The sequence below is a fragment of the Dipodomys spectabilis genome, unplaced genomic scaffold (genome assembly GCF_019054845.1).
Source record: "Dipodomys spectabilis isolate Male_0828 unplaced genomic scaffold, ASM1905484v1 ptg000086l, whole genome shotgun sequence".
NCBI classification, from domain to species: domain Eukaryota; kingdom Metazoa; phylum Chordata; class Mammalia; order Rodentia; family Heteromyidae; genus Dipodomys; species Dipodomys spectabilis.
In genome coordinates this window covers 1,687,365-1,831,543 of record NW_024870763.1, presented here as the reverse complement: position 1 = coordinate 1,831,543, position 144,179 = coordinate 1,687,365, and the positions used below count along the sequence as shown (strand labels likewise).

The 144,179-nt window shown below is 39.7% G+C and overlaps 1 pseudogene; it reads right to left on the bottom strand.

Annotated features, from left to right (window-relative positions):
• Positions 1-11,575: 11,575 nt before the first annotated feature.
• On the bottom strand, positions 11,576-11,675 carry LOC122111711 (annotated as a pseudogene).
• Positions 11,676-144,179: the final 132,504 nt, after the last annotated feature.

Sequence of the window (144,179 nt, the reverse complement as noted above, 5' to 3'; positions counted from 1 at the left end):
TTTTTAAATTTACCAACCTTATAAAAATTCAAAAAATAATTTTTAAATATTCACTTTATAAATATTTTAAAAACAAAATATATGTGTCTGAATAATTTACATGTGTAAAAATCATGCAAAATTATATTAACTAGTCCTACAACTCTGAAAAAAGAATTACCCTGAAGAAACAGAAGAAAATATTTAAGTTCAAAATTTGAAATTTAGAAAATAAAATGAAATGTACTTTTTAGATGACTAAAGTAACTGTAAACCCTCTGCATACAAATTTTCTTATAAAAATGCATGGACAAAGAAAGCAAAAACACTCATTGATCAATAGCCACAGCAAAAGCATCAGTAGTTCTTTTTTTTAGCATACAACAAAAATCGATGGACAACGTTCCTTCCATAAGCTGGGAAGGGAGGTGAAGGGTAAACAAAGGAGGAGGCTGCAATGCTTGGTAAGAAATGTATGCATTATCCTGCCCATGTAATTGTAACCCCTCTGTACAGTATGCTCTCAAATAAAATAAAATAAAATTAAAATAAATAAATAAATAAATTAAAAAAAAGAAATGTACTTATTTATGTAACTGTAACCCCTTTGTACATTACCTTTACAATAAAATTAAATTGAAATTAAAAATAAAGCAAACAATATACCAATAAGAATTCTTATAAGCCATTGGTTAAAACCTTTGTAAAAAACTGCCCTAAGCACCCAAGGAATATATTTTGATGATGCTACTTTAATAATTAAACTTCAGTAGAGAAGCAAAAATTGTAAAAACTGTTACAAAGTAAAGTAATTAATCAGAATATGTTACTATTCATAATAATCATAAGCTGAATTTATAGGGATAGTCAAATATGTAAGAAATGAGACAATTTGCCATACATTTGCACTTAATATGTGAGAAAGAATTTTCTAGGTCTTAAATATATCTTAAGCTTAATACTCAAAACTTAAAATATATCTTAAATTTAATAAAGAACCTATTCTGTCACATCATATGATAATCAGATAAAGCTGATATTAGAGCAAAGAACAGATTCTACTAAGTTTTTGTATGTTAATGTATATACTTATTTTGGTTGTGGGAAACTGGGGATTTCAACTTTAGTTATTGCTCATGCTAGGCAGGCGTCATGTCAGTGGTTAATTTTAGGATAGGGGTTCCCTTTCCACAAGAACATGCATCTGATCTGTCATTTTAGCCTTCCCATCATCAATGGAATCAGAGTTGCAGACCAACTTGTCTAGCTTCCTACCTTGCCTGGTCTGGATTCCGCAGTCCTTCCAATCTTAGACTGTAGATAGTGCAGTGTGGTGGAAATGATCCAATGCACCCAGCTATAGATTGAGAAGGAGGTCCACTAAACTTTCGGCCTGGTTCTATTCTCAAGCCTCCTCAGTAGTTACGAGTAGAGGTGGGAGCCCATGGTGCCAAGCAGTAAGAGTATTTTCTAAAGTAACTAGACATATATATGACTTGTGATTACCTCAGGAAAAAAATAAAAAAGCAGTGAAGCATAGAGGACAGACAGAATTTTAACTAGCTACTCAGAGGCTGAATCAGCTTAGGTAGCTACTCGAGAGGCTGAGATCTGAAGGCCACTGTTCAAAGCCAGTCAAATCATGAAAATACATGCGATTATCTCCAAAAAACCAGAAGTGGAACAGTGGCTCAAGTGGTAGACCATTACCTTTAGACAGAGAAGCTGAGGAATAATGCTTGCGCAGTATGAAGCCTCAAGAATAATGAATGTATGCATGAGCACATGCACATGTGTGTGCGGGGACTCGCACGAGCGTCCACACACATGCACACAAACACACACAAATGAGTATTTCAATGTGAAGTTCTTTCATTTTAACCTTGCTGTACTTTATTTCCCTGTATTAGTTCACAAATTAACAAAATCAGCTAACCACGTATTTACATACAACTCATGTTTCTTTAAAGTCTACTCTCTTTTTGGAAGCCTGCTTTTATTTGACCCAAAAGTAAATTATTCAGGAAGTCAATTCATCTCTCTCAAGTCTGTTGTATTAGATGATTTTTAGGTTCCTCCTAGGAACATGATTTTGTGTAATCCTGCATGAAGCAACATAACCCTGTCAAACAATTAATAATAGGTTTTTCTCCGCCTGGCGAACATCTGTAGTTTTACTAACTTCATAAAATTCATGATCTGTCTGTGTATGCCAAAGACTGCTGGGCAAATAAAAAGACCCTTCTCAGAACTTAGCATTTGTATACTATTCATAGGTATGAGGTGTTTAAATATTACTGAATTTTTTTTGGAATAAATAATATTCATCTTGACTATCTTGAGAAAGAAAAATTAGTTTCTCAGCGCTTCAGGTAAGAACATGAGTGAAAGAAACAAAAGGAAAAGTGAAGAACAATATCCATATATTCAAATGAAACAAAACAACCCAAGAAAACACAAATTAATTCAGTACTCAAGAACCTGCAGGAAATGCAAATATAAAAAAATCAACTATGACAAGCTTATGAATATCCTTAATCCATGGGAGTGAACTGTTGTAAGGATAGTGCTTAAAGCCCAGACTGGACAGAAAGATCTGTACACAATGCCACGCACCTGTTATTTTAAATTCCAGGAAGAATAACATAAAGTGTACTGAGCCCCAAATCAGATACAAGTAGGAAGCCAGATTCTATCTGAAAAATAATCAGGATAATTTAAGTCTGAGGACATGACAAAATGGTAAGAACAACCATTTCGGGGGCACAAGACACTCAATTCAAACTCTAATATTATGGGTATTAAAGAAAAAAACTATGATTTTAAATAATTGGAATAATGGTAAGATTTGAGTATTTGAGTGGAGAAAAATCCATGAGAGAGACAGAATGAACCCACATTGCAATACTTTCTACTTAAGTGATAATGTTTTGTGATACTTCAGACAAAACAGTTACCTTGCTAATGAGTATGGATTTGCACTTGGGTGATGGAAATACTCTATTTACACAGGGGTAAATTAAATAGATTTTTGGGGGTAGATGGTACTTCTTGAACTAAGACCCTAGATGATGTCCCTGAGCTTTTTCTCTCAAGGCTACCACTCTACCACTTTCAGCCACAGTTCCAATTCTAATTTTCTGTTGGTTGTTTGGAGATAAGAGGCTCATGGACTTTCCTGCCCAGGATGGCTTCAAACCACAATCGTCAGATCTCACCCTCTGAGTAACCAGAATTCCAGCCATGAGTCATCAATGATTTTAATAATTTAGTAAATTGTGCAGTTACAGAAGTTATAAATTATCCTTATAACCTGTGTAATATATGTGTGTGTAAATGCATACGGATAGAAATATTTTAGCATATTTTTGTATCTACAATAGAGTTGTGAAATCATCCTTCATTATAAAATAAAATGGTAGCCGGGCGCCGGTGGCTCATGCCTGTAATCCTAGCTACTCAGGAGGCAGAGATCTGAGAATCGCAAGTCAAAGCAGACAGGAAAGGAAAGTTGGAGAGATTCTTATCTCCCATAAACCACTCAAAAACCGGAAGGGGCACTGTGGCCCAATTGGTAGAGTGCTAGCCATGAGCTGAAGAGCTGAGGGAGAGCGCCCAGGTCCCAAGTTCAAGCCCCACGACAGACGAAAAATAAATAAATAAAAATAAAATAAAATGGAAACAAAAGTTAATAAGGAGCAAAACAAAGAGAATTGTCACAGGTTTCTTGTTGTTGGATGTAATATGAATTGTGAGAATCAGTTTGGCAAAATCATCTCTACTTTAACAAAATGGATAATAGCTATTAAATCCAATCCATCTATTTGCCCATATTGTGCATCCTCACACATGAGTGTCAAAATCAAACCACAGTTTCTGCTATTGTATTTAACTCACCTGTTATAAGTTAGAGGATAGATGAAGTAATCAAATAAAGATTAAAATAATAGTATGTGAGGCTATGAGTTAAAGCTGAAAATGATTTTAAGTATGATAATAGCTTATTAAATTGCATATTTCTTACTTTTACTCTATTGTCATGTCCCTCATTCCCACATTAGAAAAGTACATAGAAGGTTCTCACTAAATTATATGTACAATTATGAAAAAAAGTATTGAAAAAATATGGACACAGTGTGGTTTTAGCTTATTGTGACCTGTAGGGGGTAGTGTGTTTTTGAGGATATGCAATACGTTCTAATGGAGATGAAGAGAGGGATGATAGAAAATGTAGGTTAATATATGAAATAATAATATTTCTCGTCCTATTTAAAAGTTTAGTAGAAATAAAATAATCACAATAGATTCTTATAGATTAAGTAAACTGAAAATTAAGCAATAGAAGACATGAGAACCTTTTCAAATAAGTTTTAAATAATAAACATGTTGACACATGTATCCTTTCATTTTGACAAAAAATTGATGCTAGTGGTGTTTTAAATCAAGATTTAGAATATTATAACCAAGTGCTCTATATCTTGCTAGGGGTGGCTATATCTCTAATCATTTCTCTCTGAATATTTTTATAATAAGATATTATAGTTGCTCAGTCTCTCCCGAATTACAAACCCTATTTACATTTCCCACCATAGCTAGAAAATAGCAGCCAAAAATCACCATTCCCAGCTCAAACATTTTTTTTTAATTAAGTAAAAATATTTCCAAAAATCACCAGGTAATGAAACTTTTCTTAATAAAGTATGTGCTTCTTAAAAATACAGTATTTGCTACCTGGACAAATATGTTTACATCTATAAGAAATAATTTTTTTAAATTTACCAACCTTATAAAAATTCAAAAAATAATTTTTAAATATTCACTTTATAAATATTTTAAAAACAAAATATATGTGTCTGAATAATTTACATGTGTAAAAATCATGCAAAATTATATTAACTAGTCCTACAACTCTGAAAAAAGAATTACCCTGAAGAAACAGAAGAAAATATTTAAGTTCAAAATTTGAAATTTAGAAAATAAAATGAAATGTACTTTTTAGATGACTAAAGTAACTGTAAACCCTCTGCATACAAATTTTCTTATAAAAATGCATGAACAAAGAAAGCAAAAACACTCATTGATCAATAGCCACAGCAAAAGCATCAGTAGTTCTTTTTTTTAGCATACAACAAAAATCGATGGACAACGTTCCTTCCATAAGCTGGGAAGGGAGGTGAAGGGTAAACAAAGGAGGAGGCTGCAATGCTTGGTAAGAAATGTATGCATTATCCTGCCCATGTAATTGTAACCCCTCTGTACAGTATGCTCTCAAATAAAATAAAATAAAATTAAAATAAATAAATAAATTAATTAAAAAAAAGAAATGTACTTATTTATGTAACTGTAACCCCTTTGTACATTACCTTTACAATAAAATTAAATTGAAATTAAAAATAAAGCAAACAATATACCAATAAGAATTCTTATAAGCCATTGGTTAAAACCTTTGTAAAAAACTGCCCTAAGCACCCAAGGAATATATTTTGATGATGCTACTTTAATAATTAAACTTCAGTAGAGAAGCAAAAATTGTAAAAACTGTTACAAAGTAAAGTAATTAATCAGAATATGTTACTATTCATAATAATCATAAGCTGAATTTATAGGGATAGTCAAATATGTAAGAAATGAGACAATTTGCCATACATTTGCACTTAATATGTGAGAAAGAATTTTCTAGGTCTTAAATATATCTTAAGCTTAATACTCAAAACTTAAAATATATCTTAAATTTAATAAAGAACCTATTCTGTCACATCATATGATAATCAGATAAAGCTGATATTAGAGCAAAGAACAGATTCTACTAAGTTTTTGTATGTTAATGTATATACTTATTTTGGTTGTGGGAAACTGGGGATTTCAACTTTAGTTATTGCTCATGCTAGGCAGGCGTCATGTCAGTGGTTAATTTTAGGATAGGGGTTCCCTTTCCACAAGAACATGCATCTGATCTGTCATTTTAGCCTTCCCATCATCAATGGAATCAGAGTTGCAGACCAACTTGTCTAGCTTCCTACCTTGCCTGGTCTGGATTCCGCAGTCCTTCCAATCTTAGACTGTAGATAGTGCAGTGTGGTGGAAATGATCCAATGCACCCAGCTATAGATTGAGAAGGAGGTCCACTAAACTTTCGGCCTGGTTCTATTCTCAAGCCTCCTCAGTAGTTACGAGTAGAGGTGGGAGCCCATGGTGCCAAGCAGTAAGAGTATTTTCTAAAGTAACTAGACATATATATGACTTGTGATTACCTCAGGAAAAAAATAAAAAAGCAGTGAAGCATAGAGGACAGACAGAATTTTAACTAGCTACTCAGAGGCTGAATCAGCTTAGGTAGCTACTCGAGAGGCTGAGATCTGAAGGCCACTGTTCAAAGCCAGTCAAATCATGAAAATACATGCGATTATCTCCAAAAAACCAGAAGTGGAACAGTGGCTCAAGTGGTAGACCATTACCTTTAGACAGAGAAGCTGAGGAATAATGCTTGCGCAGTATGAAGCCTCAAGAATAATGAATGTATGCATGAGCACATGCACATGTGTGTGCGGGGACTCGCACGAGCGTCCACACACATGCACACAAACACACACAAATGAGTATTTCAATGTGAAGTTCTTTCATTTTAACCTTGCTGTACTTTATTTCCCTGTATTAGTTCACAAATTAACAAAATCAGCTAACCACGTATTTACATACAACTCATGTTTCTTTAAAGTCTACTCTCTTTTTGGAAGCCTGCTTTTATTTGACCCAAAAGTAAATTATTCAGGAAGTCAATTCATCTCTCTCAAGTCTGTTGTATTAGATGATTTTTAGGTTCCTCCTAGGAACATGATTTTGTGTAATCCTGCATGAAGCAACATAACCCTGTCAAACAATTAATAATAGGTTTTTCTCCGCCTGGCGAACATCTGTAGTTTTACTAACTTCATAAAATTCATGATCTGTCTGTGTATGCCAAAGACTGCTGGGCAAATAAAAAGACCCTTCTCAGAACTTAGCATTTGTATACTATTCATAGGTATGAGGTGTTTAAATATTACTGAATTTTTTTTGGAATAAATAATATTCATCTTGACTATCTTGAGAAAGAAAAATTAGTTTCTCAGCGCTTCAGGTAAGAACATGAGTGAAAGAAACAAAAGGAAAAGTGAAGAACAATATCCATATATTCAAATGAAACAAAACAACCCAAGAAAACACAAATTAATTCAGTACTCAAGAACCTGCAGGAAATGCAAATATAAAAAAATCAACTATGACAAGCTTATGAATATCCTTAATCCATGGGAGTGAACTGTTGTAAGGATAGTGCTTAAAGCCCAGACTGGACAGAAAGATCTGTACACAATGCCACGCACCTGTTATTTTAAATTCCAGGAAGAATAACATAAAGTGTACTGAGCCCCAAATCAGATACAAGTAGGAAGCCAGATTCTATCTGAAAAATAATCAGGATAATTTAAGTCTGAGGACATGACAAAATGGTAAGAACAACCATTTCGGGGGCACAAGACACTCAATTCAAACTCTAATATTATGGGTATTAAAGAAAAAAACTATGATTTTAAATAATTGGAATAATGGTAAGATTTGAGTATTTGAGTGGAGAAAAATCCATGAGAGAGACAGAATGAACCCACATTGCAATACTTTCTACTTAAGTGATAATGTTTTGTGATACTTCAGACAAAACAGTTACCTTGCTAATGAGTATGGATTTGCACTTGGGTGATGGAAATACTCTATTTACACAGGGGTAAATTAAATAGATTTTTGGGGGTAGATGGTACTTCTTGAACTAAGACCCTAGATGATGTCCCTGAGCTTTTTCTCTCAAGGCTACCACTCTACCACTTTCAGCCACAGTTCCAATTCTAATTTTCTGTTGGTTGTTTGGAGATAAGAGGCTCATGGACTTTCCTGCCCAGGATGGCTTCAAACCACAATCGTCAGATCTCACCCTCCGAGTAACCAGAATTCCAGCCATGAGTCATCAATGATTTTAATAATTTAGTAAATTGTGCAGTTACAGAAGTTATAAATTATCCTTATAACCTGTGTAATATATGTGTGTGTAAATGCATACGGATAGAAATATTTTAGCATATTTTTGTATCTACAATAGAGTTGTGAAATCATCCTTCATTATAAAATAAAATGGTAGCCGGGCGCCGGTGGCTCATGCCTGTAATCCTAGCTACTCAGGAGGCAGAGATCTGAGAATCGCAAGTCAAAGCAGACAGGAAAGGAAAGTTGGAGAGATTCTTATCTCCCATAAACCACTCAAAAACCGGAAGGGGCACTGTGGCCCAATTGGTAGAGTGCTAGCCATGAGCTGAAGAGCTGAGGGAGAGCGCCCAGGTCCCAAGTTCAAGCCCCACGACAGACGAAAAATAAATAAATAAAAATAAAATAAAATGGAAACAAAAGTTAATAAGGAGCAAAACAAAGAGAATTGTCACAGGTTTCTTGTTGTTGGATGTAATATGAATTGTGAGAATCAGTTTGGCAAAATCATCTCTACTTTAACAAAATGGATAATAGCTATTAAATCCAATCCATCTATTTGCCCATATTGTGCATCCTCACACATGAGTGTCAAAATCAAACCACAGTTTCTGCTATTGTATTTAACTCACCTGTTATAAGTTAGAGGATAGATGAAGTAATCAAATAAAGATTAAAATAATAGTATGTGAGGCTATGAGTTAAAGCTGAAAATGATTTTAAGTATGATAATAGCTTATTAAATTGCATATTTCTTACTTTTACTCTATTGTCATGTCCCTCATTCCCACATTAGAAAAGTACATAGAAGGTTCTCACTAAATTATATGTACAATTATGAAAAAAAGTATTGAAAAAATATGGACACAGTGTGGTTTTAGCTTATTGTGACCTGTAGGGGGTAGTGTGTTTTTGAGGATATGCAATACGTTCTAATGGAGATGAAGAGAGGGATGTGATTATTCTGGAAAACTGGCTAGAGGGTTGTTCCCAGAAAGATAGTGATGAATTCTTCCAAAAGGTTACAGTAAAATCACTTTCACAACCATGTTCACTGCTGCACTATTCACCGTAGAAAACTGATGGAAATAGCCCAGATTCCCTTTGGCAGAGGGATGGTTAGAGAAAGTGTGGCACATGTACACAATTGGATTGCACCAATCCATTATGAAGACTGTTACATTATTTGCAAAGAAATGGATAGATCTAAAAATATGTTAAGTAAACTAAGTCAGAGACACACACACAAAGGAACCATGTTCTGTCTCATATTTGGAAGATAGAACTTTATGCAAGTTTTCACAACAATATTAACCAAAGCATGCTATTTGCAGAGGAGAATTTCAAAGGTGTATTTTCTTATAAAATTGAATTTTTAATCCAACAAAATGAATACCAGGAAACTATCACTTAAGATATGAGGGGAATTCAAAGGGAAGGAATAAAAAGAGTTATGGAGGAAGAGCGTGAAGGCATAATATTCAATACAGATAGTATGAAAGTAGAAAAAATTAAAGTGGGGTGAGATTTGGAAGGGTGTGGAGAAGTTATGTAAAGATCCATTGTACTTAAAAACTGATTTGTTGAATGGAAATTCTCTTGTACAATTATTTAAGGTAATAAAAATATAATTAAAAACAATGGAGACATTTTACCTTAAACTGTGTTCTCTTAAACCATGAGTCAATATAATAGTTTCCTCCTCAGAAATGTTCTTTGCAGGTATGTTCCTCACATTAACAGAAATGTGATCAGCACAATGTATATCAATCCATCACATTGCACATCATAAAGAGACACACTATAAATTCTATTTCCATCTCTTTAAAAAAAAATTGTTTGCTCTATAAATTAATCAGAGGCATGGATTTTGTGGCTATTTAGTTCATTGAACATCTGTCTCTCTCTTCCTCTCTCTCATTCATGGTTCTCATATGATTGTTCCATAATTATCCTAATTTATTTTGTTGTTATATTTTTGGTTGCATCATTTCACTTTCTGCTCTGCCATTTCCCAAATCATTTACATAGAAAGTATTATTTCCTATGTTTTCATTCCTAGAATAAGCTGCACATGGAGACACCACTGGTCCTCATTTTCATTCTGTACCTTTTAATACGGAGGAAAATCTTTCCTCTGCTTTCTATCAATTCTCTACTCTCCAGTTAGAATAATTTAGAATCGTAAAAATGGAAAAAGAGAAAATAAGTCATGGTGAAAAAAAAAAGATGCAGAAAATTCACTGGATTTTTCTGAACAGTTCAACCAACGTCAACTACTGGGGAAATACATAGACACCTCATTCCGACTGGTACTCAGTCTCTGGTTAGGCAATTCTGATGAAGACAAGGAAGAAGATGAAAAAGTGAGGAATGGTATCATTTGCAAGAAAAAAATGGAGAAGGATCCAAGCAAATTTCTTCTTTGGGCTGCCGAAATTAATCGGCTTTCTACAGTGTGGCGAAACCTTTCCAAAAAGGCCACTAGGGATGACGATGAGTATACCGCTCTTCATCAGGAAACCTACAGTTGACACTGACACATTGTCCATGAGTTGGTGGCTCGAGGCAAATATTCATGCAATAACTGTGAATGGCTGGACACACCTGCACAGTGCTTATACGTGGAATAATACCAGTGTGGCTTCTTTCTTACTTCATCATGATGCAGATACCAATGTCTAAACGAAAGGCCTCTTGACCCCCTTGCATCTTGCTGCTGGGAATAGAAACAGCAAAGATACGTTTGATCTCCTTCTTTTGAACCATTATATTAAACCAGGTCTGAAGAACAACTTGGAAGAAACTGCATTTGATACTGCCAAAAGATAAGTATGTATGACTACCTCTTTGAAGTTGTGAAAGGCTGTACAAATTGTTCTCCTACGTCTTAATGATTTGGTTAAGTTACTTAAATTTCAAAAATGCCAGTCCATCCTTTGTCTCTGTACAAAATATTTTCACAATACAAAGCAACAGCAATATCTTACTTTAAAAATTCATGGATTCCATGGTATTCTTCCAAATGAATTGCCTGACTTTGATGTCAAAATATATTCAAGAGTTGTTTGTATACATCTATAATGATTTCTGTAGAGCTTGTGATTTTTAAAATCAGAAATAATTTTAATGTATCTGTTGAAATGAGTAGTACAGAACCTAAAGACATTTCTGGTGCTTGTCTGAAGAAAGTATATTTTAACATATTCTGTATTCTGTTTGTAAAATGTCCATAATCTATTTCATTCTCTCCTAGATATAATGCTTTAAATACTACATTATTATATATTATATAAATTCATTAATAAATGTGTCCTTACAGATTGCATTCCATATAAAAACAGTTTAAGATTCTTTTTTCTCCTAGGTCCTTATAGTATTTTATTTCTTTGGGATAAAATTAAAATGTTATCTAATTTCAAAAGTTTTGTAAAGGTTATGCTATGTAAAGACCTTTCTAAATTGAAGATTTAATACACTGATGTCAAACTAACTTTTAATTATATGAATCACATATGTTGTTACACTTATATTTTTGTAATCAACTTTTTAATAACTGTTTTTCATTTCTAGCAACTGAAGAATGAAAAATATGGAATAATTCGCATATTTTCATATCATCCTTGTCCAAGTGGCATGTCAATCTCTATATTGTTGTAATTTATGTATACGTGCTGCTGAAGCATGTAGTATCCTGTAAATTTAAGTTGTTAATGATGCAATCTTTATACAGGCATATATCCTTGGTTGCCTATTTGTAGCAAGGAAACCTTATTGTTACTAACAATGTTATTGATCTTATTTCTCTGAAATTCTGTGTATAGTGGAAAAACATATTGTTTGGTAGATTGCTCAAACTTGCATTTTTTTGCCAATGACTATTTTAAGTCTTTTTCATTTTAAATTTGATCATACTTTGAAGCCTTTATGGCTAGGTTCAAAGAGATGGCTTTTCAAGTACTTATTTATCAACTGAGTTAGCTTTGTGGAGCTAATGGATTCAAAGTAAGCCTTGCTGAAGTGCTACTTCTAAACTTTTGCAGCTTAAAATTTCCCAAATGAGGTCTTACTGGCACAAATGTCTACTGACCCTTTACCCTTCTTCCATGTAGTAACAGACCAAACAGAATATCTTACCCTGACAGTAAAGATTATCTTACTGGAAAAAAACTAATCTTAGTTACAAGGGATCATAGAGAAATAAACAGTTCTGACTAGAAAGTATTTTATCATAATTGTTTATTATACCTACCATTTCAAAAGTAGCTAAAGCCAAGAAGGTGAAAAAAAATTGTTCTTATGCATGATTACCTAATGTCCTGACCATCCAACCAGGCAGGAACTTACACTACTGAATTTCTATCACCAAATATTTCCATAGCTCCAGGAGAAGTCCATATTGTTCTCCTTGATATTAGGCCTTAAATTGGTAATGTTTTAATCACAGTGTTTCCTCTTGCCTCTAGGCTGTAAATCTACAAATGTTAAAGCTTTAGGTCTAACTCTACCAAACTCTGGGGTAGAGATAATGGAATAATACTGTAAAACAGAGTTGCCTTTGATACCCTAACCACAACAGAACAATGAAAAACATTTCCTTATATTATATATAGTTATATATTTTATATTTATATGTGCTAATTTTATGTTTCACACAATGAAACTTACTAGAATTAATCGATAATTTGACAAATAAATTGATATTTATTACAATAAATAGATTGGAATATAAATAATTAGGTTTAGAATATATATTAGAATCTAAGAAGTATCAATGCAATGTCTTCGGTATAAACTTGTGATACCTTCTAAGTGTCCTTAGTCTACTGAATTCACATGGTAAAAAACAATGTTGTTTTCCTCTAATCTGCAAGGGATTTTACTCTGCTGCTCTGTATATTGTTTTAACTCGTTGGCCCAGAATGGTTTTCTAAATATTTCTGATCATACCCAAATTTTGCTGATATGATGTCCAAAAGGTATTATTATTCTACAGGACCCACGCATCCTAGGATCCCAGGTCCCAGTTATCTGCATCATCAGATAACAAGGGCAAGTCTTCCCACCTAGGCCCATGCAACATGCCAACAGAAAGTAATTGAAGACTCATCTTAACTTCTCATTTCCTATAATAATTTAGTGCCCCAATTACACAGGGTTTAGCAGTAAGCAATTGTGAAATGCAAGGCAACTTAAAAATGAAAGATGAGATCACAAAATCTGAGAGAAACTACTGTAATTCACACTTTCAATTTACAGATGACTAGCCCATATGAGTGAACATGATCACAAATGTCACAAGAATATTTTTAATACCCCTCTCCTAATGATTAATGAAAGATTTCAGTCTAGTATAAGTAGGGCAAAAAATAGTTCCTGGAAGGATAGATCCATAATTTGTCTACCAAGTCTCGGAAAACTTGAATTAGAAGTCAAATATCATTCAGAAAAACATTAATTGAGAAGATCCTTAGTGCTTCAAAACACTAGTACTTCAGTAAAACTTGGTTATGTAGTATAAAAAGGTTGTCATTCCCAAATCAATGGGAACCTATATTTAATCTCCTGAAAATATATTCCTTTTCAAATAATTTTTAGGGGGTCCGGGTGTGGGGCCTGATCTCTGGGCTTGGGCGCTGTCCCTCAGCTCTTCAGCTTAAGGCTAGGACTCTACCACTTGAGTCACAGCACAACTTCCAGATTTTTTTTTGGTCATGTGATGCTGGGGAATTGAACACAGGACCTCATGCATGCAAGCAAGTGCTTTACCACTGAGCCACCTTCCCAGCCCCTCAAATAAACTTTTTAAAGAAACATTCTCCAAAATAACATTTGACGAGTAGATGATACTTAGTGACATTACAAGTTTTTCAAGTGGAAGGAACAAGTTACAATAGAGATGATTTATTATCCAGCACTAATACCAAACAGGTTCAACCATTCCTTAAATTATAGAAATAGTAGCCCCCTCCATTTGTGTTGTTCAGTAGATGCCTTCCAGAAATGTGTTACATAGATCAGTCTCCCATATTTCAAGCCTAAACATTAGCTAATAAATTAAGTTTCATCAAATAATAAGGTACATTTTAAAAGATCACGGATATTTGCCTTATCATGTTGATTGATGTTTTCCTTAAGAAAGATGACTTCAAGTTTTGAATATGGGTACTCATTAGAAATGTGACAAACATAAAATCTGTCTTCTATTTCTATCATATTCCTCCACAGTAATAAATTTTCGTTTTCTTCTTTTCCCAAAAGTTATAGGTAGTAGAAAATATTATCCCATGTAAAATAAAATAATCACCTCTTCCTAGCAAATATTGACATGCCAAAACTAAACCAAGATGAGGCAAACTATCTTAACAGGCCCATATCAAGCATTGAAATAGAAACAGCAATAAGAGACCTCCCAGCTAAGAAAAGTCCAGGACCAGATGGTTTCACAGCGGAATTTTACAAGGCCTTCAAAGCAGAGCTCACACCAATTCTCCTCCAACTCTTCAATGAAATTGAAAGAGAAAGCTCACTACCGAACACATTCTATGAAGCCATCATAACCCTCATCCCAAAACCAGGCAGGGACTCATCAAAGAAAGAGAACTATAGACCCATTTCTTTGATGAACATTGATGCAAAACTTCTCAACAAAATTTTGGCCAACCGACTTCAACAATTCATCCAAAAAATCATACACCACGATCAAACAGGATTCATTTCAGGGATGCAAAGCTGGTTCAATATACGCAAATCAATTAATATTATTCATCACATCAACAGGAGCAAGAATAAAAACCACATGGTTATCTCAATAGACGCAGAAAAAGCATTCGACAAGATCCAACACCCCTTTATGATGAAGGTTTTGGAAAAATTAGGAATCCATGGAACATTCCTCAATACAATAAAGGCTGTATATGACAAACCTACAGCCAGCACTATACTCAATGGTGAAAAACTAAAGCCATTTCCTCTTAACTCAGGGACAAGACAAGGATGCCCACTCTCTCCACTTCTCTTCAATCTAGTGTTAGAATGCCTAGCTACAGCAATAAGACAAGATGCAGACATAAAGGGGATCCAAATAGGGAAAGAAGAAATAAAACTCTCCCTCTTTGCAGATGACATGATCTTGTATTTAAAGAATCCCATAGACTCCACTCCCAAATTACTCAAGCTGATTCAAAACTTTGGCAAAGTAGCAGGTTATAAAATTAACCCCCCAAAATCAATGGCTTTTCTGTATGCCAACAATGAGAAAAGTGTGGCTGAAGTTAGGAAAGCAACTCCATTTGTAATAGCCCCACAAAAAATAAAATACCTAGGAATTAACTTAACTAAAGAAGTGAAGGACCTCTATGATGAAAACTTTAAAATCTTGAAAAAGGAAATCAACACAGAACTTAAAAAATGACAAAACCTCCCATGCTCCTGGATTGGAAAGATTAACATCGTGAAAATGGCAATACTTCCCAAGGCAATCTACAAATTCAACGCAATACCTATCAAAATTCCACCCTCATTCTTCAAGGAAATAGAAGAGGCAATCCAAAAATTCATATGGAACAATAAAAGACCCCGAATAGCAAAAACGCTCCTCAACGGAAAGAACACGGCTGGAGGAATATCAATACCAAATTTGAAACTCTACTATAAAGCCATAGTAATCAAAACAGCTTGGTATTGGCATAAGAACAGACCTCAGGACCAATGGAATAGAATTGAAAACCCAGAAATGAACCTACAGACCTATAGCCATCTAATCTTCAATAAGGGAGCTAAAACAATAGAATGGAAGACAGACAGACTCTTCAGTAAATGGTGCTGGCAAAACTGGTTAACTACATGTAGAAAACTAAAGCTAGATCCTTATATATCACCCTGCACCAGAATCAACTCCAAATGGATCAAAGACCTTGAACTCAAAGCAGACACTCTGAAAACATTACAGGATGGAATAGGAGAAACCCTGTGTCTCCTTGGCTCAGGCCGAAATTTTCTGAATAGAGACCCGGAAACACAACAAATCAAAAAAGGCTGGACAAATGGGATTGTATAAGGTTGCAGAGCTTCTGCAGGGCAAATGACATAGCTAGCAAGATCAATAGAAAGCCCACGGACTGGGAGAAGATCTTTACTAGCCATACAATGGACAAGGGTCTCATATCTAAAATATACTTGGAACTCAAAAAATTAAACCACCCAACAACAAATCCTCAAAGAAACAACTGCCCAATAAGTAAGCGGGCGAAAGACTTAAAGAGAAGCTTCTCTGAAGAAGAAAGAAGGATGGCCAATAGACACATGAAGAAATGTTCAACATCCCTAGCCATAAAAAAATGCAAATCAAAACAACATTGAGATATCACCTCACTCCAGTTAGAACAGCAAAAATCAAGAACTCTAACAACAACAGATGCTGGAGGGGATGTGGACAGAAAGGAACCTTACTTCATTGTTGGTGGGAATGTAAACTTGTTCAACCACTTTGGAAAGCAGTATGGAGGTTCCTCAAAAGACTCCACATAGAGCTCCCCAATGACCCAGCAATCCCACTTTTGGGCATTTACCCAAATGATCACAAACAAGGCCACACTAAAGCTACCAGCACAACTATGTTTATTGCAGCATTATTTACCATAGCTAAGACATGGAACCAACCCAGATGCCCCTCAGTAGATGAATGGATCAAGAAGATGTGGTATATATACACAATGGAATTCTATGCCTCCATCAGAAAGAATGACATTGCCCCATTTGTTAGGAAATGGAAAGGCTTGGAAAAAATTATATTAAGTGAAGTAAGCCAGGCCCAAAGAAACATAGGTCCCATGGTTTCCCTTATTTGCAATATCTAGTATAGGTATGAGTCAAGCGGAAAAAGTCAGATAATGTGATGTTAGGAAAACGAAACCTCAAATATGTATTTTAATGTTTTTGTTTCTTTCATGCATGTATTTCTAACGCATTTATAAGATTATTTCTTTGTTGCTTTGTATGTCCCTCCCCCACAGTGTAACCCCCGCTTTCACTATATTTGATGTCAGTATAACATGTGGAGGAGATGGGGACAAACAAGTCGTTTAAGGATTCAGGTGGACCTGTTGCAACAATGAGAAGTACAAAATGTCATGTCAAAACCAGCTTTACAATGTCGGTGGGGGGGGTGGGGGGGTATGATTGGGTGGGAGGGAGGGGGGAGGCTGGGAAGGGAGGTGAAGGGTAAACAAAGGAGGAGGCTGCAATGCTTGGTAAGAAATGTATGCATTATCCTGCCCATGTAATTGTAACCGCTCTGTACAGTATGTTCTCAAATAAAATAAAATAAAATTTAAAAAAAAAATAAATAAAATAAAATAAAATAATCACAAACCATTGTACGAAGCCATTTATAAAAACTGCTATTTAGGAAAACATTCTAAGCCATTTTTAAACTTTCTTGTTGACTAGAGATTAATCTTCCAAATGGATAAGACTTAAATCATGTCTAGGTGCTTCACATCTCCAGTCTTGCAAATTGTTATTGCAGATGAATTAATTATGGAAATATAAGCTGATATCAGTTCAAGTATATGCAGGATTGAAATGCCATGGAATGTACATAAACATGTCAAAGTATGAACAGACAGTTTAAAAGAATGACTATCAAGAAGTTGAAACCAGAGAAGAATATTAGTAAAAACATAGAATGAATGAAAAAATGAAAAAATGGCAAGTACAACTAGAATACTCAATGTACACATGTGATAAAGGAAGTGGTAAATCTGAAATAAATCTTGGAGAAGAGTTTGGTTGAGAATGATAGAAGGAGTGACTCTGATCCAGGAGCACTGGACAATTACAAGGACATATTTAATTGTAACACACTACCACAACCTTTTGAAATTCAGTTAAAAACACAACAAAGGTTCCGGGAAGATGGCGGAGGAGAAGCTGGAATCTGAACAAGCTCTTGCATAGAAAACAGTTTCAGAGTTCCAGTGAACAGTCCCAAGCCAGAGAATCACACCAAGTGTGCCATCACAGGACAGAGAGTTAGCCAAGAGAGGGGAAGCCAAGCAGACACATCTGAGCGTCTGCCAGCAGCTGCTGCTGCGGCGGCAGGGTCGCAGCGGCGACTGCAGCCGCGGCCATACCTGAGCGCTCACACAGAGAGTCCGGGACGAAGGAGCCAGACGCAGCGGGCGAGCGGATTCTACTCAACACCAGCAAGAACCGACAAGGAGCGGACAACTTCATCCTGCACTTTGCAGACCAGAGACGACCCAGGATCCAAGACTCGGCGTGAGTAGCCCCACTTTCTCACTCCTTCCCAGGGAGCAGAGGAGGGAAAGGCCACCCCTCCCCCCCCCAGCACCGGTGATCTCCATCTTGGATACCGACAAAGCTCGGAGGAGCGGCTAGCTCCAGCTCAGGCCTTGGAATAAAACGAGTCATTTAGCAGGTCACAAGAACTTAACGGCGAAGTGACCTCACAGACTCAGTTCCATCCAGGGAAAAGTCACCCAGCTCAGGCGCCAGCCATTGGAGTGGCTCTCCTCACCCGGTAACCAGAGCCAGAGGCTGCCCCTCCCTCTAGCAGCCACCACAATCAATTGAAAAACAGAAACCCTGAGAATGGCTCCAGACTGGGTGCTGTGAGTTTTTTTTTTTTCACAAAATAGCCCCAGGGAAAAGCTACTGTTTGTTGAAAGGCCTCAACTCTACCCAGAACCTAGCCTCATCACTGCATCCCCCTCTTTTGTGATTCTCAAAGCAGATCACCCTCCCAGTAAACTAACCTGGGAGGGGGAATCTCAAAATCTTGGGTAAAGCAGAGCATTTTTCTGCCTGTTCCAACAAACTGACTTAAGAAACCAATCAAGCCACAGGACCTCAAGCCGACCAGAGACTCCAACCACACTCTGGTTACAGACAAAAGGGAGATACAGGACTCTTCCCACCCCTCCCAAAAAAAAAAAAAAAAAATCAAAGAACTTTTTTTTTTTTTCTTCTTCTTCTTTTCTTTTTTCTTTTCTTTTTTTTTTTTTATCGTCCTATGTTACCTTATATATATAAAAAATTTTTTTTTGCTTTTCTAAAACTTTTATTAATCCTTAATTTTTGCCTCTTCTGAAAAAATAATTGTTTTCCATTAACTTTTTTTTTTTCTTTCTCCTCTTATAATTTTTATTTTAGGAATACGTGAATGTGTGTTTTCCTTTCTTTTCTTGTCTTCTTTCTCTTTTTCTTTCATTCTTAATTATCTTTTTGTTTTTTGTCTAGCTCTACTGAATTTCTGATCATGTCTTCTCACTCTCCTATCCTTTCCATCTTTTCCTCTTTGTTCTTCTTTATATAACTTAACTCTTGTTCTGCACATCCTCAGATAAACCCGTAGTTACCCAGTAGACCCTATCACCCATTGTGTACACACTTAATCCACAAACTTATTACTCAAATCAAAACCTCTGAGACTTAAATTCATTAATAGCAGTACTACCTCTTTATACCTATATAATATTTTAAGCATTTTTTTAAAGTTTTTCACATCTCCTCTATGTCCTTCCCTTTCTCTCAACATATTCATATTCCTCTATAAATAGATGGTCCTTTAATCTCTAAAATAACATTAATTTTTACTTTTCTTTTTTTTTCTGGTCTCTTTTCATTCCCCTTTCCCTTTCTTCTTTTTCTCTCTCTCTCTACTTGCATCCTACCAACCTATTTCCTGCATTGTGATTAGGACATAGTTAACTCTCCCTGTGCCTCCCCACACCAATCTATTCCTATTTTTTACCCACATCTTTCCCTAACCCTAATAATTTCTGGTTTTCCAAATTCTTCTCTGCGGTTCGAAGCCCTTTAACATATAGTTGTTTGATGTCGAATAGATGTATCTGTTGAACTAGATTGTATCTGTAGACTATTGACTGTACAAATGCAAACTTTGGTTGATGGTTGCCTTAAGATAGTGTTCTAGCACAAAACTGGTGCTATCTTCATCTCAAATGGGCAGAGTAAGCCGGAAAAACACAAGAAAAATGGCAAATTCGGGTATCTCAATTCCCAATCTTGATAATCAGGGGTTAGAAGAGATAATGAATAATCCAGAGGAGAGTTCCCAAACAGCTCTACAAACACTGGTGGCAAACATGATAAATGAAAAGTTTGACAACGTACAAAGGACTCTGTATGAGCGTGATAGGGAGAGAGAGGAAGCATCCCAGAAGTTTATACAGGAATATCATAAGCGTGAGGAAGCTACTCAAAAACTGATACAGGATTTGCGTGAACAACTTGAGAATTCTCAAAGAGAAAGGGAGGAATGGCGTGAGCAGGCTGAGAACACTCAAAGAGATCTGCAGGAATCCCACGAACGGGAGGAAGCTAATCAAAGAGTAATACAGGAATTGAGAGACCAGGTAGAGAACACACAAAGATCACTAAAGGCATTCATGGAATCCATTAACAAAGAGCTGAAGGAAGTCAGGGAGACCACAAAGGGAATGCTGAATGGAACCCAACAGAAGGAATGGGAGCCCAAAGAAACCATAACCAATCAACTAAGCGATTTGAGGACAAACACTGAACACCAAATTAAGGAAGTAAAGAACTTCATACAAGACCTAAAACAGAGCTTCAACAAAGAACTTGAAGCCATCAAAGCTGACCAACTAGAAGGAAAAGAGATAAAAAACAAAGTAGAGAGTCTTGACAGCAGGTTAGACCATGCAGAAGATCGAATCTCAGGGATTGAAGACAGCCTAGATATTATAGAGAAAGAACATACAACCATCCAAGACAAGTCCAAGAAATATGATAGATCTATCCAACACCTGGAAGACACCATCAGAAGTCCTAATCTAAGGATAATGGGTGTAGAGGAGCACCTAGAAACAGAAGTTAATGGTCTAGGAAATTTGTTTAACAGGATCCTAGCAGAGAACTTCCCAAACATGCAAAAAGATAGGCCTGTCCAGATACAAGAAGCCAAATAGACCAGACCAGAATAGGACATCCCACCGCCACATTATAATCCACACAGGATCAACTCAGAACAAGGAAAAGATCCTTAAAGCTGTCAGAGAGAAAAGGGTAATCACTTATAAAGGGAAACCAATTAGAATCACCTCAGATTTCTCAGCAGAGACAATCAAAGCAAGAAGAGACTGGAATGATGTATGCCATGCCCTAAAAACAAACAACTATCAACCAAGAATACTGTACCCAGCTAAACTCTCCTTCATAACTGAAGGCCAAATAAAAACCTTCCATAGCAAAGAAAAATTGAAACAATACATCTCCACCAAACCAGCCCTACAGAAGATTCTTAAAGATGCCCTACACATAGAAAACCAACAAGACCGCAATAAAGGCCAAGAAACTGCACCCAAACTGAGAATCCAAGAACCATAGGAAGAACCCAGTTTTTGCAGCCCCCAAGAAGGTAGATAACATGGCAGGAACTCCCAAATACCTCTCAGTCCTATCTCTTAATGTTAACGGACTGAACTCTCCAATTAAGCGACATAGACTGTCTAGTTGGATTAAAAAACAAGACCCTTCTATCTGCTGCCTGCAGGAGTCACATCTTGCCCGTAAAAACAAACACATTTTCAATGTTAAAGGCTGGAACAAAATCTACCAAGCAAACGGACCGCATAAACAGGCGGGAGTTGCAATCCTAATATCAGATAAAATAGACTTCAAATTAAAATTCGTGAAAAGAGATAAAGAAGGTCGCTACATACTAATTAAAGGATCTCTCCTTCAGGAGGATATTACAATTCTAAATATCTATTCGCCAAACAATGGAGCAACCAAATTTATCAAAGAAACACTACTTTCCCTCAAATCCCATATAGATCCAAAGACATTAATTGTTGGGGATTTTAACACACCACTCTCCCCACTAGATAGATCAACTCGGCAAAAACTCAACAGCGAAACCGCAGATCTAAACAGCTGCATAGATCAACTAGACTTAACAGACATTTACCGAACATTTCACCCAGCAGCATCAGAATACACGTTTTTCTCAGCAGCACATGGAACGTTTTCTAAAATAGACCACATTTTAGGCCACAAAGCAAACTTGTCTAAATTCAGAAACATTGAAGTTATACCTTGCATTCTCTCTGACCACAAGGGAATAAAATTAGAACTCAACAACAAAAGCCACCAAAGAAAGTCCTGTATCACATGGAGGCTGAACAACACACTGCTGAATCATGAGTGGGTCATGGAAGAGATTAGAAAGGAAATTCAAATGTTCATGCTATTCAACAAAAATGAACACACAAAATACCAGCTCCTCTGGGACACAGCAAAGGCAGTACTCAGAGGCAAGTTTATAGCTCTGAGCTCCTACATCAACAAATTGGAGAGATCTGAAACTAACAATTTAATGACACATCTAAACCTCCTTGAAAAAGAGCAGCAAGATAAACCCCAATCCAGTAGACGGAAAGAAATAATCAAAATTAAATCAGAATTAAATGAATTAGAATCCAAAAAAACTATAGAAAGAATCAACAAAACAAAGAGTTGGTTCTTCGAAAAACTTAACAAAATTGACAGACCCTTAGCAAATCTTATCAGAAAAAGAAGAGAACACACCCAAATTAATAAACTCAGAAATGAGAATGGAAACATCACCACGGAAACAACCAAGATTCAGAACATTATAAAGGAATACTTCTCAAAACTTTATGCTAATAAGTTTGAGAACTTGACAGAAATGGACCTCTTCCTAGCAAATATTGACATGCCAAAACTAAACCAAGATGAGTTAAACTAGCTTAACAGGCCCATATCAAGCATTGAAATAGAAACAGCAATAAGAGACCTCCCAGCTAAGAAAAGTCCAGGACCAGATGGTTTTACAGCGGAATTTTACAAGGCCTTCAAAGCAGAGCTCACACCAATTCTCCTCCAACTCTTCAATGAAATTGGAAGAGAAAGCTCACTACCGAACACATTCTATGAAGCCATCATAACCCTCATCCCAAAACCAGGCAGGGACTCATCAAAGAAAGAGAACTATAGACCCATTTCTTTGATGAACATTGATGCAAAACTTCTCAACAAAATTTTGGCCAACCGACTTCAACAATTCATCCAAAAAATCATACACCACGATCAAACAGGATTCATTTCAGGAATGCAAAGCTGGTTCAATATACGCAAATCAATTAATATTATTCATCACATCAACAGGAGCAAGAATAAGAACCACATGGTTATCTCAATAGACGCAGAAAAAGCATTCGACAAGATCCAACACCCCTTTATGATGAAGGTTTTGGAAAAATTAGGAATCCATGGAACATTCCTCAGTACAATAAAGGCTGTATATGACAAACCTACAGCCAGCATTATACTCAATGGTGAAAAACTAAAGCCATTTCCTCTTAACTCAGGAACAAGACAAGGATGCCCACTCTCTCCACTTCTCTTCAATCTAGTGTTAGAATGCCTAGCTACAGCAATAAGACAAGATGCAGACATAAAGGGGATCCAAATAGGGAAAGAAGAAATAAAACTCTCCCTCTTTGCAGATGACATGATCTTGTATTTAAAGAATCCCATAGACTCCACTCCCAAATTACTCAAGCTGATTCAAAACTTTGGCAATGTAGCAGGTTATAAAATTAACCCCCCAAAATCCATGGCTTTTCTGTATGCCAACAATGAGAAAAGTGTGGCTGAAATTAGGAAAGCAACTCCATTTGTAATAGCCCCACAAAAAATAAAATACCTAGGAATTAACTTAACTAAAGAAGTGAAGGACCTCTATGATGAAAACTTTAAAATCTTGAAAAAGGAAATCAACACAGAACTTAAAAAATGGCAAAACCTCCCATGCTCCTGGATTGGAAAGATTAACATCATGAAAATGGCAATACTTCCCAAGGCTATCTACAAATTCAACGCAATACCTATCAAAATTCCACTCTCATTCTTCAAGAAAATAGAAGAGGCAATCCAAAAATTCATATGGAACAATAAAAGACCCCGAATAGCAAAAACGCTCCTCAACGGAAAGAACACTGCTGGAGGAATATCAATACCAAATTTGAAACTCTACTATAAAGCCATAGTAATCAAAACAGCTTGGTATTGGCATAAGAACAGACCTCAGGACCAATGGAATAGAATTGAAAACCCAGAAATGAACCTACAGACCTATAGCCATCTAATATTCGATAAGGGAGCTAAAACAATAGAATGGAAGACAGACAGCCTCTTAAGTAAATGGTGCTGGCAAAACAGGTTAACTACATGTAGAAAAATAAGCTAGATCCTTATATATCACCCTGCACCAGAATCAACTCCAAATGGATCAAAGACCTTGAACTCAAAGCAGGCACTCTGAAAACATTACAGATGGAATAGGAGAAACCCTGGGTCTCCTCGGCTCAGGCCGAAATTTTCTGAATAGAGACCCGGAAACACAACAAATCAAAGAAAGGTTGGACAAATGGGATTGTATAAGGTTGCAGAGCTTCTGCAGGGCAAATGACATAGCTAGCAAGATCAATAGAAAACCCACGGATTGGGAGAAGATCTTTACTAGCCATACAACGGACAAGGGTCTCATATCTAAAATATACTTGGAACTCAAAAAATTAAACCACCCAACAACAAATCCTCAAAGAAACAACTGCCCAATAAGTAAGTGGGCGAAAGACCTAAAGAGAAGCTTCTCTGAAGAAGAAAGAAGGATGGCCAATAGACACATGAAGAAATGTTCAACATCCCTAGGCATAAAAGAAATGCAAATCAAAACAACATTGAGATATCACCTCACTCCAGTTAGAACAGCAAAAATCAAGAACTCTAACAACAACAGATGCTGGAGGGGATGTGGACAGAAAGGAACCTTACTTCATTGTTGGTGGGAATGTAAACTTGTTCAACCACTTTGGAAAGCAGTATGGAGGTTCCTCAAAAGACTCCATATAGAGCTCCCCAATGACCCAGCAATCCCACTTTTGGGCATTTACCCAAATGACCACAAACAAGGCCACACTAAAGCTACCAGCACAACTATGTTTATTGCAGCATTATTTACCATAGCTAAGATATGGAACCAACCCAGATGCCCCTCAGTAGATGAATGGATCAAGAAGATGTGGTATATATACACAATGGAATTCTATGCCTCCATCAGAAAGAATGACATTGCCCCATTTGTTAGGAAATGGAAACCCTTGGAAAAAAATTATATTAAGTGAAGTAAGCCAGGCCCAAAGAAACATAGGTCCCATGGTTTCCCTTATTTGCAATATCTAGTATAGGTATGAGTCAAGCGGAAAAAGTCAGAGAATGTGATGTTAGGAAAACGAACCCACAAATATGTATTTTAATGTTTTTGTTTCATTCATGCATGTGTTTCTAACGCATTTATAATATTATTTCTTTGTTGCTTTGTATGTCCCTCCCCCACAGTGTAACCCCCGCTTTCACTATATTTGATGTCAGTATAACATGTGGAGGAGACGGGGACAAACAAGTCGTTTAAGGATTCAGGTGGACCTGTTGCAACAATGAGAAGTACAAAATATCATGTCAAAACCAGCTTTACAATGTCGGTGGGGGGGATGGACGGGGGGTATGATTGGGTGGGGGGGAGGGGGGAGGCTGGGAAGGGAGGTGAAGGGTAAACAAAGGAGGAGGCTGCAATGCTTGGTAAGAAATGTATGCATTTTCCTGCCCATGTAATTGTAACCCCTCTGTACAGTATGTTTTCAAATAAAATAAAATAAAATAAAATAAATAAATAAATAAAAAGAAATGTACGTATTATCCTACGCATATAACTGTAACTCCTCTGTACAGTATGTTCACAAATAAAATTAAATTAAACTAAAAAAAAAAAAAAAAAGAACCACATGGTTATCTCAATAGACGCAGAAAAAGCATTCGACAAGATCCAACACCCCTTTATGATGAAGGTTTTGGAAAAATTAGGAATCCATGGAACATTCCTCAATACAATAAAGGCTGTATATGACAAACCTACAGCCAGCATTTTACTCAATGGTGAAAAACTAAAGCCATTTCCCCTTAACTCAGGAACAAGACAAGGATGCCCACTCTCTCCACTTCTCTTCAATCTAGTATTAGAATGCCTAGCTACAGCAATAAGACAAGATGCAGACATAAAGGGGATCCAAATAGGGAAAGAAGAAATAAAACTCTCCCTCTTTGCAGATGACATGATCTTGTATTTAAAGAATCCCATAGACTCCACTCCCAAATTACTCAAGCTGATTCAAAACTTTGGCAAAGTAGCAGGTTATAAAATTAACCCCCCAAAATCAATGGCTTTTCTGTATGCCAACAATGAGAAAAGTGTGGCTGAAATTAGGAAAGCAACTCCATTTGTAATAGCCCCACAAAAAATAAAATACCTAGGAATTAACTTAACTAAAGAAGTGAAGGACCTCTATGATGAAAACTTTAAAATCTTGAAAAAGGAAATCAACACAGAACTTAAAAAATGGCAAAACCTCCCATGCTCCTGGATTGGAAAGATTAACATCGTGAAAATGGCAATACTTCCCAAGGCTATCTACAAATTCAACGCAATACCTATCAAAATTCCACCCTCATTCTTCAAGGAAATAGAAGAGGCAATCCAAAAATTCATATGGAACAATAAAAGACCCCGAATAGCAAAAACGCTCCTCAACGGAAAGAACACTGCTGGAGGAATATCAATACCAAATTTGAAACTCTACTATAAAGCCATAGTAATCAAAACAGCTTGGTATTGGCATAAGAACAGACCTCAGGACCAATGGAATAGAATTGAAAACCCAGAAATGAACCTACAGACCTATAGCCATCTAATCTTCGATAAGGGAGCTAAAACAATAGAATGGAAGACAGACAGACTCTTCAGTAAATGGTGCTGGCAAAACAGGTTAACTACATGTAGAAAACTAAAGCTAGATCCTTATATATCACCCTGCACCAGAATCAACTCCAAATGGATCAAAGACCTTGAACTCAAAGCAGACACTCTGAAAACATTACAGGATGGAATAGGAGAAACCCTGGGTCTCCTTGGCTCAGGCCGAAATTTTCTGAATAGAGACCCGGAAACACAACAAATCAAAGAAAGGTTGGACAAATGGGATTGTATAAGGTTGCAGAGCTTCTGCAGGGCAAATGACATAGCTAGCAAGATCAATAGAAAGCCCACGGACTGGGAGAAGATCTTTACTAGCCATACAACGGACAAGGGTCTCATATCTAAAATATACTTGGAACTCAAAAAATTAAACCACCCAACAACAAATCCTCAAAGAAACAACTGCCCAATAAGTAAGTGGGCGAAAGACTTAAAGAGAAGCTTCTCTGAAGAAGAAAGAAGGATGGCCAATAGACACATGAAGAAATGTTCAACATCCCTAGGCATAAAAGAAATGCAAATCAAAACAACATTGAGATATCACCTCACTCCAGTTAGAACAGCAAAAATCAAGAACTCTAACAAAAACAGATGCTGGAGGGGATGTGGACAGAAAGGAACCTTACTTCATTGTTGGTGGGAATGTAAACTTGTTCAACCACTTTGGAAAGCAGTATGGAGGTTCCTCAAAAGACTCCACATAGAGCTCCCCTATGACCCAGCAATCCCACTTTTGGGCATTTACCCTAATGTTTACAAAAAAGACCACACTAAAGCTACCAGCACAACTATGTTTATTGCAGCATTATTTACCATAGCTAAGATATGGAACCAACCCAGATGCCCCTCAATAGATCAATGGATCAATAAAATGTGGTATATATACACAATGGAATTCTATGCCTCCATCAGAAAGAATGACATTGCCCCATTTGTTAGGAAATGGAAAGGCTTGGAAAAAATTATATTAAGTGAAGTAAGCCAGGCCCAAAGAAACAGGTCCCATGGTTTCCCTTATTTGCAATATCTAGTATAGGTATGAGTCAAGCGGAAAAAGTCAGAGAAGGTGATGTTAGGAAAACGAACCCTCAAATATGTATTTTAATGTTTTTGTTTCTTTCGTGCATGTGTTTCTAACGCATTTATAAGATTATTTCTTGCTTGCTTTGTATGTCCCTCCCCCACAGTGTAACCCCTACTTTCACTATATTTGATGTCAGTATAACATGTGGAGGAGATGGGGACAAACAAGTCGTTTAAGGATTCAGGTGGACCTGTTGCAACAATGAGAAGTACAAAATGTCATGTCAAAACCAGCTTTACAATGTCGGAGGTGGGGAAGGGGGTATGATTGGGTGGGGGGGAGGGGGGAGGCTGGGAAGGGAGGTGAAGGGTAAACAAAGGAGGAGGCTGCAATGCTTGGTAAGAAATATATGCATTATCCTGACCATGTAATTGTAATCCCTCTGTACAGTATGTTCTCAAATAAAATAAAATAAATTTAAAAAAAAAAAACACAACAAATACCAAACACACAAAAATCACAACCAAACGGCAATCTCTAGAGAGTATGAATATGACCTCTCAAAATTTTAAATAGTTAATCAAAAGCAGTATGGGAAAAGCAAACCAACTGTTCAAAGATGGCAGTTTGGGGTAGGGGAGAATTTTGAACAGACTTAAATAGATTGTCTAACGTTATAAATCACCTACATCTGCAGCAAATATTTTCTAATGGGAGATCTCTTTGTCTGAACTGGATATTCCAGTCCTGAGATACACTTGATAGCTGGTGAATATAAAATGGAAGAAACAAGAACAAAACCCATTACTCCATTGGAGAGAAAACAGTCCTCTATGTTTTCTCTCATCGCTCTTTACTACTCTTTTTCATACTTTTCAGTCAAGTGATTTTGAATTATATCTTTCCTTCTTTGTTCTGGCAAAGTAATCGGTCAATGTAATTCACTAAATACTATTTGCCATTTTTTCTATTATGCTGTTTACTTGTCCAAGCGAGTCCATTAAACTTCCCTCTTGTATTTGGTTGCTACGAAAACCCAACATCTATGATAATGAGGACAAACTCTCATGTAAAACGTTGTCTCCACAAAACCAGTCCAAGAAGCTGTGATCACAAATATTTAGCTATACTTTTTTGTTCTTTTACCTTGAAAGTCTTCTTGTGTCTAAAGTGCCCACAAAAATAAGTACTCCACCACTTTTTGGTTCAATTACTTCTAACCTTAAAGATATAGTTTGCTAACAAGATGCTTAGAGGAAACTGAAGAATACTCCACTTTTATCTTCTCACTTAAGACTCTTGTTAGATACCATATCAGGAACAGTGAAGTTATTCTTTGCAAAATTACTTCAATAGATTATTTTTCTGTTGGTTTTGCATTTGCTTAACAAGATGTATGGAGGGGCTGGGAAGTTGGCTCAGTGGTAGAGTACTTGCCTTGCATGCTCGAGGCCCTGGGTTCGATTCCTCAGCACCACATAAGAAAAAAAGCCGGAAGTGGCGCTGTGGCTCAAGTGGTAGAGTGCTAGCCTTGAGCTGAAGAGCTGAGGGGCAGCGCCCAGGCCCAGAGTTCAGGCCCCACGACCAGACCCCCCCCAAAAAAAAACCCAAAAAACAAACAAACAAGATGTGTGGAGAAGAATAGAGTTAAATCACCCATACCTTGGATGACAGTGTCTGTTACAAAGGACAATACTTCTATGTCCTATTTCTATGTCCTCCTCTTAGCTCTTACCTGATTTCCAATTAATCACAGCTTCTTGGCTTAAAGTCTAGTGAAGTGGAAGGACAATAAGGCCTCCCCCACTGCTACGTCTTCATGGTTTCTCTTTTAAAACTGTTTTATTTGGATGTGGAATTTATTTTTATATCTTCATTCGATGTAGTGTGCATTGAAGTGAGCCAAATAGGCTCTGTAAAACCACTTTAGGTAGCAAAAATATTAAGACAATCTATTTTAAAAAGTTTTGGCCTCCCTCCACTGCTGAAGCCAATACGCTTAGCTAGGGCTTCAAAGAACACTATTTTCTTACTATTTCCATTTGCTCTTCTTTTCTGATCCCAAAACTTTTTGGCTTATGTAATAAGAGAAGTCTTCACTGTCTCATGTTAATAATGATATTATATTTTTGAGCCACTTAGAAATGTGAAATCATTGGTTTGAAGTATTCAATCAGATTTTTTTCTGTGTTTCAGTGCTTTATGTGCAAAGACATTGTAGAATGTATTATAAACAGAAAAGTGTAAACCCAATACCTTCTTTCATTGTGGAGGGAACTTTCTCCCTAAATAGTTTGACCCCAATTATCTTTTTCAGAGAATTACTGTTTGGTTAGTAAAGGTCAAATCATAATTTTGATGTCTATTTTTAAAGAAGTTTGAATTTAAATTCCACTACAACCTTGTTTCACACAGTAAGAGTTTATTTCTTGGGTAAAGACAATTCTCAAGGTAACCTACAGGATTTACAGCAAGGTTTGTGAGGTTTGTTTGTTTCATGTGAAAAAGAGCCATCTTCACCCACATTGCTCCCTCTCAGCTAAGTCTCCATGGATTTCTTTGCATGAAAGCCTATTCTCCCAGGCAATTAAAAAAAATTTTAATAGGCTAACTTGTTAAAAATTTTGAACAATTAAAATTTACCTGTCATAACTTTAAAACTCTTTTGAAATTCCTTTAACAGAATCCTAATTCAACCTTTACCATCAAAAACAGTTAACATGTAGTTTTCATAATATCGTGTCCATGCAACTCTTATTTTCCAGGGCCTTTGTTATGCTATATATATGACCATATATGCTGATGCTAAGCAAAATGAAATCCAAGATATGGAAACAGAGATTTTTATTTGCGGTTGTTGTTTTTAATGTACTATGTGATTTCTATTTTCTTTTGGCATTTTTCCCTATGGTTTATTCCCTGATGTATTTGATTTTGATACCCTGTGTATTGGTATACATTTACCTTAATTAGGGAAGGGAATAGGAACAACAAAATGGCGAGAAACAGGACAAAGGGCAAACCAATACAATAGCAATGCTCACAAGACAATATGATGGAAATGTACATTACACCTTGTGAGGGGTATTGTGGTGAAGGAAAACTGTGAGAAAAATGAGAAAGGGGATAACAAGTTTGAAACATTATGTATTCACTACCTTACAATTTCTGTAACTCCACTTTACATAACTTTGACAAGAAAATTAAATTAAATAAATAAGCTACACGAAATAAAATTTCACTGTATTGGTATAGTAAATATTATTATTTTTAGTAACTTTTAAAAATCAATACTATTTGGCATTAAATATGAATTAATTACCCCTTTTTAATCAAAGGGCCATCAACTTGAATGTTATCTACCGAGACAATATTTTCACAATATACTTGCCAATACTTTGAAAAAAGAATAAATTTAAACTTTCTCATACTAAAACAGAAAACAGTTTCATTCTATTGAAACCCATAACTTTTAAAAGTAAATAAGTTGTTAAGAGGACAGAATATATGTGTTCTTCAAAATTCCTATGACTAATAACTACTCATTTTCAAATTCTGAACATTCCTACCTGAGAGCTTCAAAACAGTACCTGTTTGCATGTTATGTAATTCTGCAATAGATTCTTATTCCAATGGGTTGCTACAGATTGAGAAGTAAACAGAAAAATAGCCACATTCTGGTAAAGGATAAAACTATGAAGCATCTGTAATAATTAATTCTTCAAGAGTAAGCAATTCTTGATCAGAGTAAGCTATTATTTCTATGACCATTAATCAGAAGATTTATGCCATAAAGTCATCCTAGGCCCAACAGTTTCCAAGGTGTAGGGTGCACCTCAAAGTTCCCTTAATTTACATCACGAATAGCTTATCTCTATTGTGAAAAAATACTACACCTCTGCTAATGTGATGCTTTCTATGTTCTGGAAAGAACACCACAATAAACTGAGTTGCATCATTTTCCCCCACTGGTATTCTTGAGATCAGAACATTTGCAAATATTATTCATATTTATACTTTTTTAACTATCAAAGATATTCAGGATGCTAAGAGTGCAATGTTACAGTTCAAAGCCCACCCAGGCAGGAAGGTTCCTTAGATGCTTATCTCCAATAAACTTCTCAGCAAAAGCCAGACAGAAGTGGCACTGAGATTGAAGTGGTAGGGCACATGCCTTGAGCATAAACAGGCTCAGAGACAGTGTTCAGGCCCAGAGTTCAAGCACTAGGACAAACCAATAATATAAAAACAAAAATGAAAACAAATCCCAAACCTAGCATTTTTTCTCATTGTATACAGAGGCACATAATTAAGGAAATTGCTTCCTGTGTTACATAGGTAGAAGAAAGAAGATGTCATACAATTATTCTCCTCATACTATGTTATACCAAAGCCTCAGAAAATTGCTTTTTCTAAATTTATAAATTAATATCATCCATTTCTTGGCAACTCTGTCTACATTATTCACATTATCATTTTATACATGAATTGTTGGAATTATCTATTAACTAATTTCTAATTTTATCTCTCTTGAAAAAATATTCTACGCAAGTAGACTGCAAGAATCATTTGTGAATTTGTCAATTAAACCCTCTACTTCAAAATAATTTTGGGGCTGGGAATGTGGCTTAGTGGTAGACTGCTTGCCTTACATGCATGAGGCCCTGGGTTCGATTCCTCAGCACCACATAAGCGAAAAAACCCGCAAGTGGTGTTGTGGCTCAAGTGGTAGAGCACTAGCCTTGAGCTGAATAGCTGAAGGACAGTGTGCAGCCCCAGAGTTCAGGCCACACGACTGACAAAAAAGAAAAGAATTTTGTAGTATCCAATAGAATATGAAATTACAAACAAAACCAAAATATTTATTTTAAATCTCAATTCTAATTTAGCAACATTTACAAAGTCCTACATTAGACAAACTTTGCTATTTCTCAGGCTTAAGCTTTTGTAATCCTTCATTATTTCTTTGGAATCCAACAGAATGATGATTACTTACTTTCTCAAATTTTGGAAGGTATTCATGAGTCATTTTGCATCTAAGAATGATCTGTAATGGAGAGAGAATTTAAAACACAAGTGAGGATTATATATGAGTTGCATTTCAATAGGTAACTTGACTTCTCAAAAATGACAAAATTAGCCCAACCTTCTGTGTATTCCTTTCTTGTTTGGTTTGTTTTATTAAGACAAAATTATACTACCTGGTTCAGGGAAGGTATCACTATGTAATTCTACTCTCTAATCTGTTTTAGTCTGAGTGCTAGAATTCTAGGCTTATATCACATTGCCCTGCCATAGTTTCTTGTTTTATTTAATCTAGTTACAGATTAGCAATTCTGAATTTCTCCAGTGATATTACCCCCTACACTGCGCAGACTGTTCCTGTACTATTTTCAAACATTTGACACAGGATATGAACATTTTCACATGCACCTGCGGGGTCTCTGATTCATTCCTCAATGGATCCAATAACTTTAATAATGATTACTTGATTCTCTTACTATCTCTGGTCCCTACCTATGTAATATTCTCAAACATTTTTGAAAAAAGTAATTTGAGGACTTTCTTATATTAAAAATTATCACATGATTCTAGTCTTACTCAGGACATATTTTCTATTGTTTTCTAACTTTTCTACATTTTATGAGAGTCGTTTCATTTGTGTATTTGTGTGTGCACATATAAGTGCCTCAGTGTGTATGTGCATGATTGTATGAAAAAGCCTCAAGCTCTTATTCATCAATCTTGCTCATGACTGGTATTCCATCACCTGAGCCATTCTTCCAATCCAGCTTTTGGCTCCTCAATTATAGGTACTGTTGCAAAGACTGTTCTTCCCTAGCTGGATGCAAACGGAACTTCCCAGACTCCTTTACATTCTTAGGTTTTATTTCTCTAGGAGTATCAACTTTTAAGCTATAATCATTTTTGAGAGTGTAAGTCTATGCTCTAGCCCAGTTTTTTAACTCAAGAATTCATATAAAGATAGATGAATATACCCATTACATATCCTGAGTGTACACTGTTAGAAATGTGATAGTAAGCTGAGTGGTGGTGAGATCTGAGGATTGGGGTTCAAAGCCAGCCCGGGTAGGAAAGTTTCGGAGACACTTTTCTGCAATTAACTACAAGAAAACTGGAAGTGGCACTGTGGATCAAATGGTAGAGCATTAGCCTTGAGCTGAATAGCAGAGGAACAGTGACCAGGCCCAGATTTCAAGTGCAAAGACCACCACCAACAACAATAAATATATAAGGAAAGAAAAAGAAATATCATCTTAGCCAGCAGTTCATTACTAGTATAAGCCCTGTTCTCTCAAGATGGATTTTTTTTCCTGTTAACTCCATGCTCTTATATCTGACTTGCATTGGAACCAGAATTATACTTCCATTCTACTTTCTACAGAGTTGTGTGATTAGCAAGCGTGATTTAGGAAGGGAGTGGCCTCATACTTCGTGTTCCACCTAGGAGTAATGCTTTCTCTATATCACTCCCATAAATCTGCATACTGGACTTGGCTTTATTGTTTCAAGGTTGTCTTATTTGTAGAGTCTTCTATAGTGTATTGAACCCATATATTTTAACACAGAACTTCTCTTTCTCCTCTTATTGCTATAGTTTCCCTTAATGTTAACTCATATACACCTGGGAAATAATGTGCTGTACATACACTCACAAAAAGAATGATCTGCGAACCTTCTTCCCATTTAAAATTCACTTTAATTTACAGAGACCTTACAAAGTTTGAACTCAATATACTCATGGATAATATACTTATAAGCAATATAAGTTTCTTATTTTCTCTTTACTGTTTTCTCTGAAACACATGTTACCTCAGTTCCAAAGGTGTCCTTGTGTTATTTCAGTGAAGCCAGAAAACATTCATTATACCTCAAGCAGCGCCATCGATTATTACTTGAAGTAATGGTAACTGGATATGGAAACTGATCCCAGGAGAGGAATGGAACATTGAGGAATGACAAAGTTCAAGTTAACTTGTGCTTTCCTTTCTACTGTACAAGAAAAGAATCCCCAGGCTTGAAGGAAACTCTGTCCTGGTCTTGTTTGAGTATGTTCTTTACTCATATAAAACTTTTCTGTAAAGTTATAGTTGAGAGTATTACAAAAAGAAATAATGTGCCATTTGAAAGCCATGATAGAACAAAAGGAAATAACCTTGTTTTAAAAGTGTTCTACTGCAAAGAAACAAAGACATGGAGGTTTTAAAGTGCCTTATGGATGGATATTTCACCCCTGAGATGAATCTCTATTTGTAGGAGTCAATTATCAATTTGTTTAGTCTGGTCCTGAGTTCTCCAGAGCAATAAGGATTCCAAAAAAGCAGGATCCAGTGAGTATGATCACCAAAAGGAGCTTCTTGTCAAATGAGTACTCCTTTAAGGAGGGTCCCAAAGAAATATCTGGGTTTTTTTTGTTTGTTTGTTTGTTTAGTTTGTGCTGGTTCTGGAGCTTGAACCCAGATGCTGGACCCTGTCCCTGAACAGTTTTCTTTCCTGCCCATCTGCCCCCAAAGCTAGTACTCAACTGCTTGAGCCAAAACTCTACTTGTTCTTTTTGGTGGTTCATTAGAAATGAGTGTGACAGACTATCCTGCCTGGGTTAGCTTTGAACTAAGATAGTAAGAAAGCTAAGTGACATCAACTGAATAGACTTCTCTTTTGAAACATCTAATATTTGATGAAGTTTGTAAAGCTAATATTTGACAGTTTTTAAAAGTAGAGAATATGTCCAGCAAAGAAGCCATAAAGTAAATAACTTAGAAAAAGTAGGTTTATTGAATCATTTTGGAATTTATTTTTCTGCTTGGGAAGATTATTAATCTTGTCGTTCCTTTGGGGGAAACAAAGTCATATTTCACTTTATTTGTTAGTCGTGGGGCTTGAACTCTGATCCTGGGCACTGTCCCTCAGCTCTTCAGGTCAAGTTGAGTGCTCTACTACTTTTGCTACAGCACCACTTCCGGGTTTCTGGTGTTTAATTGAAGATAAGGGTCTCATGTGCTTTCCTGACCAGGCTGGCTTTCAACCACAATCCTCTGGTCTCAACATCCTGAGTAGCTAGTACAACAGGGGTGAACCACCAGCACCTGGCTCATATTTGCATTTATGTGCACTGAATGACACTATGTAGACAAACAATGGAAATTTGAACCCAATGATGCCATTGCAGTTTTTCAGAAAATTTGAGGTAGCAATAAATATGTCCTCCTTTTCCATTCTGTTACATTAATGCCTCATTAGCTATGGGACCCCTCCATTAGCATCCTCTACCATCTGTATAGGTGTATTTAGTATCAGGAAATGTTCATAGAGAAATATAGAAAGACAGATTTTTAGAAAGCAAAGCATATCGAGTATGAAAGAACAGCATAGAGAGAGATACATTTATCACACAGAGATTAAGAACTAGCCTAAGAGATTTACAATGCTAAAGGCAATGAGGAATAAGCCTAGTTGAAAACTAGTTCTTCAATAACCAAAATTTTTTTGTAGAACAATTTCTGGTATACCTTAGTTACTATCATTCATTCCTTCCCTCTGGAGTTATTTTTTCTCTTGTGTCACAACTATTAATTAGCCTCTGCCTTTTTGTTGCGGTCACTGACCAAAAAGGTTTCTAAATGTCACTTAGATTACCCTTCTCTTTGTGATTAGTAGTGACCACACAAAATCCTGGAATCTTTGAATTTCCAGAATTAATCTTCACCTGACATCTAAGCACATTCCTGGCATTAATTGCTGTGACCTAATAACCAAAACTTTTTTTAACACATTATTATAAGTAAAATACATGAATTAGAGACTGTTGTCAGGTGTCAGTTTGTAAGGAGCAATTATATATTCAAAGTATGGATTCTTTATTTTGCATTTACTAATTTTTTTCTTTTTATATTGTGAACATTCTGTACAGAAGGGTTACAATTGCATGGGCAAGATGAGTACATTTCTTGTCAAGCATTGTATCCTCCTCCTTTGGTTCCCCTTCCCACCCTCTCCCATCCTCCACCTGCCCCCAGACCCAATCCTCCTTCCCAACCCCCACCAAAGTTGTAAAGTTTGTTTTAGACAAAACGACTTGCATATCTCATTGTTGCAATGGGTCCATCTGTATCCTTATTTAAATGATGATTTTTTTCCCTTCCTCTCCACAAATTATACCATTATCAAGTACAGTGAAAGCAAGGATTATACTCTGGGTGAGGGACATACAAAACAACAAAGAAATAATTTTCTTAATGTGTTAGAAACAATCACATGAAAGAAAAAAACATTTAAATACATATAGTAGGGTTCATTTCCCTAACAGCAACTTATCTGATCTTTTCTGCTTGACTCAGACATACACTAGTTATTGCGAATAAGGGAAAACCAGGGCTTTCTTTCTTTCTTTCTTCCTTCCTTCCTTCCTTCCTTTCTCCCTTCCTCCCTTCCTCCCTTCCTCCCTTCCTCCCTCCCTACCTCCCTACCTCCCTCCCATCCTTCCTCCCTCCCTTCCTTCCTTCCTTTCTTCCTTCCTTCCTTCCTTCCTTCCTTCCTTCCTTCCTTCCTTCCATCCTTTCTTCCTTCCTTTCTTCCTTCCTTTCTTCCTTTCTCTCTTTCTCTCTTCCTTTCTTTCTTTCTTTCTTTCTTTCTTTCTTTCTTTCTTTCTTTCTTTCTTTCTTTCTTTCTTTCTTTCTTTCTTTCTTTCTTTCTTTCTTTCTTTCTTTCTTTCTTAATTTCCTTCTTTCCTTCTGTCTTTCTTTCTGTCTTTCTTTCTTTCTGTCTTTCTTTTTTTGCTCAAGGCTAGCATTCTACCACTTGAGGCACAGCACCACCTCCCATGTTTTTTTTTTGTTTATGTGGTACTGGGGTATTGAACCCAGGGTTTCATGCATGCTAGGCAGTCACCGTGCCATTAAGCCACATTCACAGAGCCCTAAGTGACTTTCTTAAGATGGCATTACATTTTCATTCCATAACTTTATCATAATTTTGGCAAGGTGCTAGAAAATGATGTAAGAAACAATACAATACAATAAGTCCAGGAAGGTTGGATGGAAAATGAATAACCGTCATGGTCTAGACAGGGCACAGAGGGGCTTACGTCATGGAACTGTTTCAACAGTCTGAGCTAGACTGCTCCTGACCCACAGCCCACCTCCTGAATGAGAAGGCTACCTTGGGTTCTAGCCACATAGGGACACTGGGCCACCTCATCCAGAAAACATTCAGCCAGTTACTATGAGAGAGACGAAGAAAGAAAATCAGCATTGTGCTTAAGTTGGGTGCTGGTGGTTCAGAACTCTAATCCTAGCTACACAACAGGCTGAGATATGAGGATCAGGGTTCATAGCCAGTCTGGGCAGGAACGTCTGTGAGACTCTTATCTTCATACAACCACCAGAAAACCGGAAGTGCCCTCAAGTGGTAGAGCACTAGCCTTGAGCTGAAGAGCTCGGGAACAGCGTCCAGGCCTAGAGTTCAAGATCCACAACTGACAAGAAGTGGATTCCCACCACATGAAGTGGACTGAATAGCACCCATTGTCCCAGGGAGCATGGTAGAGAAGTCAGGCTGAGCTTCCTGTGACCTTGAGGTTATAAGCAGGTCACCCAGCTTCTCCGTGCATCTGTTTCCTCAGCTGCAAAACTAAACAGAGTGAAGGATCCCCTTCCTCATGGGGATAGGGTAATGATGAGAGCCATGTTTTGTTTCATAATCCCACACCTGTTGCACAATTAATAACAGATCCCACCTGAGCCCTTTCCGGGTATCTTCCTGTCATATGCTCACAGAATTGCCGAGAACCTTATCTGAAGGATGCTCCCTCTGTGCCTAGACATGCTCCACAGATCCCTCTGTATAAATCCCTTGTTTCCTCACTGTCCTGTGAGGAGACTGAGGTCCGATGGTTTCGGCACTATCCAGAACTTCACCTGTGGTCAAGAATCTTCTGGCATGGACTAAAAGTTTGGGATAATCTATCTAAACCAATAACTGAGCATGGCGCTACACGTCTACCATCCCAACTACAGAGGACCATGCTTGGTGGAGCATACCTGTCACAGATAGGAGGACCCTGATCCAGCACAGCCTGAGTCTCTATTGAGTCTCTTTCTCAGAAATGCCCAAGACAGAAAGTTGGCTCCTCAGAGCCAGGGAGAGAAAAACAAGCAGGAGGTCATGGTGCCCCCAGTGGAGTGTCTGACCAGGGGCAGGGGTGGTGTTGGGGCAGCCACTCACCTCTGCTGCTTGGAGAAGATGTTGGCAGCTGTTCCAGGTGGGAAGAGCAGCGATGGAGGTGGCATTGTGTACACATGGGCCCAGAGCAGAGGACCAGAGTCATGGACCTGGGTGGGGCCTTATGCCTGCTGGTAGTGCGCCATTGCCTGAGGTTTGAAACCCAGCACCGCAAGAAGGGGGGAGGGAGCTGGGGCACTGGTGGGAGCATCAATTTCCTACTATACTCCAGTCTCTTGCTGATCACTCAACCACCTCTACCTTCCTCAACTTCTGGTAGTGTTGTAAACAAACAGAGGGAATCCTGGTGCTACCCAGCAGCATGGAATGTGGGCGTGGCCACCATTCTTGTATCCCATTGGTCAGAAAGGAACATGAAAGAATGGGGGTGTGGCCGGAATCCTGTGATGCAGGCAGTATGGGCAGAGCAAGATGACAGCGGCTACCCTAGCCTTTTTCCCAGGGAACTCTGTCCAATGCAGTTGGGGACAAGAGGGTAACCTGCTTTAGCTGGATGGCTGCACAGTTTGTTGTGTATGTCTGTGTGTTGCCAATCCTGGAGCTTGAACTAAAGATCTGGACACAGTCTGTGAGCTGCTTTTGCTCAAGGCTGGCCCTCCACACTTGATATGTTGGCACTGAAGTTGGAAAGGGGTCTCAAGACTTTCTTGGCTTGGGTGACTTTGACCATGATCCTCCTTTCACAGCCTTGTAAGTATCAAGGAGGACTGCTGAGAGCCACTGGTGCCTGCCTAATCATTGGTCTTTCTGATGTTCTTGGACAGACTGGTGAGTACCCTATTCCCGGGTTGATGTGGTGGGAGCTGGAGCCCACAGTTTGAATCCTGATCCTTCCACCTCCAAATGGCAGGAGATCCTAAGAAACTTGTTTCTATCTATATGATACCCAATGGAATATTATGTATGTCATGATTGAATGGGTATTTCTTGAATGATTCTATGATAAAATTATACACAATTATATTATAGGACACTAATCAATTTAAGTTAATACTTTATTAAGCATTTAAACAATCACATTCATAAAATGGACACATAATGAAATTATGTGTCAGCATGTCCTCCTGGGGCAAATTGAGCTGACAGACTGTTCCCAGGACCTGAGATTGAGCCCAGGAGTTAAAAAAATAAGAACAGATTGACATGCAGATGGCAGTAAGCTAATAAATATATATCTTTATAGAGTGCCAGAGATGTCTATACATTATTTAGTTATATAGACTACATTCCTACCAATTCTTGGGTATTTATTATGTGTCCATGTAAGTAATGTAATTGTTTTCTTTCTTAAAAGAAATCAGTGTCGTGAAATCTTTGTGTTCCTGTAAGTAATAATAATCTTTTAATGCTTCATAAATATTAAATAAAATCAATCAGCTTCCTGAAATCATGCTGCCTAATTTTATGGAGCACTATTCACGAACAACTCATTCTGTGACATTGACAACATTCCATTGTTATTCCTATGGTTGGAAACCTATTTCTTAGTATCTCCTGCCATTGGTTGGTCAGGGCTTATATTGCCATGTGAGCCTATGGCTTCCCCAATAGTCTGCCAGCCTTCAGCAATGCAAGGTGAAGTACTTTTTGCAACAGTGTAATTCAGACTCAGGAGGGTCACGTGCAAAGGAAGAAAACCTAAAAAGGCCACAGTTTTTCTGTACATTGTTTTCCCTGAAAGGCCTGGGGGTCGAGGATCCCAGGATCAGCTGTGAGTCCCGTGGCTGCACCCCAGCCTAGGGTGATCGAAGCTGAGGCAGAGTTACCACGACCTGAGTTCAAGCCCAGTGCTGAGAAAAAGTTTTATAAAATTAGCTCCCTGGCTTGCAATTCCCGCTATTTATTCTGCCAGGTGTTGTATTTGAACTAAGGATCTGGGTAAATCTGCAGCAATGTGGATGAAGGGGAAGATCACCGTACTTGAGGATAAGAAAATCAAGCCTGTTCACTAGTCCTGAATTCAAGCCTCATCCCTGGAAGACGTACTATTTATATACATTGTAAAGATAGGATTTATACTTACCTATAGATGTTCAGTCCATACATGTTTGGTGTGGTTGTTCCTTGTATTTTTTGTTTTATTCATTTATTTACCATTGATTTTACTATATGAAACCCATTTCGTTTATTACATTGATGACATCCTATCATAGAGCACTAGGTTTGTAGAAATGTACTCCATCATGCTTGACACCTAGAATTCTCAGAGAAAAGGTAAACAAGTTTCACCCTCGGCTTCTTACTTGATGATCCACTTGTTAATATTGCTGGGATCTGAACTCAGGGCCTAGAAGGACCAATTGGCCAATAAATCAAGGTGAACACACCAACCTGTGAGCAATTCCCAGGATCTGATATTGATCTCCAGGGTGGTCCACTATAAGTTCATAATTTCATACGTTCATAAATTAAACATAGGATCAATATTGACATACATGTGTGGACAGCATCTTGTGTTTGGTGCACTTCTCCTTATTTTGTCTCTAATTCATGGAGGTATTGTTTATTTTACTAAGAATGGTTACAGGTATAACTGGGCTGACATGGACGACAACCTGTTGCCATGGTTGTAGGGTTGCCTATGCATTCGCCATCCTCTTCTTTCACAGGAGAGGAAAACGTGTGTAACAACTGGCTTCTGACATCAGAATGAATCTTTTGTCAGTGCGGGGATTTGAACTCAGGTCTGGGTAGCTCTGTTTCACTGTGGGAGAATTGAAGCTCACCATCCTTGAAGACTAGAATGTCAGGCCTGGTCCAGGGCCTGATTTGAAGGCCCAGCACTGGACAAAATAATAAGCCCACCTTTTTTAAACATAAGATCTCTCTTTACCTACAGGAGTGGTATGCATCTTGAGTTCATTGTAGTTATTCTTTTTAATTTGTGTCTTATTCATGGATATATTGTGTATTTTATTGAGTATGGTGACAGATATAACTGTGCTGACATGGATGAAAACCTATTTCCATGGCTATAGAGGTGCCTATATAGCATTCTCCATCTGCGCTGAGAACCAGGGCTTTCGCAGGACAGGAAAAAAGGTGGATCAATTGGATTCTCACATCAGGTTGAATATTTTGGCAGTGCTGGGATTTGAACTCAAGGGCCAGCAGGCCCAATGAGTGAAAGGGACATGTTGACAACACCAGCCTGTGAGGGACTAAGGAGCTAGGCCATTCCCAGAACCTGAGTTCCAGCCCTGGTGGGTGCCAATACAGCCATAAATTCATAATTAAACAGAGGATCTATATTTCTAAACATTGGTGGGTGGCATCTTGTGCTTGGTGTAGTCATTCTCTTTATTTTGTGTCTTATTCATTGATGTATTATGTATTTTCTTGAGTATAGGATGACAGACATAACTCTGGTGAACTGGATGACAAACTATTCCCATGAGTATAGACTTGCCTATACATTCTCCATCCTAGCTGAGACACAGAACTTTCACAGCCTAGAAAAACAGATGCAACAACTGGCCTTTCACATCAGGGTGAAATTTTGGCAGTGCTGGGAATCGAACTCAGAGCCTAGGAGGCCCAACTGCCCAATGGGTTCACGTGATCACACCAGACTGTGACCCACTAAGGAGCTGGGTCATTCCCTGGAACTGAGATCGAGCCCCAGGGAGGCTTCAATAGTCCTCAATGCATCATTGAAACAATGGATGTATATTCACATCCGTGTGTGGACTTCATCGTGCATTGAGTGTAGTTATTCTCTTTATTTTGTATGCTATTCATGGATATATTGTGTATTTTCTTGAGTATATGATGACAAGTATACCTGGACTGACATGGATAACAACTTATTCCCATTGCCACAGGGTGGCCCATTTATTCTCAATCCTAGTTGAGACCCAAGACTTGCACAGAAAAGAAAAACAGGTGCAAAGATTGGCTTTGGACATCTAGATGAATCTTTTGGCAGAGATGGGATCTGAACTCCGGACCTAGCAGGCCCAATTGGCGAATGGGTCCACATGAGCACAACAGCCTGTGAGCCACGAAGGACCTAGGCCATTCCCAGGACCTGAGATTGAGGTCCCCCTGGCGGGGGGAAACTGGGTTGCATAATAGTCATCCATTCATAAGCTGAAGGTAGTATGCAAATAAGTACATATTTGTGTAGAGTAGGAGAGATGGTGACCTGTAATGGAATTCATTCTGTGTGACTACCATTTCTTGGATCTTTCTGGATGCCTCCTTTTCATGACTGTGATGATAATTATCATGCTTCATCAACTCTTCTTTACAAATAATCAATACTCCATGAGTCTTGCCTATCATTTCCTACTCCCATCATGCAGGAAGTACTCATTCAGGGATGAGATCGATCGCTTTCCATGACTCCTCCTAGGTTCAGAAACAAGTATCTCAGGGTCTCCCGCCATTCCCTCCTTGTAGTGGGGGGGCTGAATTCAAGCCTCAGACCTGGAAAACTTCATCTTACATACATTTTAAAGTTAGGATTTGTAATTCCGTACAGATGTTCAGTCCATATTGTGTTTGCTATGGTTATTTATTTTATTTCTTGTTTTATTCATTTATTTACCATTTATTTTATTGACTCTGATGATACATATACCATTTATTACATTGTTTACATCCTATCACAAAGCATCTAGATTTTAGATGTGTTCTTCATCAACCTGACAGTGCTAGGATATGAATTCAGTGCCTAGCAGGCTCAATTCAAGAATGAGTGAGTTTGAGCATGGCAGCCTCTAGCCAATGAGGCTGTCAGGTGGTTCCCAGATCGACCCCTTGGTTTGGCCAAAACAGTGACACATGGATAGGCAGATGGTGGTATATAAATAAATATATATTGGTAAAGAGTGCCAGGGCTGTCTATCTATGATTAAATGACACCTACAACTTTCCTACTAAATCTTAGATCTTTATTATACCTCCATTGAAGGAATATTATTCTTTTCATGATTAATAAAGTATTAATTAAGATCAATCAGCATTCTACTATTATTGCATCCAATTTTAGACTAGACTGGTGCATGAACTACACTTTTAATCAGTATTCCTATGAATAGGAATGAGTCTCTTGTGATCTCCTGCCGTTGGTGTCAGGACTGGGATTTGAATCCAGGGCCATGTTGACAGGTTGGCCTATGGTTTCACTGATATCCCACCAGCCCTCAGCAATGACAGGTCAAGTCTACTGCAGCCATATCATTCAGACCTAGGATGGTCAACATGCAAAGAAAAAAAATTTAAAACCCCAGCACTCTGCACCTCACCACTTTTTGTGCTTTCCAGCTTTTTTTTCTTCCTAAAATCCCTCTAGGCCTAGGATCTCAGGATCGGCTAAGTGTCTGGAGACTGCACCCCAGCCTAGGGAGATCCAAGCTGAGGCAGAGTTTCCATGACATGACGTCAAGCCCTATGTTTGGCCAAAAATTAATTAATTGATTAATTAATTAATTAATCATTTAACTAAATTAAAAAAAATAAAACTCCTTGGTTTGGAATTTCTGTAAGTTTTCTTTCCTAGCCTGGGATTTAAAATTAGGATCTTGGTAAATATTTAGCAATGTGAGGGAAGAGTTGCCACTACATGAGTTCAAAGCCTGTGCCAACAAAAAATGGAAAACTAAGTCACTGACCTCGGCAGGGGGAGGTAGTTGTGGAGATGGGAGGGAAAGGATAGTAAGGGGAAAACAAAGGAGGAGTCAACAATGCTCAATAGAAAATGTACTCATTAACTTGCTCCTGTAACTGTAACCAATCTGTACAACATTTTTAAAATAAAAAAAAAAACAAAAGAAGAGAAACAATGTAATTCTCAGAGAAGCACTCAGGGAAATACGTCTGAATAGCTGTACAAAATTCTACACTGCTTTTTTAAAATGTTCAGTATGGAACTGAAAAAACATAACTGCTTCCATTAATAAAAACTAAGTCACTGTCTTGGACCTGGGGCCAGTATTTCTGCCATTGCTAGGATTTGAGCTCACCATCCAGGTAACTCTTTTGCAGCATGGTTGAAGGCAGAGCTCACTGTCCTTGAGGAAAAGAAATTCAGGCTAGAATCCCCATGTCCTGAATGAAGGTCCTGCAAGAGAAAAAATATTTCTATACATATGTAATATATATACTTACATATGTATGTTAATTTCACATTATGATTTTTATTATTGATTTTGTATTTTATTTTTCTTTGATTCATTTATTGATTATTGTATTTAGTATTATTATACACATAATTTTTTTACATTTTGCACATATATTTTAAAATTAAACACAATAATTTAGGATATTGACTCATTTTTCATTAATATTTTATTAAGTGTTGAAACACAGTACATAATTAAATGGAAGCATTTGTCACAGTCTTCACATGTTTATAGCCTGCCCCAAGTATGAGCTTTGTCTTATCTTTGGACATCTTCCCATTGGGATCTCTTTAGAACGTTTATATTCAGAAACCTTTTCTTGAGGATAGGCAGGTGAGGGATAAAATTGCAAGGGTGGGGTAGAAATGTGGCTTAGTGGTAAAGAGCTTGCTCAACATGCATGAATGACAGGGTTTGAATCCTCATTGCCACATAATCAGAAAAAGCCAGAAGCTGTGGAGTGGCTGAAATGGCTAGACTTGAGAAAAAGAAGCTCAGGGACAGTACCCAGGCCCTAAGATAAAGCCCCAGAAGTGTTAAAAACAATAGGCCAGATGACAGTGGCTCACAGCTGGAACCCTAGCTTCTCAGTAGACTGAGAGCGGAAGACCAGAGTTCAAAGACAACCTAGGCAAGAAAGCCTGTTAGACTCTTATCTCCAGTGAACCACCAAAAGACCCTATGTGGCGCTATGGCTAAAGTGGTAGAGTGTTAGCCTTGAGCTGAAGGGATCAGGGACAGTGCCCAGGCTTGAGTTCGAGACATACACCTGGAAAAAAAAGTGAGGGTTAATCAAAGTACTTTTCCTATTTATTAATGAGGAGAACATTCTCTGGAAAATGAACACTGATGTACACCAGAATTGCAGTTAGAGCTCCAGGTTCAAGTGTAGCAGATCCATATACCCAGCCTCTCAGACTCTAGCATTGTAACCTTGTGTCCTACAGGGTTCTGAACGGTCCATTGTTGAAAGGCATAATATGCTCCCCAAACACTTTGCAATAAGCATTTGACTTCTATTGTCATTGTCATTACAGATCTGAACCTACCAGAGCTCCAGTAGCTCACGCCCATCAACCTAGCTCCGGAGGCTAAGGTCTCAGGAACACAGGGTGAAGCCAATCAGGGCAGGGAAGTCTTTGACATTCTGACTTCCACTTCTGAAAGGTCAGATGTACAAGAGCTTCTTGTGTTTCCCTTGGTGATGAGAATTTACTTGCACTCTAAATGTTCTTAGAGTTCCTGAGCTATAGAAGAAGGCAAGAAACATCAACGACCCATCCGGGGTTCAAATGAAGTTCTCAGAATCCAAGCCCTAGCCCTGTTAGCAGGATGAAATCCAGTGTAACACTGTATTTGAAGGAAAGAAAACAGTTGCAAAAGCCAGGCTAGGTGCCGAGACCTAGCCCTGCAGGATTAAGAGGCAGAATGTACACACTCAACAGGGAAGTGAGCTGCCAAACCACTTCATGCATTCCAGGAACAACCAGCAATGAAGGGAAACCTGAAATATTTGTTAGAGTTACACCAGGGTCAGGCTTTTATCAGCCTCTTCAAATAATGACTAATTAACCTTCCTCCTTCAGTTGAAAGGAGCCTCAGGCTATCTTTAGGTTACCAATAGAGAGCCAGTTTAGTGAGGGAGAGGGGAGGAACAGAGTAGAAAAACCCTGCTCTCTGGTCTTAGGGAGTGGGTTTTTGACTCTCCATTTGTCAGATTTGAAGCCCTTCTACCTCTGCCAGTCCATTCTCCTTCCTTCATTCTCCACTTAATTAATGCAAATCCCCAGACCAACTAGAGGCAGGGCTGTTTCTCTTCTGTCTCCAAGCCCCTGAGTTAGAACCTAGCTCTGCCCTCGTGGCTCTGGGGCCTTTGGCTACCTTAGAAGTGGGAAAGAGACAGTCTTCCTGCTCTGTCATTGTGTGAAGGTGATGCTGGTGACCTAGCACACTGCAGAAGGCCTCATGAATGGGAAGTGTTCCCTTCCTTCCTCCTGACATCCAAGACCAGATTTATCTATCAACTTTCTATCTATCTATCTATCTAATCTATCTATCTATCTATCTATCTATCTATCTATCTATCTATCTATCTATCTATCTATCTATCTATCTATCTATCTATCTATCTAATCTATCTATCTAATCTACCTACCTACCTACTTAGGTATCTCTTTGCCAGTTTTTGGATTGAACTCAAGGTCTGGGCACTGTCTGTAGCACTCTACTACTTAAGCCACAGCACTAATTCTGGCTTTTTCTTTGTATGTGATACCGAGGAATCGTACCCAGGGCTTCATGCATGCTAGGCAAGCACTTTCTCACTAATCCACATTCCCAGCCCCTTCATCTTTTCCTTAATGGTAGTTTTACATAAGTATGCTACCATTTTAAGTCCCCTAGTTTAATTTTCTGAATACTGGTTACCTCTACAAAACCTGATTTTCTTTTCCCCTGCCTGATTTGTGACTGGTCCTGCATTGGCCTAATAATTAATGTAAATAAAGGCTGCTGAGAGCTGCAGTGTTCATCATATAATGACACAGGACTGGAAACCTGGAAGAGAAAAGCCATGGGTCTGAAATGAAGAAAATGGTGCAGTATGCACTAGGAGCATATTTGAAAAAATGAACAAGTAAATAAAAGAAGAAGCAATGCATACAGTCTGTTTGCACTCAGGGAGGTAATATAAACACATAAGTAGGTAGGGCGTTGATAAAAAAACTTGGCCTTCTCTTTTTGAAAATTTTTTTGTGGTCGTCCCAGGGCTTAAACTCAGGGCCCGATGCGTTCCTTGGCTGTTTTTCCCAAGGCTGAGGTGTTACCGCCACCACAGCTCCCCTTCCAGCCATCTGGTCATTAATTGGACATAAGCACCTCCCAGGCTTTCCTGCCTGTTCTAGCCTGTGTTTCCTGCTTGGCTTTCTCTCTCAAAGCTGGAGCTCTTTCCTCTGGACCACTGCTCCACTTCCAGTTTTCTGGTGGTTTATTGGAGATAAGAGTCTCACAGACTTCCTGCTCAGGTTGACTTTGAATGGCGATTTCCCGAAGAGGATTCAAGCAGCTTTTCTCAAGGATACACAGAGGAGTGCTCCATACAAAACCTCATTGTAAATCTCGAGAGGCACTAGAGGAAAAGAGATACATGAAAATGCTTCTAGTGTGTTCTAGATACTTAAGGTTGGAGACACACAACACATAATTATTAGATCATTTTATGTGCAAAAGGAACAATGCAGACATTATGAGAATCATTGCAGCTTTCAGTCCTCTCATCCTGAGACAGTAAATTCACTGCAGCTCAATGCTAAGTGACAGAACTGGCATGTCCTGTGGATATTTTCTCCCAATTCCTGTGACACTCGTTACTCACTTTTGGCTTCAAACCTGTGACCAGAGGGGAAGATGAGGCAAGAAAATCCTTCTCAGTGAAAACAGCCATAAAGATCATTGGGTAGTTAACTTATAAATTCAAGACATTGGAATGACCCTGTTAAGAAGTCAGATTGTCCAGATTAAAAAATGAAGAAGAAAGAAGGTACCAGGGGCTGCTGACTGTAATCCCAGCTCCTTAGGAGGCTGAGATGTAGAGAATCTTAGTTTGAATCCAGCCAGCATAGGAAAGTACATGACACTGTTATTTCTAAGAGATCACAGAAAAAACCAAAGTGGGGCTGTGATTCAAGGTTAATGCACTATCCTTGAGCAAAAGGAGCTCAGGGACAATGCCTAGACTCATAGTTCAACACCAGGAACTGTCCCATCAAAGAGCCTGTACCTCCATATCTTTGTGTATGTATGGACGTATTCCTATTGGTGAAGCTCCAGAGTAGCTATGATGAATGGCACCAAGCTAGGAAATTTGTATTCAATAAAATGATTTTATAACAGAGACTTCTTTCATGACACTGCATGTTCCAGCGCTCCTTTCACTGGTCCCAGTATAACCTGTGGATTTCTCTGTATCCCAGGCCTTGTGGACGAAATCTCTCTCATTTCCTGGACAGGCAGAAAAAAGGCCTCATTCCTGTACTGCTGTGTAACAAACAACTCCATCCGGGTCAGATAGTGAGGAGGAGTGCAGGCGGGCTCTGAAGGTCAGGAGAGAAAGGTCACTATGTACTCGCAACTATCTCTCTCCCCAGTGCTCTGTTTTGACAGGAAGCTTTCATTTGTGCCATCTCCCATGACAGGCCAAGTTCTGTGCACTTATCCTGCCTTTGTGAGACTATATACCAGTGTTCAGATACAGTTCTCAATATAATTCAAAAGTCCTTCTGGCAGACAACTAGGGCACTGAAGCTTATGAAATGTTTCATTGAGGGCGATGTTGGGCCTATGATGCCTCTCCTAGTTTTTCGCAAGCTTGGGAAATCCAAGCACATATCTGACATCACAAAGCTTCCTGTCTTCTAGGGCTGGTGAATCTCATCAGGTGTTGAAACTTTTGCCCTCTCCTATTTGGGCCCAGGGTGGCTATCTTTTGGGAACACGGAGCTAACTTGCTGACCATGATCTCAGTGAAGAAGCCCAGTACCTTACCATTTTGTGTAACAGCATCACTCCTAGTCTGTGTGTGTGTGTGTGTGTGTGCACACGCGTGTGTGCGCCCATATACCATTCTTGGAAGTTGAACTCAGGACCTGAACACTGTACCTAGATTCTCTTGTACAAGGAGAGCACTCTCCTACTTGAGCCACAGAACCACTTCAGGCTTTCTTTTATTGATGTGGTCCTGAGAAATCAAACCCAGGGTTTCATATATGCAAAGCACTCTACCCCTAAGGCACATTCCCAGCCCTCTATTTCAGGTGTGTTTGTTTCTTTCGGTCATTTTTTATTGTAGGAGTTGATGTCTAGGCATGGGTGCTGTCCTTGAGCTCTTCAGCTCAAGTCTTGTGCTCTACTACTTGAGCCAAAGCGCCATTTCAGCTTTCCTGGTGGTCCATTGGAGCAAAGTGTCTCAAGGACTTTCATGCCCAGGCTAGCTTTGAACCATGATCCTCAGATCTCATCCTCCTGAGTAGCTAGGATGATAAACATGAGCGTCAAGCACACAGCTTCCACTTCAGGTTTCTTAGTGGTGAATTGAAGATAGTCTCATAGGACCTTTTTGCCTGGGATAGTTTGGAACTCAGGTCCTCAGATCTCAGCATCCTGAGAAGGCAGGATGACAGACCTCAGCTATAGAACACTAGGCCATGGCTTCTGGTGCAACGGGCTCCTTGGCTCCACATGGTGGAGTGTTAGCCATGAGCCCAAGAGGTAAGGGTCAGTGCCTAGGCCCCTAGTTCAAGGTTCATGACTGAGAAAATACAAAACAAAACAATTGTCTGCAGGACACAACTCACTAGTCTTCAGTAATACATAATTTAGTCCCTGCCATGGGGACCTATCTGAGCCTCAATATTCTTCTCTGCATAATCATCTCAGTTGTGGAGCTCTTACAAGGACAAGTTGAAAGAATGCACCCTGTGAAAGACACAGCACATGGCACTCTTGCATGACTCAGCACACAGCATCCTGTGAAAGTCTCAGCACCCAGCACCCAATGAAGGACTCAGCACACTCCATCTTGTGCAGGACTCAGCACAGATCACCCTATGAAAGACTCAGCACAAAGCTCTGTTCCACAAGCTATCATTAGAATTAAGATGGTTTCACATTCTTTGAGGAACATTTCATAACTAATAGTTTAGTGGGGTGTTTTTATTTTGGGGGAGGTTACTTATGGGGCTTGAGCTCAAAACATGGGGATACTTTTCTACTAACATTTGCTCAAGGCTAGTGGTCTACCATTTCAAGCCATATTTCAAAGATTCTAGCAGACTTCCTGCCAGGATTTAAAGCCCCCAAGCAGCCAAGATGTCTGGGGTAAGCCAGGGTAAGCCAGGATGATGGGGGTAACCCATGGAGCTGGGATACAGCAGTTTACATCTGGCTAAGTCAGGTTAGGTGACAGCTGTCAGCACCAGACTCCTAGCTTTCTCTGTGATGAGGTATTTGATGTCCTGTCCTTCTATAGTTGCAGTGAGTATATTCTACCTTTTTTTTTGACAGTCCGGCGACTTGAGTAAGGGCTTTGACACTGTCCCTAAGCATTTGTGCTCAAGGCTAGCACTCAGTTGATTGAAAGACAGCTGAACTTCTAGGTTTTCTTTTTAAGTGGCACTGAGGGCTCGAACCCAGGGCTTCGTGCTTACTAGTCAAGCACTCAACCAAAGAGCCCCAGGAGTGAAAGAGTTATAAATAGATAGAGGTTGCTGTATATGATTTTATATACACAAAAGATGTCTGTACATTATTAATTTATAGATAATATTACTACCAATTTTTAGGTATTAAGTTATGTCTCCATTTAATCATGTGTCTCAGCAATTAATAAAGCATTAATTAAAATTATATGTACATACATCTGTATATAAATTACATATTTTATAGAATGTGACAGATGTCTATATAATTAAATTATACATCATGTGTTACTACCAATTATTAGGCATTTATGTTTCCATGCAATTTTTATTCTATTAATGCTTAATAAAATATTAAACTTAATCCACCTCCTATAACTAGTGTGTCTAATTTTATCCTAGAATGATTCACTACTAATTCAATCTGTTTTTCATTTATTGTAGTGACAATTCTTCCACCAATGACATTTTTTACATTTATGACATCCTATTACATAGCATATATATTTGCATCTGAATTATACATCCTGTCACTGAGCACTTTCAAAGAAAAAGAAAACATGTGTCACGCTCGGCTTCTTCCTCCTCGATTACATTTTTGGCAGTACTGGGATCTAAATTCAGGGCCTAGAAGGCTCAATTCATGAATGGCTGACTGTCAGCACAGAAGCCTCTAGCCTATTCAGCTGCCAGGCTGTTCCCAGGCCCTGATATCGAGCCCCATATGTTGAACACATATTTCACTTAGTGTAGTTATTCATTTTATTTTTTGTTTTATTAATTTATTTACCATTTATTTTATTGACTATTATTACACATGAAATATTTACTACATATATTACATAAGATATAGATTTGCCTGTGTATGAAACTTCATACCTTACACTCAGGACTTTCAAAGAATCAGAAAACATGTGTCACCGTGGGATTCTTACTCCACGATTCAATTTTTGTGAGTGCTGGCCTTAGAACTCACAGCCTATAAGTCCCAATTCATGAATAGGTGAGTGTCAGCACACCAGCTTGGGACATATTGAGCTGACAAGTATTTCTAGCACCTGAGATCAAGCCCAGGGGTTGACAAAATAAGAACAGATTGACATGCAGATGGCAGTACACAAATAAATATAGATCTTTATAGAGTGCCAGTGATGTCTATACATTATTCAGGTATATGCACTGCATTCCTACCAATTCTTGGGTATTTATTATGCGTCCATGTAATTAATATTCTTGTTTTCATCCTTAATGAATTATTAAAAAATCAACCACTGTCCCAAAACTATTGCATCCATGTAATTAATAGTATTCTTTGAATGTATCAAAAATATTCATTAAAATCCATTGGTCTCCTAAAATCCCTCCATCTAATTGTATAGTAGTATTCAGAAACAACTAATTCAACTTTGCCATTCATAATCTTCCATCGCTAATCCTATGAATAGGAACAAGACTCTTAGGATCTCTCTCCATTGGTAGGGGTCAGGACTGTGCTTCAAACACATGGCCTATGTTGCCGTGTTGGCCTAAGGCTTCCCTGGTAGTCCACCAGCCTTCAGAAATGCCAGGTTACCAACATTTTGCAGCCATGTCATTCAGACCCAGGATGGTCACTTTGCAAAGAAAACAAATATAAAACTAGGAAGTTGCCAGTTTTTATTTTTCTGTCGCATTATTTATTATTGTTTTCCTCTCAGCATTTGAGGCCCAGGAACCCAGGTTTGTCTGTGAGTCCAGTGGTTGCACTCCAGCCTAGAGTGATCAATGCTGAGACAGAATTGCCACTACCTGAGATCAAGCCCTGTGCTTGAAAAATAAAAATACATACATACATACATACATATATACATTAAAAATATTTAAAATATTATGTGGCTCCTTGGCTTGGAATTCAAGCCATTGTTTTTGCCAGGCCTGGGATTTGAACTCAGGGTGTGAGTAAATCTGTAGCACTGTGGGGGATGGGAAGATCACCGTGCTGGAAGACAAGAAAGTCAGGCCTGTTCCCAGGGCCTGAATTTAAATCCTAGCACTTGAAAAAATAATATATATATCATATTCGTATATATTTGAAATACATGATTTATATTTACGTACAGGTGTTTATTGCATATTGCAGTTAGTGTATTCATTTTATTTTGTGTTTTATTTCTTATGTATTTGAGAGTGAGTATGATTACACATATAACATTTTGCATCCTATTACATAAGACATAGGTTTTCCTATGTATTCTACATCATTCCTGAGACCCAGGACTTTCACAGATACGGAAAACAAGTGGAACAATTGGCTTTTCCAACAGGATTAAGTTTTTGGCAATTCTCTGACTTGAACTCAGGGCCTAGCAGGCCCAGTTCATGAATGGTTACATGTTAGCACACTAGTCTGATGCAAATGAAGTTGGCAGGCCAATTTGAGGACCTGAGATCAAGCCACAGGAATGACCAATATATAAACAGGTAGATGTTTAGATTGCAGTGTGTGTGTGTTTGATTGTGTGTGTGTGTGTGTGTGCATGTGTGTATGTATTTACATATGTATATGCATCTATAAATATATACAGAGAGACACAGATAGACATTTATGTAGATTCTAGTGTATAACCCAATATAAAGAGTGATATCTGCAACTTATTTTTATATATTCTATTACTACCAATTATTTGGTATAAAATTAAGCTTCCAATTATCATGGTAGAAGAATTAATAAAGTACTAATTAATCAATGACCTATATTTATTGCATACAATCTTATATTAGAATGACTAGCTAGTTAGTAATTCAATTAGTATATGTCAAATATTCTATTAGTGTCCCTATAGATAGGCACGAGTTTCCTAGGATCTTCAGCTGTGTGTAGGTGGCAGTCCTACGATTGATCTCAGGGCCTAGGTGTCTGGGTTTGCCTCAAGCTTCACTGACAGCCCCCCAGCCATCATCCATGCAAGGTCACATACAATTTTCAAGCCAAGTCATTGAGGCTCAGGAGGGTCACAGTGCTAAGGAAACAAAGGTAAAAACTGTTGTGTAACATTTTCTGGTTTTTCCTCCTCCATTTTTGTTGGTTTAATGTATTTTTGCCAGTGCTGGAAGTTGAATTCTGGTCCTAGGATCCCTGGATCATCTGTGGGTGTACAAGCTGTACCCCAGCCTAGGGTAATCATGGTTTAATACACACTAAAATGTTTCCTTGAGCAAAGGGAGCTCAGGGAAAATGTCTAGGCTCACAGTTCAAGCCCCAGTACCTGCCACAAAAAAAAAAGAGCCAGCAACTCCATGTGTCTGTGTATGTATGCATGTATTTGTATCAGTGAAGATCCAGAATTGCTATGAAGAAAGGCACCCAGCTAGGAAATTTGCTTTGAATAGAATGATTTCATTGCACAGAGAGTGCTTTCAAGACAATCCATGTACCGGGGCTCCCTCATTGTTCCCAGTGTAGCCTGCTGAGTCTCCATACCCCAGGCTGCCGGAGGAAGTCGACTTCGTTGTTGGAACAGGCAGACAAAAAGCTTCACTCCTGTAAAGCTGCATAACAAACAATTCATCCAGGCCAATTAATGAGGATAAACGTGCACAGGTTCTGAAAGTCAGGAGAAAAAGGCTTGTTTGTACCCCAAGCTATCTCTCTCCCCAGTGGTCTGTTTTGACCGGAAGCCTTTATTTGTGCCACCTTTTGTGGCAGGCCAAGTTCCCTGCACTCATGCTGTCTTTGTAAGACTATGTTTCAGTGTTGAAACAAACTGCTACAATTAATTCAAGAGTCCTTCTGGCAGACAATTAGGGAGCTGAACATAATGGAATGATACATTTTTGGCAAAGGTGCCTCCATGTGGTGTGTGTGTGTGTGTGTGTGTGTGTGTGTGTGCATACACCATTCCTGGTGCTTGAACTCAGGACCTAACTGAAGAACTAAAGTAATTCCATTTTAAGATCAAGCCCCCTGAGCTGTGCTGCCCTCAAAGTAACCCCCAAAGAGAGCTGTGCTGCCAAAGAGAAAAATAGTTCTCAGAAAAACCGCAGGTTGCCACCAACCCTACCCACCCTTAAAAAACAGAACAGTTGCCCAGGTGTTCCAGCTGAAAAAGGGAAGTGCGATCAGGGTGGACTTAAACCCCCTGAACTTGTGAACTTGCTTGTGTGGAAACCCCCTAAACTTGTTTGTTTGATAATATAAAAGCTGTGCCAATTTTATGCTTGGGGCCTCTTAGCATCACCGGTTACCAAGTGCACAGAGGACCAAACTCCAGCTTGCAATAAACGACTCTTTGCTGTTTGCATTGATCATGGTCTCTGGTGTTCTGAGAGGGGGCGTCCAAAAACTGGGCACTTTATGTGGGAGCTCCTCTGGGATAGCCCCCCCATAAGCCACCCAAATACCTGATCAGCGAGTCGTCCAGCTAGCCGGTAAGAGGGGGTGCAGCTGCTTTATGTTGAGTGTTTTATGTTTGACTTGCAAGTAGGGTTTTGGAGCTGGCAAGAAATGTTGGCGGATGTGCTACAAGGTAACCAGCAGGCCGGTGGAAGACATTTCCTGGGCCCTTGGGGAAGCCCTCCCCAGTGGGGTCTCTCTGGACTCTGTCGTCTTTTGGACCATGACTTATCCGGCCTCTGCCACTCTGGGTTAAGGGTAGATTATCCACCTCCTGGGTATTGACTCACCGGCCTCTGCCATCCTTTGGGACAGGAACTCGTCTGGCCTCCACCACCGTGGTTTAGGGGTGGATTCGAGCTTGAGATCAACATGCATGCTCTCTTTGTCTCATTTGTAGTTGCCATTGTCATTTTAATTCAGCACCTCTCTTTCTTTCCTTTCCTGATTCATTTTATTTCATTTTCAGATCAGTGAGCATCCTGGAGCCCCCACAAAAGTAGGGGCCAGAGGCTCCTTTCACCTCAGGCGCTCTCCCATTTTAATACTTTTGGAATTTTAGGATGACATCAAGGGTAGACTTATTCTCTAGAAGAGGAGGCAGTGGGGGAAGGGAGAACCTGCAGGATCTAGCAATAACTTTGAAAGGGGCCTGCAGGGAAAACTCTAAGCCAGATGAATCTGCCACTGACCACCAAGTGCCACCAGCAAGATCTTAGCCTCGGGACTTGGCCCAGAGGTTCTGAGTATGGGGGGGAGACTGTCAGTCTGAGAGGATAGCTTCCAGGGTCATTTTTCCCTTGCCCCAAGATGATTGGGAGTTCTCCTCCACCTTGGAAGGCCCCTGGGTCAACATTTGCAGTTATCTAAAAAAAAAAAAAAAAAAAGAAAGAAATCCTCTGGTGGTGAGATGTTGCCAAATTCAAGGAAATCTGATTTTGTCTTTGTGGCCATTTGTCTGTCTTGTTTACTTTGGTGTCGTTTCTGTTCTATTTTTGAGGTGGGGAAATTCTGGGTGAGGGTGGCCAGCTCACTCAGCAGACTCTGATTTCAGCTTGCTGAGTGAGAATGGAGCAGTTCTAGTAGGGTTGAACTGAGGGTCCATTAGTCCCCAACTCAGCCTTTGTTGTCTAGTTCTGTTTTAGAATTGGTACCTGTTTTAAGTGTAGATTCTTGGTTTTTGTGTTTATTTATATTTTTGTTATTTATTTGAACAACTCTGGGGAAATAAAAGTTCCAGCCTCTGGCTGGGCTCAGCCACAGACCTGTTATGCTCCCCTCACTGTGAGGTATGAAAGGTTACTGGACTAGTCTGGTACCTTTCAGGCCTTGGGATGCATTTTCTCCTTGTGGAGGCTGCCTGAGCGGAGGGTGTGGAAGGCTAAGCACCTGGTTTGGACTTTTCAGCGAGTCCTGACAATGTAACAATTTGTAAAGTGCTCTTGTCTAATATTGGATAAAATTCAGGCCAGTTTAGTTTCAGGTGACCCCGTCAACCAGCCCTTCTGCAACAGAAGGTATTCAAAAGATCCGTTGGTGAATTGCCTTGCTAAACAAGCAAGCCTGGGAAAATGAAGCTTAACAAAGGTACTTAGTTAAAAAAAATACTGTATTACATTTTTGTTAAAAATCTTAAAAAAAATCTATGTACAACTGATTTTGAATTTTGCACACTTTAAGATGTGTGTGTTTTCTATGTGTTTGTAAACATGTTCAAGATAAAAATTGTCAACATGCTGTAAAAATTGGGTGAGTTTAAGTTTAAAATGTAAAAGGTTAAGGGATTTAGACATTACTAAAAATTAAAAAATCTTTCACATTGTTTTAAATGGCTTTTTAAGGATTCTTTAATGTAGAAATTAGAAAATCTGTTATTTTAAAATTTAATATTTTAAAATGTTTTGGCAGTTTGGGATTTAGTTCCCTTGGCTAAAATTTTAGGATAAATATTAAAAATTTAAATGTAAAGGTCAATTTAGCACTGTTACAAAACATGACCCGTTCTGTCTATCTAAAGCAGTATTTTATTCAAACCTCTGCACCAAAAATGGGAAAACTTAGAAGACCACCTAAGATCTATATTTAGGGGTGAGGATGAGCAGGCAGAAGTGCAGTTAAGTGGGTCATGCATGGTGGGACCGACCCTGGGGGGGGCTTCATAGATGGTGGGACTGGCCCTGGGAGGAGTCCACACATGGTAAAGGAGGGCAAGCTGGCATAAACGCAGTTCATCTAACCTTAAAGAGTCAGATTGGGTGTGTGCCCATTCCATAGGAGGGGCTGAGTGGCCCATCTTTGTTCGGTCTTTTTTCCCTGAAGATAGACACTGAAAACATGATGGTTAAAATGAGTGATGTGATGATCTGATTATTATTGCTAAAACTGCCCCTTGTATGTGTTAAAATTACAATTAAAAAGGCCTTCAAAGGAGGGTTAAAAAGTTTATTTGTATAATGGAACTTGCTTTCAATGATGTTCTACAATTAGGATGTTTTTAAAAGTTATAAAGGTGTTAAGCCTAGTTTCTTTTCTTTTTTTTTTCTAGATTATTATTTGTTTTTATTGTGAAAATATTGTACAAGGGGGTTACAATTACATGAGCAAGATAATGAGTACATTTCTTATCAAGCATTGTAGCCTTCTCCTTTGTTTCCCCTTTCTATCCCATCCTCCCCCATCCCTCTACCCAAGCCTACAATCACCCCACACCAAAGTTGGAAAGTTCATTTTCGACATAACGACTTGTACATCTCATTGTTGCAATGGGTCCACCTGTATCCCTATTTAAACGATTTGTTTTTGCCCTTACCCTCCACAAATTATAACAACATCAAAAACAGTGAAAGTAGGGGTTATACCATGGGGGAGGGACATACAAAGCAACAAAGATATCATCTTATAAATGTGTTAGAAAAAATCGCATGAAAGAAAACAGCATTTGAGTACATATCTTAGGGTACATTTTCCTAACATCAATATATCTGAGCTATTCTGCTTGATTCAGACATATACTATTTATTGGAAAAAAGGAAAACTATGGGACCTATGTTTCTTTGGGCCTGGTTTACTTCACTTAATATAATTTTTTCCAACTCTTTCTATTTCCTCACAAATGGGGCAATGCCATTCTTTATGATGGACGCATAGAATTCCATTGTGTATATATATATATATATATATATATATATATATATATGTATATACATATATATATATATATATATATATATATGTACCAAATTTTCTTGATCCATTAATCTACTGAGGGGCATCAGGTTTGGTTCCATATCTTAACTATGGTAAATAATTCTGCAATAAACATATCCTGCTGGTACCTTTAGTGTGATCTTGTTTGTGAATATTTGTGTAAATGCCCAAAAGTGGGATTTCTGGGTCATAGGGGAACTCTATTTGGAGTCTTTTGAGGAACCTCCATACTCCTTTCCAAAGAGGTTGAACAAGTTTACACTCCCACCAACAATGCAGTAGGGTTCCCTTCTGTTCACATCTCCTCCAGCATGTGTTGTTATTAGAGTTCTTGATTATAGCCATTCTACCTGGGACGAGGTGATATCTCAATGTTGTTTTGATTTGCATTTCTTTTATGGCTAGGGAGGTTGAGCATTTCTTAAAGTATGTATTGGCCATCTTTCATTCCTCTTCAGAGAAGTTTCTGTTTAAGTCTTTAGCCCACTTATTTATTGGTCAGTTGTTTCTTTGAAGATTTGTGGTTGGGGGATTTAATGTTTTCAGTTCCAGGTATGTTTTAAATATGAGACCCCTGTCCGTTGTATGGCTAGTGAAGATCTTCCCCCAATCCATGGGCTTTCTATTGATATTGCTAGCGATGTCCTTTGTCATACAGAAGCTCTGCAATTTCATGCAATCCCATTTGTACAACCTTTCTTTAATTTGTTGTGTTTCTGGGTCTATATTAAGAAAATTTCAGCCTGAGCGAAGGAGAAAAAGGGTTTTTCTTATTCGATCCTGTAATGTTTTCAGAGTGTCTGCTTTGACTCCGAGGTCTTCGCTCCATTGGAGTTGATTTTGGTGCAGGGTAATATATAACGAGCTAGCTTTAGTTTTCTACAAGTAGTTAACCAAGCCAACACCATTAACTGAAGAGGCTGTCTTTCTTCCATTCTATTTTTTTAGCTCCCATATTGAAGATTAGAGGGCTATAGGACTGTAGGTTCATTTCTGAGTTTCAATTCTATTTCATTGGTCCTGAGGTCTGTTCTTGTGCCAGTAAAAAGCTGTTTTGATTACTATGGCTTTATAGTAGAGTTTGAAATTTGGTATTGATATTCCTCCAGCACTGTTCTTTCTGTTGAGGATAGTTTTATCTATTTGGGGTCTTTTATTGTTCCATATGACTTTTTGCATTGCCTCTTCTATTTCTTTGAAGAATGAGGTTGGAATATTGATAGGTTTCGCATTGAATTTGTAGATAGCCTTGGGAAGTATTGCCATTTTCAAGATGTTGATCTTTCCAATCCAGGAGCATGGGAGTTTTTGCACTTCTAAGTTCTGTTTTGATTTCCTTTTTCAAACTTTTAAAGTTTTCATCATTGAGGTCCTTCACTTCTTTGGTTAAGTTAATTCCTAGGTATTTTGTTTTTTGTGGGTCTATCACGAATGGAATTGCTTTCCTAATTTCAGCCACACTTTTCTCATTGTTGGCAAACAGAAAAGCCATGGATTTTTGAGGGTTAATTTTATACCCAGCTACTTTGACAATGTTTTGAATCAGCTTGAGTAATTTTGGAGTACAGACTTTGGCATTTTTTACATACAATATCATGTCATCTGCAAAGAGGTAGAGTTTTACTTCTTTCCCTATTTGGATCCCCTTTATGTTTTCATCTTGTCGTATTGTTGTAGCTAGGCATTCTAATACTAGGTTGAAGAGAAGTGGAGAAGGGACATCCTTGTCTCCTTCCTGAGTTAAAAGGAAATGGCTTTAGTTTTTCACCATTAAGTATAATGGTGGCTGTAGGTTTGTGAAATTCACCCTTTATTGTATTGAGGAATGTTTCATGGATTCCTAATTTTTCCAAAACTTTCACCATGAATTGATGTTGGATTTTGTCAAATGCTTTTTCTGCATCTATTGAGATAACCATATGTTTCTTATCCTTGCTCTTGTTGATGTGATGAATTAATTGATTTGTGTATACTGAAACAGCTTTGCATCCCTGAAATGAAACCTATTTCATCGTGGTGTATGACTTTTTTTGGATGAATTGTTGAAGTCGATTGGTCAAAATTTTGTTGAGAGGTTTTGCATCAATGATCATCAAATAAATGGGTCTATAGTTCTCTTTCTTTGATGAGTCCCTGCCTAGTTTTGGGATGAGTGCTATCATAGCTTCATAGAATGATTTCAGTAGTGAACTTTCTCTTTCAATTTATTGAAGAGTTGGAGAAGTATTGGTGTGGGCTCTGGGCTGTTTTGAAGGCCTTGTAAAATTCCCCTGTAAAACCATCTGGTCCTGGGCTTTTCTTAGATGGTAAGTCTTATTGCTGTTTCCATGTCAATGCTTGATAAGGGCCTGTTAAAATGGTTTAACTCATCTTGGTTTATTTTTGGCATGTCAGTATTTGCTAGGAAAAGTTCCATTTCTGCTAAGTTTTCAAAATTATTAGCATTAAGTTTTGAGAAGTATTCCCTTATAATGTTCTGTATCTTGTTTTTTTCTGTGGTGATGTTTCCATTCTCATCTCTGCGTTTATTTATTTGGGTGAGTTCTCTTCTTTTTCTTATAAGGTTTGCTAAGGGCCTGTCAATTTTACTAATTTTTTTGAACAAGCAACTCTTTGATTTGTTGATTCTTTCTATATTTTTTGGATTCTAATTCATTTAATTCTGCTTTAATTTTAATTATTTCTTTCTGTCTACTGGATTGGGGTTTATCTTGCTCCTCTTTTTCAAGGAGGCTCAGATGTCTCATGAAATTGTTGGTTTCAAATCTCTCCAATTTGTTCATGTAGGAATTCAGAGCTATAAACTTGCCCCTAAGTATTGCCTTTGCTGTGTCCCAGAGAAGTTGGTAATTTGCGTGTTCATTTTTGTTGAATATCATGAATATATGAATTTCCTTTCTGTTCTTTTCTATGACCCACTAGTGATTCAGCAGTGTGTTGTTCAGCCTTCATGTGTTAGTGGACTATCTCTGGTGGCTTTCGGTGTTGAGTTCTAATTTTATTCCCTTGTGGTCCGAGAGAATGCAAGGTATAACTTCAATGTTTCTGAATTTGGACAAGTTTGCTTTGTGGCCTAAAATGTGTTCTATTTTGGAAAGTATTCCTTGTGCTGCTGAGAAAAACGTATATTCTGATGCTGCTAGTTGGAATATCCAATAGATGTCTGTTAAATCTAGTTGATCTATGCAGTTGTTCAGATCTGTGTTTTCTCTGTTGAGTTTTTCTGAGTTTATCTGTCTTGTGGGGAAAGTGGTGTGTTAACGTCCCCAACAATTCAAGTCTTTGGAGCTATTGTGATTTGAGGGAAAATAGTGTTTCTTGCATAAATTTGGGTGCTCTGTTGTTTGGTGAATTGTGATTGTAATTCTTGCATTAAGAATAAACTGCCAGGAAGTTCCAGGAAGATTGCGGAAGAGAAGCTGTAGGCTAAACAAGCTCTGGCATAGAAAGCAGTTTTAGAGTTCCGGGGAACAGTCCTAAGCCATAGAATCACAACAAGTGTGCCTTCACAGGACAGAGAGTGAGGACAGAGAGAGAAAATACAGGCAAGGAGACAGCCCTGGGCACTTGCCAGCAGCCAACACAGCCGCAGCAGCAGTGGCGGAAGCGACAGCAGGCGTGATACCTGAATCACAGAGAGTCCGGGATGAAGGAGCCAGACGTGGTGGGCGAGCGGATTCCACTCAACACCAACAGGAACCGACAAGGAGCAGACATCTTTATCCTGCAGTTCACAGACCAGAGACGACCCAGGAACCAAGGCTCGGCATGAGTAGAAGCCTGATGTCCTCACTCCTTCGCAGGAAGCAGAGGAGGGAAGGCCACCCCTCCCCACCCCCAGTACCGGAGATCTCCATCTTGGATACTGACAAAGCTCGGAGGAGCTGCTAGCTCCAACTCAGGCCCTGGAATAAATCTAGGGTCATCTAGCAGGTCACAAGAGCCTTACCTCACCTGCCAGACTCAACTCCACCCAGGGAAAAGTCACCTAGCTCGGGTGCCAGCACCAGGAGTGGCTTTCTTCACCTGGTAATCAGAGCCAGAGGCTGCCCCTCCCTTTAGCAGCCTCGACAATCAACTGAAATTCAGTAAACAGAAACCCTGAGAATGGCTCCAGGCTGGACTCTATGAGTTTCTCACAAACCAGCCCCCAGGAAAAGCTAATGTTTGCTGAAAGGCCTCAATTCTACCCAGAACCTAGCATCATCACAGCATCTCCAAACTCGAGGAAAAAGCCATCTTCCACCCATTGAACTCACCTGGGAGGAGGATGGCAGAGCATTTTTCTGCCTGTTCAAAGAAACTGATTAAGTAACCAACCAAGCCACAGGAACACAAGCAGACCAGAGACTCCAACAAGAGGCTGGTTACAGACACAAGGGAGACACAGGATTTTTCCCACCCATCTCCAAAAAATCAAAGAAGATTTTTTGTTGTTGTTGTATCTTTTATAAAAAATTTTTTTCTAAAAATGCTTTTTTTAAAATTTAATTTTTACCTTTTTTGAAAAAAATTGTTTTCTAGTAATTTTTTTTCCTCTTAGAATTTTATTTTAGGGGTATAAGTGTGTGTGCATTTTTATTCTTCTTTTTTTTTTATGTTTTGTCTTGATTTTTGTTTAGCTCTACTGAACTTCTGATCTTTTTTTCTTTCTTTCTTATCCTTTTCACCTGTTCTTCTCTTTCATTCTTTATGTGACTTAATTGCTTTTCTGCACATCCTCAGATAAACCCGTAGTCGATTATTAGACCTTATCCCCCATTGTGTACACACTTAACACAGCAGCTTAAGAACACTCAAAGAGAACTATAAGAATCTCAAGAACGGGAGGAAGCTAATCAAAGAGTAATATAGGAATTGAGAGAGCAGGATGAAAATACACAAAGATCACTAAAGTCATTCATGGAATCCATTAACAAAGAGCTGAAGGAAGTCAGGGAGACCACAAACGGAATGCTGAATGGAACCCAACAGAAGGAATGGGAGTCCAAGGAAACCATAACCAATCAACTAAATGATTTGAGAATAAACAGTGAACACCAAATTAAGTAAGTAAAGAAGTTCATACAAGATCTAAAAAAAAGCTTCAACAAAGAATTTGAAGCCATCAAAGCTGACCAAATAGAAGGAAAAGAAATAAGAAACAAAGTAGAAAGTCTCGACAGCAGGTTAGACCATGCAGAAGATCGAATCTTGGGGATTGAAGACAGCCTAGACATTGTAGAGAAAGAACATACAACCATCCAAGATTAATCCAAGAAATATGAGAGATCTATCCAACACTTGGAAAACACCATCAGAAGGCCTAATCTAAGGATAATGGGTGTAGAGGAGCACCTAGAAACAGAAGTTAATGGTCTAGGAAATTTGTTTAACAGGATCCTAGCAGAGAACTTCCCAAACATGCAAAAAGATAGGCCTATTCAAATACAAGAAGCTTTTAGAACTCCAAATAGACCAGACCAGAATATGACATCTCACCGTCACATTATAATCCACACAGGATCAACTCAGACCAAGGAAAAGATTCTTAAAGCTGTCAAGGAGAAAGGATTAATCACCTATAAAGGGAAACCAATTAGAATCACCTCAGACTTCTCAGAAGTGACAATCAAAGCAAGAAGAGCCTTGAATGGTATATGCCATGCCCTAAAAACAAGCAACTATCAACCAAGAATACTGTATCCAGCTAAACTCTCCTTCATAACTGAAGGCCAAATAAAAACCTTCCATAGCAAAGAAAAATTGAAACAATACATCTCCACCAAACCAGCCCTACACAAGATTCTTAATGATGTTCTACACATAGAAAACCAACAAGACCACAATAAAGGTCAAGAAACTGCACCCAAACTGAGAATCCAATAACCATAGGAAGAACCCAGTTTTCACAGACCCCAAGAAGATTGATATCATTGCAGGAACTCCCAAATACCTCTCAGTCCTATCTCTTAACATTAACAGACTCAACTGTCAAATTAAGTGACATAGACTGTCTAGTTGGATTAAAAAACAAGGTCCTTCTATCTGGTGCCTTCAGGAGTCACATCTTGCCCATAAAAACAAACACATTTTCAATGTTAAAAGCTGGAACAAAATCTACCTAGCAAACGGCCCCCATAAACAGGCGGGAGTTGCAATCCTAATATCAGATAAAATAGACTTCAAATTAAAATTTGTGAGAAAAGAAAAAGAAGGTCGCTACATACTAATTAAGAGATCTCCCCTTCAGAAGGATACTACAATTCTTAATATCTATTCGCCAAATAACGGAGCACCCAAATTTTCCAAGAAACACTACATTCCCTCAAATCCCACATAGATCCACAGAATCAATAGTTGGGGATTTTAACCCACCATTCTCCCCACTAGATAGATCAACTCGGCGAAAACTCAACAGAGAAACTGCAGATCTAAACAACTGCATAGATCAACTAGATTTAACAGACATCTAACGAATATTTCACCCAGCAGCATCAGAATACACGTTTTTCTCAGCAGCACATGGAACATTTTCTAAAATAGACCACATTTTAGGCCACAAAGCAAACTTGTCCAAATTCAGAAACATTGAAGTTATACCTTGCATTCTCTCGGACCACAAGGGAATAAAATTAAAACTCAACAACAAAAGCCACCAAAGAAAGTCCGGTATCACATGGAGGCTGAACAACACACTGCTGAATCACGAGTGGATCATGGAAAAGATCAGAAAGGAAATTCAAGTGTTTATGCTATTCAACAAAAACAAGCACAAAAATTACCAGCGCCTCTGGGACACAGGACAGGAAGTCCTCAGAGGCATGTTTATAGCTCTGAATTCCTACATCAACAAATTAGAGAGATCTGAAACCAACAATTTCATGAGACTTCTGAGCCTCCTTGACAAAGAGCAGCAAGATAAACCCCAATCCAGTAGACAGAAAGAAATAATTAAAATTAAATCAGAATTAAATTAATTAGAATCCAAATAAACTATAGTAAGGATCAACAAAACAAAGAGTTGGTTCTTCGAAAAAATTAACAAAATTGACAGACCCTTAGCAAATCTTATCAGAAAAAAAGAGAACACACCCAAATAAATAAACTCGGAGATGAGAATGGAAACATCACCGCGGAAACAATCAAGATTCAGAACACTTTAAAGGAATAACTTCTCAAAACTTTATGCTAATAAGTTTGAGAACTTGGCAGAAATGGACCTTTTCCTAGCAAATATTGACATGTCAAAACTAAACCAATATGAGTTAAACCATCTTAACAGGCCCACATAAAGCATTGAAATAGAAACAGCAATAAGAGACCTCCCAGCTAAGAAAAGTCCAGGACCTGATGGTTTTACAGCGGAATTCTACAAGGCCTTCAAAGCAGAGCTCACACCAATACTCTTCCAAATCTTCAATGAAATTTAAATAGAAAGTTCTCTACGGAACACATTCTATGAAGCCATCATAACCCTGATCCCAAAACCAGGCAGGGATTCATCAAAGAAAGAGAACTATAGACCCATTTCTTTGATGAACATTGATGCAAAACTTTTCAACAGAATTTTGCCCAATCAACTTCAACAATTCATCCAAAAAATCATAAAGCATGATCAAACAGGATTCATATCAGGGATGCAAAGCTGGTTCAAAATAGGCAAATCAATCAATATTATTCATCACATCAACTGGAGCAATGATAAGAACCACATGGTTATCTCAGTAGATGCAGAAAAAGCATTCAAAAAGATCCAATACCCCTTTATGATGAAGGTTTTGGCAAAATTAGGAATCCATGGAACATTCCTCAATACAATAAAGGTGTACATGACAAACCTACAGCCAGCTTTATACTCAATGGTGAAAAACTAAAGCCATTTCCTCTTTACTCAGGAACAAGACAAGGATGTCCACACTCTCCACTTCTCTTCAACCTAGTATTAGAATTCCTAGCTACAGCAATAAGACAAGGTGCAGACATAAAGGGGATCCAAATAGGGAAAGAAGAAATAAAATTCTCCCTTTTTGAAGATGACATGATCTTTTATTTAAAGAATCCCATAAACTCCACTCCCAAAGTAGTCAAGCTGATTCAAAATTTTGGCAAAGTAGTAGGGTATAAAATTAACACTCAAAAATCAATGGCTTTTTTGTATGCCAACAATGAGAAAAGTGGGGCTGAAATTAGGAAAGCAACTCCATTTGTAATATCCCCACAAAAAAATAAAATACCTAGGAATTAACTTAAGAAGTGAAGGACCTCTAAGATGAAAACTTAAAAAATTGAAAAAGGAAATCGAATCACAACTTAGAAAATGGCAAAAACTCCCATGCTCCTGGATTGGAAAGATTAACATCGTGAAAATGGAAATACTTCCCAAAGCTATCTACAAATTTAATGTGATACCTATCAAAATTCCAACCTCATTTTTCAAGGAAATAGAAGAAGCAATCCAAAAATTCATATGGAACAATAAAAGACCCCGAATAGCAAAAACGCTCCTCAACGGAAAGAACACTGCTGGGGGAATATCAATACCAATTTTCAAACTCTACTATATGGCCATAGTTATCAAAACAGCTTGGTACTGGCACAAGAAGAGACCTCAGGACCAATGGAATAGAATTGAAAACCCACAAATGAACCTACAGACTAGCCATCTAATCTTTGGTAAGGGAGCTAAAAAAATAGAATGGAAGAAAGACAGCCTCTTCAGTAAATGGTGCTGGCAAAATTGGTTAACTACTTGTAGAAAACTAAAGCTAGATGCTTATATAACATCCTGCACCAGAATCAACTCCAAATGGATCAAAGTCCTTGGAGTCAAAGCAGACACTCTGAAAACCTTACAGGATGGAATAGGAGATACCTAGGTCTCCTTGGCTCAGACCGAAATTTTCTTAATAGAGACCCAGAAACACAAAAAACACAAAATGGGATTGCATGAAGTTGCACAGCTTCTGCATGACAAAGGACATAGCTAGCAAGATCAACAGAAAGCCTCCGGATTCGGAGGAGATCTTCACTAGCCATACAAAGGACAAGGGTCTCATATACTTGGAACTCAAAAAATTAAATCCCCCAACAACAAATCCTCGAATAGACAACTGCCCAATAAATAAGTGGGCTAATGACTTAAAGAGAAACTTCTCTGAAGAAGGAAGAAGGATGGCCAATAGACACATGAAGAAATGCTCAACCTCCCTAGCCATAAAAGAAATGCAAATCAAAACAACATTGAGATAACACCTCACCCCAGTTAGAATGGCAAGAATCAAGAACTCTAACAACAACAGATGCTGGAGGGGATGTTGATGGGAGCGTAAACTTGTTCAACCACTTTGGACAGTAGTATGGAAGTTCCTCAAAAGATTCCACATAGAGCTCCCTTATGACCCAGCAATCCCACTTTTGGGCATTTACCCAAATGTTTACAAACAAGACCACACTAAAGCTACCAGCACAACTATGTTTATTGCAGCATTATTTACTATAACTACCTTATGGAACCAACCCAGATGCCCTTCAGTAGAAGAATGGATCAAGATAATGTGGTATATATACATAATGGAATTGTATGCCTCCATCAGAAAGAATCACATTTCCCCATTTGTTAGGAAATGGAAAGACTTCGAAAAAATTATATTAAGTGAAGTAAGCCAAGCCCAAAGAAACATAGGTCCCATGATTTCTCTTATTTGCAATATCTAGTATATGTATGAGTCAAGCAGAAAAGTTCAGATAAGGTGATGTTAGAAAAATGAACCCTAAGATATGTATCTTATGTTTTTTTCTTTCATGCATTTGTTTCTAACGCAATTATAAGATTATTTCTTTGTTGCTTTGTATGTCCCTCTCCAACAGTATAACCCCTGCTTTCACTGTATTTGATGTCGTTATAATTTGTGTAGGGGAAATGGAAAATCAAGACATTTAAATAAGGATACAGGTCGACCTGTTGCAACAATGAGAAGTACAAGTTGTCATATCAAAAACGAACTTTACAACTTGTGGGGGGAGGATTGGGTGTTGCGGGGGAGGATGGGAAGTGATGTGAAGGGTAAACAAAGAAGCAGGCTACATTGCTTGATAATAAATGTACTCACTATCTTGCCCATGTAATTGTAACCCCTCTGTACAGTATTTTCACAATAAAAAAAGAAAAAAAAGAATAAATTGTCATTTGATTTTAACCGTTTTAATGTGTATTTGTTTTAAATCAAGTAGCATGAGACTTCCAGATTTTTCTGTGCATGTGATAGTGTAGAATTGAACCCAGGGCTTCATACATATGAGGCAAACCCTCTACCACTGAGCCAAGTAATGACAAATGTAGAAATAGATATGTAGATTGTAACACATATATACATATATATATATATATGTATAAAACAAGACAGAGATTTCTGTATATTATCTAATTATATATACTATATTACTACCAATTATCAATAAGTTATTCCTTCATTCATTTAAATATTATGGTTAAATACATAACAAAGTATTAATTGAAAATTAGTCAATGTACTATAATTATTGTGTATAATTTTATAATATAATCATATACTAACTACTAATGTAATTATTACTTTACAACATTCCATTCATATGGATGTATATTGGAATGTGTTTCTTAGGATCTCCCTCCATTCATAGGTGGCAGTCCTGGGATTTGCACCCCAGGCCTAGGTTGCTGGTTTGGGCTATGGGTTCCCTGACAGCCCACCAAACTTCAGCAGTGCAAGGTCATGTACATTTTCTGGGCCCTGTCATTTAGACCCAGGATGGTTGCAATGCAAAGGATAAAACAATGTACTACCACCTTCTGGAACTTCCCAGTTTTGTACTTCTCCTTTTTTCCCCTCCTCTGTTTTTTTCTTTTTTTTTCTTTTTTGGATTTGGGGCCAGAACACTGGCACTGGTGTTGTACCTCAACTCTTCACCTCAAGGCTATCACTCTACCACTTAAGCCATAGCGCTACTTCTGACTTTTTTCTGCTTATGTGGTGCTGAAGAATCGAAACCCAGGGCCTTATGGATGCAAGGCAAGCACTCTATTACTGAGCTTCCTCCCCAACACTTCTTTTTTGCCAGTCCCAAGATTTGAACACTCGCATCTAATGATTTTGAGGGGTGGGGTGTTTTTGGAGGAGGTGGAGTCAGCCACAGGGATTCCATTGAAAGCTAGGGGGTACTGTCCTAAGATCTTTTGCTCAAGGCTAGAGCTCTACCACTTTGAGCCACAGATCAGAGTTTTGCTGACTTCCTGCCAGGACTGGATTTTAAACCCATCAGGGTCAGATCTCAGTCCCCACGTATCTTGGATGACAGGGATTAGCAAACCAACGGTATCTGGTTCTGTGGAGCCATTTACCTCTGGCTATGTCAGGTTACATGGCAGCTGTCAGCAACAGACTCCCGGCTTGCTCTGTGATGAGGTATTTGCTTTGCTATCATTATATAGTTGCAGTAAAAAATTCTATCTTTATTTGGTGCCATTCCTGGGTCTTGAGTAGGAGTCTATACACAGTCCCTAAGTTTTTATGCTCAACGCTAGTGCTCAGTCGCTTGAGCAACAGCAAGAATTCTGGATTTTTCTGTGCACACGGTAGTGAGGAATCTAACTCAGGGCTTGTTCATACTAGGCGAGCACTCTACCACTGAGCCCCAGTAGTGACAAGTGTATAAACAGAAAAATGTGTAGATTTGTAGATAGACAGACAGACAGACAGACAGACAGACAGACAGACAGACAGACAGACAGACAGACAGACAGACAGACAGATAGATAGATAGATAGATAGATAGATAGATAGATAGATAGATAGATAGATAGATAGATAGATAGATAGATAGATAGATGGATGGATAGGGGTAGATACATAACACAAGAGACACACGTCTGTATACTATGAAATTTCATATATGATATTTCTACCGATTATTGGCAATTAAATTATTCGTTCCTTTTTTAAGTATCAAGATTGAATACATAATAAATTATTATTTGAAAATTCGTCAATGTAGTATAATTGTTATGTATAATTTTATAACATAATCATACACTAATTACTATTTTAATTGTTACTTTTATAACATTCCATTTATATGTCTGTATATGGGAAAGGGTTTCTTAGAATCTCCACCATTCATTAGTGACAATCCCAAGACCTAAGTTGCCAGTTTCAGCTATGGCTTCCTTAGTAGCCCACCAAACATCAGCAATGCAGAGTCATGTACACTTTCTGGGCTTTGTCATTTAGACCCAGGATGGCCACAATAAAAAGGAAAAAAAAGTAAAAACCATCTTCTTGAACTTGTCAGTTTTATGCTTTTCATTTTTATTTTTTTTGCTAGCCCCAAGATTTGAACTCGGATCCTAGGATCCAAGGCTCGGCTGTGGCAGAGATGCCAAGAAATGAGCAAGCCTTGTGCTTGGCTAATAATAATAATAAGGCCATGGTTTGGAACTTGCACCATTGTTCTGGCAGGCCTTGTATTTGAACTCAGGGTCTGGATAACTCTATGGCAATGTGGGTGAAGGGGAAAGGCTCCCTGTCCTTGAAGACAAGAAATTTAAACCAGTTCCCAGGGCCTGAATTGAAACCACAACGATGGAAAAAGCAATATTAATATATGATATCTATTTACATACATGGGTTTACTGCATATGATGTTTATTACCCTTATTTATTTAGTATTATTACAAATACAACATTGCTTTTATTACATCATATCACATAGGATATATTTGCATATGGATTATGCATCATACTGAGACCCAGGACTTTCACAGAGAATGAAAAATCATGTGTCAAAACTGGCTTCTTACTCCACGAATAAATTTTTGGCGACGCTGGGATTTCAAATAATAGCCTACAATGGCCAATCCATAAATGGGGTCACAGTCTTAGAACATCAGCCTCCAGCAAAGTGAGCTGCCAGGAAGTTCTGAGGACCTGTGATCAAGCCACAGGTGTGCCCCATATAGATAGATAGATAGATAGATAGATAGATAGATAGATAGATAGATAGATAGATAGATAGATAGATAGATAGATAGATAGATAGATATGTATATATATGTGAATATGGAGAGAAAGGGAATGTGAGGCTATTAAATTATATACATATATTACCAATTTTACTAGTTATTAAATTATACCTTCATTTAATGTATTATCAAGGTTGAATACTTATAAAATCATTAGTTAAAAATTAGTCAATATCCTTCCATTAGGGGAATCATACCATGGTGCTAGAATGGAAGACATAAATCCAATAATTATTCTGTGGCATTCTAAAATAAAATCATGGATTAACTGAAAATTTAATTATTATTTTAATAACATTCCATTAGCATTCACATAAATAGGAATGAGTTTGTCAGAATCTCCTTCCATTTGTGGGTGTCTGTCCTGGCATTCGAACTCCAGGACTGGGTAGTTTACATTGAATTCAAACCATTGGAATGACACCGTGAAGATTTCAGATTGTTATGAATACAAAAAAGAACAACAAGAAGAAAAGAAACCCAGGAGCCAGGGGCTCCTGCCTATAATCCTACCTCCTCAGGAGACTGAGATAGAGATCATGGGTCAAGCCAGGTTAGAGGAGGAAAGTTATTGATGAACTACCAAAAGCCAGAAATGGAGCTGTGGCTCAAGTGGTTGAGTGCTAACCTTGAGATAAGAAGTTAAGAGACCAGAGTCCAGACACTGAGTTCAGGATCAAATACTGGCACAGAAAAAAAATAAAGAAAAGCTTTCAGGAGCTCCTAGTCCACTGTGGTAAAAGGTCAGATTAGCCGGGCCACAGTAGCTCACTCCTAGCTCCTCAGAAGGCTGAGATGTGAGGATTGCAGTTCAAAGCCAGCCCGGACAGGAAAGTCCGTGGGACACTGATCTCCAAGGAACCTCCAGAAAACCTGGCTCTGTATCTCACGTGGTAACCTGAAGTGCTGGGGGGCAGCACCCAGGCCCAGAGTTCAAGCTCCATGACCAACACCTGGACTGCTTGGACCTCACTCTGTGGCTCTAGGCAGGGAATTTTCCAGTGGGCCCCTGAGGGTCTCCCAATGTCTAGATGTCCTATAAGTCTTGAGAGCAGCCTCTTTGGAGGCCATTACCTACAGAGCAGCCACAGTATCAGAGAAGGGTCACGCCTTGGGGCATGGAGATCATCAGAATGGCATCTGTCATGGGTGCAAGGTGGATCTGAGCAGTAATTCGATGTCTCAGACCACGGTTCTTGGCCAGCAGGGGCAGGAGATGCAAGATGTCACACCAGGTACCACCCACTCATGCAGGTATCAGAAAAGTGTGAATTTGTCAGGCACACCTTGGGCAGGTGTTGAGTTGAGCTCATGAAAGGCTTGTAGACTCAGGAATCCACAGCCAGCTGGCTGCTGCTTGTAGCAGTCGCTATCCCAGGTGTCCCAGGGCTCAGAGCCCTGCTTTCCTCACCAGTGATCGGGGGAGGAGGCTGGGGCAGATGAAGGTCAGCAATCCTGGGCTGATTACAAAGGAGCATCCCTAGTGTCCTTCCCGTGGTCCTGTGGCCCCGTTCATGGATGGAGGGGCAGGTTCCATGGAACATACTGGCATGGTCCAGACCCCTCAGCCCAAGAAGAACTTAGGGAGAAACCACTTGATCTGCCTTGAGAGTTTACTGTGACTATGCCTCAGGACTGCCCCCAGTTCTAGTTCAGCTCAGCTCATCATTACCACCATCCAGTGTGTGTGTGTGTGTGTGTGTGTGTGTGTGTGTGTGTGTGTGTGTGTGTGTGCGCGCGTGCATGTGGGCTTACGGATCTTAGTACTAGGGCTTGAACTCAGGGCCTGGTCTCTGTCCCTCACTTTTTTTCATTCAGTCTAGTACTCTACCACTTGAGCCACAGTTTTTCTTCCAGCCTTCTTGTGGTTATTTGCAGAAGAGAGTCTCACAGACTTTTCTAGCTGGGCTGATTCTGAATGGCAATCCTCAGATCTCACCTTCCTGAGGAGCTAGGAATATGAGAGCATGAACTATTAGCATCTGGTCACACTTTCCTTCTTGGCTAACACAGACTACCTCTCTCCCAGCCGAGCATCCATCTACCCCTCCAACCCCTGGCTTCAGACGAAATATAACCTCCTTTCCTGAGGATAAAGAAATGGGATCACGTTTGAGCTTTATGTTCTCCACAAAATCAGGGCCTGGTGGGAGCTTATGTGGAGGTCATAGATCTAGGCAAGGGCAAGTAGACAGCTGTTAGAACAGATGAGAGTATGAAAAGACATCCTTGCAGCTGGATGCCAGTAGCTCATGCCTATAATCCTAGCTACTCAAAGTTGAGACCTGAGGATCAATGAAGATTCAAAGCTAGCCTGGGCAGACTCTTATCTTCAATGAATCACCAAAAAGATGGGAAGCAGAGCTACTGTACTTCAAGTGTTACAGCACCAACCATTTGCAAACAAGCTAAAGGATACCACCTAGTCTCTGAGTTCAAGCCCTAGTACACACATACACACACACACACACACACACACACACACACACACACACATCTTTAGCAGATGCCAGTGGCTCATACCAGCAATCCTAGCTACTCAAGCGGCTGAGATCTTAGGATGGCAACTTGAAGCCAGCACAGGCAGGAAAGTATGTGAGACACTTCTGTCTACTAAACTACTAAAAAAGATGAAAAATAAGCTATGGTTCAAGTTAGATTTGAGCAAAGGAATCTCAGGGACAGTGGAAGCTCTTAGTTCCAGCTCTAAGATTTTTTTAAAGACAACCCCACAGTAATCAGGCCATAAATACAGATTTTGGTCATCCTAGATCTCACTTCTGCTCCAGCCACTTTCACAGCACAAGTGGCTGGTGTGTGGCCAGCCACAAAGAAGTAAACTTACACAAAGGGGACATAGCCAGGTCAAGGCTAATGCCCCAGAACATTGAAGTACTGGCCATACCATTCTCTCATCCCCCAGTTCCCTGGCCCTGGAATCTAAAGTGTGTGCCTCTGTATTGTGGGCATCTGGAATTGTCTGGAAGGACCTAGGGACCAGTGATATATCACACTCCATGAGAGGGCACACGAGGCCCAGGCAGTTTGGGGGCAACAAATTGGGTCATTTCTTTGTGTGGGCTTGAACTGAGGATGTGGGAGCTGTCTCTCTGGGTTTTCATGCTCAAGGCTGGTGGAGCCACAGCTCCACCTCTAATGTTTTGATGGTTCTATAGAGAATAAAATCTCACTGGCTTTCCAGCTTATTGATGGCTTCAATCTATCTTTGATCCTCAGAACTTTGCCTCCCGAGTAGCCAGGATGTCACGAGTGAGCCTGAACCAGAAGTGACAGGCATCAAAGCCTTCCCTTCGAGTTTCTGTTTATCTTGTGTCAACTAGCAAGCCCTAGCTAAAATTGTCACTTACAGGAGATAAAGTTCCTCTCCTAGGTCAGTTAATCCAAGGAGATAAAATGTCTTTGGAAAAGGCTAGTCTGAGTTGGCTTACAGGATTATGTGTGTGTGAGAGTATGAGTTTCAGGGATACCTATCCCCATCTCTCCAGTGCTTCATTATCCCAGTGGTGAGTACATCCAGGATCATCACCCCAAGGAAGGCGTGTAGTGGAGGGTATGTAAGGTCACATCAATTGGGATGATCAGAATTCTATCCTGCAACTGAAGCCAAGAGAGGTAATAGAGAGAAGGAGAGGTTTAGGGAAACATCAAGGGAAGCCCCTTACCTTTGGCTACAAGTACCAGAGAGAAGAATGAATCCATCCTTTTTGGTAGTAAGATAACAGGTGTCCACTATTCATTTATTTTACTTTTGTGAGTCCCAAGGCTTGGATTCAGGGCATCGGTGTCAACCCTGAACTTCTTTTCCTCAAGGTTGAGGCTCTACCACTTTAGCCACAGAACACATCTGGCATTTTTTGTGATTGGGGGAGTGGTTTATGGGAGATAAGAATCTCACAGACTCTCCTGCCTGGGCTGGCTCTGAGTCACAACCATGAGACCTCAACCTCTCCAATAGCCAGGATGATGGGCTAGAGCTACTGGCACCTGACTGCCACCATCCATTTACAGTCCTCTAGAACCAGTGCCGTGGCACCCTCACTGCACGCCCCCTTGCTGTGAGTGGGAAGCAGACATGGGTGGTTTTGATACTTCAACAGCCTCCCTACTTTGAGCATTGTTCTTGGTCAGTCTGATGGCAGCTTCCACCTTGTCCACAGCAATGACTTGGCTCTGTCACAAGAACAAATGTCCCCCAGGAGGTGTTAGGTCTGGGCTCTTTCCTCTGCACACCACCTGCCCTCCCTGAAACGACACACCCCAACAAAGAAAAGTAGAAAGAGCGAATTCATTTTCTTATAATCAGGGTCTGGTCAGATAGGTGAGGGTGAGGACCAGAGGCCCGGGGTCAGGCTGTGCGGTTGGACAATGCAACACCTCCTCATTCACTTTCCTTTCTTAGCAGAGGGTAGTGAGAAAGTATTCACCAGACGGACTGACAATGAATAACCATCATGGTCTAGCCTGGGCACAGGGGGGGCTTACCTGAGGGAGCGAGTTCAACAGGCTGAGCAAGAAAGCTTCAGACTCACAGCCTACCTCCGGAATAAGAGGGCCACCTTGGGTCCCAGACACATGGGGATACTGGGCCACCTCCTCCAGCACACATTCAACAAGTTCCTGAGAGAGAGAGAGAAAGTGAGAGTTACACTAAAGCCTGGGTACCAGTTGCACAGGCCTATAATGGTAAACTACACAGGAGGCTGAGATATGAGGATCATGTTTCATAGCCAGCCCAAGCAGTAATGTCTATGAGACTCTTATCTCCAAAGAACCACCAGAAAACCGGAAGTGGTGCTGTGGATCAAGTGGTAGAGTGCTAGCCTTGATCTGAGGAGCTCGGGGACAGTGCCAAGGCCCAGATTTCAAGCCCCACAACTGAAAATAAGTTGATTTCCCACCACAATATAGTGGACTGAATAGCACCCATTGTCCTAGGGAGTATGGCTGAGAAGACAGGCTGACTTTCCTGTCAGCTGGGGGTCATGAGTAGTTCACCCACCTTCTCTGTGCCTCATTTTCCCCAGCTGCAAACTGAACAGTGAAGGATCCCCTCCTCATGGGGATAGGGTAAGGATGAAAGAGAGTCATGTTTTGTTTCATAATCCCATACCTGTGGCACGATAAATAACAGGCCCCATCTGAACCCTTTCCAGGTATCTTCCTGTCATATGCTCACAGAATTGCCAAGAACTTTATCTGATGACCACTCCCTCTATGCCTGGTCCTGGCCCAGAAATCCCCCTGCATTGATCCCTTGTTTCCTCACAACTGTCCTGTGAGGAGGCTCAGGTCCGATGGTTCCAGGCCCAACCCAGAGCTTTAACTGTGGTCAAGAATCGACTGCCTTGGACTAAGTCTTTGGGAAATCCATCTAAACTGATGACTGAGCATGGTGCTACATGTCTAGGATCCCAGCTACAGAGGACCAAGTGGTGGTGCACGCCTGTCACAGGAGGACCTCGATCCAGCTCCATCTGATCTTATATTGAGTCTCTATCTCAGAAATGCCCGAGAGAAAGGGTTGGCTCCGATGGTAGAAGACCTGATTGGCAAGCCTAAGGCTTTGAGTTCAAACCCTAATATACCAAAAAGAATTAGAGGCTCAGTGCCAGAGGCTCAAGCCTATAATCCAATCTACTCAGGGGGCTGAGATCTGAAGATCAGAGGGCAAGATTTAAAATAGGGTTGGCCTTGCCCATCAGACGTCATGAGAAGGCCCAGATTCTGACCCATACCAATATGCTCCATACTAACAGGGCTTGTACCCTTACTAAGTGCTGGCCATGCTCTCTGCCCCCTTGGGGAGCCACCCCCTGCGATCCCACCGCCAGGTCCTCCCAAGCTCCCTATGCCACAAACCAGGCCCGAGCGAGTAGACAGTTCCAGGGCACAAAGATCCCTTTGTCTTATAATTTAATGGTGCTGATTCCCCCGGTGTGGCCACACTGGATTTGGATGTGACCTCAGGATCCATGACCCTCCTAAGGTCAGATGGGAAGCATATGACCAGAGGTGGCAGAGCATGTTACCTAGCAGGAAAGGAAGGTGATGGCTTCCAGGTCTGGCAGTTACCTATGTAACAGATACTGGGCGGATACTTAGCCAAGAGGGAGGGAGGTGCCCTTGTTCAGACTTTACATTTCAGCCTTTTAATAATTAAGAAAAAGGTTGAAGATTCTCTCAGGCTACCTCGTGTATGCAAGGGCCATTGACAGTAGGGGTAAAAGGCTGAGATGTGGTCCCCTCTGGGAGAAGGCAGCAGGCAACAGCTCTCACTTGGGCATTGAGTCCTTAGATGCAATCTGGAGGAGGCAAGTCTCTTGGATGAAGTCTGCAGAAGTCTCATGAGGCATTCATAAACTGAAAAAATACTAGAGAGCAAATTAATGGCAAGAGGAAGGACTTCAGGCTGAAAATGTTGGTAGAAATGTCCCTAGTCAAGTGACAAAGGCAAGAATATAGATTCCTGTCCAGTTGAAAGGTAGACAGGTATGGATATTTGATGGGCAGTCTTCTTACTTCTATTGACCTTCTGGCTCTGGTTAATTTTGAAAGGACAAGCACAAAGTGGATAATGTGATAGTATCTCCTTATTCTTCTCCATGTTCCCTTGTTCCCCAGACTGGCTGAGTCTACATGCTCATTGCTGAGATGGTTTGTCCCAGTTGGTATTCAAGGAGGTTTGAACTCAAGGCCTGGCCACTGTCCCGGAGCACTTCTGCTCAAGGCTAGCACTCTACCACTTTGAGTTATAGTACCACTTGCAGTGTTTTCTGGTTAGAGATAAGAGGCTCAAGCCATGCTTCCAGCCTGGCTCTTTGCAGGTTAGTTGGGAGATGGAGTCTGAGGGATTTTTCAGCTCAGGCTGGCTTTGAACTGTAATCTTTGCCACAAAAGCCCTTTGTTATTTCCAATTAAAGCAACAAGGAGATCAATAGAATAAGTAGAGCTTACCTGGTCCTTATCAAGAATTGAGCAAATATTCTGCAATGACAAAACTCATTAAATGTGAGAATCTTAGCACAGATATGCCTAATATTTTAGAATCACATACTTAGTACTAAACTACACAACACAAAACAAAAAAGGCAAAACTCAAAACCTAAAGTGTTTGACAACAAGCCTTTGAGAGGGAACTTAGAGGGGCTACCCGGAACCCAGGCCATGTCACATTCTTCAGGGCACAATCCAAAATGTTTTAGAAAAGAAAGGGAGAGATATAGAAAGTTGAACATGAATAGCAGAGAGCAGAGAGAGCCTGAAAGTAAACAGACTTCTGACCATGTACCATTGCAGAGGCAAAAATTGTCAGAATCTGAGAACAGCATAAAAATAGTAGGTGCTCTGTCTATCCAGGGAGTGCAGGAGGCATTTCAGAGGGGTTTCACAGCTTGAGCATGACTCGCAGCACCCCATTGAATGTGTAGGAGAGTCAGTCTGGAGAGTGAAGGAAAGCTGACCAGGCAGAAGCAGCATTCCTACTTCCCCCAGAGCCCTATAGAGAGACATGGCCAAGCACCCAAACCAAGCATCCTCAGCATCGGAGGTTACCAGCCATTTGGCTAAAGGCCATAGGAGCTCTCTGGCATGACACCACATCTGAACAGAGATTGAGCAACAGAGAGCCATAGAGAGTAGTTGCACTCAGCAGAGTAGAGAAGTGGTGTGGACGTGGATATGAAGGCCAGCAATGGTATTGGTGAAAAGTCTCACGTGGTGTTCAAAGCAGTTTGGTTGGCAGAAGAGGGGTGGTTGGGAAATTCTAACATTTCCAACTCAAAAACCCCATCTGAGTCACGGCATCATATGTAAGGTATATTAAATAGGTAGAATTCATTAGGTAGTGGATGAAGAGAACACCACAAGCTATTCAGGCAGGAAAAGAAGTTTATTTACCGGACTGCTGCCCCAACCATACATGGTGGAAAAGCGTGTCTGAAATGGAAAGAGAGGAGATAGCAATTTGTATTTCGGTAGAAATTCATCCATCTCTGCTAGGCTTTCCTTCCTTTGTGAGTACAGTCTGTAATTATTTCTTTATGATTGGATGTCTTGGACGTTTGTTGTAATTTTTCCTGTGGTATCTCTGATATTATTGATTTGGGTCTCCTCTCTTTTGTTCATTACTCTTGCCAGCGGTCTGTCAGCTTTATTGAGATATTTTTTTTAAACAGCTTTTTGTTTTATTAATTTTATTTATAATTTTCTTTGTATCTCATTAATTTCAGCTCTTATTTCAGTTATCTTTTTCTGTCTAGCAACTTTAGGTTCAATTTTTTCTTGTTTCTCTAGCAGTTTAATTGCATCATAACATTGTTTACTTGGTCTATGCTTTCTTTTTTTTAATTTTTTAATTTATTTTTATTGTGAAAATACTGTACAGAGGGGTTACAATTACATGGGCAAGATGATGAGTACATTTCTTATCAAGAATTGTAGCCTCCTCCTTTGTTTCCCCTTCACATCCCTTACCATCCTCCCCCTGTCCCCTCACCCAATCCTCCCCGCTCCCCCTCCCCCACACCAAACATGTAAAGTTAGTTTTCGACATAATGGCTTGTACATCTCATTGTTGCATTGGGCCCACCTGTATCTCCATTTAAATTATTTGTTTTTCCCCTTCCCCTCCACAAATTATACCGACATCAAATACAATGAAAGCAGGGGTTATACTGTGGGGGGAGGGACATACAAAGCAACAAAGAAATATTCTTATAAATGTGTTAGAAACTATCGCATGAAAGAAAAAAACATTTGAATACACATCTTAGGGTTCATTTCCCTAACATCACCTTATCTGACCTTTTCTGCTTGACTCAGATATATACTAGATATTGCAAAAAAGGGAAACCATGGGACCTATGTTTCTTTGGGCCTGGCTTACATCACTTAATATAATTTTTTCCAAGTCTTTCCATTTCCTAACAAATGGAGCAATGTCATTCTTTCTGATGGAAGCATAGAATTCCATTGTGTATATTTACCACATTTTCTTGATCCATCCATCTGCTGAGGGGCAACTGGGTTGGTTCCATATCTTAGCTATAGTAAATAATGCTGCAATAAACATAGTCGTGCTGGTAGCTTTAGTGTGGTCTTGTTTGTAAACATTTGAGTAAACACCCAGAAGTGGGATTGCTGGGTCATAGGGGAGCTCTATGTGGAGTCTTTTCAGGAACCTCCATACTACTTTCCAAACTGGTTAAACAAGTTTACATTTCCACCAACAATGAAGTAAGGTTCCCTTCTGTCCACATCCCCTCCAGCATCTGTTGTTATTAGAGTTCTTGATTTTAGCCATTCTAACTGGGGTGAGGTGGCATCTCAATGTTGTTTGATTTGCATTTCTTTTATGGCTAGGGAAGTTGAGCATTTCTTCATGTGTCTATTGACCATCCATCTTTCCTCTTCAGGGAAGTTTCTGTTTAAGTCTTTAGCCCACTTATTTATTGGGCAGTTGTTTCTTTGAGGATTTGTTATTGGGGGATTTAATTTTTTGCGTTCCAAGTATATTTTAGATATGAGACCCTTGTCCGTTGTATGGCTAGTGAAGATCTTCTCCCAAACCGTAGGCTTTCTATTGATCTTGATATGCGTTCTGAGAGCAATAAATTTGCCCCTCAGGACTTCTTTCGCTGGGTCCCATAGGTTTCTTCGTGGTGTATTTTCATTTTCATTGAATTGTAGGAACTTTTTAATTTTTTCTTTAATTTCTTCTGTAACCCATGTATTGTTCAACAGAGTGTTGTTTAATTTCCATATGTTTAAGTTTTTTCTTCTTTATGCCTTGTTATTGAGAACTAGTTGATTCCATTATGGTCAGATAGAATACAGGGTATTATGTCGATCCTCTTGTATTTGCTTAAATTCCTTGTATGAACTAACAAATGATCTATTTGAGAAAAAGTAAGGGAGTTTGCAAGAATAAGACCCTGCTGGTGTGAATGCCTGTAATTCTAACTACTCAGGAGGCTCACATCTCTGTATTCAGTTTTAAAGCTATCCCAGGCAGGAATGTTCATGAGGATTTTCTGGGGTAGTTCAGCACCACATCCTGCCTCATGTCTGGGGCTGTTCACCACCTTTGCCAGCATGGGCTGGGCTGGGCTGCTTATGCAAGCCAGTATGGAGAGACACCGCACCCCTCTACACGTCCGTAGTTGTTCACTGCCGCTGTCGATGCCGCTGTTGTTGCCACATCTGATGCCATTGCCTGAGCTGCTGCCACTGCCCCAGGATCAGCTGGGCCACATATGCAAGCCAGGCACTCCACCACGAGTCAGGTGTTAGACCCTGCTGCTGCCTATGGCTTGGCTGGGTCGCTTATGCGGGTCAGTATGGAGAGGCACAAACCACCATGGGTCTGGAGTTGTTCATTGAAGCTGTCCCCGCCCCAGCCACTGCTGTCGCCCTGGGCTGGTCTGGGCTGTTCCGGTGGGCTAGTGCCAAGAGACATTGTGCCCGGAGTCTTGGTGGTTTGCCGCCACTGCCAGCTGCTGCTGCTGCTCCAGGTTAGGCTAGGCTGTTTACACCAGCAGGACAGAGGTAACACAGTGTGAGTCTAGGGTCATTCACCACTGCTGACAGCTGCTGCTGTTCCTGACTGGATTGGGCTGCTTGCACCAACCAGGCAGAGGCGCCGTGCCAGGGCCAATGAGGGAAGTCTTCATGCCGGCTCTGCATTTGAGATTTCTGTTTGTATTCTCTGGGTTGGCATCATACCTTGGGAGTCTTCTGGGAGCCTTGGGATGCTTGCCAGTGTGTGGTCTTCAGAGGGTCCAGAGCTGGTATACTTAAGCAGCCTGGCACGAATCCCCACAACTTAATGTCGCATCCACCTCGACCAGCAAGGAAGACACGACCCGGGATTCTTCTCAAAGCAGTTTATTCAGGAACCTTGATTATTAGCTTCTTCCCCGCCCCGCACCCGCACTCCAGTTATAAGCTTCCTGGATGGCCAATCCCGAGGTGCCACGTGACATATACCAATAGGGTCGCAAACACGGAAGCAAACTAGGAGCCAAGTCATAGCCATATAAGGAGTTGTTTTTCACAGAGAGCACTCGCCATCGGGAAGGTGGAAGGCGGAAGCCAGCGCCATCTTTGGCTTGGCTGTGCCATGTGGCCGCGCCATCTTTGGCCAGCTCCCGCAGCTCTCCACAGCTCCCCCTTTTTGTTTTATTAAGCGACAGGCAAGAGTAGAGGTTGGGCCTCTTTCTAAAACATTAATGAGAGGACCTTGCACTGGTCTTCGCCTGAGGGGCGCGCTTCCCCCAGTGACGACCAGGCCCGTCCGATGCCTTTTTTGCAGAGGTGGGACCTTGGGCATCAACCCACTTGCAACCCAACATGCTCTTCTTGGGCTCACGCCAGGAAGTGATTCCCATGTGCAGTGCGTTTGCCCAAGTGCAGTGCATTTGCCTTACACCCTATGCTATTCCGTTAACGTGGCAAGCCACGCGTGGGGGGACTGTCCCGCCTCAATGGCAGTGAAGGCCTGGACTACCATAGCCATACTCCTGCGCTGCGAGCTCCTAATCCGGCATATGCACCACAGGCACAGCAAGATCACCAATGCCAGGATACCGATAAGGGAGCCTAATCCCGCCCACTCCTTCAAATGATCCACAGCTGTCAAAATCCAGGAGGAAACATCTTGTAACAGGGCATCATCCATCCGGGTGGAGTTTACCACGACAATGGCCGATCGTAGCTGCAACATCAATTGGTCGAATTCTCCCGTCCAGTTGCCTAAAAGATAACTTGACAGTTGTTTAGACAAATTTGCTGCCTGAGTATAGTTATAGTACTGAATAGCAGTAATGCAAAGCCCTTCATATTTTTGAATACATCCCAGCTGAGCCAACTGCCACATGATATCAACCTGTTCCTGCACAAGATCAATCCTTTGATTTAACAGCATCAGTCCTCCTTTTAATTGTGCAAAGGCCACTTGTTGTAAATCCAGAGCTCTGGCTGTAGTAGCCGACAAATTATTTAAAGTTTGAGCCATCTGCACAGTATGTGACATGGCGACAGCGGCAGCCGTCGCACCCGCAGCAGCCACAGCTATAGCAGTTACAATGGCCACAGTGATGCCAAAATCTCTCTTATGTCTAAACAAGGTTACAGCTTGAGAAGCATCTACTGGCACAGGCACCCAACGCGGAATGCGTGTAACTATAGCTAACGGATACTGAGAACTCCAGCAGGTAGCATAATAGCAGGTTTCATTATTGCAAGCACACACATCATCTGAGCATATAGAGATGTTGTTAATTACCAAAAACACAAAAGGGGAAACCACACACACGGGGGTAGGCTGATAGCTAATTATCGTATAATTTTTACTAAAATGACAATTGGCACCTATAGTACGGGCAGTACTAATCAAATTACAAGTCATGTTTGCTATAAAAAAGTGACCCCCTTGCAGCATAACTATAGGTTCAGCCTGCAAGCAACTTCCATTAAGACCACATAACAGCCAATTATTAAAGGGATTAATTCCAGCCCTAAATTGTACACTAGCATCAGACAAGACACTAGGGGAAAATGAGAAACGCTCAGACTCATCAGCCCAAATAACCTGTCGTGATTGGCAACCTGTCCAGGGCCAAGCCTCCCCCATACGGTCAGGCAGGCAAAAGGGGGCCCATTTAGGTTGTTTTAGAGGCCATGGGTCTCTGCTTAACTTTAAACTTTCATAATATCTGCCTAAAACAGTACCAACGAATCCAGTAGCATTTGTCCAAGCCTCAGTTGATCTCGGATTTCCATACCAATATCTAACATAAGCAGCTGGGGAACGAGTCAAGGCTATGCAACTACCATTAAGGGTCACATCACTTAAGCGAAAGCATAACGTGCCCATCAAGTTAATTTTTCTAGCTTCACCAACCCCTGCCATTTCTTTATCCTCTGGGTAAAAGGGAAGGTTAAGAGTCTTATTTGTGGTGAAAAACTTAGGGAAAAGAGAGGTGTCATGTCCCACGGGCATGGGCCTCGGGAATGCAGACAGTATCCCCCACCTCGGTACCGCCTGTCCCTGTTGGATCATCAGGAGCTGTATGATCAGCAACGCAATCTTTTGTTTCTTCCGGTTTTCGTTCATCTTGGACTCGCCGCACAAGTCGTTCAGGCACCCACACTGGATCCAAACGATTCTGAGGAAAAACACAAACAGATCCTCGTGCCCATACCAGCACGGGGTCAGGCCTGTTCCAGAGCCCGGTGAGCATCCTTCCACAAAGTCGATCCTAAGGCCGAAGGAGTGGAACTGTTATGCCTATCCGCCGCTGAGCGACCAGCGTTATCCAGATTCAGAAAATTTAGGGTGAATAGTGTCATGGCTATTCTTTGTCTTGCCGTAGCCATCAGGGGTCCAGCTCCCCCTTTTTGTTTTTGTAACATTTCCTTGATAGTGCGATGAGCTCTTTCCACAATTCCTTGCCCTTGAGGGTTATAGGGCAGTCCATGCAGCAGGGAAACACCCATTTGAGTGCAAAAGGAAGCAAAGCGCTGCCCAGTATAGGCTGGACCATTATCAGTTTTTAGCTGTTTTGGCATTCCCCAGGCCGCCCACGCTTCCAAGCAGTGAGATATTACATCAGTAGCCTTTTCTCCTGACAGGGGGGTGGCAAATACAACACCTGAAAAGGTGTCAACAGAAACATGTAGATATTTTAAACGGCCAAATTCAGATACATGTGTTACATCCATCTGCCATACTTGTAAGGGTCTTAAACCACGTGGATTAACTCCAAACGTAGGGGGCTGATGGTAAATAATACATTGGGGGCACTCCTTTATCACTTGACGTGCATCCGCTCTAGAAAGGGAAAAGCGACTTTGTAAAGTCCTGGCATTTACATGAAATTTGGCATGAAAATCTTTTGCTAAGTCAACAGAAGAAGCATGGAGCGCCCACTCAGCACGAGTGTACGCATCAGCCAAGGCATTACCTTTTGTCAGTGGCCCTGGGAGGCCCGTATGTGCTCGAATATGCATTGGAAAAAAGGGTTCCTTGCGTTTCCATATAAGGGATTGTAACAAGGTAAAGGGAGCTAGAACAGAACTGGTAGCCTTTATTGTACCAACCGCTTCCAATATTTTTAAAGCATTTATTACATAGGCTGAATCTGATATTAAATTAAAAGGACAGGGGAAAGCTTTAAATACTTCAATTACAATCATCAACTCAACAATCTGTGGGTTACCCGGGACAAATTGATGCTGCACGGGGTCTTGGTTACCTGCAACGTATGCCCCGCATCCTGTTTTGGAGCCATCCGTAAATATGTTTATAGCCCCTCTAATAGGCTTTTGGGCAGTTACCTTTGGAAAAATCACTGGATGTTCCTTTACAAATCTTAGTAGGGGGTCTTTGGGCAAATGATTATCAATAACTCCTGGAAACATGCATCTCAAAATGGACCAATTATCAATAGTGGCACATAAAGTCTGAACTTGGTAGGCATTGTAAGGAACAATGATGGAGTGTGGATAAACTCCAAAAAATTGTAAACTCTGTTGAATTCCTTGTAGAGCTAAGCCTGCTACTGCCTCAGGGTAATATTCCAGCGCCTTTCCGGGGGAAACATGAGAATGTAACCACATCAATGGCCCCTTTTGCCAAAGTACCCCAGTTGGTTGGGCTTCAGTAGGAAGAATGCATAAATCAAAAAGTTGGCCATCTTGTAGTCTGTTTAAGCAGGCAGCACTTAAAGCTTCCTCCACCCTTTTGAGAGCAAATCGGGCACTCTCAGTCAGGTCTCGTGGGGAGTTTAAATCTATATCTCCTTTTGGCATGTCAAATAAGGGTTTTAATTCATAATTTGGTAATTTTAAATACCCCCTTATCCAATTAATATCCCCCAACAATTTTTGAAAATCATTTAAGGTCTTTAAGTTATCTTTTCTCAGGGTCAATTTTTTGAGGCACAATAGACCTGGGATGTATCTTAGCTCCCAGATACTCCACCACTCTGCCTGTTTGTGTTTTTTCTGGCGCCGGATAAAGACCCTGTTTTCTTAAGGCAAAAACCAATTCTGCATAGGCCATTTGTAATCCAGCCTCCTCCTTATGAGCTAACAAAATGTCATCCATATAATGGACCACCCTGAGTTTTGGATGGCTTTTTTTAACAGGAGCTATAGCCCTGCTGACAAACAACTGACACATAGTGGGGCTGTTGGCCATACCCTGAGGCAGCACGACCCACTCATATCTTTGGTCAGGTTCCTCATGGTTACAAGAGGGCACAGTAAAAGCAAAGCGCTCACAATCAGCCGAATGCAAGGGTATAGAAAAGAAACAATCTTTTATGTCTATAACCATAATAGGCCAATGGGCAGGAAGTGCAGAAAGCAAAGGTAACCCTCTTTGTACAGGGCCCATAATTTGCATCTGTGCGTTTATGGCACGCAAATCATGAAGTAATCGCCATTTACCTGACTTTTTCTTTATCACAAATATTGGAGTATTCCATGGTGAAACTGAGGGTCTCACATGACCCAGGGCTACTTGTTCTTCTACCAGTTTATGAGCGGCTAAAAGCTTTTCGGAGGATAGAGGCCACTGAGCTACCCATACCGGTTCCTCCGTCTTCCAGGTAATGGGAATTTGATCCTCAGCGACCCCTATGAAAAACCCAGCCCATGTCTATCAAGTTTTTGGTGGACATCAATAGGCTCTTTACAGCCTTGCAAGTTTTTTCCCAGTCCTTGTCCTGGGCAGTAGCCCATTCGTAACATCATTTCCTTTGAGGTGGGAGAATATTCATTACTAAGGCAAAACCCCATCTCTTTTAGTAAATCTCTACCCCACAGGGAGACAGGCAATTCTAAAACATAAGGCTGGATGTTTCCAGAGTGTCCTTCTCCATCCTTCCAGTTGAGGGGTCTTGCACTTAAGTCAGGAGCTTTGGCATAGCCTAGTCCTCTCAGGGTTTGTTCTGAGGCCTGTAATGGCCACCCTTTCGGCCAATCCTTTTTTGCAATAATGCTACGATCGGCCCCTGTGTCTAACAGTCCTATAATCTTTTTTCCTTCAATCTCCAGCTCAAGCATGGGTCTCTGGTCTAAATCCAGAGCTAGGTACACTGACTCAATTCCGGAGGAGCCAAAACCCTTTTCACCTCTCTCAGACTGTATGGCAGGAAATTTTTCATGTAGGCTAGGTAAGAGTAACAATTGGGCAATTCTATCTCCAGGGGAAATTGCTACAATGCCTTTTGGGGCTTCTACCATAATTTTAACTACACCTGTATAATCTGGGTCAATAACTCCTGGGTGAATTTTAAGCCCTCTAAGGGCAACAGAAGACCGGCCAATTAGTAACCCCACCGTGCCCCGTTCTAAAGGACCTTGAAAATCTGACTCTATTAACTGAACACCCATTTGTGGGGTCAGTACGAGTCTGGTGGTGGCACGGAGGTCCAGTCCCGCTGAGCCTGTAGTGGCTCTCCGCGGTTCTTGGGATGCCTCAGGGTGGGCCATCCTTCTTGGGGAATTTCCTCGTTTGAGTTCTCCATTGCCCCATACATTTGCGGGCCCTGGGGACGGGGCCCCCTCTGCCCGTTTTTTGGCTGCGTGATGAGGCCCAAGGGCTGGCCATTAGCATCTCTGACTGATCTACATTCATTGGCCCAATGCTTTCCTTTTTTACATCTGGGGCACAGCCCTGGCTGTTTACCTGTTGTAACTCCTCCAACTCTTTCGGGTCCTTTTCTCTCTAGGCAATCTCTCTTGAGATGACCAGCCTTGCCACACCTGAAGCATACTCCAGATGGCGCTCCAGAGTTTCTCCCCCGCCTATTTGAATACTGTAGTACTGCAGCGGCAAGGCCTGCATTAGTTAGAGGTCCTCCGAGCTCTCTGCACACTTTCATCCAGGCCTCCAATCCTCTATGTTTATGTGGGGTAATGGCGGCTTTACATTCTTTGGTGCATTGCTCATAGACTAATTGTTTTATAAGAGGCATGGCCATGTCAGGGTCCCCAAAAATTTTGCCTGCTGCTTCCACCATTCTGGCCACAAAATCTGAAAAAGGCTCAGTAGCCCCCTACAGGATCTTGGTGAGATTGCCACTAACTTCCCCTTTATTTGGTAGTGATTTCCACGCCCTAATGCAAACATCATTTATCTGTTGATACACGTCAGGGGGATATCCTATCTGAGCATTAGCAAAGCGACCTTGTCCCAAGAGCATATCTCTGTCCCAAGCCGGGTTTCCGTTTACTTGATTGATGGCTGCCTGTTCACTACAAAATTCCAGCATAAATGCCCTCCAATCCAAGTACTGGCCTGGACTCAAACATGCCCGTGCTAGGCTTGCCCAATCAGAGGGAGTCATGCAGTATCTCTTTATAGCCTCCACTTGAGCTATGGTAAAAGAGGCTGTAATCCCATACGTCCGAACAGATTCAGCCAGGGACTTAATTACTTTAAATTCTAGAGGCTCATGAAATCTCTGTTGATTACCGTCTTGAAAAACTGGGAAGGTGAGTTCTGCTCGGGCAGTCCGCCAAGTATCCGGGCAAAACGTATGCCCATTGGCTCCATGTTGATATGGAGGAGGACCTAAGGGGACTTGACCGGAAGTTCCTTTTACATCATCTAAAGGGGCCTGACCAAAAGTTCTTTCCACATCCTCATTAAGCACAGGTTGGCTTAGCTTATGTTTTCCCTTTTTTATACGACTCCTTTTCATCTGTTGAATAAGTGCTCTCACTTCTTCCTCCTCTAACTCGCTGGAACTTTCTCTTTCTGATTTCAGCTCAGACAGATCTGGGTATAGTTGCCCCCTTTTGCCCTGTCTACTGTCTCCCTTTTCACTGATCGCCTTCTCTGACCTCTCCTCCTGTAACTGCTCCAGTGCTGACTGTCCATTTTCTATAACCTCACAGCAGCGCTGGTCCTCCAGGCAGCCCCTTATCAGTTTCCAAATGGTGCGGACTCCTGCCTTTAATGTGCCCTGTTCATAGGCAAAGTCCAAATCCCTCCCTAATTTTTCCCACGAGGCTACTGTAAGGCTCCCGGACACTATGAACCAAGGAGCTACAATGTTGCATTCTTCAAGGAAACTCTGTAAAACACCCTTCTTAAACTTTAGTCCTTTTGAGCGTAGGAGCTCATTCAGGGCCAGAAAAATTGGATGAGACGTCGCGGCGCCCATCTTAGTTATAAAAATTTTATCTTTTTTTTTTTACTCCCTTTTTTTATTTTTTATATTTATTTCTTACTTTCACTTTAGGCCATTATTTTTTCCCCGGGTTTCCGCTCTCTCTTTATCTACAGAGAAGAGCCCCGTATTATGCCCGCTTTAATCGCGGATTCCCACTTACCTGGGAACTTACCGGTGCACCATCCTGACTGCTAAGAGTTCTGGATCCCTTGGGGAGTTAGTTTCCCCGTACGGGCCACCACTTGTCGCATCCACCTCGACCAGCAAGGAAGACACGACCCGGGATTCTTCTCAAAGCAGTTTATTCAGGAACCTTGATTATTAGCTTCTTCCCCGCCCCGCACCCGCACTCCAGTTATAAGCCTCCTGGATGGCCAATCCCGAGGTGCCACGTGGCATATACCAATAGGGTCGCAAACACGGAAGCAAACTAGGAGCCAAGTCATAGCTATATAAGGAGTTGTTTTTCACAGAGAGCACTCGCCATCGGGAAGGCGGAAGGCGGAAGCCAGCGCCATCTTTGGCTTGGCCGTGCCATGTGGCCGCGCCATCTTTGGCCAGCTCCCGCAGCTCTCCACAACTTAAGCTGCTCAGCACAGAGCCCCATCACCAACAAGGGGGGGAAGGGTCTTCCCACTTTGCTGTCTGTGTAGGTTTTTCCCTTTTCTTTTTTCACTTCCTATATCTCTCTGAGCAATTGCTTTTTTTGGGGGGGGGTGTCACTTGGTGGAACAGAACATTGAAAGCCAAACAGTATTTGGTTAGAGAGAGCTGTGGTGTTTCCCTGCTGTTCCATTGCCATCTTGGCCTCTCCTTTTCAGGTGGAATTTTTCTTAGGCGGCAAGTGGGCCTTGGTTACCAAAGGATAGGTACATAAAAGAATATGTTGTAAAGCCAGCAGTTTGTAGTTAGACATTTCTGTTAATATAACCTTCACAAGATTAGAGAACAAAGGGGGTGGTCTACCCTACAGTATTTCAAAGGGATTAAATTCTTTAACATAAGGGCTACATCTTGCTCGAAGAAGAACAAAGTGAAGGAGACTTACGTAGCCATGGCCAGTCTCTGTATTTAATTTAGTTAAAGTTTCCTTTAAGGTCATATTCATTCTTTCTAGTGCCTTGAACTCTGAGGTCTATATATAGATTGTAACTTCCAATTTATTCCTAGGGCATTAGTTAATAATTGAGAACTTGGGCCATGAATGCAGGGCCAACTTTGGACCCCACAGCTAAGGGTAAGTCAAATCAAGAAATTATTACATGCCTCAGCTCAGCCTGAAAGTGTCCACTATTATAATAGATACCAATACCCATACTTTCCAGGCTTTACCTCTGTGAAGTCCACTTGCCCAAATTCACCATCTGAGGTTCCTCTCATATGAATTCTTTCCATATGTTCCAGCTTTTACCTGTTGGAAATTACCTACACACATTACAAAGGATTGTCAGGCTGAGGCCCCACTGGTTTTCAGAACAGTCTTAGACAGTGGCCTCGGGCAATTTATCAGGTTGCAAATATCTACATGTAAACTGACAGAAAGCTTAAGCCTGTATGCATTTTTCTCAAGTTTAGTTTCAAAATTTGCACACTTATTACCACTGTTTTTGCTTCTTCCTTTAATGTTAACAACTAGTAGCTCTAGAGACCCCGCTGGTTTTAGAGTGGTCTCCCAAGCTACCTAATCAGCTCAGATCTTTCTCAGTATCTTAAGGTCTCTAGTTTCTTTAACTCCTGTATAGTACTCTGAACCTTGGAGACTTCTTCCATTTTATTCTCCTCCTTTTATCTCAAACTTGCTTTCATGATCCCACTCACCTTCTCAATGTGCTCCTTAACTTTCAAGTGTTTTGGCAGGGTCACAGGAGAGTTCCTTTGACTGGCCAACTGCTGTTCCTTCTCACAACCCCTTTGCTTGATCTTCAGCTCCTCACTTAAGTTCAAAAAAGGTGCTATTGAGAGGTAATTTTTTCCACCTCCATCTGTTCCATTGGGACATGATGTTTCTGCATTACATTTATGGTGAAGATGTCAGCAGTCTTTTTGGCCTTTTACTCTAGTAGTTTCTCTTTCTAGTTTTCCACTTCAGTGTATTTTTGGGACAGATCTTTCAACTTTTTGTTTAGATCTTCTGTTTTTCTTCCTAATGCTCTTTTCCTCTCCCAGGCATTCTGTATCAGACCATGTGGTCCTTTAACTCTTACTGAAGAGTAACAATCTCTTTCTTGAGCCTGATATTTCCTGTTCACTTTTCTTGACCTCATCTTCTATGACATAGCACTTCCTCATCTTTCTCTATAACTACTCTTATCTTCTTTCTCTGTTCTTTTGAATATCTACTGACACTCTTCAAAGCTTATAATCAACATGTACTTCAGCCTAATACATTCTTATATCAGTTCCAGCTCTTTTATTATGTCCACTATTTCTTTTTTTTTTTAATTTTATTTTATTTTATTTGAGAACATACTGTACAGAGGGGTTACAATTACATGGGCAGGATAATGCGTACATTTCTTACCAAGCATTGCAGCCTCCTCCTTTGTTTACCCTTCACCTCCCTTCCCACCCTCCCCCCTCCCCCCCACTGAATCAAACCCCCCCCCACTCCGACATTGTAAAGCTGGTTTTGACATGACATTTTGTACTTCTCATTGTTGCAACAGGTCCACCTGAATCCTTAAACGACTTATGAAGGATTAGGATCTCTTCTTGGCTACACTTGTGGTTAGCAAGGATGGTAGCATTGCCGTCTTGTGCTTCTGTTGGCCTCTGACCTGTGGTCCACTAACTTGCCTCATGCTCACCCAGGCTAATGTATTTGAATTTCATTTGATTCTAACTGTTTTCTAGTTTCCTTTTGAGGATTTTCTTCTCATTTTTGACTCTCACAAGTTTGTAATTTATATCTTCAAAACTTTTCTTCACGTCAATAATTCTATGGTTTCTCCAGTGTACTCTTCTATTTGCTTTTAAGCTCTTAGTGGGTTTTGTTTGGCACATATTGGAGATTCAGTATTTTATAACTTGTGTTTTGAGATAGAAGTGTGTGAATTTTTTCTTTGCCACATTTCTTCTTAAGTTTATAGGGCTGTTTTTAAATTGAACACAGTTGGAATTCAGAGCCTCAAGCTCCTTTGCATGTTTCTCCAGAGATACAAACACATTTTCCAGGTGTTAATGGGGTTACATAACCTGTTATTTTCAGTCTTTCTCTCCCTTGGGCATTCCTTTTTCCAATGTCCATTTTGCTTGCAATAAGCACACTGATCTAGTCCTAGATATTCCCTACTGCCATTTGCAAATGAATTGTACTATCTTTGCCAAGGGTTTCTTGATCCCTATTCTGGGGCTCCAACCAAAACTCAAACCCCTTTCTTACTCTTTTTTTTCAGGGTACCTCCATTATCAAACAACCACTGTGCAACCACTTCCAACTCAAAATACACCTTTCCCTCAAAACCTTATAACTTTTGAAGCTTTCTTCTAAGATATGGGGCTGACTAACAAAGGCCATATTTAGGGCTCTTTGATTCTCCAGGGCTTCAAGATCTATAGACCTATAAGTCCTATAGGGGTCTGGGAGAAGTTTCAGAAAAGCATTAGGGTACTCACTGGGGAACTCTCCCATCTCACACACATTTCTGGCTTTCTAGCCTCTGCGGTATCCCTGCTAACCAAACCTGGCAATAATTGGTAAGCACTTTCATACCTCGATTGCTGTTAGTCTCAGCTTGGATAAGCCTGGGGAAAGACTTGATCCAAATGGTCTGGTTCAATAGTGGAGCTACTGTCTGGTCCAGGGACCACATTCAAGTTACCGAGCAGGATTCACTCCCTTTTCTACCAAGTGAAAAGCATCTGTAAAATTTGTTGACACTCATCCCAGTTGTACTTGTGTGTGAAAATTACTGTCTGTAATGAGGTAATGACCCTGGTTATTTGTTTTCTGAAAAGGATGGATTTTGCTGTTTACAGTAATACAGGTCACTCGTTGTAAAGGGACCATATATTAAAAAGGGGGCCCGCCCACCATCTCCTCTATGTTCCTGTCACAAGGGTAATAAGGGTAACATACCACACTGTACCACCTCAGGATGGTACAAGTAACCAATTTTGGCATGGGAGGATGCAACAATAGAGGTGCTGATGGCAAAGAATAGGAGAAAGAGTACATCAGTGCATTTTCCTCTGAGGGGTTCTGTAACCCTGGGCGAGAATATTTTTTGGATATGACAAATTTAGACCTTATTCTCCCATCCTGAGTAAAGGAGTAAACAGAGGTGCATACAGGAAACAGATAGAACTATCAGCATGCACACACAGTACAATAGCCACAGACACTTAATCCACATGCCCCAAACCTCTCAATGTTGACCTCTATAGGAGGTCTGAGATGACAGAGAGGACATTCTAGATTGCCTCTTGAGGAGGTCGCAGATGACCTCTGGAGGATGTCACATATGTACTCCTTAGGAAGCCCTAGATGACCTCTCATGGATGTTCCAAATGGCTTCCCAAGGAAGTGTCAGATGACCTCCAAAGGAGGTCCCAGAGGTCCTCTCAATGAGGCTGAGATAACCTCATGAGTAGCTCCCAGATAGTCACTCAAGGAGGCCATATATGAACTCCAGAGGAGGTTCTAGATAACCCTCTTGAGAAAGCCACAGATGTCCTCCAGAGAAGGTCCTATATGGCTTCTCAAGGAAGTCCCAGATGATATCCGAAGACAGTCATAGATTTCTTATCACGGTAACCTGAGATGACCTCCAAAAGAAGCTCCAGATGACCTCAGGAGCTGGTCCTAGATTGCCTCTTAAGGAAGCCCCAAACCAGATGCCCTTCAGTAGATGAATGGATCAAGAAAATGTGGTATATATACACAATGGAATTCTATGTCTCCATAAAAAAGAATGACTTTGCCCCATTTGTTAGGAAATAGAAAGACTTGGAAAAAATCATATTAAGTGAAGTAAGCCAAGCCCAAAGAAACTTAGGTCCGTGGTTTCCCAATCGCTACTTTTATAGAGGTCTCAGATGACCTCCTGAGGAAGCCCCAAATGACCTTTGGAGAAAGTCCAAGATGGCCCCGATAGAAGGCTCCAGATTACCTCCAGGGTAGGTCTCAGATGGCTTCTCAAAGAAGTTGCAGATGTACTCTTGATGAGGATCCAGATGGCTTCCCAAGGAAGGCCTACATGACCGACCGCTCAAAGAGGATCCAGATGGATTCCCAAGGAAGCAACAGATGACCTCCAGAGGGGATCCCCAAAACAGGCTGGCAAGCTTGTCCAGACACACCCCTAGAGGTCCCTAAATGACTTTTGTCCATGATTCTCCTCCGGAGACAAACACTAGAGGTAGATTCTCAACATTGAGGTCTGACACTCTCACCTATGGGGATTTTTCCCTGAGGCCAAGGCCTGATGCCATCCAAATGGATTATCTCCATAGGGGGTCTCCAAAAATTAAGACCTCTATAGTTCAAGAGAATCCATACAGACACATTTAATATCATAAATGTTCTCCTAACCACCAACCCCCAAAATTATGAAATCCAAAACTCCGAACATCAAAGGGCAAGCCTTTTTTACACTTCCTTTTGTCTCTCCACTACAGAACTATACTTCCTTCGAGGTCTTTCTTTTTTGCCTTCTACCAGTTCCTTCTTCTCTTCAGGTCTCTTCACTCTCCACAGGCATGAACTGCTTTTACTGGGTCATCAGTTGTCATCCTTTACCTCCTGCCCTCCCTCAACTTCTTCTCCTCCTAGGTCTTTCTCCTTCTGTTATCACACCACTTCCTTCCTTACAGGACTTTTCCCTTTTTCTCTGTCCTTCTATTGTTCTGAACCAGCAGCCTATATAAAGTCTGTACCCCTTCTCCAATCCAACTGCCTAACAGTTTTCAACTCTCAAATCCCAAACTGCCCACAGCCAAATCACTTCTTCACAGCTCAGCACGTGATGATTAATGCCCCAGCCCCTCCCACAGAATGCCCCACTTCTTTGGTGGCATACTTTATCTTCTCCAGCTGGCCAGGAGTTAGGGCCACACTAATTATCCAAGCCTGTAGATTATCGGAGCCCTGCTGATTCTTACAGTATCCTCCTTGTGAACTAGTAGCAATTGAAATTTGAAATTTGATTGTGATATTACAAACTCGTTGTGACAATACAAACACATTTTGACATCATACCACCACGACATCACAAACCCATGGTGACAACATTGTCATTGCGACATCTCAAATATGTTATGAACTCTTAGCTCCTTTGAAAAATCACATGCCCTTTTCAACATCAGTCCCTTTGTGTACCCATATCCTTGTTGTTAACTAATGACAATTGAAAGAAGACATGCCATTATAACATCAAAAAGTGTTTGTGACATCCTCAAAAGCATGACATCACATTTTCATTATAAGCACATCATCTCATTGTGACATAACCAAACTCAATGACATAATCGTATTATGACAACAATTCTCATTTTGACATCATAGACACATTGTGAATGCCTATTCTGTGATTTCATTGTATTTCATATGTGGCATGAGAGTTGCTATCAGAAACGCATTTTTGTGCCTAAATAACCATTTTGACATCATAACCACTTTGTGCCATCACAGTGCCATTGTGTTATCACTAGCACAATGTGACATCACAAACTTCTCCTCTCCTCATAACATTTGTGACATGCTGACATTGTGATATCAAACTTTTTTTGTTGGGAGCCAAAAAAGTGTATGGAAAGATAAGATTCCTCCAGCCGTAAGCAAACAACATTTGGCTAACCATAAATATTTCTTAGAAAGACTAGCACAATGGCCAAAGGAAAAGCATGACTCATCCCTGACCCCGGGACTTCTCACCCTTGCTTCTGCAAAATTTTTTCATTCTTTCCCTTCCCTGTCCCTATGGGTATAAAAACCCTACCCCAAGCTCAATAAAGCAGACCTTGACGCGACTCAGACTGACTTTGTCTTTCTTTATGCGCGTGGTCTCGTTTCTCTCTCACCCCCATTGGTTTTTAGGAGGTGCCGCCTTGAGCCTAACAAAATAACTGGACCTGCTGGATGGGTCACTTTTTGCCCTCATAATTTGATTTCAACCTCATATTTCATGTATGATATTAGATACCAGAAATCCACTGTGACATCATGACCATTGTGACTTCACACTGACAGATGTAATGATCATCTTGTCACATTGTGGCATCACAAAAGGTTTTGATGTCACAATTAATTGATGATGACCTACAGGTAAGGGGTCACAGTAGGTCTATGATGTCACAGTTGTTTGGTGATATCCAAATGGCATAAAGGATCTCATTTATCATGAAATCACAGAGAATATGAGTTCCAAAACGGACTGTGCTATCTCCAAAGGCATGTGTTGTCAAAAATGTGATGAAATCCTAGGAGGATTGTGATGTCACAGTGTGACACAGTATTTATGATGTCTGTCAGTATGATGTCACAATGATCATGATGTCACAGTGGATTTCTGATATCACATATCATAACTGAAATATTATAAGTTTGAAAATAGATTATGAACTCATAAAGGGCCTAAGACATTAAAATTGCAGCACATCACAAGACATGAGGACAGGGCAAGTTTGTGATGTCAGTGTGTTAGTGATACCACCATGGAACTGTGATATCCCAAAGTGATTGTGATGCCATATATTTATGAGATCACAATGGTTTTCTGATATCAACCCAGAGGCCACATCATTTGAAATAGAATGAAATAGAATAGACATTTACAATGTATCATGACATCACAATGACAATATAATGTCATAATGCTATGATGTCATTGTAAATTGGTGATGTTGCAAGGAGATAGTGGTGTCAGAATGAATACATCTTGTCACTCTGATGATGGGGTAACAAAGGTTTGTGATGTTACAATGGCATATATTAATACAATTGTCATGTGTTCACAATGAGGATATGGGTACACAAAGGGACTGTAATGTCACAAATGTCATGTGTGTATTCAAAGGTACTTAGGGGCCATGATAGCTTCATGATACACAGTTGTGATGAGTTCACAATAGGTTTTAGATGTCAAGATGATTTTGTAATATCTTAAACACATGTCCAATTTCAATTGCTATTTCACAATGTGCATACAAGTTCACAGAAGGAGCTTGAAGTCTTAATGGACATGGATTTTTAAAAATGTTATGAGGCCATATTTGGTTTGTGAATACACAATGGGACATTGATGTCACCATGGCAATGTCAACTCACTGCATCATGTCAAAATATTATTTTGGTGTCACAATTAGTTGATGATGCCACATTGGTGATGAGGTCACAAAAGAATGGTGATGTCACAATGTGTGGGGCATGTCACAATGGCATAGTGTTTCTCAACTGTCTTTAACTTACAATGAGTATCTGGGTTCAAAAAGGACTGTAGTTTTTCCAAAAGTATGTGTTGTCACAAATATATTGAAATCTTAAAAGGTTTGTGATGTCAGAATTTGGCACAATGGATATGACATCTGGCAGTGTGATGTCACCATGTTCATGATGTCACTGGGAATGATAGCAAATGTCATATGTGAAATCTAATGAGGTCGACAACAGGTCATGAGGACAAAAAGGCTTAAAAGAATTACAGCATGTCACAAAATTTATGATGACAGGATAGGTTTCTGATGTCATGGTGGGTTAGTGATATCACAATGACAATGTGATGTACAAAGGGATTGTGATGTCACAATGGTTATGAGTTCATGATTTGTTTATGATATCAACCTACAGGCCACATTTGAAATACAATGAAATCACAGAAAAGGCATTCATAATGTGTCTATGATGTCACAATGACAATGTGAAGTTATAAATCTATCATATTATTTTAGTTTTGTGATTTCAGAGTGAGCAAATGGTTTCAAAACTACAATGTGATATCACAATTGTGATGATCTCACAAACTTTTTGATGTTAAAATGTCATGTTTGATTTTCAATTGTCAATATTTCACGGTGGGGATTTGGGTACACAAAGGAACTGTGATGTCACAAGACTATGTATTTTTTTCAAAGGTTATAAGAGGTCGTAATAGTTTTGGGATGTCACAATGTGATCCTGGTGTCAAAAACAGCAATGTGATATCACAATGGGTTTGTGATGTCACAGTGTTGGTGAGGTCACAATGGGTTAGTTATATCATGAGTTTGTAATATCACAAATTTGTCCAATTTCAATTTCTCCTTGTTCACCATGATACACTTAATAACCAGCAGTGCCCCTCTCATTAATGGGAACAGATAGTCATCATGGCCTCCTGGTCTGGACCACCGGACAGGAGGATGAATGCAGCTGAAGGGGGCAGCACATGCTCCTGAGGGAGATAGGTTGTCAAGCCCCACATGGTGAGCTGCCATGAAGTGATTGGGCATGGACATTTGGGAAGAGATGATTGAAAACTGTTATGCAAGAAACATACTGCAGTGGGGGAAGGGTACAGCCTATACATAGGCTGCATGTTCAGAGAAACAGAAGGGGAGAGAAAAGGGGGAAAGGCCTGGAAGGAAAGAAGTGAAGAGACTGCAGGAGAGTAAAAACCTGGGAGGAGAGGAAATTGAGGGAGACCAAGAGGTGAAGGACGGCAACTGGCCACCGGGACAGGGCAGGGCAGGCCTGTCAAGAGTAGAGCAGCCTGAAGAAAAGAAGGGAACGGTGGAAGAAAAAAATGACAAGACCTGAAAGGTAGGACAGGTCTGTAGAGAAGGAGGATGAAGAGAAAGAAAAAACCTTGTCCTTTGAAGTGTGGAACCTTGGAGATCATTATTTTTGGGGTTGCTTGTTTGCAGACCAGATAACAAATGACTGGGCTGCTCTTTGGAGGTCTGAGGGTTCATGGTTGAAGCTGCATTTAGCTGTGGGCATCCAGCCCAGGTCAAGGTAGACACTTGTTACAAAATTTATGAGGACAAGAGAGGTTTGTGATGTTACATTGTATTAATAATATCACAATGTCAATATGAGGTCACAAAGGGATTGTAATGTCACAATGGTGATGTGGTCACAATGGGTTTCTGAAATCAACCTATATGTCACATTAGAGATATAATGAAACCACAGAATAGGCAATCACATTGTCTCTATGACCTAACAATGAAAATGTGATGTCATAATGCTATGACGTCATTGTCATTTTGTGATGTCACAATGATTTGATGGTATCATAACAACAATGTGATCTCACTCTGGAGATGATGTGACAAAGTGTTTGTAATGTTACAATGGCATGTCTGATGTCAGTTGTCCTTTGTTCACAATGAGGATATGGTTACCCAAAGGGACTGTGATGTCACAGGTACCATGTGCTTTTTCAAAAGTGCTAAGTGGTCAAACAGGTTTGGGATGTCACAAGGTGACCGAGATATCACTGTGGCAATATGATGTCACAATGGGTTTTTGATGTCACAGTGGTGATAAGGTCACACTTGGATAATGGTGTCACAATGAATTTGTAATATCACCATTACTTGTCCAATTTCATTCTACTAGATCACAATGAAGATACTAGTTCACATAAGGAGCTAGAAGTCAGAAAGGCCATGAATTTTGTAAAATATTATGAGGAAATAATTGGTTGGTGAAAATGCAATGGTGAAAATCCGATTGGTAATGTGATGTTACCATTACATGGGATAGTATTGTTTTGCAATCACAAATAGTTGGTGATGCCATACAGGTGATGAGGTCACATAGGTTTGTGATTTCCCAATGAGATGGTGATGTCAAAATCTCATGTCAGATCTCTAATTGACAATGAATATATAAGTTCAGAAGGGTTAATGATGTATCCAAAGGCATATGTTGGCACAAATGTCATAAGTCTTAACAGCTTTGTGATGTCACAATGTGACTCAGTGGTCATGATATCTTGCAGTGTTATGTCACAATGGTCATGATGTCACAGTAGATCTCTGATATCACATGTCATACCTGAAGTATTATGAGTTGAACAGTTTATTAACTCAGAGAGGCCAAAGAGATCACACTGGAAGCATGACAAAAATGTATGATAATAGGACAGTTTGTGATGTCACAGTGGGTTAGTGATATCATAATTGCAATATGGTGTCATCAAGGTATTGTGATGTCATAATGGTTATGTGGTCACAGTGTATTTCTGATATCAACCAACCTGCCACATTTTAAATAGAATGAAATTACAGAATAGGCATTCCAATGTGTCTGTGGCATCACAATGACCATGTGATATCATAATGCTATGATGTCATTGTTTTATGATGTCATGATGGGCTGATGTCATAATGACAATGTGATATTACACTGGTGATGATGTCATAAAGGTTTTGAGATGTTAAAATGGCATGTCTCATCTCAATTGTCATTAGCTCAAAATAAGGGTATGGATACCAAAAGACCTGTGATTTCGCAAAGGCCATGCTTTCTTTCAAAGTTTCTGAGGTCATAAAAGGTTTGGGATGTCACAATGTGATCATGGTGGCACAATGGCAATATGATATCCCAATGAGTTTGTGATGTCACCACGGTGATAGGGTCACAATGGGTTAGTGATGTCTTATCTAGTTCGTAATATAACAATGACATACACAATTTCAATTTCTTCTAATTCACTATGAGGATACTGTAATTACCAGTGGGGCCAGAATTATCTGTGAGAGCTGATAATCATTGTTAGTTCTTGGCCTGGCCCACGGGAGAGTGTGGGGAATGCCGCCAAAGGTGAAGTGTCAAGCCTCACATGGTGAGCTGTCAAGAATTGATTGTGCATTGGGCAGTTTGGGAAGTGATGGCTGAAAACTGTTGCACAGAAGAACCGTTGGAGTGAAGAGAGGTAAACCTATATATAGCTTGCATTTTCGGAGCATTGGAAGGGGAAATAAAAATAGGTGCTACCTGGCTGGAATAAAGGGAAAAACCTGAGAAGAGAAGAAGTTGATGGAGAGCAGAAGGTTGGCAAGTGGTCACTGGGGCAGAGTAGGGCAGGCCTGTGGAGAGTGGAGAGGCCTGAAGAGAAGAAGGAAGTGGTGGAAGGGATAAAGGGAAAGACCAGGAAGGAAGGACAGCTCTGTAGTGAAGGAGGGAGGAATGGAAAAGTAAAAAGCCTTGCCCATTGATGTTTGGAGCTTTGGAGATCATAATTTTTTGGTTGGTGGTTTGCAGAAACCAATTAAAAAGGGTGGGGCTGCCCATTGAAGTTCTGAGGTTTGTTGTTCAAAGATGCTCTTGGACTTGGGTATCCAGTCCAGGATAAGGTAATTACAGTCACCTTTCTATTGTAAATTGTTTTATTATAATAATTGTGACTCGATGGCTTGTCTCATTGCCTTAGGGGTCATAAGTACATGAGTTCACAGAAAAAGCTTGAAATCTCAAAAGCCATGAATTTTCTAAGATGTGATGTCTCCATAATAGGTTTGTAAAAACACAATGGAACAATGATGTCACAACGGCAATACCACAATATAATGTCAAAATAATGTTTTGATACCACAATTAGTTTTTGATGCCATTCTCATGATGAGCACAATAAATTTGTGATGTCACAATGGGTTTATGATGTCAGAGTGGCATGGCAGATCTCAATTGTCATTAATTGGCAATGAATATGAGTTCAACAAGGGACTGTAATGTCTCCAAAGGCATGTGTTGTCACAAATGTGATGCTGTTCTAACTGTTTTGTGATGTCACAATGTGACACAATATTCATGAAATCTGGCAATATGATGTCACAGGGGATTTCTGATATCATATGTCATACCAGAAATATGAGATTGAAAGCAGATTATGAGCTCACAAAGGGCCTAATATATAATGAGGGCAGCATGGCACAAAACTTATAAGGACAGGACTGGTTTGTTATGGCACAGCAGGATAATGATATCACAATGGCAATGTGATGTCACAATGTATTGTGATATCACAATGGTTATATTATCAAAATGGGTTTCTGAAATAGAATGAATTCATACAATAGTCCTTTATGCTGTTATGTCTCTGATGTAACAATGTCACTGTGATTTATACTGCTATGATGCCATTGTCGTTTGGTTATGTCACAATGAGCTGATGGTGTCATAATGACAATTTGATGTCAATGCTGATTTATGATGTTACAATGGTTATCAGGTCACATTATGTTTCTGATATCAACACACATGTCAAATTTGAAATAGAATGAAATAGCCTTGCACTGGTGGCTCACACCTGTAATCCTAGCTACTCAGGAGGCTGAGATCTGAGGATCATAGTTCAAAGCCAGCTCAGGCAGGAAAGTTCAGGAGACTCATCTCCAATAAAAACGACTAGAAAACCAGAAGTGGTGCTGTGGCTCAAGCGATAGAGTGCTCACCTAGAACAGAAGAGCAATGACAGCAACCAAGCACAGAGTTCAAACCCCACAACCGGAAAAAAAAACAATTAAAAAAAGGCATTCACATCTATCTGTAACATCACAATGACAATGTGATCTCATAATGCTATCTTGTCATTGTACTTTTGTGATGTCAAAAGTAGTTGACACTGTCATAATGAAAATGTTATGTCACACTGGAGATGCCACAAAGGGTTCGTGATATTACAATGGCATGTCTGATACCAATTGGAAGTTCATAAGGAGGGTATAGTTACACAAGGGGACTGTGATGTCACAAAGGCCATGTTTTCTTCAAAGGTGCTAAGAGGTCCTAATAGGTTTGGGATGTCAAAATGTGATAGTGATGTCAAATGGCAATGAAAGTTCTCAATGGGTTTGGATGTCAAATTGGTAATGAAATCAAATAGTTTTGTGAAGACACATCTTATAATCACATGTCCAATTTCAGTTGCTACTATTATACAATGAGGATATGAGTTCACAGAAGAAGACTGAAGTATAAAAGGCCATGAATTTTCTAAAATGCTATGAAGACATACTAGGTTTTAGAAAACACAATGGAACAGGGATATAATAATGGCAATGTGATGTTGCAATATGATAACTTAATAAGGTTTTGATATCACAATTGGTGATGCCACACTAGTGATGTTTACAAGAGGTGTGTGATGTCAAAATGGGTTGGTGATATCAAAATGACACATGTGATCTCAATTGTCATTAACTCACAATATGTATATGAGCTCATAAAGGGACTCTGGTATCTCCAAAGGCATGCGTTGTCACAAAAGTGATGAAGTCCTAACAGGTATGTGTTGTCAGAATGTGACAAAATGCTCTTAACATCTTTCAGTGTGATGTCACTATGATCTAAATGTCACACTGGATTTGGCTATCACATTTCATACCTGGATTGGGTATGAAAGGATTGGAATTTCACAGTGGGTTAGTGATATCACTATGGAAATGTGGGGTCACAAAGGGATTGTGCTACCACAATGGCTATTAGATCACAATGTGTTTCTACTATAATAAGTTTGTGCTGTCACAATTTTTTTGGGAGGGGGTTTGTAATGTCTTGTTTTTTTGTTTTTTTTGTTTTTTTTTTTTTTTATTGTGAGAATACCGTACAGAGAAGTTACAATTACATGGGCAAGATAACGAGTACATTTCTTATCAAGCATTATTGCCTCCTGGTTGTTTCCCCTTCCCAACTCTTCCCATTCTCCTCCCCTCTCCCCACCCAATCCTCCTCCAACCCCCCACCAAAGTTTTTAAGTTTCTTTTTCGACAAAATGACTTGTACATCTCATTGTTGCAATGGGTCCTCCTTTATCCCTAGTTAAAGGATTTGTTATTTTTTTCCCTTCCCCTCCACAAACTATACCCACATCAAATACAGTGAAAGTATGGGTGTGGGGGAGGGACATACAAAGCAACATAGAAATCATCTTATAAATATGATAGAAAAAATTTCATGAAAGGAAAAAAATTTGAATACTTATCTTAGGGTTCATTCCATTAACATCACCTTATCTGACCTTTTCTGCTTGACTCAGACATATACTCGTTATTGCAAATAAGGGAAACCATAGGACCTATGTTTCTTTGGGCCTGGCTTACTTCACATAATATAACTTTTTCTAAGCCTTTCTATGTCCTAACAAATGGGACAATGTCAATGTCATTCTTTCTGATGAAGGCATAGAATTCCACATTTTCCTGATCAATTCATCTACTGAGGGGCATCTGGGTTGGTTCCGTATCTTAGATATGGTAAATAATGATGCAATAAACATAGTCGTGCTGGTAGCTTTAGTGTGGTCATTTTGTGTCACAACTGGTTGGAAATATCACAATGGTATGCTGGATCTCAAATGTCATTAATTCACAGTGAAGATATGAGTTCACAAAGGGACTGTGTTGTCTCCAATGTCATGTGTTGGCACAAATGTGATGAAGTCCTAACAGATTTGTGAGTTCACAATGTGACACCATGGTCTTGGTCTTGATGTCTATCAATATGATGTCACAATGGTCATTATGTAAGTCAATTTATGATAGATATCATATGTCATACCTGAATTATTATGAGTTTGAAAACAGATTCTAAGCGTACTGAAGGACTAAAATATCCTAATGTTTGCATATCATACAAGTTATGACTAAAAACTCATGGTTTTTGAAGCTTAAGATTCTTTCTTTGAAATTGTAACCTCATTGTGAACTAGTAGAAATTAAAATTGGACATGTCATGGTGATATTACAAACTCATATTGACATCACAAACTCATTTTGACCTCATCACCACTGTGACGTCACAACCCCATTGTGACATCACATTGCTGTTGTGCTTTAACAATCACATTGTGACATCACAAAGCTATGTGAGCTCTTATCACCTTTAAAGAAACACATAACCTCTGTGGCATCACAGACCTTTGTGTAGCCATATCCTCATAGTGAACTAATGAAAATTGTGATCACACATAGTATTGTATCATCACAAATACTTTCTGCAATAATTATGACTGTGAAATCACATTGTCATCATAACACCATCATCTCATTGTGACATCACCAAACCCAAATGACACCATACCATTTTTCTCCTTTTTAAAATTCTGTGTCTTTTATTATAAGTATAGTGTACAGAGGGATTACAGTTATATGAGCAAGGTAATGAATTCATATCCTATCAAACATTGCTGTCTTGACATCACTTTGTCATTTTGATGTCACAGACCCATTGTGAATGCCTATTCTTTGATTTTTGTTCTATTTCAAATGTGCCATGTGGGTTGATATCAAGAAATCACTGTGAACTCATAACCTTTGTGACATCAAAATCTCTTTGTCACAGCACATTGCCTTTGTTATATCACTAACTCACTGTGCCATCAAATACCTCTCCTGTCCTCATAACTTTTGTGACATGCTATTGTGATATCTTAGGCCCTTTTTTTGTGAGTAGAAAAATCTGTGTTTGACCTCATATTTCAGATATGACATGAGATATCTAAAATCCAGTGTAACACATTGATATCACACTGCTGGACATCATAACCTTTGTGTCGCTTTGTGACATCTCAGATCTTTTAGTTCTTCACCTTTTTGACTACATATACATTAGTGACATCAGAATCCCTTCCCAAACTCATATACTAATGGTGAGTTAATGACAACTGAGATCCCATATGCCATTGTGACATCATGAACCCCTTGGGACATCTCCAATCTATTACGACCACCTCATCAGTATGGCGTCACCAATTGTGACATCAAAACATTATTATAATAAGATGTTGAGACATCACATTTTGTTTGTGAAATCACTGTCCCATTGGGTTTTCTCATAATATGACCTCATACTATGAAGCTTCTTCTATCTCCTGGTATCCTCATATTGAATTCTAAGTAATTGAAATTGGATATATCATTCTGATATTACAAACAAACTGTGACATCACAAAACCGTAGTGATCTCATCACCACCACGGTGACATCAAAAACACAATGACACATGTCATTTCCATTTTGACATTATGAATCACATTGGGCCATTCCAATTAAGACCTCTTACCACCTTTAAAACATACATGGCCTCTGTGACCTCACAGAACCTTTTTTGTATCCATATCCTTATGGGGAACTAATGACAACTGACAGACATACCATTGAAACATAACAAATCCTTTCTGACTTCATCATAACTGTGACATCATGTTGCCATTATGACACCATCAGCTCATTTTGACATGTAAAACTACAATGACATCATAGCATTGTAACATCACATTGTCATTCTGATGTCATACACACGTTGTGCTTGCCTATTAAGTTTTTCATTCTATTTTTAATGTGGCATGTCTGTTGATATCAGAAACCCATTGTGAGTTCATGACCATTGTGATATCACGATGTCTTAGTAGCATTATATTGCCATTGTGATGTCACATTGCCAAATTGATGTCACAAAGGGATTTTGATGTGACAATGTTTATGACATCACAATGAGTTTCTGATATCAACCTACATGCCACATTTCAAATACAATGATTAGGCAGTCATAATGTGACTATGATGTCACAATGACATAATGGCAAGTGCTATAATGTCATAAGCTAAAGGTGTTATAACAATATTGTGATGTCATACTGGTTATGACGTGGCACAGAGTTTGTAATGTTACAATGGTTATGAGGTAACAATGTGTTTCTGATATCAACTAATAATGCCACATTTGAAAAAGAATGAAATCACAGGATATACATTTACAATGTGTCTATGACAGCAAAATGGCAATATGATGTCATAATGCTATGATGTTACTGTAGCTTGGTGATGTCACAATGAGCTGATGGTGTCATAACAACAGTCGGATTTCACACTGGTAATGATGTCACGAAGGGTTTATGATGTCACAATGGCATGTCAGAATTTAATTGCCATTAATTTATGATGAGGATAGGAGAGTGAAGTCTCAACATACACAAATGAAGTATAATGATGCAAAGGCCATGTTTTTTGTTAAAAGTGCTAAAGTTGCTAACAGGTTTCGGTTGTCAAAGTGTTAATGATATAAAAATGATATAATTATTGATATAAAAATGAGTTAATGATGTCCAAACTAGTTTGTAATGTGACATCTTATTTCATATTTCAATTGCTAGAAATTCACTATGATACAATTCACAGAAGGGTCTTGATATCCCAAAGGCCATGAATTTTCTAAGATTTAATGAGATCATAATAGGTTTGTGAAAGTATGTAATATCACAATTGCAATATGATGTCAAATTATAATGTCATAATAGTGTTGTTATATCACAATTAGTTGGTGATGCCATAATAAAGATGAGTTCAAAATAGTTTTGTGATGTCGCAGTAGATTGGTGATGTGACAATGGCAGTCCAGACCTCAATTTTCATTAACTCACAATGAGTATATAAATTTAGAATGGACTTGTGACGATTCCAAAGCATTTGTTGTCACAAATGTGATGAAGTCAGAGCAGATTTGTGATGTGACAATGTGACACAATGGTAATTAAATCTAGTAGTGTGATGTCACAATTTTCATGATGTCACAGCATAGTGCTAATATTTCATATCACACCTGAAATATGTCAAAAAGAGATTGAGCTCTCAATGAGCCTAACATAACACAGTGGCAACATGTCACAAAACATTAGGAGAGGTCATGTTTGAGTTGTTACAGATGTTTAGAGATATCACAATGGCAATGTTACATCACAAAGAAATTATGATGTCACAATGATTATGAAGTCAAAATGTTTTTGATATGAACCCACATGCCACATTTAAAATATAATGAAATCAAATAATAGGCATTCATAATGTATATATGATGTCACAATGACAATGTGATATCATTCTGGTATGATGTCATTACATATTTGTGATGTCACAATGAGCTGATGTCATAATGACAATGTGATGTCACATTGATTATATTGTAAATCCTTTGTGACATCCATAGATCATCCATCCATACTCAGAGACATGGGGTTATTGCCTTCTTTTTTTTCTTTGGCAGGTCTGAGGTTGAAATATGAGCCTAGGCCCTATCCCTGATCTCCACTTGCTCAAGGGTAGTCCTCTGCCCTTGAGCCACAGCTCCAACACATGGGGATATTTTCCTGGGATCTCTTAGAAATAAGCTGAATTTAAATTGGCATTCTATACATCTCAGCCTCCTGAGGAGCTAGTATTACAGGCAGGAACCACTGACACCTGGCTTTCTTTTCTTCTTGTTGTTCTTTTTTTCAACGTGACAATCTGAAATCTTCACAGTATTATTCCAATGGTTTTCATTGGAGGTAAACTACCTAGCGTTGGAGTTCGAATGCCAGGACTACCACCCACAAATGGAGAGAGATCCTGAAAGACTAGTTCCTATTTATGTGAATGCTAATGGAATGCTATCAAAATAATAATTAATTTTGCAGTTAATTCATGATTCTATTTTAGAATGCCACACAAAAATTATTGGATTTATAGCTTCCATTCTAGCACCATCGTATGATTCCCCTAATGGAATGATATTGACTAATTTTTATTAAAATTTTTATAAGAATTCAGTCATGATACTTCATTAAATGGAGACATAATTTAATAACTAATAATTGGTAAGTGTATTTATATAATTTAATGATATCCTTACATTCTCTCTCTCTGTATATATATATATATATGTGTGTGTGTGTGTGTGTGTATATATATATATATGTATGTATATATATATATGTATATATATATATATATATATATATATATATATATATATATATATATATAGCTTTCTACACATCTATCAATATATATATATAGGGCACTACTGTGGCTTGATCACAGGTCCTTAGAACTTCCTGGCAGCTCAGTTTGCCAGAGGTTGGTGTGCTAAGACTTTGACCCCATTTATGGATTGGCCATTGTAGGCTGTGAGTTGAAATCCCAGCATCGCCAAAAATTTATTCATGGAGTAAGAAACCACTTTCGACACATTTTTTTTCTTGAAAAAAATTCCTGGGTCTCAGTATGATGTATAATCCATATGCAAATATATCCTGTGTGATAGGATGTAATAAATGAAATGTTATATGTGTAATAATAATAAATAAATAAGGGTAATAAATGTCATACTTACTAAACCCATGTATGTAAACAGTGATCATATATGAATATCATTTTTTCCAATGCTGGGGCTTCAATTCAGGCCCTGGGAACTGGTCTGAATTTCTTGTCTTCAAGTACCGAGAGCTTCCCCTTCACCCACAATGCCACAGAGTTACCCAGACCCTGAGTTCAAATCCCATGCCAGCCAGAAAAATTCCAAAAAATTCCAAAAAAAATCCAAGCCAGGGCTTTATTTTATTATGTTTTTTGGCCAAACATGGGGCTTGAACTCAGGTCTTGGCATCTCTGCCACAGCTGAGCTTGGGATCCTAGGACCCAAGTTCAAATCTCGGGGTTAGCAAAAAATAAAAATAAAAAGGAGAAGGATAAAAAGGAGAAGTTCCAGAAGGTGATTTTACATTTTTTCGCTTTGCATTGTGACCATCCTGGGTCTAATTGACAAGGCCCAGAAAGTGTACATGACCTTACATGCTGATGTTTGGCTGGCTATTATGGTAGCCATAGCTGAAACCTCAACTTAAGCCTGGAGGTCAAATCCTGGGACTGCCACTAATGATAGGTGGGAGATTCTAAGAAACGCATTCCAATGTACATCCATATAAATGTTATAAAAGTAACAATTAAGTTAGTAGTTAGTGTATGAATATAGTATAAAATTATACACATTGACTATATACATATACTACATTGACTAATTTTCAATTAATACTTTATTATGTATTCAACTATGATACTTAAAAGTCGAAGGAAGATTTTTCAATAATTGGCAGTAATATAATTTATGTAATTTCATAATATACAGTCATCTTTCTTTTGTTTTATACATATACATATATTTATACATCTACATATATATGTAGACACATATATATGCCAATCTACATATTTATCTGTTTATAAATGTCACTCCTGTGGCTCAGTGCTATATAGTGATGGCTAGCACATACAAAGCCCTGGATTTGATTCCTCACTACCACATGCACATAAAAATCCGAAAGTTGTGCTGTTGCTCAAGCAGTAGAGCACTAGCTTTGAGCATAAAATCTTAGGGACTGTGTGTAGAGCCTTACTCAAGACCCAGGACGGGCACCAAAAAAGATTGAATGTTGTGACTGCAACTATATAAGAATAGGACTTCAAATACCTCATCACAGAGCAAGCTGGGTGTCTGGTGCTGACAGCTGCAATCTAATCTGAGTACCCAGATGTATACTACTGCAACCAAGCGCCATGGAACCAGATGCTGCTGGCTTGCTCACCCCTGTCATCCAAGATACTTGAGGGCTGAGACCTGACACTGGTGGGTTTAAAACCCAGCCCTGGCAGGATGTCTGTGAAACTCTGAGCTGTGGCTCAAAATGGTAGAGCTCTAGCCTTGAGCAAAAGATCTTAGGATAGTACCCCCAACATTTTAGTGCAATCCCTTTGGGTGACTCCCCCCAAAAAAACACCCCTCTAAATTATTAAATGTGAACTTTGTGCAGTTTGTGATGTGTTTCTGAAAGAATCGTGATATTGATGAAAGCACCCTAATACTAATGACAGCTTGTGGGATACAGCTATGTGATGAGTCCTTCCTGGGGTTCTGAGTCCCTCACGGGGTGCTGAGTGCTGAATCCTGCACAGGATGTAATGTGCTGAGTCCTTCACCGGCTTCAGTGTGTTGAGTCCTGCATTGGGTGCTGGGTGCTGAGTCTTTCACAAGATGCTGTGTGCTGAACCCTGTAAAGAGGGTTATGTGGAGCCAGGCACCGGTGGCTCATGCATGTCATCCTAGGTACTCAGGAGGCTGAGATCTGAGGATCATAGTTCAAAGCCAGCCCGGGAAGGAAAGTCGGTGAAAACCTTATCTCCAATAAACCCCAAGAAAACCAGAAGTGGTGCAGTAGCTAAAATTGTAGAACACTAGCCTTGAGCTTAAGAGCTGAGTGACAGAGCTCAGGCCAAGAATTCAAGCCTCACGACAGAATAAAAAAAAAGGGTGTTATATGTTTTGTCCATCAAAGGGTGCATTCTTTCACCTTGTCCTTGTAAGAACTCCACAACTGAGATGATTATGCAGATAAGAATATTGACAATCAGATATGTCCCCATGGGAGGGACAAAATTATGTATTACTGAAGACTAGTGAGGTGTCTCCTGCAGAAAATTGTTTTGTTTTGTTTTGTTTTTCTCAGTCATGAACCTTGAACTCAGGGCCTAAGCACTGACCCTTAACTCTTGGGCTCATGGATAGCACTTCACCACGTGGAGCCAAGGAACCTCTTGCAACAGAGTGTCATGGTCTAGTGTTCTATAGCAGAGGTCTGTCATCCTGCCTTCTCAGGAAGCTGAGATCTGAGGATCTGGGTTCCAAACTATCTCAGACACAAAATGTCCCATGAGACTATTATCTCCAATTCACCACTAAGAAACCTGAAGTGATAGCTAGGTGCTTGTGGCTCATGCTGATCATCCTAGCTACTCAGGAGGATGAGATCTGAGGATCATGGCTCAAAGCTAGCCTGGGAAAGAAAGTCCTTGAGACACTTAGCTCCAATGAACCGCAAGAAAACCAGAAGTGGCTCTGTGGCTCAAGTGGTAGAACAACAAGATTTGAGCTAAAGAGCTCAGAGACAGCCCGAGGCCCAGCTTTCTACTCCTACAACCGGCAATAATAAAAAAAAATAGATACACACTAACAAACTGAAGTAGAGGGCTGGGAATGTGCCTTAGGGGTATAGTGCTTTGCATATATGAAACCCTGGCCTTGATTTCTCAGGACCACATCACTAGGGAAAAGCCTGAAGTGCCTCTGTGGTTCAAGTAGGAAAGGGCAATCCTTGTAGAAGAGAAACTAGGTACAGTGCTCATGTCCTAAGTTCAAGCTCCAGGACTATAATATGCATACACAGAGAGAGAGAGAGAGAGAGAGAGAGAGAGAGAGAGAGAGAGAGAGAGAGAGAGAGAGAGAGAGAGAGAGAGAGAGAGAAAGCAGAAGTGAAGCTGTGACACAAAATGGTAAAGCACTAACTTCTGTTCTGAGCTCATTGCCAGCACCCAGGCCCTGTGTTCAACCCTAAAACCTAGTCACCCAGGGCCCAACTAGGAGAGGTCAAAGGTTTCAAAATCTGATGAGCTTTACCAGCCCTAGATGACTGGAAGCTTTGTGATATCCAACATGTGCTTGGATTTCCAAAGCTTCCAGAAAACTAGAAAAGGCATCATCGGCCCATCATTGTCCTCAATGGAATATTTCATTAGGTTCAGGGCCCTAGTTGTCTGCCAGAAGGACTCCTGAATTATATTGAGCACTGTATCTGAGCCCTGGAATATAGTCTCACAAAGGCAAGATGTGTGCACAGAATTTTGCCTGCCATGGGAGTTGGTACAATGAAGGCTTCCTGTCAAAAAAGAGCACTGGGAAGAGAGATAGCTTGTTGTACAAAGAGGAATTTTTCTCCTGACCTTCAGAGCCCGCCCACACTCCTCCTCACTAATTGGCCCAGATGGAGTTGTTTGATACACAGCTCTACAGGAGTGAGGCCTTCTGTGTGCCTGTCCAGACAATGAAAAAGACTTCTTCCAGCTGGCCTGGGATGCAGAGAAACCCTCAGGCTACAATAGGAGCAGTGAGGGGAGCCCTGGAATATGTAATGTCATAAAAGCAATCTCTGTGTTATGAACTCATTGTATTGAATACAAATTTCCTATCTTGGTGCCATTTATCATAGCTACACGGGAGCTTCACTTATAGGAATGTATCTATACATACACAAAGACATGGAGGTGCAGGTTCTTTTTGAGGGGGCAGGTCCAAGGTTTGAACTATGAGCCTAGGCCTTGTACCTGAGCTCCTTTTGCTCAAGGGTAGTGCATTAAGTTGGAGTCACAACCCCACTTCTAAGTTTTTCTGTGATCTCTATGAAATAATAGTGCCATGGACTTTCCCATGCTGGCTGGATTCAAACTCAGATTCTCTACATCTTAGCCTCCTGAGGAGCACGGATTAAAGTCAGCAGACACTGGCACCTTCTTTCTTTTCTTCTTCGTTTTGTAATCTGGACAATCTGACTTCTTAATAGGGTCATTCCAATGGTTTAGACTAATAAGTCAACTACCCATTGTTCTTTATAGCTACATTCTCTGAGAAGGACTTTCTCTACTCATCATCCCCTCTGGTCACAGGTTTGAAACCAAAAGTGAGAATTGAGTGTCACAAGATTTATGAGCATGTCCACAAGACATGCCAGTTCTGTCACTTAGCATTGAGATGCAGTTAATTTACTGTCTCAGGGTATGAGGACCGAAAGCTAGAACGATGCTCATACTGTCTGCATTGCTCGTTTTGCCTAGATAGTGATCTAACAATTATGTGTTTTGTGTCTCCAACCTTAAGTATCTAGAACACACTAGAAGCATCTTCCTGTTTCCATTTTTCTCTAATACCTCTCGAGATTTAGATGAAAGATTTGTGTGGAGTGGCTCCTAGGTGAATCCCTGAGGAAAACCACTTGAAGCCTCCTCAGGAGATCATGATTGAAAGCCAGCCCTAGCAGGAAAGTCTGTGGGACTCTTGTCTCCAATAAACCACCAGAAAACCAGAAGTGGAGCAGTGACCTAGAGGGTAGAGCTTCAGCTTTGAAAGAGAAGGCCAAATAAGAGATACAGGCCAGACCAGGCAGGAAAGCCTGGGAGGCGCTTATGTTCAGTGAACGACCTGATGGCTGGCAGTGGAGTTGTGGCAGTGGTAGAGCCTCAGCCTTGAGCAAAACAGCTGAGGAAGGTATCACACACTGAGTTTAAGCTATGGGATGGCTACCAAAAAAATTTCAAAAAGCAAAGTCCAAGTTTATGTATTAATGCCCTACTTACAAGTGTATATTACCTCCCTGAGTGCAAACAGGCTGTAGGCAATGCTTCTGCTTTTATTTACTGATTTATTTTTCAGATATGCTCATTGCGCATACTGCATCATTCTGTTCATTTCAGCACCATCGTTTTTCTCTTCTCAGATTCCAGGCCTGTGTCCTTATATGATGCACACTAAAGCTCTCAGCAGCCTTTATTTACATTTTATTATGAGGCCAATGCAGGAACTGTCACAAATCAGGCAGGGGAAGAATAGATCGGGTTCATAGGAATAACCTGTGTTCCAAAAATACACCTGGCGATGTAAAATGCTAGCATACTTATATAAAACTATCTTTAAGAAAAAAGATGAGGGGGCAGGGAATGTGGATTAGTGAGAGAGTGTTTGCCTAGCATGCAAGAAGTCCTGGGTTCGATTCCTCAGTAGCACATACACAGATAAAAGCCAGAATTGGTCCTGTGGCTCAAGTAGTAGAGTGTTAGAGACAGTGCTCAGGCCTTGACTTCAGCCCAAGAATTATCAAAGAGATAGCTAAGGTGGTAGGTAGGTAGGTTGATAGGTAGGTGGGTAGGTAGGTAGGTAGGTAGGCAGATAGATAGATAGATAGGCAGATAGATAGATAGATTAGATAGATAGATAGATAGATAGATAGATAGATAGAGAGAGAGAGAGAGAGAGAGAGAGAGAGAGAGAGATTCATCCATCCATCCATACATACATACATACATATATACCTAGATACCTAGATACATATACATACCTAGATAGATAGATAGATAAGTAGATAGATACATAGTTACATAGATACATAGATAGATTAGATAGATAGATGGATAGATAGATAGATAGATAGATAGATAGATAGATAGATAGATAGATAGATAGATAGATAGATAGATAGATAGAGATAGATAGATAGATAGATAGATAGATAGATAGATAGATAGATAGATAGATAGATAGATAGATAGATAGGCAGACAAAAAATGGTAGATGTATCTGGTCTTGGACATCAGCAGGAAAGAAGGGAACAATTCCCAGTAATGAGGCCTTCTGCAATGTGTCAGGCCACCAGCATCGCCTTCACACAACCACAGAGGAGGAAAACTGTCTTTCTCCCACTTTTCAGGTAGCCAAAGGCCCCAGAGATAAGAGGGCAGAGCCAGGCTCTAATTCAGCTGCTTGGAGACAGAAGAGAAATAACCATGCCTCTCCTTGAACTGGGGATTTGCATTAATGATGTGGAGAATGAAGGAAGGAGAATGGACTGGCAAAGGTAGAAGAAGGGCCTTCATATCTGCCAGATGGAGTCAAAAAACTACTCCCTAATATCAGAGATCAGGGATTTTCTACTCTGATCCTCGCCTCTCCCCCACTAAATTGGCTCTCTATTGGTAACCTAATGATAGCCTGAGCATCCCTTCACCTGAGGAAGGAAGCTTAATTAGTCATTGTTTGAAGAGGCTGAGAAAAGCATGACCCTGGTGAAACTCTAACAAATATTTGAGGTTTCCCTTCATTGCTGGCTGTGCCTGTAATGAATGAAGTGGTTTTGCAACTCACGTCCCTGTTGAGTGTGTACATTCTGCCTCCTAATCCTGCAGGCCTTGGTCTCCTTACCTAGCCTGGCTTTTGCAACTGTTTTCTGCCCTTCAAATTCAGTGTTACACTGGAGTTCATCCTGCCAACAGGGCTAGGGCTTGGATTCTGAGAACTTCATTTCAACCCAGGATGGGTTAATGATGTTTCTTTCCTTCTTCTATAGCTCAGGAACTCTAAGAACATTTAGAGTGCAAGTAAATATTTATTTATTCAGTGGAATATACATATATAGAGAGATGTATATGCATTTGTAGCAATTTACACACCTATCTATTTATATATTGGCCACTCCTGGGGCTAGAATTAAGGTCCTGGGAACTGCCTGGCGGTGAATTTGTTTGAGGCTGCTATGCTTACACTGACCCCTTGATGAATTGGGCATTCCAGTCCCTGAGTTCAAATCTCAGCAATGCTGAAGGCAATAGGTAGAGTAAGAAGCCAATGTTGACCTGTTTTCCTTTCTGTGGAAATATTTGTCCTAGGTAAAAAGTGTAATATATATACAAATACATATATATGATATATATTATACATGTATATGAATATTATTTTTTCCATTTCTGGGGCTGGAATTCACGCCCTGGGAATTGATCCTGAATTTTTTTTTCTTCCAGGAGGTTAGCTTCCACTTCACCCATAGCACAATGGAGTTATCCAGTCCCTGAGTTCAAATCCCAGGTATGGCTGATAAAATGGCCCAAATTTCTAGCCAGGACTTTCACATTTTTGGGAGGCAGGCACAGGGCTTGAACTCAGGTCGTCACAATTCTGCCTCAGCCTTGATTACCCTAGTCTGGGGTGCAGGTTTTACACCCACAGATGATCCGGGGTTCCTAGGACCTGAGTTCAACTCCCAGCTCTGGCCAAAAAACAATAAAACAAACAAAAAAAAACAACCAAGACAGAGGAGGAAAAACTAAACCAGGAAGTTTTACACAACAGTTTTACCTTTGTTACCTTTGTACTGTTACCATCCTGGGCCTCAATGACTCGGCTTGAAAATTGTATGTGACCTTGCAGAGCAGAAGGATGGTGGGCTGTCAGTGAAGCTTGAGCCCAACCCAGAAACCTAGGCCCTGAGTTCGAATCTGGGACTGCCACCTACTCATTCCTATCTATAGGAACAATATATAAATTTATTTATAGATGCATATACATATGTAAATACACATATACACGCACTGCAAACTACATATCTATATGTTTATATATTGGCCAATCCTAGGGCTTGATCTCAGGTCCTCAAATTTTCCCGACAACTCAACTGGCATCAGACTGGTGTACTAACATTAACCCATTCATGAAGTGGGCCTTCTAGGCCCAGAGTTCAAATCACAGAACTGCCAAAAACTTAATCCTGGTGGAAGAAGCCAATTGTCCCGCTTGTTTTCCTTGTAAGTGAAAGTCCTGGGTTTCAGGAATGATGTATAATACATAGGCAAATCTATGTCCTATATGATAGGATATAAAAAAAAAATTTATACATGTAATCATACTCTCTAAAATATATAATAATTAAATAAAACACAAAATAAAATGTATGCATTAAACATGTGCATATAAATAGAAATCATGTATTTAAAATGTATACGAATATTATTTTGTCGAGTGCTAGGAATTCAGCTCCTGGGAACTGGCCTGTCTTTTTTGTTTTCCAGCACTGTGAGCTTTCCCTTCCCCCACAGTGCTGCAGATTTATCCCAACCCTGAGTTCAAATCCCAGGCCTGGCAGAAAAAAGGCATGAATTCCAAGCCAAGGAGCCTCATAATTTTTTAAATATTTTTAATGTATGTATGTATGTATGTGTGTATGTATGTATGTATGTATTTATATATATATATATATATATATATATATATATATATATATATATATATATATATATATAGGTATATGTATATGTAGGTAGGTAGGGAGGTATTTTTACTTTGTCAAGCACAGGGCTTGAAGTCAGGGCATGGCAATCTGCCTCAGCTTTGATCACTGTAGTCTGGGTTGCAACTACTGGACCCACAGCTGTACCTGGGTTTCTGGGCCTCAAAGGGTGACAGGAAAAAATAAATAAAATGACACAGAAAAAAAACCCGGCAACTTGCTGATGGCTTCTGGTTTTACATTTGTTTTCTTTTCAAGGTGACCATCCTGGGTCTGAATGACACGGCTGAAAAATGTTGGTAACCTGATATTGCTGAAGGCTGGTGGGCTTCCAGGGAAGCCATAGGCCAACACAACAACATAGGCCCTGTGTTTGAAGCTGGGTCCTGACCCCTACCAATAGAGGGAGATCCTAATATTCTAGTTCATATTCATAGGAATACCGATGGAAGGTTATGAATGTCAAGGTTGACTTAGTTGTTCTTGAATGATACTAATGATAAAAGTAGAGAGTGATTTTAGGAGGCCAACGGATTTAATGAATATTTTTGACACATTGAAAGAATACTATTAATTACCGGGACACAATAGTTTCGGGGCAATGGTTGATTTAATTAATAATTTATTAAGGATGAAAACAACCATATCAATTACATGGACACATAATAAATACAAAATAATTGGTAGGAATGTAGCCAATATAACTGAATAATATATAGAAATCTCTGGCACTCTATAATGATCTATATGTATTTGTGTAATATCATCTACATGTCAATCTGTTATTTTGTCTATCCCTTGGGCTGGATCTCAGGTGCAGGGAACTGCTTGTCAGCTCCATATGCCCCAGGCTGGCATACTGACACTCACCCATTCATGAATTGGGCCTTGTAGGCTGTGAGTTCCGGTGCCACCACTTACAAAAATTGAATCATGCAGTAAGAATTCCATGGTGACACATGGTTTCCTTTTCTGTGAAAGTCCTGGGTGTCAGGTGTGAAGTTTCATACATAGACAAATGTATAATCTATGTAATAAATATAGTAAAAATTCCATGTATTATAGCAGTCAATAAAATAAATGGTTAATGAATAAAACAAAAAATAAAATGAGTAACTACACTAAGCGCAATTTGCAGTCAACATATGGGGCTCCATCTCAGGGCTTGGGCACTGCCTGGCAGCTGAATTGGCTAGAGGCTGCTGTGATGGCAGTCACTCATTCATAAACTGAGCCTTCTAGGCCCTGAGTTTAGATCCCAACACTGCCAAAAATATAATCGTGGAGGGAGAACTCGAGCATGACTCATAAGTTTTCCTTTCTGTGAAAGTGCTCAGTGTCAGGTAGGATGTATAATTTGGGTGCAAATCTATATACTATGTAATAGGATGTAATGAAGGTAAAAAATATCATAGGTGGAAGAATTGTCAATACAATAAATGATAAAGAGATTGAATTAGTAGTGAATTATTCTAGAATAAAAATTAGACACAATAGGTATAGGATGTGCATTAAGTTTAATTAATATTTTATTAAGCATTAACAAAAAAATATTACATGGAGGCATAATTAAATAACTAATAATTGGTAGCAGCACATGATGCAGAATTTAATAATATATCAGCCTCAGTCTATGAAATATGAAATATGTATGGATATATGTACATATATGATAAAATAATAGGATATTGAGTAATTATTAATTAATGCTTTATTATTTGTTAACTGGGACACATCATTAAATGGAGATATAATTTAATACTTAATAATTGGTAGTAATATCTATAATGTAATAATATGCAGAAATCTCTTTTTGTGTATATACTATTTATATACAACAATCTCTATTTATACCTCGTTCACTCCTGGAGCTCAGTGGTTGAGTGCTCACCTAGTAAGCATGAAGCCCTGGGTTCGATTCCTCAGTGCCACATAAACAGAAAACCCAGAAGTTCTATTGCCTTTGAATCAATTGAGTGCTAGCTTTGAGCACAAACGCTTAGGGAGAGTGTCTAAGCTCTTACTCAAGCCCCAGGACTGACGCAAAAAAAACAGTAGGATGTTCTAACTGCAATTATAGAAGGAGAGAACTAAAAATACCTCATAACCGAGCAAGCTAGGAGTCTGGTGCTGACAGCTGCCACCTAACATGACTTACCCACATGTAAACCTCTGTAACCCAGCTCCACGGGTTACCCATGTCTTCGTGGCATAGGCCTATCATCCTAGCTGCTTGGAGGCTTTAAAACCCAGTCCTGACAGGAAGTCTGCGAGACACTGCAAAATGTGAGTCCAAGTGGTAGAGCTCTAGCCTTGAGCAAATGTTATTAGAACATTATCCCCATGCTTTGAGCTCAACCCCCAGGGGTAACCTCCCTCCCCAAATAAAAACACCCCACTAAACCATTAGATATGAAATTGTGTGGTTTGTGAAATGTTCCTCAAAAAATGGTGATACTGATGAAAGCACTCTAACTCTAATGACAGCTTGTGGAATAGAGCTCTGTGCTGAGTCCTTCATAAGGTGCTCCGTTCTGAGTCCTGCACAGGGTGCTATGTGATGAGTCCTTCAGAGGATGCAGTGTGCTGAGTCCGACATTGGGTGCTGGGTGCTGAGTCTTTCATAGGATGCTGTGTGCAACGAGTACCATGTGCTGTGTCCTTCCCCGGGTGCATTTTTACATCTTGTCCTTATAAGAGCTCCACAACTGCAATGATTATGCAGACAAGAATATTAGGGCTCAGATAGGTCCCCATGGCAGGGACAAAATTATGTATTACTGAAGACTATGAGTTATCTCCTGCAGACAATTGTTTCGTTCTGTTTTTTCTCGATCATGAACCTTGAACGTGGGGTTTAGGCGATGACCCTTACCTATTGGGCTCATGGCTAGCATTCCACAACGTGGAGCCATGGACCCCCTTGCAGCAAAGGTCGTGGCCAAGGGGTTGGTAGCTGAATCTATCATCCTGCCTTCTCAGGAAACTGAGATCTGAGGATCTGGGTTCTAAACTATCCCAGACACGAAAGGTCCCATGAGACTATTATCTCCCATTCACCACTAATCACCTGAAGTGGAAGCTGCGTGCTTGTTGCTCATGCCTGTCATCCTAGCTACTCAGGAGGATGAGATCAGACAATCATCGTTCAAAGCTAGCGTGGGCAGGAAAGTCCTTAAGACACTTAGCTCCAATGGACCACCAGAAAACCTGAAGTGGCGCTGTTGCTCAAGTGGTAGAGCACAAGACTTGAGCTGAAAAGCTTAGAGACAACACCCAGGCCCAGACTTCAACTCTTACAACTGACAACAACAACAACAATAAAAAAACACAGAAATAAACTAACAAAACTGAAGTAGAGGGCAGGGAATGTGCCTTAGGGGTAGAGTGCTTTGCATATATGAAACCCTGGCCTTGATTTCTTAGGACCACATCACTAGAAAATGTCTGACGTGGCTCTGTGGCTCAACTGGGAGAGGGATATCCTTCTACAAGAGAAACTAGGTACAGTGCTCAGGCCCTGAGTCCAACCTCCAAGACTCATGTATGTGTGAGCATGAATACACACACACCAGCACACACGCACACACACACACACACACATTCACAGACCAGAAGTGATGTTGTTACACAAAATGGTAAAGCACTGGGCTTCTGCACTGAGCTCATGGTCAGCACCCAGGCCCTGTGTTCAACCCCAAAACCTAGCTACCCAGGGCTCAACTAGGAGAGGTCAAAGGTTTCAAAACTTGTTGATCTTCACCAGCCCTAGATGACAGGAAGCTTTGTGATATCAGACATGAACTTGGATTTCCAAAGCTTCCAGAAAACTAGGAGAGGCTTCATAGGCCCATCCTTGCCAGCAATGAAACATTTCATTATGTTCAGTGCCCTAGTTCTCTGCCTGAAGGACTCCTGAATTATACTGAGCACTGTATCTGAACACCAGAATATAGTCTCACAAAGGCAGGATAAGTGCACAGAACTTGGCCAGCTATGGAAGGTGGCACAAATGAAGGCTTCCTGTTAAAACAGAGCACTGGGGAGAGAGATAGCTTGGGGTACAAAGAGGACTTTTTCCCTGACCTTCAGAGTCCAACTACACTCATCCTCACTAACTGGCCCGGTTGGAGTTGTTTGTTACCTAGTTGTACAGGAGTGAGGCCTTTTGTATGCTTGTCCACACAATGAGAGAGACTTTTTGCAGCAGTCCTGAGATGCAGAGAATCCCTCAGGCTACACTGGGAGCAGTGAGGTGAGCCCCAGAACATGCACTGTCTTGAAGGAAGTCTCTGTGTTATGAACTCATTATATTGAATACAAATTTCCTAGGTTGGTGCCATTCATCATAGTTACTCGGGAGCTTCACCTACAGGAATATATCCATACATAGACAAAGACATGGAAGTACAGGCTCTTTTTGAGGGGCCAGGTCCTGATGTTGAACTATGAGCTTAGGCGTTGTCCCTGAGCTCCTTTTGCTCAAGGGTAGTGCATTAAGCTTGACAGCCTCACTTCTGGGTTTTTCTGTGATCTCTTAGAAAAACCTGTGCCATGGACTTTCCTACATTGGCTGGATTCAACTAAGATTCTCTACATCTTAGCCTCCTGAGGAGCTGGGATTACAGTCAGCAGCCACTGGTACCTTCTTTCTTTTCTTCTTCATTTTTTACTCTTGACAATCTGACTTCTTAACAGGGTCATTCCAATGGTTCGAATGTATAAGTAAAGTACCCAATGTTTATTTTCTCTCTTAATCTTAACATCTGGTCTTACCATCTGGTTTGAGTCCAAAATTGAGAAATGAGTGTCACAGGATTTGGGAGCAAATAACCACAGGACATTACAGTTCTGTCACTTAGCATTGAGCTGCTGTGAATTTACTGTCTCAGGATGAGAGGACTGAAAGCTGGAGCAATCCTCATACTGTAGGCATTACTCCTTTTCCCTATAAAATGATCTAATAATTATGAGTGTTTTGAATCTCTAACCTTAATATCTAGAACACACTCGTAGAATTTTCATGTTTCCTTTTTTCCCTATGTACCTCTCGAGATTTATACTTAGGGTTTGTGTGGAGTGGCTCTTCAGTGAATCCCTGAGGAAAGCCACTTGAAGCCTCCTCAGGAGATCGTCATTTAAGCTGGCTGAGCAGGAAAGTCTGTGAGACTCTTATCTTCAATAAACCACCAGAGAACCAGAATCTTTTGTGGTTCATTGGAGTTAAGATTCTAACAGGCTTTATTTCCCTAGGCTGGCTTGAAACTGTGGTCTTCAGATCTCAGCCCCCTGAGAAGATAGCAGGTGAGAGCCACCGGAATCTGGCCTATTGCTTTCCCCAGACCTGGGGCTTGAACTTAGGGCTGGGTACTGTCTCTGCACTCTTTTTTCTCAAGCCTACTACTGTACCACTTGAGCCATTCCACAGCTTCTGGATTTTTCTGAGTATGTGGCAATGAGGATTCAAACTCTGGTTTCATGCATGCTGAGCAAGCTCTCTACCACTAAGCCACATTCCTAGCCCCAACCTTACAATTTTATTCCTCCACTTGCCTATTCTCAAAAAAAGTCTTCTGAGTATAAATCATCTAACGAAATCCCTATAGGAAGTTGTCCAAAGATAAATATGATAAAGCTCATACTGGGGATAGACTCCAAATATGGGATGGCTATGACAAATGCCTCCATTTAATTATGTATCATGTTTCAACACTTAATAAGTATTAATATAAAAGAGTCAGTGTCCTAAATTATTTTGTATAATTTTATATTAGATGTACAAAACATAATAAATAGTATGTGTATAATAGTACTAAATACAATAAACAAAATGAATAAAATAAAAATAAAATTAATACAAAATCAACCATAATATGAAATAAACATATATGTGTACCTATATATCATATATTACACATGTATACAAATATTTTTTTCCATTGCAGGGCCTTAATTCAGGCCCTGGGAACTCTAGCTTGAATTTCTTTTCCTCAAAGACAGTGAGTTTCGCCTTCACAAATGGTGTAAAAGAGTTACCAGGATGGTGAACACAAATCCCATCAATGGCAGAAATACTGGTCCCAGTACTGAGACAGTGACTTAATATTTGTAATGGAAGCAGTTATGTTTATTCAGTTCCATACTGAACGTTAAAAAATATCAGTGTAGAATTTTGTACAGCTATTCAGACCTCCTTCCCTTACCCCCAAAGTGCTTCTTGAGCACTCCATTATTTTTGTAAGTTTTTTATTGTAAAAATGTACAGAGGGCTCACAGTTGCATTAGCAAAGTAATGAGTACATTTCCTATGGAGCATTGTTGCCTCCTCCTTTGTTTTCCCCCTACCACCCCTTATTTCCTACCTCCACAACTACATTTCCCTGCCGAGCAGTGACTTAATTATTTATTTTTGGTTTGGCATGGGGTTTGAACTCAAGTAGTGGCAACTGTGTACCTTTCCTCACATTGCTACGGATTTATCAAGACCCTGAGTTTAAATCCCAGGCTACGAAAGAAAACTGACAGAAATTCCAAATCAGGGAATCTTCTTTTTAAAAATGTAGTTAATTAATTAAAGCAACCACGGGGCTTGAACTCAGGTCGTGGCAACTCTGCCTCAGCTTTGATCTCCCAAGGCTGGGGTGCAGTCTCGGGACCCATAGCCAATCCTGGGCCTAGGCCCAGAGGGCTTGCAGGAAGAAAAAAAAGTGGAACAGCACAAAAAGTGGGGAGCTGTAGAGGGCTTGGGGTTTTACAATTTTTTCTTTGCACAGTGACCATCGTGGGTCTGAATGACACAGTTGCAAAGTGGACCTGGCCTGCCAGTGCTGATGGCTGGCAGGCTATCAGGGAAGCCATAAGCCAACAAGTCAACATAGGCCCTGGGTTCGAATCCTGGTCCTGACACCAACCAATGGCAAGAGATCACAAAAGACTCGTTCCTATGCATAAGAATACCGATTGAAAGAATAGTTCATGCATTTGTCTAGTCTAAAATTGAATGCAATAATCCTAGGATGCTGATTGATCTTCATTAATAGTCTATTAAGCATGAAAAGAATATTATTTCAATAATCAATATAATAAATACCTAAGATTTGGTAGGAACGTAGTAAATGTCATTTAATCATAGATAGATGGCTCTTGAATTCCTTAACAATATATATTTATTTGTATACCACTCTCTGCTTATCCATGTATTGCTGTTTTGGCCAAACCTGGGGCTCAATCTCAGCACCTGGGAACCACCTGACAGCTGAGCTGGGAAGGTGGCTCAGTGGTAGAGCGCTTGCCTTGCATGCATGAGGCCCTGGATTCGATTCCTCAGCACCACATAAGCAAAAAGAAAAAAAGCCAGAAGTGGCACTGTGGCTCACGTGGTAGAGCGCTAGCCTTGAGCTGAAGAGCTGAGGGACAGCGCCGAGGCCCAGAGTTCAGGCCCCATGACCAGACCTCCCCTCAAAAAAAAAAGAGTCATTCTGTCGTCAGAAGCCAGTCATTGCACATGTTTTCCTCTCCTCTCCTGTGAAAGTCACGGGTCTCAACTAGGATGGGAATGCATAGACAAATCTATAACCTTGGGAACAGGTTGTCTTCCATGTAAGCACAGTTATAGCTGTCACCATACTCAGTAAAATATACAATACGCCCATGAATTAGAGACAAAATAAGGAGAAGTGTACTGAATGCAAGATACTGTCCACACATGTATGTAAACATTTAAATTATGAATTTATGAATATCTGCCCCTCATTGGGTCTCAATGTCAGGTCCTGGGAATGGTCTATCTCCTTCCTTACTCATAGCCTGGTGTCCTTACCTAGACCCTTTCCCCAATTGGGACTGCAAGGCTCTGAGTTCAAATCAAAACACTGCCAAAAGATGAATCCTGATGTGAGAAGGCCATCGATTCACCTGTCCTGTGAAAGTCCTGGGTCTCAGCTATGATGGAGAATGCATAGGAAACCCTATAGCCATGGCAATAGGTTGTCATGCATGTAAGCACTGTTATATCTGTCACCATGCTCAGTAAAATACAGAATACTTCCATGGATAAGACAGAAAATAAGTAGAAGTACACCAAAGGCAAGATGCTGTCCACACATGTATATAAATATAGATCCTATGTTTAAAAAATGAATTTATGACTACCGTGGCCCACCCTGGGGGTCAATGTCATATCCTGGGAATGGCCTAACTCCTTAGTTGCTCACAGGCTGGTGTGTTCACCTTGAACTTTTCACCCATTGGTCCTGCTAAGCCCTGAGTTCCGATCCCAGCACTACCAACATTTGGATAATGTTGTAAGAAGCCGAGTGTGAATTTTTTTTCTCTGAGAGTCCAGGGTGTCAGGCATGCTGGAGAACATGTCTACAAATCTAGATGCTATGTGATAGCATGTCATCAATGTAATAAACGGAATGGGTGTCATCATAGTAAAATCAACAGTAAATAAATGAAGAAAACAAAAAATACAAGGAACAACCACCCCAAATGTGTATGGACTGAACATCCATAGGTACAAATCCTGTCTTTACAATGTATATAAATAGTATCTTTTCCAGGGCTGAGGCTTGAATTTAAGCTTAGAGTACAAGCCTGACTTTCTTATCTTCAAGTACGGTGAGCTTCCCCTTCTTCCACAGAGCTGCACATTTACCCAGACCCTGAGTTCAAATCCAAAGCCTGGCAGAAAAAGCGGGGTGAATTGCAAGCCAGGGAGCTAATTTCTTTTAATATTATTTTTAGCTCAACAAGGGGTTTGAACTCAGGTCGTGGCAACTCTGCCTCAGCTTCGATCACCCAATGGTAGGGTGCAGCCACTGGACCCACAGTTGATTCTGGGATCCTAGATCCCCCGGCCTTGTGTGGGAAAAAAATGCATAGAAGAAATGCAGCGAGACGGCTTTTGTACCTTTTCTTCTTTTGCACCATGACCCTCCTGAGTCTGAATGACACTGTTGCAAAGGTACTTCACCTTGCATTGCTAAAGGTTGGCAGACTATTTGGGAAGTCACAGACCCACATGGCAATGTAGGCCCTGATTTTGAATCCCCCTCCTGACACCAACCAATGGCAGGAGCTTCTAAGAGATTTGTTCCCATCCATAGGAATAACAGTGGAATGATATCAATGTTACGGTTGAATGAGTTGATTGTGAATGATGCTCCTATAAAATTAGACAGCATGATTTCAGGAAACTGATTTTATTTAATGTTTATTAAGTATTAAAAGAATACTATTGCTTACAGTAATGCAATAATTTCAGCACCCTGATTGATTTACTTAATAGTTTGTTAAGGATGAAAACAATAACATTAATTACATGGAGGCATAATAAATACCCAAGAATTGGTAGGAATGTAGTCTATATAACTGAATATTGGATAGACATCTCTGGCACTCTATAAATATATATATATATATATATTTATTTATATATATATAAATATATATATTTATAAATATATATATTTATAAATATATATATTTATTTATTATATATTTATAAATATATATTTATTTATTTATTAGCATACTACCATCTGTGTGTCAATCTATTCTTATTTTGTCAACCACTGGGGCTCGATCTCAGGTCCTAGGAACTGCCTGTCAGTTCAATTTTCCCCAGAATGGCATTCTGACACTCAACCATTCATGAATTGGGCCTCGGAGGCTGTGAGTTCAGATGCCAGGAATTCTAAAAAATGAATCATGGAGTAAGAAGCTGATGGTGACACGTTTTCCTTTTATGTGAAACTCCTGGGTGTCAGGTATGAAGTGGAATACATATGCAGACTTATATCCTATGTAATCAATGTTCTATGTGTCATAATAGTCAATAAAATGAATAGTCAATACATGAATAAAAAAATAAAATGAATAATTACACTGAACGCACTATGAAGTCAACATATGTGTGTAAACATAAATCACATATTTAAAATGTACACAAATAGGATGCTTTCTAGTGGTGGGGATTGATTTCATGCCTAAGGAACAGACTTGAATTTCTTGACTTCAAGGAGGCAAGCTTCCCCTTCCCACACAGTCCAACAGTGTTACCCAGACCATGAGTACACATCCCATTCCTGGCAGAAAAAAATGCCACCTTTATACTATGTGACGTCCAATTTTTAGGTATTTCATTATGCCTCCATTTAATGAATGTAATTTTTAAATGCTTCATAAAGTATTCATTAAAATCGATCAGTGTACCATAATGTAATTGTGTAAAATTTTATCCTAGAATCATTCAAAAACTGCCCATTCAATCATGACATACATCACATTCCATTGGTAATCATATGGATAGGAATGAGTTTCTTAGGATATTTTGCCATTTGGAGGTGGCAGGACCAAGATTCAAACTGTGGGCTCCAGCTCCTACCAATTAAACCCGAGGATAGGGAACTCACCGATCTGTCCGAGAATATCAGCACGACCAATGATTAGGCAGGCACCAGTGGCTCTCAGCAGTCCTCCTTCATACTTACAAGGCTGTGACAGGAGGATCATGGTGAAAGTTACCCTAGGCATGAAAGTTGTTGAGACCCCTGTCCAATTGTGCCAACAAAACCAGAAAAAGAGCTGTGTGGCTCCAGTGGTAGAGGGGTAGCCTTGAGCAAAAGCAGCTCACGGACTGTGCCTATATCCTGAGTTGAAGGTCCAAGAGTGGCAACAAACAGACATACAGAACAATCTGTGCAGCCATCCCGCTAAAGCATGTCTCCCTCTTGTCTCCAACTGGATTGGACAAGGCACTGCTGTCATCTTGACTCCACCCATTCTGCCTGGATCACGGGATCCAGACCCCCATTCTTTCATGGTTCTTTCTGTTCAATGGGATACAAGAATGGTGGCCACACTCACATTACATTCTGCCCTGTAGCACTGGGATTCCCTCTGTTGGTTGACACCACTACCAGGAGTTGACGAAGGTAGAGGTGACTGAATGGTGAGCAAGAGACTTGAGGCCTTGGAGAAGAGGCCTTGCTCAGCCCCACCACATGCCCGCCCGTGCCTCAGCCCTCTACTACCCTTCCCCGCGGTGCAGCATTTCAAACCTTGTGCTGCCTGCTCAGACCTGTGGTGTCTCTTGTAGTCCTCAGGCAATTGTGCAATAGTGCACCACTGGCTGGCTTGTGGCTCTGATCTGGTCCTGGCCACCCTGTACTCTGTTCCGGACCTGAGTGTCCACCATGCCTCTGCCATCGCTGCTCGCCAGAGCAGCTGCCAACAACTTCTTCCTGCAGCACATGTGAGTGGCTGCCATGCAGGCCCTCCCTGCCACCCCATATTCCCCTTTTCCCCCCTCCTCACCCAGACCCACACCTCCCTGGTGCCCCGCATTCTGGCCAAATGCATCCCAAGGTGGAGATGGGTGTTGACCCGAGGAAAAGGGGAGATGCAGGATTGGGTGAGGACTGGGTGCCACGGAGCCCCTGACTTGGAGCAGTGGGAGCCACAGAGCTGCACATCTGCACTCTTCCTCTCCCTGCTTGGAACTTGGTGGCTTTAGTCAGAGCTGAACAACACATCCACACCTGCCTTCTGGTGTCTTTTCGTGGGGGTGGGGGTGTTGGATGCAGATGATAGAACCCCCTTGCTGTGTGAGCCCTTGTCTTCTGTGCTTGGTCACCCTTTTCAACTGAAGAGGGTCCCAGAAAAGCCCAGTAGGGAGGTAAGGGTGCAGGGGGTCAGAACAGAAGGTGAATATCTGGGAGGAACACCCCCCCACACACACACCCGGCCTATCTCCCCCCCCCCCCCCCCAGCTGTCAACAGTTCTCATAGGCTGATCACATTTTCCAGCTCTGCCAGCTTCTGCTGGTGCTCCCGGTCCATCTGGTCTCCAACAAACTCAGGAGAGGCACTGCTCTGAATCTATATGTGTGTGTGTGTGTGTGTGTGTGTGTGTGTGAGAGAGAGAGAGAGAGAGAGAGAGAGAGAGAGCGCGAGAGACAGACAGACAGACAGACAGACAGACAGACAGACAAACAGACAGACAGAGAGATGGAGAGACAGAGAGACAAAGAGACAGGGAGAGACCGAGAGAGACAATGAAAGAGACAGAGAGACAGAGACAGACAGAGAAAGACAGAGAGATAGAGAGAGACATAGAGAGAGAGACAGAGAGATCATCTTTCCCCTTGTACAGCCTGACTGTACTGAAGTGAGTAATAAGTTGGCAAATTACAGGTGCTGCATGGATGAGTATTGTCACTGGTCTGGACGTGTGTGTGTGTGTGTGTGTGTGTGTGTGTGTGTGTGTGTGTGTGCGTGCGTGCAGAAGTGGGTTGTAACAAGGAGGCTGGATGTTTTGGTAACTTCTATCTGCTATCTTTGAGGGGGGGTGCATGGGCTTCACCGCTGAAGTCTGGGGGCCTGGAAGGGTGAGACGCTTGAAGGGGACTCAGCACATTTAAAGTACAAGAATAAGGGATCTCTTTTACCTGGAGCTGTGTACTCTCGGGTCTGGTAGTTGGCAGTGGGTGCTTGGGAAGACCTGGGAGTGGCCCGCAATGGGTGGCTTCCCAGGAGTACAGAGAGCATGGCCAACAATTAGTAAGGATATGAGCCCTGCTAGTATGGAGCACAGCACATATGTCAGACTCCGGGTCTTGTCATCATGATATCTGATGCTCAAGGCCAACCCTGTTTTGAATCTTGAGCTGTGACATTCAGATCACAGCCTCCTGAGTAGCTAGGATTATAGGCATGAGTTTCAGGTAGTGGGCCTCTGGTTCTTAGGTATGTTAGGGATTGACCTCAATGCCTTAGGCTTGCCAGTCAGGTCTTCTACCATGCAAGACAAGCTTTTCTGTCTTGGGTATTTCTGAGATGGAGACTTAATATATGCTAAGGCTGGGCTGGATCGCGGTCCTCCTATCTGTGACATGTGTGCGCCACCAGGCCCTGTCCTCTGTAGTTGGGATGGTAGACATGTGGTGCTACACTCAGTCATTGGTTTAGATAGATTGTCCCAAATTCAGTCCATGGTAGCCGATTCTTAACCACAGGTTAAGCTCTAGGTTTGGCCCTCACCATTGGACTTCAATCTCCTCATGGGACAGTTGTGAGGAAACAAGGGATTACTACAGAGAGATCTCTGGAGCACGGCCAGGCACAGAGGGAGCAGCCCTCAGATACGGTTCTCAGCAGTTCTGTGAGCATATGACAGAAAGATACCAGGAAAGAGCTCAAAAGGTGTGTGTTAATGGTATCCCTATGAGGAAATGGATCCTTCACTTTGTTCAGTTTTGCAGATGTGGAAACTGAGGCACAGAGAAGCTGGGTGACCTACATGACTCCCACATGACAGGAAGCTCAGCCTGACTTGCCGAGTCAGGCTCCCTAGGACAATGGGTGCTATTCAGTAATTTCTTGTGGTAGGAAATCCACTTCTTTTCAGTCGTGCGGCTTGAACTCAGGGCCTGGCTGTCCCCGAGCTCCTCAGCTCAAGGCTAGCACTCTACCACTTGAGTCACAAGGCCACTACCGATTTTCTTGTGGTTCTTTGGAGATAAGAGTCTCACAGTCGTTCCTGCCCGGGTTGGCTATGAAACATGATCCTCATATCTCAGCCTCCTGTGTACTTACGGTTATAGGCCTGAACCATTAGCACCTGCCTTAAGTGTATTTCTGAACTTCTTTCTCTTTCTCTCTCTCAGGAACTGATTGAATGGGTGCTGGAGGAGGTGGCCCAGTGTCCCCATGTGGCTGGAACCAAGGTGGTCCTCTCATTCTGGAGGTGGGCTGTGGGTCAGGAGCTGTCTCGCTCAGTCTGTTGTATGAGCTCCATGAGGTAAGCCCCTCTATGCCTAGCTAGACCATGATGGTTATTCATTGTCCATCTAGCCTTACTTGACACAGTATTGTGTTCAATGTCCTTTTCTAGCAAAAATTTCTGGCCAAATTTTGATACATAGTTACAGAATGAAAATGTAATGCCATCTTAAGAAAGTCATTTAAGGCTGTGGGATTGTGGCTTCATGGTATGGTGATTGCTTAGCATGCCTGAAAACCTGGATTCAATTCCTCAGTACCAAATAAACAGAAAAAGAAACACTGGAAATGGTGCTGTGCATCAAGTGGTAGAGGGTTAGCCTTGAGAAAAAAAAAATCTGAGGAATAATTCCCTATCCCTGAGTTTAAGCCCCAGGACTGGCAAAACAACAACAACAACAACAACAACAAAAATTTACCTAGTAAATGCAAAATAAAAAACCTATACTTGGAACATATAATTACTCCTTCCATACTGATATCTGACAATAGTCCCTAATTCATGTACTTTACCTATATTAGGATACTGTGTTGAAAAAAAGTTTTCTTCCTAAGGTCATGGCAATTAATGCCAAGAATGTGCTTAGATGTCAGGTGAAGATTAACTCTGGAAATTCAAAGATTCAAGGCTTTTGAGTGGTCACTGCTAATCACAATGAGAAGGGTAGTCTATGTGAGATTTGGAAACCTTTTTGGCCAGTCATGGCACCAAAAAGGCAGAGGCTAATTAATAGTTGTGACAGAAGAGGAGGAATAACTCCAGATGGAAGGAATAAATGATAGTAACTATGGTATAGCAGAAACCATTCTAGGGAATCATTTTTGGTTATTTAAGAACTAATTATCAACTACGCTTATTCCTCATTGCCTGTAGCATTCTAAATCTCTTAGGCTAGTTCTTAATCTCTGTGTGATAAATGTATCTCCCTCTATGCTGTTCTTTCATACCTTATATCCTTTGCTGTCTAAAAACATCTTTCCGTATTTCTGTATGAACATTTCCTGATACTGAATACACCTACACAGATGGAAGAGGATGCTAATGTAAGGGTTCCATAGCTCATGAGTCATTAATGTAACAGCATGGAAAAGTAAGACATATTTATTGCTACCTCAATTAATCTGAAAAGCGGCAATGTCACATAATTTGGTTCAGATTTCTATTCTTTGTATTTTGTCTTTTGTCTATTGTCATTAACTGCACTAAACACAAATATGAGCCGGGTGCTGGTGACTCATGCTTGTAATCCTAGCTATTCAGGAAGTTGAGACCAGAGGATGGTGGTTAAAACCAGCTTAGTCAGGAACATCCATGAAATCCTTATCTTCATTAAACCACCAGAAACCCAAAAGTGATGCTGTAGCTAAAGTGGTAGAGCGCTCAACTTGAGTTGAATATCTGAGGGACAGTGCCCAGGATCAGAGTTCAAGCCCCACAACTAAAAAAAAGTGCAAATATGACTTTAAGTTTCCCCAGAAGGAATGATGAAGTAAATAGTAATCTTCCCAAGCAGAGAGAGTAATTCCAAAATGATTCAGTGCACCTACTTTTGCTGAGTTACTTAAGTTATGTCTTCTTTGCTGAACATATTCTCTTCTTTTAAAAATTGTCAAATATTAACTTAATAATAATCTTCACCTAATATTTCTTAGTTCGAAAGAGAAGTCCATACATTTGATGTCACTTAGCTTTCTTACTATCTTAGTTCAAAGTCAACTCAGGAGGCAGAGTCTGTCAAACTCTTAACTGTAATTAAACACCGAAAAAGCTAGAAGTGGAGTTCTGGCTCAAGCAGTAGAGTACTAGCTTTGGAGTCAGGTGGGCAGGAAAAATAACTGTAGAGGGACAGGGTGCACCCTCTGAGTTCAAACCCCAGAACCAGCACAAACAAAACAAACAAGCAAACAAAACAAACCCCAATATTTCTTTGGGACCCTCTTTGAAGGAGTACTGGTCTGCGGAGAGGCTCCTTTTGCTGCTCATACTCACTGGATCCTGCTTTTTTGAAATCCTTCTTGCTATTGAAAACTCAGGACCAGAATAGAGTAATTGATAACTGACTCCTGCAACAAGAGAATCATCTCAGGAGTGAAACATCCATCCATAAGGTCATGGGGTCTGAACTCTGGGCTTGGGCGCTGTCCAGTTATAAACAGTGTTGGATTACATACAATAAGAATGACAAGAGGAGAGTTTCAATATCAATAAATAAAATCACATAAGCAGGTACAGACAGTAAAAATTACTAACGTTATTCCTGCAATTTTTCTAATGTGTACTCTCTTTTCTTGGTGATATTTTTTCTAATAAATAAAATCGTTTATTTCCACATTTTGATGGACTAAGCTATAGTTTTCACCTAAGTGTGATTAGTTCAAATAACATTCTCATATAGATAGTATTCAAACCAATGTTTCCAAAGATATATTAAGAGTATGTTCTTCATTACAGCTGTAAACACATGACCCAATTTACATAATACCACTTACATATCTGTAGTTACCATAAAAGGACACAGGCCGTAGAGCCAGTAGTTAAAATTTATTTTTATTTCTGCGTGAAACTATTTGTGAATGTATACCAACAAATTGAATTTGACTCTTTGTTTATAAGCTAAGGTGGAAAACGTAAGGACTCTTCACTTATCATTTTTCTTGCTCCAGAAGTCAACAAATATATTCTTCAATATTTCTGGTAGATTACCTCCATTTACAGATGAGAAATGTAAGGCCAACAGTCAATATAGTGAGTAAATAATGATACTGGATTTTGTATATGAGCTCTTCACTCTGTGTGCTTACAAGGAGAGTAACTTGGTGATGGAGAGGACCAATATGAAAAGACTATGTGGAAAAATCATACTTTGTAAACGGTTGTTTTAGGACTAGAGGATCAGTGATGAGTATTTGAAACAGGCTGGTGTCAGGCGCATAAAAGGGAGTACATAGAAATTGTGTTAGTGGCAGAAACAGAAAATCTTGATCATTCATCTTATCTAATGGCAGGGAGTAGAAGGGTAAGAAGAAATCTAAAGTGCATCCACATCTCTGGCTAGCATTTGTGTTAGTTATATTCTTGGTGATAAGGACTACAAGTGGAAATGATGGATTTAGAGGAAAAAACTCTCAGAAAATTCTAAACTTTATGTTACACAGATGCAAAGATAGGTCTGTTTAGATATCATCAAAATATCCACGACCATAAATATGAAAAAATAATAAAATCAGGGGTATTATTAAAGGGAAGAGGAAAAGGAAAATTCTGAAAAATGTGCGAGCAATGTGTGCAACAGTGTGGACAAGATTAGAAGAAAGATATAAATAAGGAAATAAAAAAGTAACAGATTTCAGAAGTAAAGGAAGGAAAGAATTTGCAGGAAGGTATTGAATGTAATATGCTATTTGGATTTGAAAAGTAAACGACCTAGACAAGTTCAAAAAGAACAGTGTTTTGGTGAAAGTCATATTGATAAAATTTTGAGATATGAATGTGAAGTCATGAAATTCTGGATCCATGAATTCAACAGATCCTGTTGATTTTAAATGCAGGGAACAAAGGCTTATATCCTGACCTTAGAAGAATTATACAGATGTAACTCTCATTAACTACTTAGAGGTATTCTGTGAATATTTTTGAAGACTTTTTTAGCCAGGAGTTTATAGATTGAACTACAGCACAAACCAGCCTAATTTGTGCTACAGTTCCAAGGAGTGACCCATGTATCCACACTAGTTTGGGATTTTATTGAAATGTCTTTAGATATGGTTGGATATCTTATCAGCCTAATCATCATAAATGTAGGACAATAGCACCAAGTATTAGGTTGAACATACAGCTTTACTGATGTGACCGAAGACTCCTCGAATTGATTCTTCTTTAGAATAAAAAAATGCCTCAATAGCCATTGACAAATCATAACTGCCATATAATCTATTTAAATCTAATTTTTGTTAGGAATATCTTCATGCTGTAATAACCCTGTCAATCAACCTGCCACAAATTCTTATATGTAGGAAGTGCTCTTATAACCTTCAAGTTTTATTGAATGGAAGAGTTCAGACATTACCCTCACCACTAGGATTAAATGCCTAAAAAGATTAGACATTTTGTGTTAATGCCATTCTTTTATTTTTTCATACACATTGGCAAGTGGGGAACGATTCTGATGTAACAATAATACAATTTTGACTTGTACTAACACAACATCTAGAATCTAGTGTTAATTCAGATACTTACTAATTAGCTCCATAATTTGTGGATATTTATATTTCTCCTGGTAAAACTAATGAGCTCCAAGAAAATGCCCCTAAGGAGCCTTTCAATTACAATATCACTGTTTGTCTCATAATGCTTTAAATTCTACATCCTCGAATGTGGGCATAGGTTTATACTGTGGAACTTTTCTCCTCAGAGAGTGAGTACTACCCTATTGTTTAACATGGACAAAGTACCTTGATAAATAAACTGGGCGTGTGCAAACAAGAACTGGTAGTTGAACAATGTTTTAGCAGTTTGTAAAGATGAAATGGAAATAGAGCAACCATGATCTCAAAAGGAATGTGCAAAGAAGACAAAGGCACAAAGTAGAATGTGCCAAGGGAATGCTGAAGTATAATTTCAAATTATGTGCTCAGGTGTGAGGATGTGTTCAAAGTACTGCTTCAGATAATGCAGTTTAATATCTTGGGGAAAACTGCTTTAAACTAGTCTGGCATAATGGTACAAGTAGAAGCCCCTAACTCTGACTGTAATCAGCCACAACATAATCAAATTAGGGACTATTTTCCAAGTGCAACGTGAGAAAAAGAGGGCTCATCACAGTTAGTGTTCAGGTTGAAGTAATGGAAATGATATAATTTTTCTTATAAATCTTCATTTATTTTTGGAGCATTAAAGTAGGGAAAAGCCAAGTAAATATATTGCATGTTCCTAAATTAAGCGAGATGTATCATATTGTTCTCTCTTTTAGCTTGGAAGTTGTAGATTATATATTTTTATACTCTAACTTGGGACACTGCTCTGCTCTCAGTTATTTCTTCTCTTCCCCTTCTTTTGCCCATCCGCTAACATAATTTTTATTCAAAGAGACATACTTGAGCTTGCATTTCTAAATTCTTCAAAATTATCTGAATTTCTTCATACTTCTGGCAGCATCCTAAATCTTTCTTAAGAGAATATTTTGTCACTACCATTTTTATCCTATAGGATATCTTCCTGCCTAATTCAGTGCAAAATATACATTAGACTCATCCAGATATCTCAACACTTTACCAACATAAAATATTATCTTACTTAGAAATTATGATTTTAGTATATCTGGGGAGGTGGCATCTGTCGTTTTTGAATGACCCGAAGTGATACTTACATGAAATCATGTTTTAAACCAATATGCCACTCAGAAGATGAACGAATCGATAAAATTGATGAAATCGATATTACACACACACACACACACACACACACACACACACACACACACACACACACACGGTGGAATTTTATGCTTCCAATTCATAAGGAAATGGAAAGATTTGAAAAAATTCTACTAAGTAAAATAAGCAAGACACAAAGAAACAGATTCCATGGTTTTCCCTCATGTGTAATAAGTAGGGAATGTCTAGGGTGGTCCTAGCAGATGAGCAGAATGGCTCAAGAGCTATGTATATATGACCATATAAGTGGATGCTGAGCAAAATGAACTCCTAGACATTGAAATAGAAGTTTTCCTTTGTGGTTGTTGTTTTTAATGTACTATGTGATTTCTTTTTTCTTTTGTGTTTTCCCCTGTGGATTATCCCCTGCTGCATATGATTTCAGTATCCTGTGTATTGTATACATACTTAATTTAGCAAGGAAAGAGGAACAACGAAATGGCGACACAAAGGATAAAGGGCAAACCAATGCAATAGCAATACTCACAAGACAACATGTTGGAAATTTACACTACAACTTGTGAGGGGTATTGTGAATGAAATGTGTGAGAAAAACGAGGGAGGGGGTAAAAAGTTCGATATGTTCACTACATTACAATTACTGAAACCCCTTCTATATATTAAACTGACAATAAAATTAAATTTAAAAATAAGCTACATAAAATATAATTTCACTGTATTGGTATAGTAAATATTATTCTATGTGTATTACCTTTAAAAATGAACAATATTTGGCTTCTAATTTGAATTAATTGCCCCTTTCTTTATCAGAGGGTCATCAACTGGAATGTTATCAAACTATACAAAATTTTCAGAATATACTTGCCATTATTTTGAAAAAAAATATTTTAGTATTGTCTCATACTAAATAGAAAATAGTTCAATTCTCTGGAAACTTTTAAAACTGAATTTTTGTTAAGAGGAGAGAATATATGTGTTCTTCAAAATTCGTATGACTGCTAACTATTCATTTTCAATTCTGAACATGCCATAACAGAGACATTTAAAACAGTGCCTGTATGCATTTTATTCAATTCTGCAATAGATGCAGTTTCTAATGGGGTGTTACATAGTTAAAGGTCAATAGAAAAACTAGCCACATTCTGGTAGAAGATAAAACTATGAAGAATCTATAATAATTACTCTAGAGTAAACATTTGTTCATCAGAGCAAGCTATTATTTCTATGACAATCAATCCCAACATTTTATGCATTGAAGTCATTCTACCCCAATATTTTCCAACTTGTAAGGTGCACCTTAAAATTCCCTAAATTCACAGCATGACTAGCTTAACACTATTGTGAAAAAATTCTACACTTCTACTAATGTAATGCCCTTTCTATTGTTCTAAGAACACTGCACTAAACTTTGCTGCATCATTTTCCCCCAAGTGGTATTCTTGAGATCAGAAAATTTGCAAATATTCTTTATACTTATCTTTTATCTATAATAGATTTTCAGGAGGCTAAGATCTGAATATTATAGTTAAAAGCAGAACCCAGGCAGGAAGGTTTCTTAGATTCTTTTCTCCAATAAACTGCTCAGGAAAAGACAGACACAAGTGGCACTGAAGTTCAAGCGGTAGATCAGTAATTTTGACCAAAAACAGGCTCAGGGTCAGTGCCCAGCCCCAGAGGTCAAGCCCTAGGACAAACAAAACAACAAAAACAAAATGAAAAAAAACCCTGAAACCCAGCATATTTCTCATTGTATACAGAGGTACGTAATCGAGGAAATTACTACGAATTTTACAACTTTGGTGTGGGTGGGGTGAGAAGGAGGACTGCTTGGGGAGGTGTGAGGAGGCTGAGAAGGGATGTGAAGGGTAAACAAAGGAGGAGGCTGCAATGCTTGATAAGAAATGTACTCATGATCTTGCCCATGTAATTGTAACCCCTCTGTAAAGTATTTTCACAATAAAAAAAGAAATTTCTTCCTGTGTTATGTATAGGTAGAAGAAAAAAGATGTCTCACAATAATTCTCTTCATACCATGTCACACCAAAATCTCAAAATATTGCTCTTTTTCTAAATTTATAAATTACTATCACCCATTTCTTGGCAACTCTTTCTAGATTATTCACATTATCACGTTATACATGAACTGTTGGAATTATCTATTAACTAAGTCCTAATTATAACTCCCTTGAAAGAATATTCTAGACAAATAGAATGACAGAATCATTTGTGAATTTGTAAATTAAAACTTCTACTTAAAAAGAAATTTGTAATATTCTGTAGAATATGAAATTACAAACAAAATATTTATTTTGAATCTAAATTCTCATTTAGCCAGGTCTACAATGTGCTACATTAGATATCTTTTCTATTTCTCCAGGCTTAAGCTTTTGTAATCCTTCATCATTTCTTTGGAATCCAACAGAATGATGCTTACTTTTTCAAATTTTTGGTTCGGAGTCATGAGCTATTTGCATCTAGTAATATTCTGTTATGAAGAGAGCATGTAAAACATGACTGAGGATGATATATGAGTTGCATTTAAATAGGAAATGACTTCTCAAAACATAATGACAAAATTATCCCAAACTTCCAACTGTGAATTCCTTTCTTGTCCTTTGGTTTGTTTTATTGAGCAAAATTATAGTACCTAGCCCAAGGAAAGTATCACTATGCAATCCACTCTCTAATCTCCTGTCCTTATCTGAGTGCTAGAATTGCAAGTTTGTATCACATTGCCGTGCCATAGGTTGTTGGTTCATTTAATCTAGAAACATACTAGTAATTGTGAACTTCTCCAATTTTTTTTCCTCTAGACTGACTGGTCAAACTTTTGATGTACAATTTTCAAAGATGTCCTAACATTTGACATAGGATATGAACATTTTCAGATGCACCTGCAGGGGTCTCTGATTCATTCCTCGATGGATCCCATCCCTTTAGTAATGATTACTTGACTCTCTTACTATCTCTGGTCCCTACCTATATAACATTCTCAAGCTTTTGGGGGGAAAGTTCACTTGTTAGATACATTAAAAACAATAGCAAGAAAGAAAAAGCAAGTTGTGTCCCTATCTTGGGGTACATTTCACTTAACATCATCTTATATGTCCATATGTACATGGATAATGTTTTATAAAACATTTAAATTACATATTTTCTCACTACGAAGTTATCTCTGAAACACATTACCTCATGTCCAAAGATGTGCTTGTGCTATTTCAATGAAGCCAGAAAATGTTCATTTTACCTGGGGCAGCATCATAGATTGTTACTGGAAGTAAGTGGAAGGAACTGTTACTGCAAGTGGAAACTGATCCTAAGAGAGGAATTAAACATAGAGAAATGACAAAGTTCAAGTTAATTTGTGCTGTCCTTTTTTACTATACAAGAAAATAATCCAAGGCCTGAAGGAAACTCTGTCCCTGATCTTTTGTTGTGTGTCCTTTATTCATATAAACTTGTCTGTAAACTTCCAGTTGAGAATATAACAAAAGGAAACAATATGCCATTTGAAGGCAAGCATAGAATAAAAGAAAATAACTTTTTTTAAAAGAGTCCTACTGCAAAGAAAGAAAGACATGCAGGTTTTAAAGTGTCCTATGCACGGATATTCCTCTCCTGAGATGATTCTCCTATTGCAGGAGTCAGTTATCCATTTCTTTAGTCTGGTCCTGAGTCCTCCATAGCAATAAGGGTTCCAAAAATCAGGATCCAGAGAGCATGATCAGCAAAAGGAGCTTCTTCTCAAACCAGTGCTTTAAGGATGGTCCCAAAGATATATGTGGGTTTTTTCATTTTCTTGTTTGTTTGTTTAGTTTGTGCTGGTTCTGGGCCTTGAATACAGAGGGTGGACACTGTCCCTGTACAGTTGTCTTTCCTGCACACCTGTCCCTTAACCTAGTACTCTACTGTTTGAGCCAAAACTCCACTTCTGGCTTTTTTAATGTTTAATTACAGATAAGAGTTTGACAGACTCTCCTGCCTGGGTTGACTTTGAACTGAGACAGTAAGAAAGCCAAATGACATCAACTGTATGGCCTTCTCTTAAACAAGAAATATTAGATGAAGTTTATAATAAAGCTAATATTTGATAATTTTTAAAAGAAGATAATATGTCCATCAAAGAAGCCATAACTTAAATAACTCAGCAAAAGTAGGTGTACTGAATCAGTTTGCAATTATTTTTTCGGTTTGGGAAGATTACTATTGACTTCGTTGTTCCTTTTGGGGATACTCAAAGTCCTATTTGCAGTTTTTTGTTGGTCATGGGGCTTTATCTCTGATCCTGGGCTCTGTCCCTCAGCTCTTCAGCTCAAGTTGAGCGCTCTGCCACTTTAGGTACAGCACCACTTCGGGATTTCTGGTGGTTAATTAAAGATAAGGGTCTCACGGACTTTCCTGACCAGGCTGTCTTTGAACCACAATCCTCTAGTCTCATCTTCCTGAGTAGCTATTATTACAGGTGTGAGCCACCAGCATCCGGCTTATATTTTCATTGATGTGCACTTAATGACACTATGTAGACAAAGAATGGATATTTCAATCAATAATGACATTACAGCTTTTCAGAAAAATTGAGGTAGCAATAAATATATCCTCCTTTATCATGTTGTTATATTAATGATTCATGTGTTTTGGGACTCTTACATTAGCATCCTCTGGTGTCTGTTTATGTGGACTTAGTATCAGAAATTGTTCATAGAGAAATATAAAAGACTAAGATTTTTAGAAAGCAAAGGAAGTAAGGTATGAAAGAATAGAATAGAAGGATATACAATTTATCACACAGAGATTAAGAACTAGCATAAGTGACTAGAATGCTAAAGGCAATGAGGAATAAGCATAGTTGATAACTAGTTCTTCAATAACCAAAAATGGTTCCCTAGAACAGTTTGTGGTATAACTTAGTTATTCTTATCATTTATTCACTCCATGGGGAGGTATTCCTTCTCTTCTATCAAAGCTATTAATTATCCTATGCCTTTTTGATGCCGTGTCTTACCAAAAAGTTTTCCAAATCTCACATAGACTACCCTTCTCATTGTGATTAGCAGTGACCACTCAAAATCCTGGAATCTTTGAATTTCCAGGATTAATCTTCACCTGATATCTAATCACATTCTTGGCATTAATTGCCATGACCTATTAACAGAACATTTTTTTGTTTTTTTGGTTTTGTTTTTTTGGGGTCCAGTCGTGGGGCCTCAAATCTGGGCCTGGGCACTGTCTCTCAGTTCTTCAGCTCACGGCTAGCACTCTACCACTTTTGCCACAGCGACACTACGGACTGTTTTCTTTTTGCTTATGTTGTGCTAAGGAATCGAACCCAGGGCCTCATGTGTGCAAGGCAAGCACTCTACTACTGAGGCACCTTCACTGCCCTTTAAAAAATACTATTCTAATATAGGTAAAATAAATGAATTACAGAATATTGCTAGGTATCAGTTGGAGTGAGTAATTGTGTATTCCAAGTATGGGTTATTTATTTTGCATTTACTAACTAAATGATTTTTTGCCAGTCTTTGGGCTTGAACTCAGTTGCAGGGAACTTTTCCTGAGCTTTTTTTTTTGGCTGAAGGCTAACACTTTACCACTTGAGGCACAGCTCAAATTTCAGTTTTTTTTTCTATTTATGTGGGACCGAGGAATTGAACCTAGGGTTTGAGTCATGGAAAGCAATAACTGTTCCATTTAGCCACATTCCCAAAGCCCTAAATAACTTTCTTACTTTTTTATATTAATACGTTTTCTTATTGTGAAAATACCGTACAGAGGGGTTACAATTACATGAGGAAGGTAAAGAGTACATTTCTTAGCAAGCATTGTTGACTCCTCCTTTCCCTTACCATCCCTGCCCACTGATTCCCCATCCCTCTGCCACCAAAGTTGTAAAGTTCGTTTTTCAACATAACATCTTATACATCTCATTGTGGCAATGGGACTTGGTTAAGATGGCATTACTTTTTCATTCCATTACTATGTATTATAATTTAGGCCAGGTGGTAGAAAAGGAAGTGGAAAACAATACTAAGTCCAGTAAAGCTGACATTCCTATCACATCACTAAGGAAGTACAGTGTTAAGGCCTGCTGGACTCATAAAGCTGTCGCATGTGACATTATTATGTAAAACGTTATTGACCATCATCTCCGACATCCCTAATGTTCTGTTTCCACTTTCAAGGTCACGAGCCAAATATCTAAGTCTTTTTATTGATAGGGTGTGTTTTCTAGGAAGGAAGAAGGAGGATGTGGAATGTGAAGAAATGCTCAC